At 39.9% G+C, this 139,351-nt stretch overlaps 2 protein-coding genes across 21 annotated transcripts; one reads left to right on the top strand and one right to left on the bottom strand.

The window, feature by feature from the left end:
- Nucleotides 1–26,425: 26,425 nt before the first annotated feature.
- LOC128689890 (chloride channel CLIC-like protein 1) lies at nt 26,426–100,227 on the bottom strand. Of its 10 annotated transcripts, none has more exons than XM_053778368.2 (13): nt 99,767–99,788; nt 98,186–98,301; nt 79,693–79,945; nt 78,315–78,382; nt 77,355–77,471; nt 67,102–67,224; nt 59,258–59,380; nt 58,519–58,686; nt 57,893–58,041; nt 56,695–56,834; nt 54,291–54,469; nt 50,113–50,211; nt 26,426–28,662 (listed from the first exon to the last, which is right to left on the bottom strand). In XM_053778368.2, exons 1-13 carry the CDS (start codon nt 99,771–99,773, stop codon nt 27,808–27,810), a joined length of 2,397 nt encoding a protein of 798 aa, XP_053634343.2. In that variant the 5' UTR covers nt 99,774–99,788; the 3' UTR covers nt 26,426–27,807. The 10 variants fall into 10 exon arrangements, with proteins under 10 accessions (XP_053634343.2, XP_069940315.1, XP_069940295.1 ...); XM_070084214.1 differs by lacking the exon at nt 99,767–99,788 and adding an exon at nt 99,719–99,753; XM_070084194.1 differs by lacking the exons at nt 98,186–98,301; nt 99,767–99,788 and adding an exon at nt 100,137–100,227.
- Nucleotides 95,638–123,463, top strand: LOC128689904 (leucine-rich repeat protein 1-like). Of its 11 annotated transcripts, none has more exons than XM_053778376.2 (8): nt 95,638–95,687; nt 102,076–102,274; nt 103,230–103,362; nt 104,684–104,847; nt 105,145–105,375; nt 109,859–109,971; nt 122,178–122,357; nt 123,062–123,463. In XM_053778376.2, exons 1-8 carry the CDS (start codon nt 95,653–95,655, stop codon nt 123,291–123,293), a joined length of 1,287 nt encoding a protein of 428 aa, XP_053634351.2. In that variant the 5' UTR covers nt 95,638–95,652; the 3' UTR covers nt 123,294–123,463. The 11 variants fall into 11 exon arrangements, with proteins under 11 accessions (XP_053634351.2, XP_069940399.1, XP_069940358.1 ...); XM_070084298.1 differs by lacking the exon at nt 95,638–95,687 and adding an exon at nt 99,458–99,689; XM_070084257.1 differs by lacking the exon at nt 95,638–95,687 and adding an exon at nt 99,941–100,067.
- The last annotated feature ends 15,888 nt before the right edge of the window (nt 123,464–139,351 follow it).

Raw genomic sequence — 139,351 nt, 5'->3', positions numbered from 1 at the left:
CTGTAATCTTTTGACTACCGCCCACAGGATGGGTATGGGGTGCATAATAAACATATTAAACTAAGTGCTGAAATTCAGGTTGTTGTCAAGGTATAAGCCTAGGAATTTGCCCCCATTATTTCTGGTAATTAGAGTGTTGTCAATCTTAATGTTAATTTGTGCATCTCCTGCTCTGCTACCAAACATAATATAGTAGGTTTTGTCAGTTTACCTGGAGTTTACCTGGAGAGAGTTTCGGGGGTCAACGCCCCCGCGGCCCGGTCTGTGACCAGGCCTCCTGGTGGATCAGCGCCTGATCAACCAGGCTGTTGCTGCTGGCTGCACGCAAACCAACGTACGAGCCACAGCCCGGCTGATCAGGAACTGACTTTAGTTGCTTGTCCAGTGTTAAGCGTAAGTTTATTGGCTGTCATCCAAGTCGATATTTTAATCAGCTCCTCATTCACAATGGTGTTGAGGGTGGCAAGGTTAGGGTGAGAGATGACATAAGTCGTGTCATCAGCAAAGAGAATGGGTTTCAGGTGTTGGGATACGTTTGGAAGGTCATTGATGTATATGAGGAAGAGCAGGGGACCAAGGACACTTCCCTGCGGAACTCCAGTATCAAGTGGCCGTGTTGCTGATGCTGTGTCTTTAATGGTGACGTACTGATACCTATTAGTAATGTAAGATTTGAAATAAGCAAGCGCATGGCCTCTTATACCGTAATGATCAAGTTTGTGGAGTAGGATGTCGTGGTCTACTGTGTCAAAAGCTTTTCTTAGGTCAATAAAAATTCCTAGTGGATATTCCTTATTTAGCACCATAGTTGGGATTGTAGCCAGCAACAGCTTTGAGAGCATTTAGCCTAGCTTTGCATTTCTTGTTTAGTTGTGGTATAGTGGATTTGTTAAAGGGTACATCTACACCAAGATATCTGTAAGTTTTAACGTAGCTAATGATTTCACCCTGCAAATAGATGGGTGGGGGATGTCGTTTGCTTGTTAAGATCTTTGTTTTAGAGGAAGATATTATGAGGCCTAGTCGATTACAAATTGCTTGAACTTCATTAAGAATGGTATTCATCTTCTTATGCCCTGTTGTATGGATCATGATATCATCAGCATAGCTTATAGCTATATGTTTAGGTGAGGCAGGTAGAGCATTTAGGAGAGCATTAATCAGAATATTAAATAGCATGGGACTAAGAACTCCTCCCTGCGGTGTACCTAAAGACATTTCTTTAGAATCACTTCTGAAGCCTTGGTAAAGGACAGAGGATACTCTATTTGACAGGTATCCTATTATCCAGCAGAGTAAGCTACCACCAATATTCATTTTGGCTAGTTCATGTAGTATAACGGTTCTGTTCGCAATATCAAATGCAGATTTTAGATCAAGAAAAGTGGTAAAACTAGTAGAGGTGTGTGCAGTGAGAAAGGTGGAAATACAGTTCTGCACACTTTTACCTTTCATGAACCCATAGAGGTAGGGGGAAAGTTGGTGTCTGATTCTGTAGTACAGTCTGTTAAGCATCATTCTTTCAAAAGTTTTACAAAGACAACTAGTTAAGGAGATCGGCCTAAATGTATCAGGCTGTTGGGGCTTAGGGATAGGCACAATGAGACTATTGTTCCAGGAAGTAGGAAGAACGCCCTCAATGTAACTGAGATTATACAGTGCCAACAAAGGGTTATCAGGCACGTGCCTTAGAGTTCTGAGAATATCATAGGTTATACCATCCTCTCCAGGAGCAGTTGATCGACCTTTGGTTAATGCATTATCTAATTCATACTCGGTAAAGAGGCAATCACTCTCATCAGTATTTTGGCTCATAAAATTAATCAGTTTCAACATTTCTTCAGAAGTACTCTCTAAATTTTTTCTAATATGAGATGGAAGGCTTTCATGCCTGGATGTTTTGGACCAGTCATTTATGAGGTCATTTGCTTTTTCAAGAGGAAAGGGATGAGCAACATTGCCAGTCTTTTTCCTGGTTATTTTATTTATACCTTTCCAAGCCAAACTCAAAGGGGTGGACCTATTTAATCCACTAACAAACTGTTCCCATTCCTGTTGCCTAAGTTCTTCCTTTCTATTCCTTGCATTTGTTAGTGCAGCTTGGAACGTTCTGAGCAGGTCTGGGGTTCTACATTCACGGTATGCTTTACCAATCCTCCTAGCTGCTGCATGTGTTAGATTGCGTAGCTGTGGATCATTATAGTATTTACATTGGTTTTTATTGTTATTTATAGTGGAGGGTCTTTGTTTCCTATTCCTGCCCACTTGATCTGTGAGAACACTCTCAATAGTGGTAATTAAATCATCATTAAATTTTTGTGTGCCAATGGGCTCGTAATTCTTATACCATTGATCCAAGTGGTTAATAAAGTTGTCTCTGTTCTGGTTTGAGAATAAGTTTCCTCCTTCTGTATTTAGCTCCTTGATTGCTGGAGATGTGATCAAGATTGACAGTTGTTAGTCTTGGGAAGTGATCAGATAGATCATCAACTATGACAGAGTCATGCATCGTATATGATGTATTAAATCCAAGACATAGATCTAGTATGCCATCATATATGTGAGTAGGCTCAGTAGTTTACCTGGAGTTTACCTGGAGAGAGTTCCGGGGGTCAACGCCCCCGCGGCCCGGTCTGAGACCAGACCTCCTGGTGGATCAGAGCCTGATCAACCAGGCTGTTGCTGCTGGCTGCACGCAAACCAACATACGAGCCACAGCCCGGCTGATCCGGAACTGACTTTAGGTGCTTGTCCAGTGCCAGCTTGAAGACTGCCAGGGGTCTGTTGGTAATCCCCCTTATGTGTGCTGGGAGGCAGCTGAACAGTCTCGGGCCCCTGACACTTATTGTATGGTCTCTTAACGTGCTAGTGACACCCCTGCTTTTCATTGGGGGGATGGTGCATCGTCTGCCAAGTCTTTTGCTTTCGTAGTGAGTGATTTTCGTGTGCAAGTTCGGTACTAGTCCCTCTAGGATTTTCCAGGTGTATATAATCATGTATCTCTCCCTCCTGCGTTCCAGGGAATACAGGTTTAGGAACCTCAAGCGCTCCCAATAATTGAGGTGTTTTATCTCCGTTATGCGCGCCGTGAAAGTTCTCTGTACATTTTCTAGGTCGGCAATTTCACCTGCCTTGAAAGGTGCTGTTAGTGTGCAGCAATATTCCAGCCTAGATAGAACAAGTGACCTGAAGAGTGTCATCATGGGCTTGGCCTCCCTAGTTTTGAAGGTTCTCATTATCCATCCTGTCATTTTTCTAGCAGATGCGATTGATACAATGTTATGGTCCTTGAAGGTGAGATCCTCCGACATGATCACTCCCAGGTCTTTGACGTTGGTGTTTCGCTCTATTTTGTGGCCAGAATTTGTTTTGTACTCTGATGAAGATTTAATTTCCTCATGTTTACCATATCTGAGTAATTGAAATTTCTCATCGTTGAACTTCATATTGTTTTCTGCAGCCCACTGAAAGATTTGGTTGATGTCTGCCTGGAGCTTTGCAGTGTCTGCAATGGAAGACACTGTCATGCAGATTCGGGTGTCATCTGCAAAGGAAGACACGGTGCTGTGGCTGACATCCTTGTCTATGTCGGATATAAGGATGAGGAACAAGATGGGAGCGAGTACTGTGCCTTGTGGAACAGAGCTTTTCACCGTAGCTGCCTCGGACTTTACTCTGTTGACGACTACTCTCTGTGTTCTGTTAGTGAGGAAATTATAGATCCATCGACCGACTTTTCCTGTTATTCCTTTAGCACGCATTTTGTGCGCTATTACGCCATGGTCACACTTGTCGAAGGCTTTTGCAAAGTCTGTATATATTACATCTGCATTCTTTTTGTCTTCTAGTGCATTTAGGACCTTGTCGTAGTGGTGCCCACAATTCGAACATTATCATGCTCATTTAGCAATCTCACTAGTTTAGTTCCATTGGTGTTTGTTATAGACCCACCAATATTCTTATGTCTGGCATTAAAATCTCCAAGAATGATGGTAGGTTCACTATTGATGCGATCTGGTAAAGCATCAGGTCGAAGCTGGTTCGCTGGGGCATAGAGATTAAAAATGTTTATGGAAAAATCGCCTGCATATACTTTGACACCATGATACTGCATGTTAACTCGACTCTGCAAGGAAAGGAGTGAATGTGGCAAGTTCTTTCTGACATATATCACACAACAGTTGGTTGACCTTAGATTATAAGCTGCATATCCTGGCAAGTTTGGTGGAGGTGCTCCATCTTTCAATCTACATTCCTGCAAACAGATGACATCAATATTCTTGGTTGCGCTAATATGATGTAAGTCAGGCAACCGCTTCCTGATGGAAGCAATGTTCCATGAAAAGATTTGTAATGTATCCATTGTAGTGAGTTATTACAATCTCTTGCTCATAAGATGGTAAAACTATTATGCTTTGGCTACAGTGTGCAGACACTTAAGAGCAAATAGCATAGTTTGTACGTCTTTATCTTCAGGACCTTTATTTTTAAGCATTTTTCGGCATCTTGGCAGCCAGTTAAAAGGCAAGTCTTGAAGGCAAGAGTCATGGGCTTCTTTCTCACAAATTGCTGGAAGCTGAACGGAGATTGCTGCACTTTTGACATCATCACCATGCTCAAGAGCATCATCCTGATTACACATATTTATTAAACTTGTCAGGATCTGTTCAAGATGCTCAATTTTTTTCTGGAAATTTGTTATAATATGAGGAAGATCAGGCGAATCCAATGCCTCTCCGGAGGATGGCACTTCTGGGTTTACCTGGAGAGAGTTTCGGGGGTCAACGCCCCCGCGGCCCGGTCTGTGACCAGGCCTCCTGGTGGATCAGCGCCTGATCAACCAGGCTGTTGCTGCTGGCTGCACGCAACCAACGTACGAGCCACAGCCCGGCTGATCAGGAACTGACTTTAGGTGCTTGTCCAGTGCCAGCTTGAAGACTGCCAGGGGTCTGTTGGTAATCCCCCTTATGTGTGCTGGGAGGCAGTTGAACAGTCTCGGGCCCCTGACACTTATTGTATGGTCTCTTAACGTGCTAGTGACACCCCTGCTTTCTTTAACACCTATCACCTTAACAGGTACCATGGTTACATTAGTGTTCTCTGTTTCATCATTCATTGCAGGTAGGTCCTGTGCATCTGACTCATCTCCAATTTCCAGGGAGGTTACCTGTGTGGTGTCCGTCTGACTGTTGTAGTTGTGTGTATTGGGAGAAATGACAAACTCATCCCCATATTCAGGTGTAGCCATAGGTATCTGTAGTGGCAGACCAGTAGTTCCATATGTACTAGCAGGGATGGCTAGCTCCTCCACAGCTGGTGTGTGATGGCATTCTGGTATCACCAGAATCATTTGCAGTGAGGTGGGGTTCTTGCACACTTTGCAGAGGTTCAGTCTCAGATCTGGCTGTGGTAGACTGGATGGCTTCATCCTCAGTTACCATTAAAGGGTTGTTATCAGGTTTACATCGAAGGTTGTTTGGGTTCTGACTGCAGTCCTTGTGGGAAACTGTAACCCCAACTTCTTTACAGTTAATACACTTAAATTTTTGGCTGTCAGGGCCTACTGTGCATTCTCTAGTGGAATGTTTCCCAGCACACTTACCACACCAAGAATGTAGTATTCCACAGTCTACTGCAACATGGCCATAGTGCTGGCATTTGTAACACCTACGTTTAGGGGGTAGGTACACTTCGATGTTTAGGAAACGTAAACCATGCACCCAGATATTCCGGGGGAGGGGCACAGGACCCACCCAACTGGCAATAATTTGGAATTTTCCTTTAAGTCTTTTAGGCTTGATGATACCCACTCCAGACAGCATACTCCACCAACATTCAAAAGTCTAAAACTACTCACCACAAAGAACATCCATACTTATTCATGTGCCTACTACACACATAGAACACTACACTCAAACATAAACCCTCCACTCATACTTCTCCTCATCAACCTTAACAGGACACGACCATAACACACATCACTTTTTGATGTACCCCGCGTCTACAGTCACACTGTGTAAGAGCTCAATGCACATATAGGGCCCCAAAATTTGGAATTCATTACCAGTAAATACTAAAGTAACCCGGTCTGAACATCAATATAAGACTCTTCTCAAAAACCATCTTCTCACCCTAAGTAAGTAAGTAAGTTTATTCAGGTATACACAAATACAGTTACAAAGAATTATCATACATAGCAGCATATGTGTAGAGAACCTAGGATAACCCAAAAAAGTCAGACAGCGAGTGACTTGCTGTATAGCCCTTGTGGCTTAGCTCTTCTTTTTGATTATAATAATAGTCACCCAAAACTAAATACTCAGTACTTAAATTTTCCAAAAGATCTCCCAATTACCTAAATCTTACCACTTCAAAATTTAAATGCCCGGTGGCTAAAGCTTCCGCTTCACATACGGAGGGCCCGGGTTTGATTCCCGGCTGGTGGAATCATTTCGACGCGTTTCCTTACACCTGTTCACCTAGCAGCAAATAGGTACCTGGGTGTTAGTCGACTGATGTGGGTCGCATCCTGGGGGACAAGATTGAGGACTACAATGGAAATAAGTCCTCGATGACACACTGCCTTTCTTAGGATGATCTGATAAGAAATGTCACCATATCAAAAACAATATACTCAGATCACAACATAATTGAGGTTCAGTCATGTATGCGCGGAGCCCCAGACCGACATAATGAGATTAGTCACGAGGGAGCATTCACCAAATTCAACTTCAATAACAAAAACATAAAGTGGGACCAAGTAAACCAAGTCCTAACCGATATAAGCTGGGAAGATATACTAAGCAACACAGACCCCAACTTATGCCTAGAACAGATTAACTCGGTGGCACTCGATGTATGCACAAGGCTTATTCCTCTAAGAAAAAGGAGGAGTAGATGTAAAACAGAAAGAGACAGGCGCTCCCTTTACAGGCGACGGAAAAGAATAACAGAGCGGCTAAAAGAGGTCAATATATCTGAAATGCGTAGGGAGACACTGGTCAGAGAAATAGCAAGCATCGAACTTAAGCTAAAAGAATCCTTTAGGAGTCAGGAATCGCGGGAAGAACTAAAAGCCATAAATGAAATCGAAAGAAACCCAAAGTATTTCTTCTCCTATGCCAAATCAAAATCGAGAACAACGTCTAGTATTGGGCCCCTACTTAAACAAGATGGGTCCTACACAGATGACAGCAAGGAAATGAGTGAGCTACTCAAGTCCCAATATGACTCAGTTTTTAGCAAGCCGCTAACCAGACTGAGAGTCGAAGATCAAAATTAATTTTTTATGAGAGAGCCACAAAATTTGATTAACACAAGCCTATCCGATGTTATCCTGACGCCAAATGACTTCGAACAGGCGATAAATGACATGCCCATGCACTCTGCCCCAGGGCCTCTGTGTTCATCAAGAACTGCAAGAAGCCCCTATCACGAGCCTTTTCCATCCTATGGAGAGGGAGCATGGACACGGGGGTCGTCCCACAGTTACTAAAAACAACAGACATAGCCCCACTCCACAAAGGGGGCAGGAAAGCAACAGCAAAGAACTACAGACCAATAGCACTAACATCCCATATCATAAAAATCTTTGAAAGGGTCCTAAGAAGCAAGATCACCACCCATCTAGAAACCCATCAGTTACACAACCCAGGGCAACATGGGTTTAGAACAGGTCGCTCCTGTCTGTCTCAACTATTGGATCACTACGACAAGGTTCTCAATGCACTAGAAGACAAAAAGAATGCAGATGTAATATATACAGACTTTGCAAAAGCCTTCGACAAGTGTGACCATGGCGTAATAGCGCACAAAATGCGTGCTAAAGGAATAACAGGAAAAGTCGGTCGATGGATCTATAATTTCCTCACTAACAGAACACAGAGAGTAGTCGTCAACAGAGTAAAGTCCGAGGCAGCTACGGTGAAAAGCTCTGTTCCACAAGGCACAGTACTCGCTCCCATCTTGTCCCTCATCCTCATATCCGACATAGACAAGGATGTCAGCCACAGCACCGTGTCTTCCTTTGCAGATGACACCCGAATCTGCATGACAGTGTCTTCCATTGCAGACACTGCAAGGCTCCAGGCGGACATCAACCAAATCTTTCAGTGGGCTGCAGAAAACAATATGAAGTTCAACGATGAGAAATTTCAATTACTCAGATATGGTAAACATGAGGAAATTAAATCTTCATCAGAGTACAAAACAAATTCTGGCCACAAAATAGAGCGAAACACCAACGTCAAAGACCTGGGAGTGATCATGTCGGAGGATCTCACCTTCAAGGACCATAACATTGTATCAATCGCATCTGCTAGAAAAATGACAGGATGGATAATGAGAACCTTCAAAACTAGGGAGGCCAAGCCCATGATGACACTCTTCAGGTCACTTGTTCTATCTAGGCTGGAATATTGCTGCACACTAACAGCACCTTTCAAGGCAGGCGAAATTGCCGACCTAGAAAATGTACAGAGAACTTTCACGGCGCGCATAACGGAGATAAAACACCTCAATTATTGGGAGCGCTTGAGGTTCCTAAACCTGTATTCCCTGGAACGCAGGAGGGAGAGATACATGATTATATACACCTGGAAAATCCTAGAGGGACTAGTACCGAACTTGCACACGAAAATCACTCACTACGAAAGCAAAAGACTTGGCAGACGATGCACTATCCCTCCAATGAAAAGCAGGGGTGTCACTAGCACGTTAAGAGACCATACAATAAGTGTCAGGGGCCCGAGACTGTTCAACTGCCTCCCAGCACACATAAGGGGGATTACCAACAGACCCCTGGCAGTCTTCAAGCTGGCACTGGACAAGCACCTAAAGTCAGTTCCGGATCAGCCGGGCTGTGGCTCGTACGTTGGTTTGCGTGCAGCCAGCAGCAACAGCCTGGTTGATCAGGCTCTGATCCACCAGGAGGCCTGGTCACAGACCGGGCCGCGGGGGCGTTGACCCCCGGAACTCTCTCCAGGTAAACTCCAGGTTATCCTGGGTGGCTAACCCTCCGGGGTTAAAAAATCCGAACGAAATCTTATCTTACCTGCCCAAAACTATACTGCATTACACCAAATTGTAACATTCTCATACTGTAAACTACTTTCACCAACTCTCAATATTATATTCCAATAATATAATTTAAATATTTGCTATTGATATACACAAACTACAAAATACTTTCAACTTGTCCCAATGTAATATCCCCAGATTGTAATTTGAGTAAACTTACTGCCTGCTATAAATAATAATAGATGTACAACTTAAACAGACTATGATCAATTTCTCTAGTATTAAGTAGTCTGTAAGCCATTAAATTTAGTCTGGCCATAATGCCATGGCATGATAGTGGCACTGCACTGCAACTTATTATTGTAATTACAGAATCTCAATGTAAACTTGCAAGGACATAAAAAATATATTGTATTGTATTACATATTATGCAAATATCGCGAACAAGCGATACAAGATGCAAAACAACCACGGGGGGGGGGGGAATTTGAATGATAGCTCTAGGCCTTTCATGTTGCAATCAACACATTAGGAGCTTGCTATGTTGCAGAAAGAGGAGGATGCCCCAGCAGATACGATCACAGGATGGGTATGGGGTACATAATAAACATATTAGACTAAACTCAAGCCCATCAATGTCAATACACGTGAAACCTGTGTCAATATAGAGTAAAAAATAGTATTAGTCTGCCTGAAATGCCTAGGCATACTAGTGGCCTTCTTTGTAATAAGTATTTTATAATATCCAATAATATTTTATGATATGTAAACCCCACATTGTAATATCAACAGTGAAATAAAGAATTTTAATTTTTATTTTTTTTAATTTTAAGTGTGTGTGTGTACTCACCTTGTTGTCGTTGCAGGGGTTGAGTCTCAGCTCCTGGCCCCGCCTCTTCACTAGCCACTACTCAGTCTACCGGCTCCGTGAGCTTTATCATACCTCTCCTTAAAGCTATGTATAGATCCTGCCTCCACTACATCACTTCCCAGACTATTCCACTTCCTGACAATTCTGTGACTAAAGAAATACTTCCTGACATCCCTGTGGCTCATCTGAGTCTTCAAACTTCCAACTGTGACCCCTTGTTGCTGTCCCATCTCTGTCCATCTCATTATTTTAACATAAGAAAGGAGGAACACTGCAGGAGGCCTGTTGGCCCATACTAGGCAGGTCCTTTACAATTCATCCCACTAACAAAACATTTGCCTAACCCAATTTTCAATGCCACCCAAGAAATAAACTCTGATGTGAAAGTCCCACTCAAATCCAACCCCTCCCACTCATGTACTTATCCAACCTAAATTTGAAACTACCCAAAGTCCCAGCCTCAATAACCCAACTAGGTAGACTGTTCCACTCATCAACTACCCTATTTCCAAACCAATACTTTCCTATGTCCTTTCTAAATCTAAACTTATCTAATTTAAATCCATTACTGCGGGTTCTCTCTTGGAGAGACATCCTCAAGACCTTATTAATATCCCCTTTATTAATACCTATCTTCCACTTATACACTTCGATCAGGTCTCCCCTCATTCTTCGTCTAACAAGTGAATGTATTTACCTGGAGTTTACCTGGAGAGAGTTCCGGGGGTCAACGCCCCCGCGGCCCGGTCCGTGACCAGGCCTCCTGGTGGATCAGAGCCTGATCAACCAGGCTCTTGCTGCTGGCTGCACGCAAACCAACGTACGAGCCACAGCCTGGCTGGTCAGGAACCGACTTTAGGTGCTTGTCCAGTGCCAGCTTGAAGACTGCCAGGGGTCTGTTGTAACTTAAGAGTCTTCAATCTTTCTTCATAAGGAAGATTTCTAATGCTATGTATTAATTTAGTCATCCTACGCTGAATGTTTTCTAACGAATTTATGTCCATTCTGTAATATGGAGACCAGAACTGAGCTGCATAATCTAGGTGAGGCCTTACTAATGATGTATAAAGCTGCAGTATGACCTCTGGACTTCTGTTGCTTACACTTCTTGATATAAATCCCAGTAATCTATTTGCCTTATTACGTACGCTTAGGCATTGCTGTCTTGGTTTAAGGTTGCTGCTCACCATAACCCCCAAGTCCTTTTCGCAATCTGTATGGCTAAGTTCTACATCATTTAACTTATAAGTACTAGGGTTATGGGCACTCCCGAGCTTCAGAACCTTGCATTTATCTACATTGAACTGCATCTGCCACTTTTCTGACCAAGAATAGAGTTTGTTTAAATCCTCCTGAAGTTCCATAACATCTACGTTTGAATCAATTATCCTACCTATCTTTGTGTCATCGGCAAATTTGCTCATATCACTAGTAATTCCCTCATCAAGATCATTGATATATATTATAAACAACAACGGGCCCAAGACTGATCCCTGTGGAATGCCACTTGTTACAGATCCCCCCTCGGATTTAACCCCATTTATGGACACTGCTTCCTGTCAGTGAGCCATGACTCGATCCACGAGAGCACTTTTCCCCCAATGCCATGAGCTGCCACTTTCTTTAACAGTCTATGGTGTGGAACTCTATCAAAACTCTTACTAAAATCTAAGTATATAATATCAAATTCTTTATCGTGGTCAACAGCCTCAAAAGCTTTACTGAAGAAAGTTAGTAAATTAGTTAGACAAGACCGGCCTCTTGTGAATCCATGCTGAGTATCATTAATCAAGCTATGCTTATCGAGATGGCTTCTTATAATCTCAGCTATAATTGACTCTAGTAATTTGCCTACAATTGAGGTCAGGCTTATTGGGCGGTAATTTGACGGTAACAACTTGTCCCCTGTTTTAAAAATAGGAATTACATTAGCCATCTTCCACATATCAGACACTACACCTGTTTGAAGAGATAAATTAAAAATATTAGTTAATGGTTCACAGAGTTCCATTTTGCATTCCTTAAGAACCCTTGAAAAAACCTCATCAGGACCCGGTGACTTATTTTGCTTCAGTCTGTCTATCTGCTTCACAACCATTTCACTAGTGACTGTGATGTTACATAATTTATCTTCTTCTAGCCCACTATAAAAATTAATTACTGGAATATTGTTAGTGTCTTCCTGTGTAAAAACTGAGAGAAAATAATTATTAAAAATCGAGCACATTTCATTTTCTTTGTCAGTAAGGTGCCCATAGTTATTTTTAAGGGGACCTATCTTATCTCTAACTTTTGTTCTATAGACCTGGAAAAAACTTTTTGGGTTAGTTTTAGAATCCCTAGCAACTTTAATTTCATAGTCCCTTTTAGCTTTTCTTATCCCCTTTTTAATGCCTCTTAATGTCAATATACTGATTCATAAGATGACCCTCACCCCTTTTGATACACCTATAAATTCCTTTCTTATGCCCTAGTAGATATTTGAGCCTATTATTCATCCATTTTGGGTCATTTCTATTTGATCTAATTTCTTTATATGGGATAAACGTTCTTTGAGCAGCATGTATAGTGTTCAGAAAACTGTCATATTGGTATCTCACTTCGTTACCCCAGTCAACAGATGATAAGTGTTCTCTAAGCCCATCGTAATCTGCTAAGCGAAAATCTGGGACTGTTACTGAGTTATCGCTACTATCGCACTTCCATTCAATGCTAAATGTAATTGATTTGCGGTCGCTAGCGCCCAGTTCCTCTGAAATTTCTAAATTATTAACAAGGGATTCATTGTTTGCCATAACTAAGTCAAGCAGGTTATTTTCCCTTGTAGGTTCTGTCACAAACTGCTTCAAAAAACAATCCTGAACTACTTCTAAGAAGTCGTATGATTCTAAATTCCCAGTCAAGAAATTCCAATCAATATGACTAAAGTTAAAGTCTCCTAAAATTACTACATTATCGTGCCTTGTGGCCTTAACAATTTCCTCCCATAGTAGTCTCCCTTGGTCCCTATCTAAGTTTGGGGGACGGTATATCACTCCTAAAATCAGTTTTTCATGCCCCTCTGAAAATTCTATCCAAACAGACTCTGTATGTGTTACTTCAGACTTAATACCCATTTTTATGCAACAGTTCAAGCGATCTCGGACATACAATGCCACCCCACCCCCCTTCCCGATACTTCTATCTACTTGGAACAATTTAAAACCCTGAATATGACATTCCGCAGGCATGTCCCGACTTTTTGAATGAAACCACGTCTCAGTTAAGGCAAATACATCAATGTTACCTGCACTAGCAACTAATCTCAACTCGTGCATCTTATTCCTAGCACTACGGCAATTAGCATAATAAACATTGAAAGACTCTCCTTTCTCTTTACCCTTCCTGCTCATTTCTGTTTTTCTACTAACCCTATTACTGTCCTTATCACCCAAAGTCCCTGGCTTTTCAATATCTACCTCGTTCTGCTTATTACTAGTTCCCCTAGAACTCGTAATATTACTACACTGGGACTTTACTGTTTTCCTGCCAAAACCCATACCACTAACTATTCCTAGTTTAAAGTCCTAACTGCTCCCTCCACTGCAGTTGCCAGTGCTACCACCCCAGACCTAGATAAGTGAACCCCATCCCTGGCATACATGTCATTTCTGCCATAGAAGAGGTCCCAGTTGTCAATGAATGTTACCGCATTTTCCTTACAGTATTTGTCCAGCCAGCAATTGACACCAATTGCCCTGGACAACCATTCATTTCCAACTCCTCTCCTTGGCAAAATACCACATATGACAGGGTTCCCACCCTTACTCCTAATTATTTCTATTGCTGACCTATACCTGCTAATCAGGTCTTCACTCCTACGTCTGCCAACATCGTTGCCTCCAGCACTGAGACAGATAATAGGATTGCTCTCATTACCTCTCATGATGTCATCCAGACGGCTAACAATATCCTCCATCCCAGCCCCAGGAAAGCAAACTCTCTGTCTCCTACTCCTGTCCTTCAAGCAGAATGCCCTATCCATATACCTAACTTGGCTATCCCCAACAACAACAATATTCTTACCTTCCTTGGTGTCGTTCGTCGTGATGTTCCCAGTAGTCGACTCACATTCGTCGGGTAGCACTGAGAATGTATTAGATGTTTCCACAACAGTTTCCACGGCAGTCTCTTTCTTCTTCATCGTTTCTATCTTTCCATTCGTCTTCTTGATCGTCAACTTCGTTCCCTCTGTCTAGCCACTGACCAGTTTCCCTTCTTGACCTGAGGACTCAAAACAGGAGGACTACTACGAATCTTCCTGTTTTCCTCGGTCAGTCGCTGAATCTCCAATTTCGCCATCCTCAATTCTTCCTTAAGCTGTTGGTAAAGTTGCTCGATGGAGGGCATCTTGCTTCAATTCGTAGAGAGCGCGCAAACAGGTCTTCACAGAGCTAAGTACACGTCAACACTGTGCAAAAGCCAACTCAATCAGGAGCTACTGCGCAGCACGTCCACACGGCCCATTAGCGATGCGAACACTATATGTTGTCATCATATCCTCCCTATCTCTTCTGTCTTCCAGTTTCGTCAGGTTGATTTCCCTTAACCTCTCCTCGTAGGACACCCCCCCCCCTTAACTATGGGAGTAGTCTTGTTGCAAACCTTTGCACTTTCTCTAAGTTTCCTTACATGCTTGGCTAGGTGAAGGTTCCAAACTGGCACTGCATACTCCAGTATAGGCCTAATGTACACAGTGTACAGGGTCCTGAATGACTCCTTATTAAGATGTTGGAATGCTGTTCTCAGGTTTGCTAATCGCCCTTGTGTGTGTGGTATAAGATTACAGTGACGTTGAATATTCGAGTTAAAGAGATTCAGATTTAGTATTCATAAGCTAACACGCACACTAATATCCCATTTTTTTTCAATATAAACAGCAAATTAAGACATACACAGCCCTAGACTAACTAGATGTACGTATTTTGATCGCTGCGGGAACCAAGAAAAATATCCACCATACTCCATAAACCCATCCTTCTCTACCTAAGTGCATGCAAGAGGAATATTGATAGGTGGTCATAAAATTCCTATGTAGCAAAATTTGAAAACAAAGTATGCATGCGAGTATGTTTGTGTCTGCAACAGGCCTTGTTCCTGAGCTAAGGGGCATGAACCATGAGGAGAAGCTAATGGAATTGAACCTTACAGGGCAGAAGAACCAGGGAGGGAATGTGAAAAGTATACAAATATTCCCCAAAGCAAATGAGTCCCCTCTCTATTATTACATTCATATGTTTGTGCTAAATCTGTAAGGGTTATACAGTGCAAGAAGAAGGTAATCAAATTTGATCTAAGGAAAGGAGGATAATTTTAATTTCTAGGATCAAGAGCCCTTCACTGGCATCAAGGTGCCTCCCTCTCAGCTTTAGTTAAGGTAATAACTTCTCAAAAGAAACTAATCTTGCAAAGCCCATACCAATATATTAACAATTTAACTACTGTAACAGTTTCTCAAACTTCCTTTACATGACTCTTAGCACAACCTTAGAAATAAATTCAACAATAGAATTGCTCAAAAATGTGGCAAGCAATCCAGCCAAAATACTTAACATTTTCTGTAAATAAAATTGCACAAACATTAATTCCAGATATTGCAGTACTTTTCAGCGAATCACCCCAGCATCAGATTTTACCAGATTTTTCTCAAAGGAGCCAGGATAACTCCTCTCAACAAGATGGTGACTCAACTGATGTTAACTGCAGATCAATATCTAATCTCTCAATACTGTCAAAACTACTTGGGAAAATGGTCCACAAACACCCAAACGTGTACTTGACCAAGCACAATATACTAAACTAACTCCTTGTCAGTATTTAAACTATAAAAGCTTAAATTAACCCCTTCTGTATAAATTACTAAATTTAAATAGAAAAACTTAAGTTTTTCCTTTTGGGTCACCCTTCCTTGGAGGGATACGGTCATTTTGTTTAAAAAAAAAAAAAAAAAAAAAAAAACAAAAAAAAAGCTTAAATGATGCAGTAATGCTGGACACACACAATAATGCTGTTACACACAACTGCTTCCAATCCTACCTCAGTAAGACACCAACATGTAACTAAATAAATACCTCAACTATAACTATTTTAGTCAATGTGCAACTTGAAAAAGGTCATCCCATCCCCCATAACTCCAGCTTCCTAATACAATATTTCAAAATATAATGTACAATAATGCCTTTCACATATTTGATTAAAATTGGCCCCTACTCAGCCCAATAACAATTCAAATCTTTCAGGAAGAAAAGCATGATTTTTCCTTTAAAATATTTAATTATTGGTATATGGCATTTTTACTACATGGCTGCATGATAAGGTAGAATCTTTCCAAGGAAATTTCTGATTATCAGCCTACTTACAATTTCCTGTGAACACCATAAAGAGAATATGACTAGTTCTGGCATTCTGCATATCCAATATTGTAGGAAATGACCTAACAGTAAGGTTTATCTTTATAAAACAATCCTGTGCCACAGCTAATTGTGACAGCCTCCAAACTTCTGGTTTACAATAAAAAAATTATCCAAGGAGGAACACACTTCATTATATACCCCCCATTTTTGGCGACATATGTATATACGTTATTATTATTACGTTCATGGGGGAAGCACTAAACTCATAGGGGTCATACAATGCCTGGGAAAATGGAAGGCATTCAGGTTCAATCCAAGGGACTTGAGTTCAGGTCCAATTCCTTAGATCAAGTACCACTAACTGGCATCAATAAACTTCTCTTGATTATTATTATTATAATCATAATTAATACACAAATAACCCGCACATAAAAGAGAGAAGCTTACGACGACGTTTCGGTCCGACTTGGACCATTGACAAAGTCACACTAACAGAGGTAACGAACGAACGAACGAAAGTTCAGGTAAGATCCCAAATGAGATGAGCGGGGAAGACGGGACAGACGAAGAATAGTGCTGGAGAGGAGTGTTCTTAGTCGTAGAAAATGAGCCAGGGCTTAACCCAGCAGCGAAGGCGATCGTGGGACAGATATTGAGAAGAGAAATTCAGGCTCTTCTGTTAGGACTCCAGTGGGGTGAGCGAGGAGGAAGGGACATGCGACGTTTAGGGCTTGAGAGGAGTGTAGAACTGGGCCATGTCTTAACCCAAAAATGCTAAGGCAAACGTGGGTCAGAGAATGGTACCTGTCATAGAAGGTACCTGTCAGCGGATCCAAGGTTATTTGTAAGTAGGGTTAGGAGCAGGATCATGCAAGGAGTAGAAAAGGTTGTGTTGGTTTGTGGGTCTGCGAATGTCTTCGTCAAGGAGAGAGGTCCAGTAGTCATGTCGTGTCTCAAGTTTGTCTATCTGTCTGTCACTGAGCCTCTTCCAGTACAGATTCAGCGCAGGGATGTCTAACTGGGCATGGAGAGACTCGCTTGTGGCGAACTCCTCCCATCTGACATCAAGCACCCAGCGCAGCGCCTTGTTCTGGACACGCTGCAGTTTAAGTAAGTTTGTTTTTGCTGCAAGAGAGAGGGCTAGAGGAGAGTAAGCTATCAGAGGACGTATTAGGGATGTGAAGAGGTGTAGTTTGGTGCGTTGAGAGGCATGTTTCAGCTTGTAGAGGCCCGCAAGGGCCTTACTAGCTATTGCATGCCTTGAGTGAATGTGTCCGTGTAAACGAAGAAGGTAGTCAAGATTAACGCCAAGGACAGTGACAGATTGTGTGATAGGGAAGTAAGTGCGGGTGTCAGCTGTTCTGAGTTCGACAGGTAATGGAGGATCACGTTTCCTGTAGTTAAAATATGTAATGCTGGATTTAGCTGCATTGGTTTTGATTCTCCATTTTTGTTCCCAGATGGCTATCCTGTCGACCTCATTTTGTGTTTTGTGTGTGAGTGTATCTATATTGGCATGAGTGATAAGTTGTGTAATGTCGTCTGCATAGGCTAGTGTGATGGAGTTGTGGTATACAGGTGTTGGAATATCATTAGTGTATAAAATGTAGAGGGTAGGGGAGAGGACAGATCCCTGGGGTACTCCGGCTTTTAGTGTGAAGTAGTCAGAGTAACAGCCTTGGAATTTGATTCTCATGGTACGGCCGTCTAGGAAGTTGCAGAGGAGTTTACGAGTAGTGAGAGGCAGGTTGAAGTTAGTGCAGAGTTTGTACTTGAGCCCTTCGTGCCAGACAGTGTCAAAGGCCTTTTCAACGTCTTTTGCAACCAGGGCTGTCCTGTTTCTTTGTTTTGTGTTGATGTGGATGTAGTTGAGAATGATGTTAATGGCATCCTGTGTAGATCTGTGTGTTCTGAAGCCAAACTGGCCATCAGAAAGTAGAGAATTGTGTTCCAGGTATCTGCGAAGGCGATGATTGATGAGTTTTTCAAAGAGTTTTCCTAAAGTTTCGAGGAGGCTGATAGGGCGATAGTTTCTAGGGTCAGAGTGGTCTTTATTGGGTTTAGGAAGGAGGATAGCAGTAGCAGCTTTGAAGAGGGAAGGGAAGTATCCAGAGGCAAGGGAGGCATTGAGGAGGTTTGTGTAGGCAGTAATGATAGAGTCAGGAAGGTGTTTCAGGATAATATGGTTTAGGCCAGAAGCACCAGGAGCCTTGGGAGGAAGGTGTCTGAGGAGAGTTTTAATGTCTGTGTTGGTGAAAGGAGTGTCGAGTTCTTGGGAGGAGGTAAGAGAGTCTAGATGTATGAGGCTGTCTGGTGTTGTTTCTTGTGTGTGTGCAGTGTTCCAGTGTTCTATGTTCTGAATGTGTTGAATAACGTTGAATAACGTAACGGTGGATGAGCGTGGAAGATGTTCTCCCAGATGTGTTTGAAGATATTGGCAGCAGCCTGCGGGTCTGAGATGTGTGTGTTGTTGTGGGTGATGTGTTTGAATTTGTTGGTGGGAGTTATGCCTCTGATTTTTTTGATAAAGTTCCAGAAGGCTTTAGTGTTTTTAATACGCTGCTTGTCTGCTTGTTGTATGAGTTGTGACCAGTGATTGTTGTGGTCTTGGTCTAGGCTGCGTAAAATATCGTTTCTAAGGTAAGTGAGATCTAATCGGACTTGATTAAATCTGTGTGTTGTAGAGGAAGCGGTTGTGGTAGCAGATAATTAGTCTTCTTATTCTGAGTGACGGTTTGAAGGAATAACGAGTGGTGTGAGTTTTCTTTGGTATTGTGATGTTGGCTGCTTGTGTAATGGTGTCCTGGATGAGATCAAGTTGAGTATCGATGTCAGAGATAGGTTTGTTGTTGTAGTCATAGGTGAGGTTAATATTGTCTATGTGTTGTTTGAAAGCATCCCAGTCAGCGTTCTTGTAGGAGAAGGAAGGTGTGGTTGGAATGAGGATAGGGTTGGAGGAGATGTGTAAGATGACTGGGATGTGATCAGAGCCTGTAATAGGGCCAGGTGAAATGTAGTGTTGAAATAGAGAGCTGGCTCGGTTTGCCAGAATGATGTCTGGTTTGCCTTGGCAAACCAGTCTGGGCCAAGATGAATTAGGTGTTTATGGTTTGTGAAGTTGAGTAATTGGAGACCAAGTTGGTTGTTACTGGCGTGATGAAAGGCGGTGTGTTTGGCATTCATGTCAGCTAGTAGGTATGTTGGTGTAGTTGAAGACTAAGGAAAGGTCGTGTATGTTGAGAATAGTGTTTGGGCGAGCATAGGTGGTGAAAAAGATAAAGGGGCCAAGGTGGGTGTGTATTCTGACTGCAAGACAGTGTTGGTGAAAAAAAGGGATTGGGAGAAATTCGTGTTTTATGTTGGAATTAACAAGGATGGCAACCCCATCGTGGGGATCATAGGGGGACTGTAGTGCAGTATAACCATAATGGCGGATGCGTTGAGGGGCTTTGAGGCAGGTACTGTTTAGCAAAACAATATCTGGCCTTGAGGAAATGGTATGATGATACCGACAAGATGTGGAAAAAGACACTTATGTACAGTTCAGGACATTTATTAAAGGAAACGTTTCGCCACGAGTGGCTTCTTCAGTCCTAATACAGAGAAAACTAAGAAAACATTTATATATATAGTGGCAGGAGTCAGGTGAGGTGACGCGTGGGTAGAGGTGGTAGTAGTAGTAGTAGTAATGGAACTAAGGAGGTGAGGCAAGAGAGGGACCTGCTGGCATCAAGTAACACCAGTTCCCAGGATGGGTAATATCCTCTTGCTTAGTAATTTTGAAATACTGTAACTACCGGATTTTTGCTTTATAGTGTTACTGACAGAAATTAGTGCAGCTTCAATGCATTTTCTCCATCTTAAGTCGTCTTCTTTAATAACTAGTTTAGCTTCATTGAATTTCATGAGGTGTCCAACATCGTCTCTATGTTGAACATATGCGTTTTTGCGGTCATCATTTCTGCAAGCATTTTTGTGTTCTGCTATTCTAATGTCCAGAGTTCTGGCTGTTTCCCCTACATATACTTTGTCACACCCCCCACATGGTATAGTGTAGATTCCTGCACTTGTGCCAGAATCATGCTTGGGTTTTTGTATCAGGTTCCTAATAGTAGTTGAAGAGCTGGTAGATATTTTAGCTAGTTTTCTGTCAAACAATTTTGAAACATTAGTGGCAACGTTGCTGACCGGTAAAACGATGTAACTTGGAGGCTTTTCTTCAATTTGATAGGTGTTGGTCTTGCTGAGGATACGTGTCGCACGTTTCCTACAGTCACGTATGAAGTGTAGGGGAAAGTGCAGTGAACTAAAAGAGTTGGTGATGTATGTACATTCTTCTTCGAGGACTGGAAATTCTGTAGGCTCTCAGAAAGAAGCCAATAACTATCCCTCTTTTAGTTCTTGTGTCATGGTGACACAAGAATGTACATACATCACCAACTCTTTTAGTTCACTGCACTTTCCCCTACACTTCATACGTGACTGTAGGAAACGTGCGACACGTATCCTCAGCAAGACCAACACCTATCAAAATGAAGAAAAGCCTCCAAGTTACATCGTTTTACCGGTCAGCAACGTTGCCACTAATGTTTCAAAAATGTTTGACAGAAAACTAGCTAAAATATCTACCAGCTCTTCAACTACTATTAGGAACCTGATACAAAAACCCAAGCATGATTCTGGCACAAGTGCAGGAATCTACACTATACCATGTGGGGGGTGTGACAAAGTATATGTAGGGGAAACAGCCAGAACTCTGGACATTAGAATAGCAGAACACAAAAATGCTTGCAGAAATGATGACCGCAAAAACGCATGTGTTCAACATAGAGACGATGTTGGACACCTCATGAAATTCAATGAAGCTAAACTAGTTATTAAAGAAGACGACTTAAGACGGAGAAAATGCATTGAAGCTGCACTAATTTCTGTCAGTAACACTATAAAGCAAAAATCCGGTAGTTACAGTATTTCAAAATTACTAAGCAAGAGGATATTACCCATCCTGGGAACTGGTGTTACTTGATGCCAGCAGGTCCCTCTCTTGCCTCACCTCCTTAGTTCCATTACTACTACTACTACTACTACTACTACCACCACCTCTACCCACGCGTCACCTCACCTGACTCCTGCCACTATATATATAAATGTTTTCTTAGTTTTCTCTGTATTAGGACTGAAGAAGCCACTCGTGGCAAAACGTTTCCTTTAATAAATGTCCTGAACTGTACGTAAGTGTCTTTTTCCACAATATCTGGCCTCTCTGCTTCAAGTAGCTCGGCCAGTAGGTGTCTAATTGTTAAGTAAGAACGTACGTTGAACTGAATCACCTTAAACGTGATTTAATGGTTTCGTCATAGCAAAGTTAATGTCGGGAGAATGAATTATGAAGAGTGGAAATTTCTGCTGGAAGGAACTGAGGATCACAGATGCGGAGGGCACGGAGAAAGAGGGAGATAAGAACACTTTTCTTGACAGGGGAAGCATGATAGGAAAAGTAGTGAATGTACATGCCACTGTGCATAGGTTTACGGTAAACGGAAAAGGAAAAACCTGTATCTGAGCGGTGGACATGGACATCAAGGAAAGGAAGCAAGGAATTAGATTCCCATTCAGCTTTGAACTTAATGGAAGGGGCAAGATTATTAAGAGCTTCAAGAAAAGGTTGGAAGAGACTGGAGTCATGATGTCCATGTCCACCGCTCAGATACAGGTTTTTCCTTTTCCGTTTACCGTAAACCTATGCACAGTGGCATGTACATTCACTACTTTTCCTATCATGCTTCCCCTGTCAAGAAAAGTGTTCTTATCTCCCTCTTTCTCCGTGCCCTCCGCATCTGTGATCCTCAGTTCCTTCCAGCAGAAATTTCCACTCTTCATAATTCATTCTCCCGTCTTGGCTACCCTTCCCATTTCATAGACTCTGCCCTCTCACGTGCTAAACGCAATTTCTTCTCTCCCAAACTCTCTATTCATGAGAACTCTTCTATCCTCTGCCTTCCCTACATTTCCGGTCTTTCTAATCTCAACAATTCTCTCCGTCCCTTAGACATCAAGCTTACCTTCCGCCAGACTAGACTAACACTCTTCACACTAATCTCGTTCATACCTCTCCTCCCTCTACAGATGTTCCTGGTGTCTACTCTATTTCTTGCTCCTCCTGTCCTCTTCAATACTTCGGAGAAACTGGTCGATCTCTTTCTGACAGACTTAGGGAGCACAAAAATAGTGTTAGGCTTGCCGACACTAACAATGCTCTTTTCTGTCACGTCAGAGACTGGTCTTCTGCTTGAACTGTCTTCCCTACTTCCAACTCGAACAGTCGCCGTCTAGTTGAATCCTCTCTAATACACAACTTTCCTTGTATGAACCTTAGCCCTGGCTTCGTCTCTGTAGATGCCTTCCTCTCCCACTACATTGTAAAATGCTCCAAACTTCAGAACACCCGTGACTTAACCTGAATCCTCATTTTTTTCTTTTTCTTTTTCTGTTTCTTCTTCCTCTTCCCCTTCCCTCTTTCCTTTGCTCCTCTGGGTTGTCTTTCTCTCTCATGTCTCGTGTTTCTGTTCCTTCTTCATTTATTTCACCACTTCCCTTTCACGCACCTCTGTGCGCTTGCTCTCCCTCTGTGGGCATCTAGCTCTCTTGCAGTGCTCCCCTTCCTTTGTATTTGACTGGCTCGTCCTTTTCCCACTTCTACCACTACTACTACCTCTTCTTCTTCTACTACTACTACAACTACTGATGAAATTAAGACATATGTGCGGCGTCTGGTTGTCTTTGTTGTGGACGTTTCGCCATCCAGTGGCTGGCTGGATGGCGAAACGTCTATGATGGGGATGCCCGGGTGTTGTGCATGTGTCTTAATTTCATCTTGTCGGTATCATATACAACTCTTGTACTACTACTACTACTACTACCACCACCTCTTCCTGCCTATATATAGCCGTCCTGCTCCACCTCTGTTAGTGTGACTTTGTCAATGGTCCAAGTCGGACCGAAACGTCGTCGTAAGCTTCTCTCTTTTATGTGCGGGTTATTTGTGTATCGTTCCACTCACGGTATTTTGCCTTTTTTGTTATTTAGTTATCATAATTAAGTTAAACCCACAAAGGTCATACAGCACTGGAACCTCCCTTGAGGGGTATGAATTGTATACAGACTCTGGAGTACAGAGTAGCTTGTTATGTTAAAGTAACAGTGCCTCTGGTGCTATACCATGCTCTGTATTGAGCAGCTATTAATTTTAGCTTTTATTCACCAATAATATTTAAAATTCATATTGCTCCCATGTGGTGATGGTGCCAAGAATACTCACCATGTATTTAAGAGCAACATACATATTTCCACCACAAACACATCTAACAAAGACCTTATTATGAAACGTAGCCCCACACCTCTAATTTCCACAGCAGGCATCTGCACAATTCCCTGTGGATACTGTGCCAAGAAATGGGAAGTACAATGCCTGCACTTTAAAGGAGGGGTTTGGGATATTGGCAGTTTGGAGGGATATGTTGTGTATCTTTATACGTATGTGCTTCTAAACTGTTGTATTCTGAGCACCTCTGCAAAAACAGTGATTATGTGTGAGTGTGGTGAAAGTGTTGAATGATGATGAAAGCATTTTCTTTTTGGGGATTTTCTTTCTTTTTTGGGTCACCCTGCCTCGGTGGGAGACGGCCGACTTGTTGAAAAAAAAAAAAAAAAAAATCTTTCGGTCCACTTGAACAAACATTGAAATGCCAGCAATAGAGATTACCTAAGGTATGCTTTTGTCTTCCACAGGGACTCCACAGGACATTTGATGAATTGGGATAAGGCACAGCTTGTCCTCACTGAACAATATCTTAGATGCTGATGATGTCTGGAAGCCTCGCTAATTGCCATCACTGACACCACAGAACATAATACTTGAACTACAAAATTTCAGACATTAGCATACATGATACTCAACCAGGCAAACCACCTACCTAACAGTGCAGGAGTAATGTGATCCCATTGTCTCCCTGTCTCCATCCTAATATGACATTCTTCAGGTCACCATATATTATTCATACTCCATCCTCCATCTATATATGCCATCTTTTTAAATTCTATGTTAGTTGAAAGTGAACACAGAAAAGACTAAGGTGATGAGGGTATCAAATGATTTAGATAAAGAAAAATTGGATATCAAATTGGCGAAAAGGAGCATGGAAGAAGTGAATGTTTTCAGATATTTGGGAGTTGACATGTCAGTGGATGGATTTATGAAGGATGAGGTTAACCATAAAATTGATGAGGGGGAAAAAAGGTGAGTTGTGTGTCGAGGTATATGTGGAGACAAAAAACATTATCTATGGAGGCAAAGAAGGGAATGTATGAAAGTATAGTGGTACCAACACTCTTATATGGGTGTGAAGCTTGGGTTGTAAATGCTGCAGCGAGGAGGAAGTTGGAGGCGGTGGAGATGTCCTGTCTAAGGGCAATGTGTGGTGTAAATATTATGCAGAGAATTCGGAGTGTGGAAATTAGGAGGTGTGGAATTAATAAAAGTATTAGTCAGAGGGCTGAAGAGGGGTTGTTGAAGTGGTTTGGTCATTTAGAGAGAATGGATCAAAGTAAAATGACATGGAGAGCGTATAAATCTGTAGGGGAAGGCGGGGTAGGGGTCGTCCTCGATAAGGTTGGAGGTTTTGTGGGCAAGGGGCTTGGACTTCCAGCAAGCATGCGTGAATGTGTTAGATAGGATTATTATTATTATAATCAAAAAGAAGCGCTAAGCCACAAGGGCTATACAGCGGTGTTAGATAGGAGTGAATGGAGACGAATGGTATTTGGGATCTGACGAGCTGTTGGAGTGTGAGCAGGGCAATATTTAGTGAAGGGATTCAGGGAAACCAGTTATTTTTATATAACCGAACTTGAGTACTGGAAATGGGAAGTACAATGCCTGCACTTTAAAGGAGGGGTTTGGGATATTGGCAGTTTGGAGGGATATGTTATATATCCTTATATATGCCTCAAAACTGTTGTATTCTGGGCACCTCTGCAAAAACAGTGATTATGTATGAGTGAGGTGAAAGTGTTGAATGATGAAAATATTTTCTTTTTGGGGATTTTCTTTCTTTTTGGGTCACCCTGTCTCGGTGGGAGACGGCCGACTTGTTGAAAAGAAAAAAAATGTTAGAAGTTTCTTCTTTTTCTTTTTAGTAAGTTATACAGGAAAAGGGGATACTAGCCCATTGCTCCCGGCATTTTAGTTGACTTTTACAACACACATGGCTTACAGAGGAAAGATTCTTATTCCACTTCCCCATGGATATGAAAGGAAAAACAAAAAGAACAAGAGCTATTAATTTGAAATCAAAGAAAACTCAAATGAGTGTGTATACATAAATGTGTACAGTACATGTATGTGTAGTGTGACCTAAGTGTAAGAAGAAGTAGCAAGATGAACCTGAAATCTTGCATATTTATGAGACAGAAAAAAGACACCAATCCTACCATCATATAAAACAAAACACGTACAGGCTTCCGTTTTACACTCACTTGGTTGGACAGTAGTACCTCCCTGTGTGGTTGCTGTCTACTAACCTACTACCTAGGTTGGATGCGAGGTTTTGTGGGCAAGGGGCTTGGACTTCCAGCAAGCATGCGTGAGCGTGTTAGATATGAGTGAATGGAGACGAATGGTTTTTGGGGGCTGACGAGTTGTTGGAGTGTGAGCAGGGTAATATTTTGTGAAGGGATTCAGGGAAACCGGTTAGCCGGACTTGAGTCTTGGAAATGGGAAGTACAATGGGTGCACTTTAAAGGAGGGGTTTGGGATATTGGCAGTTTGGAGGGATGTCTAAACTGTCACATCTGAGTGCCTCTGCAAAGACAATGATTATGCATGAGTGATGGTAAAAGTGTTGAATGATGAAAGTATTTTTTTTTTTGGGGGGGATTTTTCTTTCTTTTTGGGTTTTTTCTTCTTTCTGGGTCACCCTGCCTTGGTGGGAAACAGCTGCTATGTTAAAAAAAAAAAAAAATGTTTATGGTGATTAGGGTCCCAGGACCACAACGTTTTCTAATAAATATATCCTAGTGTTTGCTCGTGTGTCTTTCTCAACCAATCTGTCGGTATCTAATACCAAGGTTTATACCAAAATAGGGGTACTAAAAAAAATTTATTTATAAAAACACATTTAACACTAGGAAAACTTAAAGCGAAAAGGTACAATTATAAGGAAATAAACAATTACAGAGTAACTATGCAAATACTTAAATTACACAGAGCAGCTGCATACAAATATTTAAATATCAAGAACCGAATTATTTTCCCTACTAACACTTCTGTTACAACACTTAATTTTTTTTTTCCTACATTGCTTGTTTCCCACCAAAATACAAATACGTACAAAACTAATGTAACTCAACAGCAGTAGTAATCTAAGTCCTCCTCTGACAAATATTTGATATGTTACAAACTAATGAACCATATGCCATAACTGGGTCATGACACCCTATACATACTTCCATCTGGGATTTTGGAGGATTGAGTTTCCTGCATTACAAATACTATTATGAATTGCTGTTAGTATTTCACTACTGCTAAGACAGTCAAATGAGTGACTGTTCATGAGCCTTAAACAGAAATTATCTGTGTACTTTCTGGAATGCTCAGTAGGTCACAATTTTCTGTTCATGTTCCAAAACTTTTTCTTGTTTTCATTTTACATTGCCTTTATTGGTGTTGTGGTATGTTATAGTTAAATTTTACTGACATAATATTAGAAAACCAAATGTTGTCTCAATAACATACACAGAGAGCACCATGGTCTTTAAGACCACGGTGCTCTTCACCATCTTTGAGGCTGAGGGACTGAGTACCTCATCTTTTGTATATAGTGCTACAGTCTTCACATTATGTCCTTGTATTGTATTGATAAAGCCACTAGATGGCAAAATGTCTACAAATAAATATACCCTGATGTTGCACGTGTCTAATTCTTCATCTTGTCAGTATACAATATCATTCATGTACATTTCTAAAGAGTTCTTATTCCTGGAATATTTGCTCTCCAAATTAGGAGGCCTGGTCCGAGTTTAGCCCCGGACAATGATCTCCAGAATTATTCGTAAATGCCAAAAAGAAAATGTGATAAATGACTTACATTTTTATGCTAATTGTACTACTGAAAAGATGGAGAAGTGTTTGGTAGTATACAAACAGATGAGGATTACAAATATTGAGTAGTCTTAATAGAGTAGTATATAATTTGACGTCACTGCAACATGATAACATTTTAACACATTGGTCATTTCCCACCAAGGCAAGGTGACCCAAAAAAGATAACTCTGCAATGTTGTATAGTTATCTTTTATATGCACCAAAAATGGAAATTTATTTAAATTTCTCTAAGCTGTTAACAAAATATGAACACAAAAGAGAATACAACAGTCCATCCACTTCAAGTATTTTGTGAATCATTGAAAAACACACATTATATAATTAAACTCTTTCTTCAAGTGAAATGGCAAAAAAGACTTCACATGTTATGCTTCAGGAGTCAGAACACTTTCTATAGTTTTAAGAAATTGAACACTAGGTTCACTGAGCTCTACTTCATGATATTTTTCCTGACTGTTTTGTAGGCTAATATTCTCGTTTTGATTATGTCGTTGTCTAACACTCACAGAATTACTATTGTCAAGAAGTGCATTACTGTCATTTAAACTTGAATTTGCTGAATTTTCCAAGAAGCTTCTTATCTGAAAGACAAAATCATCAGAGGTACTTGGGTCAGTATTATCATTATCTGGTTCATCAAATTCCAATGACAGGTTTTTCTCTATAACATTATCCATAAGCTTTCCCTGATTTGAAGATGGGGTATTATTAAGACCTTGTAGTGAGCTGGAAGAGGTGTTAATTTTACTCTGTATATGACCACTACTGGGGGACTGTTCTAGCTGCCTCCCACTTGCCTTGAGAACACTGACAGTCCTACTGTTTTCATTTGAAACTCTGCTGCCACTATTGCTACCAGATCTTCCATTCTTTGGAGGTAAAACTTTCTCTCTACGAGAGTTCGTTAGTCGGTAGTGAACAGCATCAGTTACGACTCCTAAGCCCTTCAATTCTAGCTTTATCTTATTTTGTCTCTCTTCAAAACTTGTCTGTTCTTCCCTATTATCCTCATATGAAGTCTCTTTCCTTGCAGGAGTTGATGTCACCATAAGAACGTCTGATTCATGCTGGGTTGTTCTATGATTTCTATCAAGTTGTAGTGCATTTGTATCAGTAATGCTTCCTTGAGGAAAGATGCTAGCCAACTTGCGAGCGACAAGCCGCTCTAATTCATTCTCTATGATGCTGGATGATGATGATAATAATGGTCGAATATCTACCTGAAAAAATAAAATAAAAAATACATGAAGCAAAATGTTCACAAAACCTTAAAAACAAAGCACAACATACTAGTTTGTCTCACACATGCACTTTGAGATTTATAAATAATATTCCTTAAAAAAAATATATATGTATACATGTATATATAGTAATTATTCCAGCAAGCGTGCGTGAGCGTGTTAGATAGGAGTGAATGGAGACGAATGGTACTTGGGACCCGACGATCTGTTGGAGTGTGAGCAGGGTAATATTTAGTGAAGGGATTCAGGGAAACCGGTTATTTTCAGATAGTCGGACTTGAGTCCTGGAAATGGGAAGTACAATGCCTGCACTTTAAAGGAGGGGTTTGGGATATTGGCAGTTTGGAGGGATATGTTGTGTATCTTTATATGTGTATGCTTCTAGACTGTTGTATTCTGAGCACCTCTGCAAAAACAGTGATAATGTGCGAGTGTGGTGAAAGTGTTGAATGATTATGAAAGTATTTTCTTTTTGGGGATTTTCTTTTTTTTTGGGTCACCCTGCCTCGGTGGGAGACGGCCGACTTGTTGAAAAAAAAAAAAAAATGTATATATAGTTAGGGGGGCATCTTTGGGATTCCAGACTCCAAAATTGTCTGAATTTCTGAATATACATAAGCATATATTTATAGCAGTATGCTATGTTGTATACAAACAGTGTGGGATACGGTCGGTTTGTTAAAAAAAAAAAGTCAGCAGTCTCCCACCGAGGCAGGGTGACCCATAAAGAAAGAAAATCCCCAAAAAGAAAATACTTTCATCATCATTCAACACTTTCACCTCACTCACACATAATCACTGTTTTTGCAGAGGTACTCAGAATACAACAGTTTAGAAGTATATACACATATAAAGATACACAACACATCCCTCCAAACTGCCAATATCCCAGACCCCTCCTTTAAAGTGAAGGCATTGTACTTCCCATTTCCAGGACTCAAGTCCGGCTATGTAAAATAACCGGTTTCCCTGAATCCCTTCACTAAATATTACCCTGCCCACACTCCAACAGCTCATCAGGTCCCAAATACCATTCATCTCCATTCACTCCTATCGAACACGCTCACGCACGCTTGCTGGAAGTCCAAGCCCCTCGCCCACAAAACCTCCTTTACCCCTTCCCTCCAACCTTTTCGAGGACGACCCCTACCCTGCCTTCCTTTCCCTACAGATTTATATGCTCTCCATGTCATTCTACTTTGATCCAGTCTCTCTAAATGACCAAAGCACCTCAACAGCCCCTCTTCGGCCCTCTGACTAATACTTTTATTAACCCCACACCTTCTCCTAATTTCCACACTCCGAATTTTCTGCATAATATTTACACCACACATTGCCCTTAGACAGGACATCTCCACAGCCTCTAACAGCCTTCTTGCTGCAGCATTTACAACCCAAGCTTCACACCCATATAAAAGTGTTGATACTACTATACTTTCATACATTCCCTTCTTTGCCTCCATCGATAACATTTTTTGTCTCCACATATACCTCAATGCACCACTCACCTTATTTTCCTTCATCAATTCTATGATTAACCTCATCCTTCATAAATCCATCCGCTGACACGTCAACTCCCAAATATTTGAAAATATTCACGTTGTCCATACTCCTTCTCCCCAATTTGATATCCAATTTTTCTTTATCTAAATCATTTGATACCCTCATCACCTTACTCTTTTCTATGTTCACTTTCAACTTTCTACCTTTACACACACTCCCAAATTCGTCCACTATCATTTGCAATTTTTCTTTAGAATCTCCCATAAGCACAGTATCATCAGCAAAAAGTAACTGTGTATGACCATTATATATCTAGTGATTTAGATGGTTTAGCTATGTAGAAAGGCTGGAGCAGGACAGATAGACAAAATGAATGTGCTCATCATGGCCTGTGCCTTATCAATTTATTTGTATGAATTATTAAGGCTACTAAGTGTTTAAATATAAAATTTAAATGTCCAGTAAAATTATCCCAAATATTAGAGCATGACTAACATAATTTTGCCTTTATTTTGACCACAATCAAAGTTAAGAAGCCAAAAACATTAGAATCAGCACCCAAATTATGATAATGAATAAGTAATAAAGCAACAACAAAGGCATTAAGTGTAATGACAGTGCAGACATTTTCAGATTAGCTGAGCTAACAATGAAAAATACATATATGCATGATCATACAAGATTATTATAGAAATACCTAAATGCATGAGATATGATATAGGGCTCAATAATAGCAGTTTATTAGACTATGTATCAGTATGTTAGGCAAAAGGCCGCATGTGCAACTAATGTGACATTTTATTGTGGCAACGTTTTGCCACAATAAAATATCGCATTAGTTGCTTATGTATCCTTTTACCTAACATACCACTGGTAATTCTACCAGCACTGTAATATACAAAAAGGTTAATGGGCAGGATGATGAATGTATGTTTATAGAGTGACAGATATGTCAGATCATTATTTTGTGGTAGCTACAATAAGAGTAAGGGATAGATGGAGCACACAAAGACTGGCAGCAGTGGGTAACAAAGTGAAAATAAATGAATTAAGGAAGGTAGTGTCAGAAAGGAATAAGCAACTACTGGGGAAACATGTGCTAGACAAAGTGCAAAAAATGAGAAGGTCAGTGAGGCATAGGGTAAATTTAGCCCCTTGACTGTTGCAACCCCAAATCCTGAGGTGTCTCCTGGTATTGCAAAATCCCCCCCCTAAAAAAAAAAAATTCTTATGAAATGATAGAGAATCTTTTCCCAATTGTAATGACACCAAAACAATGAAATTTGATGGAAAACTGATGGAATTACACTATCGCGAAGTTAGCGACCTCGGCGATACATATTTACGAATCGGCGATTTCGCCCAATTCAAGCCCTATTTTTTGCTAATTCCATTGTTCTAGTTGACTAGACTCATAGCTATTTCTTTAGAACTCCATTTTTTCTATCGATTGAGTACAAGAAACTGCCCATTTACCGATTTCAACTACCCAATAACGTGGTCAGAAATTTGCAATTTAGCCAATTTCATGAAAATTAATATGACAATTTCAAAATAGGATCCAGAATGAACAATGCAGACATTCCTGGCTCTAAAATAACATTTTCTCTGTTCATCAGTCATGTCTCCAGGCCCCTTTGATATTACTCTCGCTTTCTATTTTGAATTTTTATTGAAACAAAAAGTAGAAGATTTACTGTTATGCAGACTACTGCAATATTGTAATAATTGTATAAATAATGTCAACCCATTCATGACTGCATATTAGAATGGCTACTTGGACATTTATTGGGATATGACATCATTTGTTTGCTTTTGAACATCAGCAAAAATCAAACATTTCCCCTACTTTGAGCTCCATTTCAAGGTTATTTTCATTGTAAAACCAATCAAAATCACCTCTATTTCTATAATATGTTTTTGATTCTATCAAATGAGACCAAGAAAACGAGAATACAACCATAAATACTATATGAAAGTAGACCACAAAGTTGGCATTTTAATTAAAAAAAAAAAGTTTTTTTTTTCTCATTATGCACTGCGTCCTGCAGGATTTGGTTTATATGGTGCACACTGACCACACAGACCTATTCTCTTACATGTGGGCCTACCAGCTTTCTCCTGCTTGATTTGAAGCCGCTAGAATTTATGAGTATATATACGTCAAAAACTGTGGCTCGTAAGACGTATATATATATATGACCAAAACAGTCAATGGGTTAAAGAGTGCACTGCTGGACTGCACAGCATAGCTTTGTGAGTGCAAATTTAGGTTTTGCTGCTGAAGTGTCTAATTTACTGTGCATCCCATAGCCATCCTGTGGACAGTAGTATAAGAGCATATGGAAAAACTGAAGGCCTAGGAACTAGGCCCCAAAAGGGTTAACAAGAGTACATCTGATTTATATCTACAGTTAACTCATCTGCTGCAAGAAAATTTAGGAAATTTGTTTAATATGTCTGTTATCTTATTTTCATTAATAAAATATCTTAACATATCACATAGGTTATTATACTATCTCTGTATTCCTCAGTAAGTGGACAATTAACACACAGTGTTCAAAATAGTGACAATAGGGCTGGCCACATATTTTGCATCTGGTTGATCATCATGTGTGTCTGTCAAACTGCCAAAAGTACTTGTAACTAAGCCTAAGTCTGGCTACTACACCATCAGTCAATCTGGTCACATTACAAGTTGTTTCATAAACATGCTTTTGTATGTTCATGTTACAGTGGGTTATAGATCTACTTAGGCTTCTAACTGCATTCCTATAACATTGTTTCATTATTTACTTTTTTTTTTTATCACACTGGCCGATTCCCACCAAGGCAGGGTGGCCCGAAAAAGAAAAACTTTCACCATCATTCACTCCATCACTGTCTTGCCAGAAGGGTGCTTTACACTACAGTTTTTAAACTGCAACATTAACACCCCTCCTTCAGAGTGCAGGCACTGTACTTCCCATCTCCAGGACTCAAGTCCGGCTTGCCGGTTTCCCTGAACCCCTTCATAAATGTTACTTTGCTCACACTCCAACAGCACGTCAAGTATTAAAAACCATTTGTCTCCATTCACTCCTATCAAACACGCTCACGCATGCCTGCTGGAAGTCCAAGCCCCTCGCACACAAAACCTCCTTTACCCCCTCCCTCCAACCTTTCCTAGGCTGACCCCTACCCCGCCTTCCTTCCACTACAGACTGATACACTCTTGAAGTCACTCTGTTTCGCTCCATTCTCTCTACATGTCCGAACCACCTCAACAACCCTTCCTCAGCCCTCTGGACAACAGTTTTGGTAATCCCACACCTCCTAACGTCCAAACTATGAATTCTCTGCATTATATTCACACCACACATTGCCCTCAGACATGACATCTCCTGAGGGCAATGTGTGGTGTGAATATAATGCATATAATTATTCCTAATGCCAGAACACACCAGTTATATTCTACATTTTCCTTCAGGGTGGGTGTGGGAGGAAGAGTAATGACTAGTGTAATAATGAGATAAAGAGGGTGGTAAAGGAGAAAAAATTGCATATGAAAAGTTTTTTTTTTTTTTTATTATCACACCGGCCGATTCCCACCAAGGCAGGGTGGCCCGAAAAAGAAAAACTTTCACCATCATTCACTCCATCACTGTCTTGCCAGAAGGGTGCTTTACACTACAGTTTTTAAACTGCAACATTAACACCCCTCCTTCAGAGTGCAGGCACTGTACTTCCCATCTCCAGGACTCAAGTCCGGCCTGCCGGTTTCCCTGAATCCCTTCATAAATGTTACTTTGCTCACACTCCAACAGCACGTCAAGTATTAAAAACCATTTGTCTCCATTCACTCCTATCAAACACGCTCACGCATGCCTGCTGGAAGTCCAAGCCCCTCGCACACAAAACCTCCTTTACCCCCTCCCTCCAACCCTTCCTAGGCCGACCCCTACCCCGCCTTCCTTCCACTACAGACTGATACACTCTTGAAGTCATTCTGTTTCGCTCCATTCTCTCTACATGTCCGAACCACCTCAACAACCCTTCCTCAGCCCTCTGGACAACAGTTTTGGTAATCCCGCACCTCCTCCTAACTTCCAAACTACGAATTCTCTGCATTATATTCACACCACACATTGCCCTCAGACATGACATCTCCACTGCCTCCAGCCTTCTCCTCGCTGCAACATTCATCACCCACGCTTCACACCCATATAAGAGCGTTGGTAAAACTATACTCTCATACATTCCCCTCTTTGCCTCCAAGGACAAAGTTCTTTGTCTCCACAGACTCCTAAGTGCACCACTCACTCTTTTTCCCTCATCAATTCTATGATTCACCTCATCTTTCATAGACCCATCCGCTGACACGTCCACTCCCAAATATCTGAATACGTTCACCTCCTCCATACTCTCTCCCTCCAATCTGATATTCAATCTTTCATCACCTAATCTTTTTGTTATCCTCATAACCTTACTCTTTCCTGTATTCACCTTTAATTTTCTTCTTTTGCACACCCTACCAAATTCATCCACCAATCTCTGCAACTTCTCTTCAGAATCTCCCAAGAGCACAGTGTCATCGGCAAAGAGCAGCTGTGACAACTCCCACTTTGTGTGTGATTCTTTATCTTTTAACTCCACGCCTCTTGCCAAGACCCTCGCATTTACTTCTCTTACAACCCCATCTATAAATATATTAAACAACCACGGTGACATCACACATCCTTGTCTAAGGCCTACTTTTACTGGGAAAAAATTTCCCTCTTTCCTACATACTCTAACTTGAGCCTCACTATCCTCGTAAAAACTCTTCACTGCTTTCAGTAACCTACCTCCTACACCATACACTTGCAACATCTGCCACATTGCCCCCCTATCCACCCTGTCATACGCCTTTTCCAAATCCATAAATGCCACAAAGACCTCTTTAGCCTTATCTAAATACTGTTCACTTATATGTTTCACTGTAAACACCTGGTCCACACACCCCCTACCTTTCCTAAAGCCTCCTTGTTCATCTGCTATCCTATTCTCCGTCTTACTCTTAATTCTTTCAATTATAACTCTACCATACACTTTACCAGGTACACTCAACAGACTTATCCCCCTATAATTTTTGCACTCTCTTTTATCCCCTTTGCCTTTATACAAAGGAACTATGCATGCTCTCTGCCAATCCCTAGGTACCTTACCCTCTTCCATACATTTATTAAATAATTGCACCAACCACTCCAAAACTATATCCCCACCTGCTTTTAACATTTCTATCTTTATCCCATCAATCCCGGCTGCCTTACCCCCTTTCATTTTACCTACTGCCTCACGAACTTCCCCCACACTCACAACTGGCTCTTCCTCACTCCTACAAGATGTTATTCCTCCTTGCCCTATACACGAAATCACAGCTTCCCTATCTTCATCAACATTTAACAATTCCTCAAAATATTCCTTCCATCTTCCCAATACCTCTACCTCTCCATTTAATAACTCTCCTCTCCTATTTTTAACTGACAAATCCATTTGTTCTCTAGGCTTTCTTAACTTGTTAATCTCACTCCAAAACTTTTTCTTATTTTCAACAAAATTTGTTGATAACATCTCACCCACTCTCTCATTTGCTCTCTTTTTACATTGCTTCACCACTCTCTTAACTTCTCTCTTTTTCTCCATATACTCTTCCCTCCTTGCATCACTTCTACTTTGTAAAAACTTCTCATATGCTAACTTTTTCTCCCTTACTACTCTCTTTACATCATCATTCCACCAATCGCTCCTCTTCCCTCCTGCACCCACTTTCCTGTAACCACAAACTTCTGCTGAACACTCTAACACTACATTTTTAAACCTACCCCATACCTCTTCGACCCCATTGCCTATGCTCTCATTAGCCCATCTATCCTCCAATAGCTGTTTATATCTTACCCTAACTGCCTCCTCTTTTAGTTTATAAACCTTCACCTCTCTCTTCCCTGATGCTTCTATTCTCCTTGTATCCCATCTACCTTTTACTCTCAGTGTAGCTACAACTAGAAAGTGATCTGATATATCTGTGGCCCCTCTATAAACATGTACATCCTGAAGTCTACTCAACAGTCTTTTATCTACCAATACATAATCCAACAAACTACTGTCATTTCGCCCTACATCATATCGTGTATACTTATTTATCCTCTTTTTCTTAAAATATGTATTACCTATAACTAAACCCCTTTCTATACAAAGTTCAATCAAAGGGCTCCCATTATCATTTACACCTGGCACCCCAAACTTACCTACCACACCCTCTCTAAAAGTTTCTCCTACTTTAGCATTCAAGTCCCCTACCACAATTACTCTCTCACTTGGTTCAAAGGCTCCTATACATTCACTTAACATCTCCCAAAATCTCTCTCTCTCCTCTGCATTCCTCTCTTCTCCAGGTGCATACACGCTTATTATGACCCACTTCTCGCATCCAACCTTTACTTTAATCCACATAATTCTTGAATTTACACATTCATATTCTCTTTTCTCCTTCCATAACTGATCATTTAACATTACTGCTACCCCTTCCTTTGCTCTAACTCTCTCAGATACTCCAGATTTAATCCCATTTATTTCCCCCCACTGAAACTCTCCTACCCCCTTCAGCTTTGTTTCGCTTAGGGCCAGGACATCCAACTTCTTTTCATTCATAACATCAGCAATCATCTGTTTCTTGTCATCCGCACTACATCCACGCACATTTAAGCAACCCAGTTTTATAAAGTTTTTCTTCTTCTCTTTTTTAGTAATTGTATACAGGAGAAGGGGTTACTAGCCCATTGCTCCCGGCATTTTAGTCGCCTCATACGACACGCATGGCTTACGGAGGAAAGATTCTTTTCCACTTCCCCATGGACAATAGAAGAAATAAAAAAGAACAAGAGCTATTTAGAAAAAGGAGAAAAACCTAGATGTATGTATATATATATATGCATGTGCGTGTCTGTGAAGTGTGACCAAAGTGTAAGTAGGAGTAGCAAGATATCCCTGTTATCTTAGCGTGTTTATGAGACAGAAAAAGAAGTTTTTATAATGTAAAAATGATGGAGGGACAGCAGATTACAGGACAACAAAGAGAGGTTAAAACAGTGGTGAGAATAAATTGTTTTGGAGAGAGATCACTAATGTGAGGAAGCCTAGAGAGCAAATGGATTTAGCAGTTAAAAACATGAAGGGAGATGCTAGACCATGCATATATATATATATACATACATCTAGGTTTTTCTCCTTATTCTAAATAGCTCTTGTTCTTTTTTATTTCTTCTATTGTCCATGGGGAAGTGGAAAAGAATCTTTCCTCCGTAAGCCATGCGTGTCGTATGAGGCGACTAAAATGCCGGGAGCAATGGGCTAGTAACCCCTTCTGTATACATTTACTAAAAAAGAGAAGAAAGACTTTATAGAGCTGGGTTGTTTGAATGTGCGTGGATGTAGTGCGGATGACAAGAAACAGATGATTGCTGATGTTATGAATGAAAAGAAGTTGGATGTCCTGGCTCTAAGCGAAACAAAGCTGAAGGGGGTAGGAGAGTTTCAGTGGGGGGAAATAAATGGGATTAAATCTGGAGTATCTGAGAGAGTTAGAGCAAAGGAAGGGGTAGCAGTAATGTTAAATGATCAGTTATGGAAGGAGAAAAGAGAATATGAATGTGTAAATTCGAGAATTATGTGGATTAAAGTAAAGGTTGGATGCGAGAAGTGGGTCATAATAAGCGTGTATGCACCTGGAGAAGAGAGGAATGCAGAGGAGAGAGAGAGATTTTGGGAGATGTTAAGTCAATGTATAGTGAATGTATGGTAAACATGAGGAAATTAAATCTTCATCAGAGTACAAAACAAATTCTGGCCACAAAATAGAGCGAAACACCAACGTCAAAGACCTGGGAGTGATTATGTCGGAGGATCTCACCTTCAAGGACCATAACATTGTATCAATCGCATCTGCTAGAAAAATGACAGGATGGATAATGAGAACCTTCAAAACTAGGGAGGCCAAGCCCATGATGACACTCTTCAGGTCACTTGTTCTATCTAGGCTGGAATATTGCTGCACTCTAACAGCACCTTTCAAGGCAGGTGAAATTGCCGACCTAGAAAATGTACAGAGAACTTTCACGGCGCGCATAACGGAGATAAAACACCTCAATTACTGGGAGCGCTTGAGGTTTCTAAACCTGTATTCCCTGGAACGCAGGAGGGAGAGATACATGATTATATACACCTGGAAAATCCTAGAGGGACTAGTACCGAACTTGCACACGAAAATCACTCACTACGAAAGCAAAAGACTTGGCAGACGATGCACCATCCCCCCAATGAAAAGCAGGGGTGTCACTAGCACGTTAAGAGACCATACAATAAGTGTCAGGGGACCGAGACTGTTCAACTGCCTCCCAGCACACATAAGGGGGATTACCAACAGACCCCTGGCAGTCTTCAAGCTGGCACTGGACAAGCACCTAAAGGCAGTTCCTGATCAGCCGGGCTGTGGCTCGTACGTTGGTTTGCGTGCAGCCAGCAGCAACAGCCTGGTTGATCAGGCGCTGATCCACCAGGAGGCCTGGTCACAGACCGGGCCGCGGGGGCGTTGACCCCCGAAACTCTCTCCAGGTAAATAGGAGCCTTTGAACCAAGTGAGAGAGTAATTGTGGTAGGGGACCTGAATGCTAAAGTAGGAGAAACTTTTAGAGAGGGTGTGGTAGGTAAGTTTGGGGTGCCAGGTGTAAATGATAATGGGAGCCCTTTGATTGAACTTTGTATAGAAAGGGGTTTACTTATAGGTAATACATATTTTAAGAAAAAGAGGATAAATAAGTATACACGATATGATGTAGGGCGAAATGACAGTAGTTTGTTGGATTATGTATTGGTAGATAAAAGACTGTTGAGTAGACTTCAGGATGTACATGTTTATCGAGGGGCCACAGATATATCAGATCACTTTCTAGTTGTAGCTACACTGAGAGTAAAAGGTAGATGGGATACAAGGAGAATAGAAGCATCAGGGAAGAGAGAGGTGAAGGTTTATAAACTAAAAGAGGAGGCAGTTAGGGTAAGATATAAACAGCTATTGGAGGATAGATGGGCTAATGAGAGCATAGGCAATGGGGTCGAAGAGGAATGGGGTAGGTTTAAAAATGTAGTGTTAGAGTGTTCAGCAGAAGTTTGTGGTTACAGGAAAGTGGGTGCAGGAGGGAAGAGGAGCGATTGGTGGAATGATGATGTAAAGAGAGTAGTAAGGGAGAAAAAGTTAGCATATGAGAAGTTTTTACAAAGTAGAAGTGATGCAAGGAGGGAAGAGTATATGGAGAAAAAGAGAGAGGTTAAGAGAGTGGTGAAGCAATGTAAAAAGAGAGCAAATGAGAGAGTGGGTGAGCTGTTATCAACAAATTTTGTTGAAAATAAGAAAAAGTTTTGGAGTGAGATTAACAAGTTAAGGAAGCCTAGAGAACAAATGGATTTGTCAGTTAAAAATAGGAGAGGAGAGTTATTAAATGGAGAGTTAGAGGTATTGGGAAGATGGAGGGAATATTTTGAGGAATTGTTAAATGTTGATGAAGATAGGGAAGCTGTGATTTTGTGTATAGGGCAAGGAGGAATAACATCTTGTAGGAGTGAGGAAGAGCCAGTTGTGAGTGTGGGGGAAGTTCGTGAGGCAGTAGGTAAAATGAAAGGGGGTAAGGCAGCCGGGATTGATGGGATAAAGATAGAAATGTTAAAAGCAGGTGGGGATATAGTTTTGGAGTGGTTGGTGCAATTATTTAATAAATGTATGGAAGAGGGTAAGGTACCTAGGGATTGGCAGAGAGCATGCATAGTTCCTTTGTATAAAGGCAAAGGGGATAAAAGAGAGTGCAAAAATTATAGGGGGATAAGTCTGTTGAGTGTACCTGGTAAAGTGTATGGTAGAGTTATAATTGAAAGAATTAAGAGTAAGACGGAGAATAGGATAGCAGATGAACAAGGAGGCTTTAGGAAAGGTAGGGGGTGTGTGGACCAGGTGTTTACAGTGAAACATATAAGTGAACAGTATTTAGATAAGGCTAAAGAGGTCTTTGTGGCATTTATGGATTTGGAAAAGGCGTATGACAGGGTGGATAGGGGGGCAATGTGGCAGATGTTGCAAGTGTATGGTGTAGGAGGTAGGTTACTGAAAGCAGTGAAGAGTTTTTACGAGGATAGTGAGGCTCAAGTTAGAGTATGTAGAAAAGAGGGAAATTTTTTCCCAGTAAAAGTAGGCCTTAGACAAGGATGTGTGATGTCACCGTGGTTGTTTAATATATTTATAGATGGGGTTGTAAGAGAAGTAAATGCGAGGGTCTTGGCAAGAGGCGTGGAGTTAAAAGATAAAGAATCACACACAGGGTGGGAGTTGTCACAGCTGCTCTTTGCTGATGACACTGTGCTCTTGGGAGATTCTGAAGAGAAGCTGCAGAGATTGGTGGATGAATTTGGTAGGGTGTGCAAAAGAAGAAAATTAAAGGTGAATACAGGAAAGAGTAAGGTTATGAGGATAACAAAAAGATTAGGTGATGAAAGATTGAATATCAGATTGGAGGGAGAGAGTATGGAGGAGGTGAACGTATTCAGATATTTGGGAGTGGACGTGTCAGCGGATGGGTCTATGAAAGATGAGGTGAATCATAGAATTGATGAGGGAAAAAGAGTGAGTGGTGCACTTAGGAGTCTGTGGAGACAGAGAACTTTGTCCTTGGAGGCAAAGAGGGGAATGTATGAGAGTATAGTTTTACCAACGCTCTTATATGGGTGTGAAGCATGGGTGATGAATGTTGCAGCGAGGAGAAGGCTGGAGGCAGTGGAGATGTCATGTCTGAGGGCAATGTGTGGTGTGAATATAATGCAGAGAATTCGTAGTTTGGAAGTTAGGAGGAGGTGCGGGATTACCAAAACTGTTGTCCAGAGGGCTGAGGAAGGGTTGTTGAGGTGGTTCGGACATGTAGAGAGAATGGAGCGAAACAGAATAACTTCAAGAGTGTATCAGTCTGTAGTGGAAGGAAGGCGGGGTAGGGGTCGGCCTAGGAAGGGTTGGAGGGAGGGGGTAAAGGAGGTTTTGTGTGCGAGGGGCTTGGACTTCCAGCAGGCATGCGTGAGCGTGTTTGATAGGAGTGAATGGAGACAAATGGTTTTTAATACTTGACGTGCTGTTGGAGTGTGAGCAAAGTAACATTTATGAAGGGATTCAGGGAAACCGGCAGGCCGGACTTGAGTCCTGGAGATGGGAAGTACAGTGCCTGCACTCTGAAGGAGGGGTGTTAATGTTGCAGTTTAAAAACTGTAGTGTAAAGCACCCTTCTGGCAAGACAGTGATGGAGTGAATGATGGTGAAAGTTTTTCTTTTTCGGGCCACCCTGCCTTGGTGGGAATCGGCCAGTGTGATAAAAAAAAAAAAGATGCTAGATGGGACGGCTGAGAAACTGGAAAGAAGGGCAAGATATTTTGAAGAGTTGTCGTGATACATAGTGATGAAGGGGAGGCAGTGATTTCGTGTATGGGGCAGGGAGGAATAACGTGTAGGAGTGAGGAGGAACCTGAGGTGGATATGAGGAAAGTGTGTGAGGCAGTTGGTACAATGAAAGTAGGAGTGCAAAACAGGTATAGAGTGGTTTTCTGCATTTATGGACTTAGAAAAGGCATATAATAGGGTGGATAAGGGAAGCCAAGTGGCAGATGAGGTACATTACTAAAAGCAGTTAAAAACTTTTATGAAGAGAATGACAGGTAGGTGTAATGTCTGTCAGGAAACAAGACAAGTGTTTCCTGATGTAGGTCTTAGTCATATGATGACCCACAGCTTGAGCTTTTGGTCATCCGTCCGAGGCCTTCTGCTGGCTTACCGGTTCACCCCATTAAAAATTATGGTCAAAGAGAAAATGAGGCTCAGGCTAGGATATGTATGGGGATGGGGGGACTATTTCCCAGTGAAAGTAGGTATTTGATAGGGATACTGTATTTGCAGATGGGGTTGTAAATAAAGCAGATGCTAGTGTTAGGAAGATTTGTAGGATTGAAAGATGTTGGATCTGATATAGGATTGAAAGATGTTGGGTTTGATACAGAGTGGGAGTTACCACAATTGTTGTTTGCTGATGCCATAGTTCTTTTAGAGTATTCTAAAGAAAAGTTGCAAACGTTGGTGGATAAATTTGGGAGAATGTGTAGAAGGAAATTAAAAGTGAAAACAGAAAAGAGCAAGGTGGTGAAAGTAATAAAAAGTCTAGGCATTGATTCACTGAATATCAGATTGGATGGAGAGAGTATGGAGGAAGTGGATATATTTAGATAATTGGGAATGGACATGTCAGCACATGAGTTTATAAATGATGAAGTGAACCATAGAAAAGATGAAGAATAAAAAGGTGGGTAGTGTGTTGAGACATCTGTGGAAAAATGTCTATCTTTGGAATAATAATAATAATAAACAAGGAATGTATCATAGTATAGCAGTAGTGTGACTTTGTAAATGGTCCAAGTCGGACCGAAACGTCGTCGTAAGCTTCTCTCTTTTATGTGTGGGTTATTTGTGTATAGCAGTACCAACACTTTTATACTGGTACAAGGCAGAGGTTGTGAACACCACAAAAAGGAGGTGGCTAGAGGAAGTGATATCATATTTGAGAGCAATATGTGGTCTGAATATCATGCAGAGAATTTGAAGTTTAAAAATTAAGAGGTGATGCAGGGTCACCAAGGTTTGGGCATGTAGAGAGGTGGAAGGTAGGAGAGGTAGGGGTTGTCCCAGGAAGAGTTGGAGGGAGAAGGTAAAAGAAGCTCTGAATTTTAGAGGCTTGAGCATCCAGCAGGATGCTGGATATGTGAGTGTGTTACAAAAGGATGAATGAAAACAAATGGTTTTAATGGATATGCTGTTGAGCATCAGCAAGGAATTCAGAGAAACCAGTTAGCTGGACTCAAGCCATGGAAATGGGAAGGGCAGTGCTTGCACTCTGAAGGAGGGACAGGGTTGTTACAGTTAGAGGGTAATCTGAATTGTAATGTCAGAACACTTCTGGCAGGACAACAGGAGACAGCCCTTGAGGTAAAAAAAAAAAAGTGTACTGAATACAACCAGCTGGAACCAGTGGGAACAGTAAGTACATCTCTGAGCATTTAAAGATCTCCCATCAAATACACTTTCATAACTTATATGTAAATACAGTGGACCCCCGCATAACGATCACCTCCGAATGCGACCAATTATGTAAGTGTATTTATGTAAGTGCATTTGTACGTGTATGTTTGGGGGTCTGAAATGGACTAATCTACTTCACAATATTCCTTATGGGAACAAATTCGGTTGGTACTGGCACCTGAACATACTTCTGGATTGAAAAAATATCGTTAACTGGGGGTCCACTGTACTCAATGGCACTCCTACTGCACTGAGAATGGTGTATAACATGTAAACTCTCCTCCAAGCTCTAATGGCATTGCCTAACAATGTCTAATGGTAATTAAAGGGCCTACTTTAGGATGTATGGCCAAGTTAGAAATGCATTTGTTACACAAAAAATGATAAAATCATCTAATGAAATCAAAATGTGCTCCAGGTATCCATCCATTTATAATCTATAGCTTAACCTTCATAAAATAAAAGGTGAATTCAAACTCCTTGTTTTAGTGTTAGTATATTCAATACATTTAATTCATATTTTGTAAATTCCAGTGCTTTAGAACTTCAAATATGATGCCTAGTACCATGATAACAGCTGTGAATGTACAGTATAAACTGCACCACTGAACTATTTCATAAAATGTATACAGCACAGCACCACCACACCTTTTAAATAAAGTGCTACAATTGGAAGAGTTGTCCTTTGTGAACTCAAATCACATTTGATGTTGAAGGAAGTACCTCCTGAAAAATCAAAAACCAGGGTCTATTGTAACAAATTTTTCCCACTATCTAAAATTATATTCTGTGACTGCTATTTTTTTCTGTGATGTGGTGAAAAAATTATACAGGTTAAAATAATGACAGAGAAAGAGTTCATATTAACCGAAGGCAGCAAATGTTACTAGGATCAAACAAGCAATCTACAAAATTATACACATTTACTATCGTATACATGTATATTCAAGCACAGATCAGTCATGTGTAGAGATTAACTTCATCTAATTTTAGTATACTATATATATTAACTTTGCATATGCTGTATTAATCTTAGCATTCAAATAATCTAACTTTAATTTTACACTGTCAAGTAAAATAGTTAAAAATTCTACTTTAGTCTGGCCTATATTATGCTTTGCATAACCAGAGGCTTTTGAAAATGTATGAAATAAAGAATTTTGAAACAATGATGCACTTTTTGAAAGAATAAGCTGACCCTAATGTTTTGAGGGACACTAGTTAAAACATTTGAGTTTAAATTTAAAATGACATAATGGACACAGTACTACTCTAGAACACCTTACATTCCTAAATTCTAAATAAATATATTGTGAATGTGGTTTGCATGTAATTATTGTATACCCACATCTGTATTATTATAATACTAATACTAATAATAATTACTTAAATTATGCATTAAACTCCAAAGGGTCAAACATCTGTACAGAACACTACTTACCAAAATTTTTTTCCCAATATAATTTTTTGGGGGGAATAAAGTTTAGCCTAATGATTTAACATATAGTAGATAAAAAAAGAGATGAGGGAGGGATCTCTATCCAATATAGGTACTGTATGAATGATGTCTGTCTACAGTCCACTGCTTCCTCCTCACATCTATTTTTTCTATAGCCCTCTTACAATATTAAAGACACCTACTATATAATGTTGTATCAAAGGAGAGGGCAGGTCTCAAGCTGGGTTTCAAGAGTAGAAGTCTTGAATCCAGTCAATAATAGTATAGTGAAAATGATCAATGGAGGTAAAATTACAAGTTGGCAATAAGCTGTTAGCTACATTGCACCAAGGTACCATCCCTTCCTCTTAAATGCACCTAATAAAAGTTTCTTTATACTATTATATATTATTAAGCTATACTCTTAAGCCACTTAATAGCTTAAAAATAGTTTCCTGTAAAATCGTTTTAACCCTTTCACAGCATCATGTATAACCCAGTTAGTTCTTATCTAGTGTCATTTATTTATGAAAAATAAAATTGCTTAAATGAGCTTTTACCTTTCTTTCTGAATTAAAAGAAAAAGACTATGAAAATTTTGTAACTGGTACTTATTGTTCATAACTATCTTATATAAGAAAAACAGTTCTCTGGATGATGATGTCATATATGGTTACATGTTGGTGTACATCAACTGAGGTAAGGTTGCATAAAGTAGTATAAATAGTAATGTCTGAGCATTATAGAAAAGTTAACCTATATACTGCATATGGAAAGGCACAAATGAAATGATTACTAAACCATAATAAAGGCAGACAAAATGTACTGCATGTACTCAAGTATAACCAGACTCAGTGTATTGGCTGACCCTTGACAGTTTGTCAAAAATCCTTAATTTCTGGTGTAAAAATTGTACTATAGTTTCTGAGGAAATTTGAAAAAGGCCAAATGGCTGTGACATGGAAAATACCAAAGCTGAATCTTAATATTAAAAATGAAAGAATTGTGCCACAACCATTCAAATTATTTGTGACAAAAACATTAGCATTCAGCCCAAATATTTGATAAACATGTAGCAGTCATGTATGAGCATGTTAGATAGGAGTGAATGGAGATGAATGGTTTTTGGGACCTGATAAACTGTTGAAGTGTTAGCAGAGTAATATTTTGTGAAGGGATTCAGGGAAACAGTTTAGCCGGAACTGACATATCTGAGTGCCTCTGCAAAGACAGTGATTATGTATGAATGTTGGTAAAGGTGTTTCTTTCTTCTTTGGGCCACCCTGCCTCAGTGGATGATGGCCGATTTGTTGGAAAAAAAAAAAAAAGAGGAAGAGCACTGCAGTCTCCCTGTAGCATGACCAGGTCTCCCTGGAGCCTGATCAGGTCTCCCTAAAGCCTGACCAGGTCCCCCTAAAGCCTGACCAGGTCCCCCTGGAGTCTGATCAGGTCCCCCTGGAGCCTGACCAGGTCCCCCTGGAGCCTGACCAGGTCCCCCTGGAGTCTGACCAGGTCTCCCTGGAGCTTGACCAGGTCTCCCTGGAGCCTGACCAGGTCCTCCTGGAGCCTGACCAGGTCCCCCTAGAGCCTGATCAGGTCCCCCCTGGAGCCTGATCAGGTCCCCCTGGAGCCTGATCAGGTCTCCCTGGAGCCTGGCCAGAGCCCCCTGGTGCCTGGCCAGCACAAAGGAAACTACTGGTTATCATATTTATTTGTATACTTAAGGGGAAACATGATTACTGACCATGGTTTTCCCCCATGATGCACCAAACTAGGAGTCTTGTATGTGGTAGACCATCCATATGTAATGATTTCACCCATTCAGAAGTTTTTTTTTTTTTTTTTTCAACAAGTCGGCCGTCTCCCACCGAGGCAGGGTGACCCAAAAAAGAAAGAAAATCCCCAAAAAGAAAATACTTTCATCATCATTCAACACTTTCACCACACTTGCACATATTTTTTTTTTTTTTGTTTTTTGTCAGGTCCCAAGTACCATTCGTCTCCATTCACTCCTATCTAACACGCTCACGCACGCTTGCTGGAAGTCCAAGCCCCTTACCCACAAAACCTCCTTTACCCCCTCTCTCCAACCCTTTCGAGGACGACCCCTACCCCGCCTTCCTTCCCCTATAGATTTATATGCTTTCCATGTCATTCTACTTTGATCCATTCTCTCTAAATGACCAAACCACCTCAACAACCCCTCTTCTGCCCTCTGACTAATACTTTTATTAACTCCACACCTTCTCCTAATTTCCACACTCCGAATTTTCTGCATAATATTTACACCACACATTGCCCTTAAACAGGACATCTCCACTGCCTCCAACCGTCTCCTCGCTGCTGCATTTACCACCCAAGCTTCACACCCATATAAGAGTGTTGGTACTACTATACTTTCATACATTCCCTTCTTTGCCTCCATAGATAACGTTTTTTGACTCCACATATACCTCAACGCACCACTCACCTTATTTCCCTCATCAATTCTATGATTAACCTCATCCTTCATAAATCCATCCATTCAGAAGTATTAGTCACAAATAAAAATTGGGTCTTGAAACCTTGACCCATGTTCAAGTATGTATACACAATACATACTAAAATGGTGGAGCCAAATGTCACAATGGATTCTAAAGAAAGCAGCTACCAGTAGTGAAAGGATTTCATGAGGAATAAATCTTGTATGACTTTTAGGAAATGAATAACTCATTAGAGCTTGAACTAAAGAATTTGCAGGAATGTATTATACCTAAGCATTACTTAGTTTCATCAAGAGAGCAAATGATGCTAGACTAAATATTGCACCACACTACTGTACTTTAAAAACAATACCTAATACAGTGGAACCTCAGTTTTCGTCATTAAGGGGGCAGGCGGGCAATTTTCCGCGCGCGCTCACCGAAAAATCGAAAAAATATGGAAATTGAGTTATATATACTGAAAAATAGCTCAACTCTTTGGCAACACAATGGTACCAGAATGAATGTTCTACGACGTTTCTACAAGAAATTATAGTCATTTATATCAGGTATGGTGACGGTGATGTTGGTACCGAGTCTGCTCACGGCCTATATATTTTTTGGAGTTATTTTCTTTTTTTTATCGCCTTTTCTTGCATTATTCTTTCTAATATAATAACTGACTATTTGGCATCATAAAACAGTAGGTGGAGCTTATCGGCAGACTTAGTGACTACCGGGAACCAGACGGGAACGCTCAGCAGTGTTCCTGCTCCCGAGGTGCCAGCCAGGAATCACCCATTATTTCGCTTATATCAGCTTATATATCAACTCTACGGCTTATTTGTCTATCAGAATTGATCTAATATGATATAATAAACACTCTAAATAACATACAAACATGTTATATACTCTAGACTGAATAAAATAGGCCATAATATGGCCCAGAGATTATCGGGAATATTTCGATATAAAAGTGTAACTGGTCACCCTGTCGTCTCTGAGTAAGAGAAAACGGTGTTTAGAGGCTAACTGCACTAGAACATCAGTTTACTAAGAAATACACCCAAACAAACGCGATTTTCGCGAAAAAAATTTTTTTTTTTTTTTTGAGACGGGGGCCGGCCTGCGTTCCCGGCCGATATCTCGGAAGTAACTTATTCACCTATAATTTGATGTGGGTCCTTTATTACTTAATTAAATGGAATAATATTCACAGATATTGTAGAATAATGATTTCTCTTATTTTGACCGTAGAATTTTTGGAAATATTCCAAATACTTCGGGAGTTATGTGGGAGTAAAGGGCAGATTTTTTTGCCATATTCCAGATACTAACAAACTTTATTTTTTTGTGAAATAACGATAAGGTATTTAGAGGGAAATCTTACGGTCCGAATTAGTATTAGCATTGTTCTCTCGGCACCAAGTGTCCAAACCACCTTACGTAGCCGCATATAAGAGTTACATCAACATCAAGGGCATTTTCAGTAAATCAGTCTTTTCTCAGTTGTTGTTTGAGGTATATTTTTTATAAATATTTTCAAGAAAGAGTGAGAACACTTTGTCTTGTGCACCAAAACTGGAGAAAATCGGACGGTAAATAAACGAGTTACGAAATTTGCCCTGTAGCCCCCTTAATCTGTTCCAGAAATTCTGACAAAAAACGAATTCGACAAAAACTGAAGCAATATTTCCCATAAGAAATAATGTAAATCCAATTAATCCGTTCCAGACACCTAAAAGTATTAAAAAAAAAAAAAAACATTTATAGAAAATAACTATAGTTTTACATACAGAAAACAATAAGAAATAAATATAAAGGACTAATGAAATGGATAAATGAACATTTAATATCACTTTTACCTTTACTGAAGACTTGTTGGCATATGGGAGACACAAGGAGGGAAGAGGGAGGAGAGGTTATTGGTTGGAAGGGGAATCCCCCTCCATAAGGACTTCAGGTATCAAGTCCTTATCTGAAGTTACTCCCCTTCTCTGTCTTTTACTGGCACTGGACCCCTCTCACACAAAAAATCTGTCCAGAGAGGTCTGCTTCTGGCATTTCTTTAAGATTTGCAGACACGGCTGGTGACAGCTTTGTTAGGGTGATATTTCTCCACAAAACTTTGCAATTCACTCCACTTTGCACACATGTCCTTAATCACTGAAGAAGGCACTGATCATCGCTTAGGACCTCCCGCACATCCTGGCGAGATCAGCTGCATGTAAGCCACTCACGTACTTTGCTACGAGTTCTTTCTTGAATTCTATCATGTTTCTTGCCTTTTTTATCAAAGGACTGGCACTCGGAACTTTCTTTGGCCCCATAGTGGCTTATTTAACAGTTGCACTCAATAAACAAGCACAAAAAACAATGGATTATTACGAAATGTTTCGGAAGAACGCACAGGGTAATGCTCACTCGACAAGAAACAAAGCCAGACTGACTCAGAACGCTTGGGTAAGGGAAGCCAGATACATTTGGTATGGCGGACTGACGAAAACCGGGACAAAATTTTGATGAAAAAAGTCTTTGAAAACCGAATTCAACGAAAACAAGGGCAAATGAAAACCAAGGTTCCACTGTATATCAGTTTCTCTAGCATTTTTTATGTACAGCATTTACTAGTACATGTACATGCAATAAGATCACAGTAAACAGGTGGTATCACAATATGCAAAATAACCAGTGATAAAATAATGAAATTTCAAGTGCTTTCTTGATTTCTCACATTATTCCTTGATAATGTGAGTAATCATGACAGCAAATGAAATTTCACTATTTTTTTTTTTCACTGTGGTTATTTTGCATTTACTAGTACAGTACATATATTTCTTTAGTTATCCTTTACTTACTTGATTTTGTGTGGATACAACTGCTTTTGTGATGTCTGTTAATATGGAGCGAGATTCCTCCATGAATCTTTCTCTATCACGATTCAGCTGTGCAATAGCCTGAAAATAAACCTTACTAATTAATACAATAGTTAAACATGATCAATAAAGGTGATAGTTTATTACTATTAATTGGCTGATTCTGGCCATTAATTATAAATTCAATTAAAACATTTTAAGCTGGTTTAGCAGTTGACAGTATTTTATTTTGCAAATGGTAAAAAGACAAGTACTAAACTTAATAAAACCCACCTAACCTAAACTAAAATAGCCTAACATAACTTAACCTAACCAGCACATGACATGCTTCAATATTAAGAAAATAAAAGAAAAGCACCAATATCATGGCTTGGTCTTTCACCAAACTTCTCAGGAAAAGGAGGCATGGAAAACTGGTGAGGAATGTATGGAGTATATTTTTTTTTTTTTTACTTATGACTGCCTGAGGAATGTATGGAGTATATTTTTTTTTTCTCACGACTGCAGGGTGACCCAAAGAAGAGAACATATTCAACATCACATTCACCTACATAATATTTTTTCAAATTGTGAAATAAAAAGTTTTTTTTTTTAACAAGTTGGCCGTCTCCCACCGAGGCAGGGTGACCCAAAAAGAAAGAAAATCCCCAAAAAAGAAAATACTTTCATCATCATTCAACACTTTCACCTCACTCATTGTTTTTGCAGAGGTGCTTAGAACACAACAGTTTAGAAGCATATACTATGTATAAAGGTAGTAGGTTGGTAGACAGCAACCACCCAGGGAGGTGCTACCGTCCTGCCAAGCGAGTGTGAAACGAATGCCTGTAATTGTTTTACATGATGGTAGGATTGCTGGTCCTAGGTAGCAGGTTGGTAGACAGGGAGGTACACGTACTACCGTCCTGCCAAGTGAGTGTAAAACGAAAGCCTGTAATTGTTTTACATGATGGTACGATTGCTGGTGTCCTTTTTTCTGTCTCATGAACATGCAAGATTTCAGGTACGTCTTGCTAATTCTACTTACACTTAGGTCACACTACACATACATGTTTTTTTTTTTTTTTTTTCAACAAGTCGGCCGTCTCCCACCGAGGCAGGGTGACCCAAAAAAGAAAGAAAATCCCCAAAAAGAAAATACTTTCATCATCATTCAACACTTTCACCACACTCGCACATTATCACTGTTTTTGCAGAGGTGCTCAGAATACAACAGTCTAGAAGCATACACATATAAAGATACACAACATATCCCTCCAAACTGCCAATATCCCAAACCCCTCCTTTAAAGTGCAGGCATTGTACTTCCCATTTCCAGGACTCAAGTCCGACTATATGAAAATAACCGGTTTCCCTGAATCCCTTCACTAAATATTACCCTGCTCACACTCCAACAGATCGTCAGGTCCCAAGTACCATTCGTCTCCATTCACTCCTATCTAACACGCTCACGCACGCTTGCTGGAAGTCCAAGCCCCTTACCCACAAAACCTCCTTTACCCCGTCTCTCCAACCCTTTCGAGGACGACCCCTACCCCGCCTTCCTTCCCCTATAGATTTATATGCTTTCCATGTCATTCTACTTTGATCCATTCTCTCTAAATGACCAAACCACCTCAACAACCCCTCTTCTGCCCTCTGACTAATACTTTTATTAACTCCACACCTTCTCCTAATTTCCACACTCCGAATTTTCTGCATAATATTTACACCACACATTGCCCTTAAACAGGACATCTCCACTGCCTCCAACCGTCTCCTCGCTGCTGCATTTACCACCCAAGCTTCACACCCATATAAGAGTGTTGGTACTACTATACTTTCATACATTCCCTTCTTTGCCTCCATAGATAACGTTTTTTGACTCCACATATACCTCAACGCACCACTCACCTTTTTTCCCTCATCAATTCTATGATTAACCTCATCCTTCATAAATCCATCCGCCGACACGTCAACTCCCAAGTATCTGAAAACATTCACTTCTTCCATACTCCTCCTCCCCAATTTGATATCCAATTTTTCTTTATCTAAATCATTTGACACCCTCATCACCTTACTCTTTTCTATGTTCACTTTCAACTTTCTACCTTTACACACATTCCCAAACTCATCCACTAACCTTTGCAATTTTTCTTTAGAATCTCCCATAAGCACAGTATCATCAGCAAAAAGTAACTGTGTCAATTCCCATTTTGAATTTGATTCCCCATAATTTAATCCCACCCCTCTCCCAAACACCCTAGCATTTACTTCCTTAACAACCCCATCTATAAATATATTAAACAACCATGGTGACATTACACATCCCTGTCTAAGACCTACTTTTACCGGGAAATAGTCTCCCTCTCTTCTACACACCCTAACCTGAGCCTCACTATCTTCATACATGTACAAGCACATATATACACACCCCTCTGGGTTTTCTTCTATTTTCTTTCTAGTTCTTATTCTTGTTTATTTCCTCTTATCTCCATGGGGAAGTGGAACAGAATTCTTCCTCCGTAAGCCATGTGTGTTGTAAGAGGCGACTAAAATGCCGGGAGCAAGGGGGTCGTAACCTCTTCTCCTGTATATATTACTAAATGTAAAAAGAGAAACTTCAGTTTTTTCTTTTGGGCCACCCCACCTCGGTGGGATACGGCCGGTGTGTTGAAAGAAGAAAGATGGTAGGATTGCTGGTGTTTTTCGTCTCATAAATATGCAAGATTACAGGTACGTCTTGCTACTTCTACTTACACTTAGGTCACACTACACATACATATACATGTTTATTTATACACACTCATCTGAGTTTTCTTTGAGTTTATCTTAATAGTTCTTGGTCTTATTACTTTTCCTTTTATATCCATGGGGAAGTGGAATAAGAATCTTTCCTCCGTAAGCCATGTGTGTTGTAAAAGTCAACTAAAATGCCGGGAACAATGGGCTAGTAACCCCTTTTCCTGTAATAATTACTAAAAAGAATAAGAAGAAGAAATAAAAAGTAACAGAATTAAATGGGTCCTAGGATAATTGTCCCTGTGGTTTTGGAAAGAAAATATTAGAGGGCTAAGAAATATTAAGAAATACATAACAAAGTAAAGATATGATTATGTAAAAGTGTGTAATTTTTTTTAACATGTTGGCTGTTCCCCACCGAGGCAGGGTGACCCAAAAAGAATGAAAAACCAGAAAAGAAAGGAAAAAAACTTTCATCATTGTTCAACACTTTCACCATCATTCATATATAATCACTGTCTTTGCAGGAGCACTCAGATACGACAGTTTAGATTTCCCTCCAAACAGCCAATATCCCAAATCCCTCCTTTAAAGTGCAAGCATTTTACTTCCCACCTCCAGGACTCAAGTCCGGCTAACCGGTTTCCCTTAATCCCTTCATAAAATATTACCCTGCTCACATTCCAACAGCTCATCAGGTCCCAAAAACCATTCATCTCCATTCACTCCTATCAAACACGCTCACGCATGCTTGCTGAAAGTCCAAGCCCCTCGCCCAGAAAACCTCCTTTGCCCCCCCTCCTTCCAACCTTTCTTAAGATGACCTCTACCCTGCCTTCCTTCTCTTGCAGATTTATAAACTCTCCAAGTCATTCTACTTTGTTCCATCCTCTCTAAATGACCAAACCACCTCAACAACCCTTCTTCAGCCCTCTGAATAATACTTTTAGTAATTCCACACCTCCTCCTCCTCCTAATTTCCACACTATGAATTCTCTGCATAATATTTATAACACACATTGCCCTTAGACATGACATCTCCACTGCCTCCAGCCACCTCCTCACTGCAGCATTTACAACCTATGCTTCACACCCATATAAGAGTGTTGGTACCACTATACCTCATATATTCTCTTCTTTGCCTCCATGGATAACATTCTGTCTCCACAGATACCTCAATGCACCACCTACCTTTTTTCCTTCATCAATTCTATGGTTTACCTCGTTCTTCATAAATCCATCCGCTGACAAGTCTACTCCCAAATATCTGAACACATTCACTTCTTCCATACTCCCTCCCTCCGATCTGATACCCAATTTTTCCTTATCTAAATCGTTTAACACTCTCATCACCTTACTCTTATTTATGTTCACTTTCAACTTTCTTCCTTTACATACCCTTTACACTGTATATACTCATCAAAACAATATGGTTATACCTGTCTTGTTATTCTGTCAACTTCCGATGTGTCTGTAACTTCATTTCTGTAGACAGGACGTATCCCACCCATCCATAGGGGAAAGTCCATTCCGTATCCACGTATGTAAAACAATATTATCACAAGCAAGGCCACAAATAATATTGTGGCTGGAACATGATATACCAGAGGAACATTATCTGAAATACAAATTAATATTGTCAGTGCTCTTCAAAACTTATCAGATTTACTTCAACAAAAAGAAAATAATAGATTTTCATCTGTGCAGAAAACATGAGTAATTTCTTGGGTGGCTTTAGGTAGAGATCGTTTTGATAAGGACCTGCCTCGTATGGGCCAGTAGGCCTTCTTCAGTGTTCCTACATTCTTATGTTCTTAAGTAAGCAATATAAGAGCACTAATCTCACCTCGATTACTTTTATTATCAGTAAAAAATAAAAAATTATGTAGGCAAAGGCAAAATATAATTATATATTGAGATCAGTTTGGAGGGATATGTTGTGTATCTTTATATGTTTATGCTTCTAGACTGTTGTATTCTGAGCACCTCTGCAAAAACAGTGATAATGTGCGAGTGTGGTGAAAGTGTTGAATGATGATGAAAGTATTTTCTTTTTGGGGATTTTCTTTCTTTTTTGGGTCACCCTGCCTCGGTGGGAGACGGCCGACTTGTTGAAAAAAAAAAAAAAAAATTGAGATCATGGTATGGGCTCCACCTACCTGGTGTTCTTTTCAGGGCTTCATCATCTTTTTATGAATAAAATACAATGCCATATAATTTAGGTGTGTATTGTTCGCCCAATAAATCACAGCAGTAAAAGTTTTTCATTAATAAGGTTAAAATGAAACAGAAACTTTTGTAATGAATTCCTACTTCATCTCTTGTCTAAATATTTTTCACTTACTATATGTCTCCATGTAAACACTTGGTCCACATATCCCTATCCTTCTTAAAACATAATTATTCATCAGCAATCCTGCTCTTCGTCTTACCTTTAATTATTTAAAAAATAACTACCATACCCTAGGTAGTAGGTTGGTAGACAGCAACCGCCCAAGGAGGTACTACTGTCCTGCTAAGTGAGTTTAAAATGAAAGCCTGTAATTGTTTTACATGATGGTAGGATTGCTGGTGTCCCTTTTTCTGTCTCATAAACATGCAAGGTTTCAGGTGCACCTTGCTACTTCTACTTACACTTAGGTCACACTACACATAAAAACATATATATACACACCCCTCTGGGTTTTCTTCTATTTTCTTACTAGTTCTTGTTCTTGTTTATTTCCTCTTACCACCATGGGGAAGTGGAACAGAGTTCTTCCTCCGTAAGCCATGCATGTTGTGAGAGGCGACTAAAATGCCAGGAACAAGGGGCTAGTAACCCCTTCTCCTGTATATATTACTAAATGTAAAAGGAGAAACTTTCGCTTTTCCTTTTGGGCCACCCCGCCTCGGTGGGATACGGCCAGTGTGTTGAAAGAAAGAAAGGATTGCTTGTGTCTTGTTTTCCGTCTCATAAACATGCAAGGTTTCAGGTACATCTTGCTACTTCTACTTACACTTAGGTCACACCACACATGCATGCACAAGCATGTATATATACACACCCCTCTGGGGTTTCTTCTATTTTCTTACCAGTTCTTGTTCTTGTTTATTTCCTCTCATCTCCACTGGGAAGTGGAACAGAATTCTTCCTCTGCAAGCCATACGTGTCATAAGAGGCGACTAAAATGCTGGGAGCAAGGGGCTAGTAACCTGTTCTCCTGTATGTATTACTAAATTTAGAAACGAGAAACTCTCGTTTTTATTTTTGAGATGCAGCAGGTTTGTTGAAAGAACTCTACCATACACTTTACCTGGAATACTCAATGGACTTATTCCCCAATACCCTAGGTACCTTCTCCTCTTTCATACATTTATTGAACAAAAACGGTGACCACTCCAATACTATATCCCCACCTGCTTTTAACATTTGTCTTGATCCCATCAATCCCAGCTGCTTCAGCCCTTCATTTTACTGACTGCCTCATGCACCTCCTCTACACTCACATCTGGCTCTTCTTCACTCCTAAAAGATGTTATACCTCCCTGTCCAATGCATGAAATCACTGCCTCCCTTTCTTCAACATTTAACAGAGCCTCAAAATATTCCCACCATCTTCCCAATACCTCCAACTCCCCATCTAATACTCCCCTCTTCTGTTTTTAACTGTTAAATCTATTCATTCCCTAGGCTTTGCTCTCCTTTTACAATCTCATAATTTTACACTCCCTTGTAATTATAATGTCTATCATGACACAAATTTATTGATATTCTTTATGCTGTGAACTATAAAAAAAACTAATACCATGAAGTAAAATAAGATGTGTTAATGTTTTGTAAGAAAAGGTAGTAATACTCACTATAAAAGTTAGTAATTAACTTAGCACTCTCTGACCCTAAATGTTGTAATGGCTGAAGGAAAAATTTTGCAAGTGTCTCTGCAATGGCCATGGCTGGGGTTATCTCTTGTGTTGGATCCACCATCAGCTCCTCAAAGTATCTGGAAATCCAGAAGGTATGCATTCAGATTAATATTTTTATTTATTTGTGGTTAAAAGTAAACACAGAAAAGAGCAAAGTAACAAAAAAAGTCTAGGCAATAAATGAGTGCATATCAGATTGGAGAGAGGGAGTATGAAGGAAGTAAAGTTATTTAGATATTTGGGAGTGAAGGTGTCAAGGAGAACCACAGAAAAAATGAGGGAAAAAAGGTAGGTGATATTAATGCATCTGTGGAAAGAAAGAAGTTTATCTATGGAGGTAAAAAGACTAATGTACCAGAGAATAGTGGAAACAATGCTCTTATATGGGTGAAACATGGGTTTCAAACATTATACCAAGAAAGAGACTGGAGTCAGTGGAGATGTCATGTTTAAGAGTGTAAATATTATGCAAAGAACTTGGAGCAGAATTAGAAGAAAGTGTGGGATTACCAAAGATATTATCCATAGGGCTGAAGATGCTTTGTTGAGGCTGACTGGCCATTTAGATAATAAAGCAAAATATAACAAAGAGGGTGTATAAATCTGTAGTGGAAAGAGGGTTAAGAGTCATCAAAGGAAGGGTTTGAGGGAAGGGGTACAGGAAGTTTTAAGTGCCTGGGGCTTGAGCATAAAGCAGGCTTGTGTAAGCATGTTACATTGGGGTGAGTGATTTTTATTGCTCAATGTGCTGTTGGAGTGTGAACAGGCTAACATTTATGAAGGAATTCAGGCAAACCGGTTAGCTAGACATGAGCCCTGGGAGGCGAGAAGTACTGCCTGCACTTGGAAGGAGGGGTAGGGAGGTTTCAGTTTGGGGGTCATTTGAACTATGATATCTGTGAACTTTTGGCAAGGCAGCTACTAAATGGATAATGGTGAATGTGTTTCCTCTTTTGGGTCACCTTACTGTGGTGAGAGACAGCTGGTGTGTTAGATAGATAATATGTGAATTGGATTAAGAACAGATACAAGCAGTTTTGTTATACAATTAAATGCAAATTCTTGTCAGAACATGAATAAAGTGGACACTTTTAGTTTACAATTTAGTTACATATCCTGATTATTTTATCTTTACCTTTCACATACATCTGGAGATCCAAATAAATTAATTTTAAGCCAATCTAGAAGACTGCGTGTATCCCCGTGGCCTCCAGGTTTGCATTCTTCTGGCATGTTATTAAAGCCTCTTTTCATCATTTGAGCATGACGACGTGACTCGGCAACCTGTAAATTACAAAGTATGAATGCTGATGCCCAGATTTTTGGTTATTCAACCTTTATGACAAATTTTAACAAAAAGAAAAACTCCAATCTGAGAATTTAAAATTAAATTACAATATGTAATGAGCATCATAAAATATAAATTACAACAAAGATTTCAAAATGGCTTACTGAATATGTTATGTACATAAATATCTACTGGGGCAAATATAAATTTGCCACAGTATGAAATACAGAATTATATACTTTAAAAAAAATATAATTTACATTTTTTTTTTTGTTTTGGTTAAAAATTGAATTTATTTCAAAGAATTTTCAAAATTGGGAAAAACATGCATTGTAGTGATTAAATTTTTTCACATTCCTATCCATTCTAAAAAAGAGGCATGCTCTGTATAAATGCCCACATGTAAATGAATACAAATATTTACATACAAGAGGTATGAAAAATTGTGGGTCTTCTTTCTATAAATGTCTTACCATATGCAAATGTCTCCAATGCCACACACAACATATGAAAAATACAACGATCATCATCATGGTCAGGACTCTTCCCCATCTCAGCTCTTGCTGTATGTCTTGCACAAATAAGTATATTGCCCAAAAGGCCAAAATAAGGAACCCTATACAGAGAAGGTACAACCAAGTCTGCAAATAAAGTATTCAGTGAGGAATGATAATCAAATATTCTTGAAATAATCATAGTTAACTATACACTTTATATATACGTATTATATTTATGACAGTAAAAACATAAAATTCATCTACCAACAAAAATCCACCTTTCACTGCATGAACCAGTAGCTCTTATTGAATACTCTCGTGTAACAATAAAGAAGTTGATAAGCAGTAATGGTATAAAAGATTTATTTGAACAAGTTACTCATTCAGCTGAGTAACTTGTTCACATTTATTGCAATAAACACTGAAAATAAAGGAGTTAAAAGAACAATTTACCCAGCAGATTTTGCCCCTTATTTTCATATGTTCATTACATTGAGTTCATTATATCAAAGGTTTACTATTTTAATGTCTGGAATGAGGACAATAAGGAATGAACCTTTATACTTACATAGGTACTGGAAGACAATTAGGCTGTTCAAACATTCCACATATGCTGCCTAGCTATTTAATGCAATCAAGATGTTTGAAAATGAATGCAAGAGTGATTATTTCTAAGTGCTACTGTAATATTAATTTTATAAACATTATGCCATACCTCCAAATTTTTTCCAATTTCCAAAAGTGATACTGTTAATGCCATAAATGAGTTTATGAAATTAAACTTTTCATCCACTGGAGGATTATCTAATGTGAAAGCACGCTGTAGAAAATCATCAACCTGAAAATATAACATCAACTATAACCATACATTTTTTACAAATAATTAGTTACAAAAAGAATTCATTATATAATTTTTTAATACTAACCATTTCCTATTATAGGGTGACTCAAAGAAGAAACCATGTTCAACACTAATTGCTCCCTAGTTATCTTTCAAGCTCACAGACATAATGATTCAATGACCTACTCAACCAAAACATGCAATTTAACTTTCAAATCCCTAATTTCATTTATCATGCTCCCACCCCAACTGAATTTCAAATCTCCAGAATCACTCTTATTCACTCACTCCAATTAAACATATGCCTGCTGGATGCTCAAGCCCCTACCTCTCAAAATAACATTCCAACCCATCCTTGGATGTCCCCTTACACCACCTTCCATTGATCACAGATTTATAAACCTAGTCTATTCACGCCTTTCTCCATGACTAAACTCTTTCAACGAGCCCCTTCTACTCTTTTGAATTATGCCATAATACAGTCTTCTAATTTTTCATTTATTTTTATTTTTTAAATCACCAGCTGATTCTCACCAAGGTAGGGTGACCCCAAAAAAGACAAAGGAAATATTCATGATCATTCATTCAATAGCTATCTTTCCAGAAATAGACAGACATAATTCAAATGACTACAAACTGCAATATTCCTACCCCTCCTTCAGAGTGCAGACACTGCACTTCCCACGTCCAAGACTTGAGTCTGGATAACCAGTCTCCTTGAATTTTTCATAAATGCTACCTTGCTAACATTCCATCAGTACATTAAGCAATGAAAACCATTTGTCTCCACTCACTCCAATCTAACATGGTCACACAGACCTGTTGGATTCTCAAGCTCAAAACTTCGTTCACTACCCTCCCTTCCAATCCTGCCTGGGATGATCACTACCCCTCCTTCCTTCCACCCCACACATTTTCATGGCTTCTCACCTTCTCATTGCATAATTCAAAGCCTTGTCTTCATGCCTATACAATAATGTCAGTAACACTATACTACATACAATGACAAACTCCCTCAGCAGATTTCTTAACCCTCCATTTATCATCCATTCTGTGATTCAGCACATCATTTACAGACATATCTACTGAAACACACACTCCTAAATACCTAAATACATTCACTTATTACAAACTCCTAAACTTTTCCTTTTTAGACTTCTAACTACTCTTTACCATTTTGCTCTTTTTTATGTTTACTTTCAAATTTCTCCTTCTGAACTTTTCCACCATCTTCACCACTGAATTGTTGTTTGCCATTAGCAAACAACATTTGTGACAGCCTTCAATCTTAACCCATAAACGGTCCAAACGTATATATACGTTCTCTCCCGTAGTGCCCCAACTTTTTTTGAGAAAAAACAAATCGTTTTTTTTTAATAGGAAAAAAGAACATATGGTACCCAGGCATTCCCAAATATTTTAATATAGCGCATAGTGAGTGCACACACCCATTCTCTCATGTCTAGGCAACTCAGGCTTATCGTGGCAATGTTGAATGTATGACAAATAAAACGTATATATACGTTTGGGCCTAGGTAGTAGGTTGGTAGACAGCAACCCCCCAAGGAGGTACTACCGTCCTGCCAAGTGAGTGTAAAATGAAAGCCTGTAATTGTTTTACATGATGGTAGGATTGCTGGTGTCCCTTTTTCTGTCTCATGAACATGCAAGATTTCAGGTACGTCTTGCTACTTCTACTTACACTTAGGTCACACTACACATACATGTTTTTTTTTTTTTCAACAAGTCGGCCGTCTCCCACCGAGGTGGGAGACGGCCAGAATACAACAGTTTAGAAGCATATACATATAAAGATACACAACATACCCCTCCAAACTGCCAATATCCCAAACCCCTCCTTTAAAGTGCAGGCATTGTACTTCCCATTTCCAGGACTCAAGTCCGACTATATGAAAATAACCGGTTTCCCTGAATCCCTTCCCTAAATATTACCCTGCTCACACTCCAACAGATCGTCAGGTCCCAAGTATCATTCGTCTCCATTCACTCCTATCTAACACGCTCATGCACGCTTGCCGGAAGTCCAAGCCCCTCGCCCACAAAAACCTCCTTTACCCCCTCTTTCCAACCCTTTCGAGGACGACCCCTACCCCTCCTTCCTTCCTCTATAGATTTATATGCTTTCCATGTCATTCTACTTTGATCTATTCTCTCTAAATGACCAAACCACCTCAACAGCCCCTCTTCTGCCCTCTGACTAATGCTTTTTTTAACTCCACACCTTCTCCTAATTTCCACACTCCGAATTTTCTGCACAATATTTACACCACACATTGCCCTTAGACAGGACATCTCCACTGCCTCCAACCGTCTCCTCACTGCTGCATTTACCACCCAAGCTTCACATCCATATAAGAGTGTTGGTACTACTATACTTTCATACATTCCCTTCTTTGCCTCCATAGATAACGTTTTTTGACTCCACATATACCTCAACGCACCACTCACCTTTTTTTCCTCATCAATTCTATGATTAACCTCATCCTTCATAAATCCATCCGCCGACACTTCAACTCCCAAGTATCTGAAAACATTCACAATTATTCCATACTCCTCCTCCCAAATTTGATATACAATTTTTCTTTATCTAAATCATTTGATACCCTCATCACCTAACTCTTTTCTATGTTCACTTTCAACTTTCTACCTTTACACACATTCTCAAACTCATCTACTAACCTTTGCAATTTTTCTTTAGAATCTCCCATAAGCACAGTATCATCAGCAAGAAGTAACTGTGTCAATTCCCATTTTGAATTTGATTCCCCATAATTTAATCCCACCTGTCTCCTGAACACCCTAGCATTTACTTCTTTTACAACCTCATCTATAAATATACTAAACAACCATGGTGACATTACACATCCCTGTACAAGACCTACTTTTACCGGGAAGTATTCTCCCTCTCTTCTACACACCCTAACCTGAGCCTCACTATCCTCATAAAAGCTCTTTACAGCATTTAGTAACTTACCACCTATTCCATATACTTGCAACATCTGCCACATTGCTCCTCTATCCACTCTATCATATGCCTTTTCTAAATCCATAAATGCAATAAAAACTTCCCTACCTTTATCTAAATACTGTTCACATATATGCTTCAATGTAAACACTTGATCTACACATCCCCTACCCACTCTGAAGCCTCCCTGCTCATCTGCAATCCTACAATCTGTCTTACCTCTAATTCTTTCAATTATAACCCTACCGTATACTTTTCCTGGTATACTCAGTAAACTTATTCCTCTATAATTTTTACAATCTCTTTTGTCCCCTTTCCCTTTATATAAAAGGACTATACATGCTCTCCGCCAATCCCTAGGCACCTTCCCCTCTTTCATACATTTATTAAACAAAAGTACCAACCACTCCAACACTATATCCCCCCCTGCTTTTAACATTTCTGTCATGATCCCATCAGTTGCAGCTGCTTTACCCCCTTTCATTCTATGTAATGCCTCACGTACCTCCACCACACTTACATTCTGCTCTTCTTCACTCCTAGAAGATGGTATACCTCCCTGGCCAGTGCATGAAATTACCGCCTCCCTTTCTTCCTCAACATTTAAAAGTTTCTCAAAATATTCTCGCCATCTACCTAATACCTCCCTCTCCCCATCTACTAACTCCCCTACTCTGTTTTTAACTGACAAATCCATACTTTCCCTAGGCTTTCTTAACTTGTTTAACTCACTCCAAAATTTTTTCTTATTTTCATTAAAATTTCTTGACAGTGCCTCTCCCACTCTTTCATCTGCTCTCCTTTTGCACTCTCTCACCACTCTCTTCACCTTTCTTTTACTCTCCATATACTCTGCTCTTCTTACAACACTTGTGCTTTGTAAAAACCTCTCGTAAGCTACCTTTTTCTCTTTTATCACACCCTTTACTTCATCATTCCACCAATCACTCCTCTTTCCTCCTGCCCCCACCCTCCTATAACCACAAACTTCTGCCCCACATTCTAATACTGCATTTTTAAAACTATTCCAACCCTCTTCAACCCCCCCACTACTCATCTTTGCACTAGCCCACCTTTCTGCCAATAGTCGCTTATATCTCGCCCGAACTTCCTCCTCCCTTAGATTATACACTTTCACCTCCCTCTTACTTGTTGCTGCCACCTTCCTCTTTTCCCATCTACCTCTTACTCTAACTGTAGCTACAACTAAATAATGATCCGATATATCAGTTGCCCCTCTATAAACATGTATATCCTGGAGCCTACCCATCAACCTTTTATCCACCAATACATAATCTAACAAACTACTTTCATTACGTGCTACATCATACCTTGTATATTTATTTATCCTCTTTTTCATAAAATATGTATTACTTATTACCAAATTTCTTTCTACACATAGGTCAATTAAAGGCTCCCCATTTACATTTACCCCTGGCATCCCAAATTTACCTACTACTCCCTCCATAACATTTTTACCCACTTTAGCATTGAAATCCCCAATCACCATTACTCTCACACTTGATTCAAAACTCCCCATGCATTCACTCAACATTTCTCAGAATCTCTCTCTCTCCTCTACACTTCTCTCTTCTCCAGGTGCATACACGCTTACTATAACCCACTTTTCACATCCAATCTTTATTTTACTCCACATAATCCTTGAATTTATACATTTGTAGTCCCTCTTTTCCTGCCATAGCTTATCCTTCAACATTATTGCTACTCCTTCTTTAGCTCTAACTCTATTTGAAACCCCTGACCTAATCCCATTTATTCCTCTCCATTGAAACTCTCACACCCCCTTCAGCTTTGTTTCACTTAAAGCCAGGAAATCCAGTTTCTTCTCATTCATAACATCCACAATCATCTCTTTCTTATCATTTGCACAACATCCATGCACATTCAGACTTCCCACTTTGACAATTTTCTTCTTCTTATTCTTTTTAGTAATATTTACAGGAAAAGGGGTTACTAGCCCATTGTTCCCGGCATTTTAGTTGACTTTTACAACACGCATGGCTTACGGAGGAAAGATTCTTATTCCACTTCCCCATGGATATAAAAGGAAAAGTAATAAGACCAAGAACTATTAAGATAAAATCAAAGAAAACTCAGATGAGTGTGTATAAATAAACGTGTACATGTATGTGTAGTGTGACCTAAGTGTAAGTAGAAGTAGCAAGACATGCCTGTAATCTTGCATATTTATGAGACAGACAAAAGACACCAGCAATCCTACCATCATGTAAAACAATTACAGGCTTTCGTTTTACACTCACTTGGCAGGACGGTAGTACCTCCCTGGGTGGTTGCTGTCTACCAACCTACTACATGTACAAGCATATATATACACACCCCTCTGGGTTTTCTTCTATTTTCTTTCTAGTTCTTATTCTTGTTTATTTCCTCTTATCTCCATGGGGAAGTGGAACAGAATTCTTCCTCCATAGGCCATGCGTGTTGTAAGAGGAGACTAAAATGCCGGGAGCAAGGGGGTCGTAACCTCTTCTCCTGTATATATTACTAAATGTAAAAGGAGAAACTTTTGTTTTTCCTTTTGGGCCACCCCGCCTCGGTGGGATATGGCTGGTGTGTTGAAAGAAAGATATATGTTTGGGGCACTAGCGGTAAAAACGTATATACACGTTTGGACCATTTACGGGTTAATCAGATTTATCATATTTTAAGACTAAACATCTTGTCAACATAAACATTCACCATTTTTTGTTTTTACAACTCCATCTTTCAAAGACAATAAACAACTATGGTGTCATCATACACTACCGGCTACTGGAAATTATTCCCTTCTCTTCAAGCACCCTAACTTGAGCACCACTATCCTCATAAATAATCATTCCAGCTGTCAACATCTTACTATCTATTCCATGCATTTACAAAACCATCCACATCACTTCCTCATCCAACTTAATGTATTCTTTTTCAAAATCAATAAATTTAACAACTTGTTTCCTTTATCCAAGTTATGCTTAATTACAGTGTATGCTTCAGTATAAACACTTCACCTATTCATCTCCTTCCCTTCCTAAATCTACTTGCTCTGCAATAATAGTCTGCCCATTCCATCTTTCTTTCAATAATAATTCTTCAATACACTTCACCTATTATATTGAACAAGGTTATTTCTTTTTAATTTTTGCACACTTGTCTCCTCTTTGCTTATATAAAGGATAAACAGCATGCATTCTATCATTTGTCTTGTACCATCCCTTCTATCATACATACATTAACTAAATGTACTAACTATATGGGTCCTACTTAACAGTACTGATCAACATTCAGTTAACAATATCATAATTAAAACTAACTAGATGAATATTACTAAGTCAAGATCTCACGTGAAATTGGCCTCTATTTCCAACAGTTTCTCATTGCCAAGTCAGTACATCATGATTCCTGTACATCATACACTAAACTGTAATGACAGGCAGATTAATAAAAATAAGGAAGATAGTATTTTCAATCATTAAAAATTGAAGTGACAATGAACAGGAACTGAGAGGAGACATAACAAGACATTGAATTAACCCTTTCAGGGTCCAAGGCCAAAATCTGAAGTGGTGCCCCAGTGTCCAAGAATTTAAAAAAAAAAAAAAATTATTTTTTCTTATGAAATGGTAGAGAATCTTTTTGTGAAGGTAATAAAACAAAAAGTACGAAATTTGATGGAAAATTGACGAAATTATGCTCTCGCGAATTTTGATGTGTCAGTGATATTTACGAATCGGCGATTTTGCTGACTTTGACTCCCATTTTAGGCCAATTACATTATTCCAGTCGACCAAATTCTTAGCTATTTCACTAGTATTGCTTCTATTCTATCGACTGAGCACAAGAAATCGCCAAGTCAACTGTTTCAACTACAAAATAAAGTGATCGGAAATTGGTAATTTGGCCAATTTAACACAAAGTTCAAAATATTCCAATTTCAAAATAGGGTCCAGAATAAACAATGTAGGTATTCCTGGCACTAAACTAACATTTCCTCTGTTCATTAGTTACGTTTTGAGGCTTTACAAATAAATTCCATTTTGATTTTTTATTCACATAATGAATTTTTATTCACACCAAAAAATAGAAGATTTACTGTTATGCAATATTGTAATAATTGTATAAATATCATCACCACATTTGTGAATGTATATCAGACCCACCAGCTGGCGTGTATTAGACGTGTGAGGCCATTTGATTACTCTTGAACATCGGCAAAAATTTAACATTTCCGCTACTTTGAGCTCAGTTTCAAGCCATTTCAGTGCTAAAACCAATCAAAATCATCTCTATTTCTGTAATATGTCTTCCATTCTATCAAATGAGACTAAGAAATCGCAAATACAACTATAAAAAACATACGAAAAAACACTGCAAAGTCGCTGTTTTAATCGAAAATCACGGTCTCAGTTTTTTTTCTCTCATTATACAGTGTGCTGCAGGATTTGTTTTATGTGGTGCACACATACCACATAGATGTATTTTCTCATATCTAGGCCCAAATTTACCACTCACAGTTTATCAGAGTGAGATGAGCTCATGGCGCAGACCTACGGTTTGGACCCTGAACGTAAAGCCGTAGATCTACGGGACAGACCCTGAAAGGGTTAAAAATACATAATCCAAAAGCACATCAAGAAAGCCTTCAACAAACTATGACACTGGCTACTGTTTTCTTCTTAAAGCCTTTTCAATAAATAGATATAGAAATTGTACATACCTGATGTATATATTTCTGATGTTCTAAGTATTGTTTCAACATGTCGATGTCATCTTTGGTAACTCGTACAATCAAATGTCGAATCACAGCAGAGTTCTCATCCTTCAGAATGTACCCTGCCTCCTAGAATAGGAATCAAATTGTGATTGCCTGAGCACTTTAAAAACAAGTTACACATTCAAACCCATATACACAAAAAGAGAATAAGGATGAATAAGTATTCTAGGTGGGATTTATAAGTGCACATGAGCAACTGCCAGAGCTTTGAAGGGAGGCCACTAGTGGTGGTCTCCCTTCAATCCCTGTATTCATATGAAGAAAGTTAAGAATTTTTTACCCAATAAAAATGCTAAATGTTAAAGTACAATAAGAGTTAAGACTTGAAATTTGTTAGACAGCAACATCTGCCATCAGAAAATCTATCCCTGGAATATGCAACAGTGGAATTGCAGCACCATCATCTGATTACTTTCTGGGCCACTACCAAAAATAAGATGAAAACTATTATTTTAAACTATATTAACCCAAGTTTTTGCAAAACAGTCTAATATGCTGTGAAAAGTACTCTGATAATGGAATTTTCTCTCAATAATATTTGTAATGAAAAAAAATTCCTTTTGTTGGAGATTTGGGCAGTGAAAGAAGAACATACTCTAGGTTGCCCTTCCCTTACAATTACCCCTGCTGCCCTAATGAATCCTCCCCACTGTCACCTACAGACTGCTGGCAGCAGCACTACAGAAATATATGACAACAACAGGTTGGTAGACAGCAACCACCCAGGGGGGTACTACCATCCTGCCAAGTGAGTGTGACACGAAAGCCTGTAATTGTTTTACATGATGGTAGGATTGCTGGTGTCTTTTGTCTGTCTTAATCTTAATAGTTCATGGTCTTATTACTTTTCCTTTTATATCCACGGGGAAGTGGAATAAGAATCTTTCCTCCGTAAGCCATGCGTGTTGTAAAAGTCAACTAAAATGCCGGGAACAATGGGCTAGTAACCCCTTTTCCTGTAATAATTACTAAAACGAATAATAAGAAGAAAGCTGTCAAAGTGGGAAGTCTGAATGTGTGTGGATGTTGTGTAAATGATAAGAAAGAGATGATTGTGGATGTTATGAATGAGAAGAAGCTGGATGTCCTGGCTTTAAGTGAAACAATGCTGAAGGGGATGAGAGAGTTTCAGTGGAGAGGAATAAATGGGATTAGGCCAGGGGTTTCAAATAGAGTTAGAGCTAAAGAAGGAGTAGCAATAATGTTGAAGGATAAGTTATGGCAGGAAAAGAGGGACTATAAATGTATTAATTCAAGGATTATGTGGAGCAAAATAAAGGTTGGATGTGAAAAGTGGGTTATAGTAAGCATATATGCACCTGGAGAAGAGAGAAGTGTAGAAAAAAAGAGAGAGAGAGATTTTGGGAAGTGTTGAGTGAATGCATGGGGAGTTTTCAACCAAGTGTGAGAGTAATGGTGGTCAGGGATTTCAATGCTAAAGTGGGCAAAAATGTTGTGGAGGGAGTAGTAGGTAAATTTGGGGTGCCAGGGGTAAATGAAAATGGGGAGCCTTTAATTGAGCTATGTGTAGAAAGAGGTTTGGTAATAAGTAATACATATTTTATGAAGAAGAGGATAAATAAATATACAAGGTATGATATAGCACATAATGAAAGTAGTTTGTTAGATTATGTATTGGTGGATAAAAGGTTGATGGGTAGGCTCCAGGATGTACATGTTTATAGAGGGGCAACTGATATATCGGATCATTACATGTATTTAGGTAGATGGAAAAAGAGGAAAATGGCAACAACAAGCAAGAGGGAGGTGAAAGTGTATGAGGAAAATGGCAACAACAAGCAAGAGGGAGGTGAAAGTGTATAAACTAAGGGAGGAGGAATTTCGAGTGAGATATAAGCAACTATTGGCAGAAAGGTGGGATGGTGCAAGTATGAGTAGGGGGGAGGGGGGTTGAAGAGGGTTGGAATAGTTTTAAAAATGCAGTATTAGAATGTGGGGCAGAAGTTTGCGGTTATAGGAGGGTGGGTGTAGGAGGAAAGAGGAGTGATTGGTGGAATGATGAAGTAAAGGGTGTGATAAAAGAGAAAAAGTTAGTTTATGAGAGGTTTTTACAAAGCAGAAGTGTTATAAGAAGAATAGAGTATATGGAGAGTAAAGGAAATGTGAAGAGAGTGGTGAGAGAGTGCAAAAGGAGAGCAGATGATAGAGTGGGAGAGGCACTGTCAAGAAATTTTAATGAAAATAAGAAAAAATTTTGAAGTGAGTTAAACAAGTTAAGAAAGCCTAGAGAACGAATGGATTTGTCAGTTAAAAACAGAGTAGGCGAGTTAGTAGATGGGGAGATGGAGGTTTTGGGTAGATGGCAAGAATATTTTGAGGAACTTTTAAATTTCAATGAAGAAAGGGAAGCGGTAATTTCATGCACTGGCCAGCGAGGTATATCATCTTTTAGGAGTGAAGAAGAACAGGATGTGAGTGTGGGAGAGGTGCGTGAGGCATTACGTAGAATGAAAGGGGGTAAAGCAGCTGGAACTGATGGGATCATGACAGAAATGTTAAATTCAGGGAGGGATATAGTGTTGGAGTTATTGGTATTTTTGTTTAATAAATGTATGAAAGAGGGGAAGGTACCAAGGGATTGGCAGAGAGCATGTATAGTCCCCTTATATAAAGGGAAGGGGGACAAAAGAGACTGTAAAAATTATAGAGGAATAAGTTTACTGAGTATACCAGGAAAAGTATACAGTAGGGTTACAATTGAAAGAATTAGAGGTAAGAGAGAATGTAGGATTGTGGATGAGCAAGGAGGTTTCAGAGTGGGTAGGGGATGTGTAGATCAAGTATTTACACTGAAGCATATATATATATTTTTTTTATCACACTGGCCGATTCCCACCAAGGCAGGGTGGCCCGAAAAAGAAAAACTTTCACCATCGTTCACTCCATCACTGTCTTGCCAGAAGGGTGCTTTACACTACAGTTTTTAAACTGCAACATTAACACCCTTCCTTCAGAGTGCAGGCACTGTGCTTCCCATCTCCAGGACTCAAGTCCGGCCTGCCGGTTTCCCTGAACCCATTCATAAATGTTCCTTTGCTCACACTCCAACAGCACGTCAAGTATTAAAAACCATTTGTCTCCATTCACTCCTATCAAACACGCTCACGCATGCCTGCTGGAAGTCCAAGCCCCTCGCACACAAAACCTCCTTTACCCCCTCCCTCCAACCTTTCCTAGGCCAACCCCTACCCCGCCTTCCTTCCAGATAAAGGTAGGGAAGTTTTTATTGCATTTATGGATTTAGAAAAGGCATATGATAGAGTGGATAGGGGAGCAATGTGGCAGATGTTGCAAGTACAGTGGACCCCCTGTTTACGATATTATTTCATTCCAGAAGTATGTTCAGGTGCCAGTACTGACTGAATTTGTTCCCATAAGGAATATTATGAATTAGATTAGTCCATTTCAGACCCCCAAACATACACATACAAACGCACTTACATAAATACACTTACATAACTGGTCGCATTGGGAGCTGATCGTAAACCGGGGGTCCACTGTATATGGAATATGTGGTAAGTTACTAAATGCTGTAAAGAGTTTTTATGAGGATAGTGAGGCTGAGGTTAGGGTGTGTAGAAGAGAAGGAGACTACTTCCCAGTAAAAGTAGGTCTTAGGCAGGGATGTGTAATGTCACCATGGTTGTTTAATATATTTATAGATAGGGTTGTAAAAGAAGTAAATGCTAGGTTGTTTGGGAGAGGGGTGGGATTAAATTATGGGGAAATTAAATACAAAATGGGAATTGACACAGTTGCTTTTTGCTGATGATACAGTGCTTATGGGAGATTCTAAAGAAAAATTGCAAAGGTTAGTGGATGAGTTTGGGAGTGTGTGTAAAGGTAGAAAGTTGAAAGTGAACATAGGAAAGAGTAAGGTGATGAGGGTATCAAATGATTTAGATAAAGAAAAATTGTATATCAAATTGGGGAGGAGGAGTATGGAAGAAGTGAATGATTTCAGATACTTGAGAGTTGATGTGTCAGCAGATGGATTTATGAAGGATGAGGTTAATCATAGAATTGATGAGGGAAAAAAGGTGAGTGGTGCATTAAGGTATATGTGGAGACAAAAAATGTTATCTATGGAGGCAAAGAAGGGAATGTATGAAAGTATAGTAGTACCAACACTCTTATATGGGTGTGAAGCTTGGGTTGTGAATGCAGCAGCGAGGAGCTTTACATTCCTTTAGAACCCTTGCATACAGTTCATCAGGGCCTGGGGATTTGTTAGGTTTTAATTTATCTATTTGCCTAAGGACCATGTCACTGTGACCCTAATAGTGCACAGTTTATTATCGTCCTGTTCTACATAATTTATCATTACTGGAATATCGCTGGTATCCTCCTGTGTAAAAACTGAGAGGAAGTATGTGTTAAAAATTCTACACATTTCCTTATCACTGTCAGTGAGCTGACCCGAGGAACTTTTGAGTGGGCCTATCTTGTAGTATACCTGAAAGAATCCTTTTGGGTTAGTCTTCGATTCTTTTGCAACTTTAACCTCATAATCTCTTTTTGCTTTTCTAATTCCCTTTTTTATTTCTCTCTTTAACTGAATATATCGATGCCCCTCTCCTCTTTTGATTTGCCTATATATGCCTCTCTTTTGACCAATCAGATATTTTAATCTATTGTTCATCCATTTAGGATCATTTTTGTTTGATCTGATTTCCCGCGGTTGGAGGCAGTGGAGATGTCCTGTCTAAGGGCAATGTGTGGTGCAAATATTATGCAGAAAATTCGGAGTGTGGAAATTAGAAGAAGGTGTGGAGTTAATAAAAGTATTAGTTAGAAGGCTGAAGAGGGGTTGTTGAGGTGGTTTGGTCATTTAGAGAGAATGGATCAAAGTAGAATGACATGGAGAGCAAATAAATCTGTAGGGGAAGGAAGGCGGGGTAGGGGTCGTTCTCGAAAAGGTTGGAAGGAAGGGGTAAGGGAGGTTTTGTGGGCGAGGGGATTGGACTTCAAGCAGGTGTGTATGAGCGTGTTCAATAGGAGTGAATGGAGACGAATGGTATTTGGGACCTGACGATCTGTTGGAGTGTGAGCAGGGTAATATTTAGTGAAGGGATTCAGGGAAACCAGTTATTTTTATATAGCCGGACTTGAGTTCTGGAAATGGGAAGTACAATGTCTGTACTCTAAAGGAGGGGTTCAGGATATTATCAGTTTGGAGGGATATGTTGTGTATCTTTATACGTATATGCTTCTAAACTGTTGTGTACTGAGCACCTCTGCAAAAATAGTGATTATGTGTGAGTGAGGTGAAAGTGTTGAATGATGATGAAAGTATTTTCTTTTTGGGGATTTTCTTTCTTTTTGGGTCACCCTGCCTTGGTGGGAGATGGCCGACTTGTTAAAAAAAAAAAAAAAAAAAAAAGCTAAACCAAGGTAATATTCAGGCACTGAAATGTAAGTAACAACAATTTCTATTATTTTTATCCCTGAAGTAACAACTGACAGTTGTTTACACATTAAAAGAATTTAGCAGGAATTCCAAGTTTTATAAAGTTGAATGATGGTCAAGGCTTACTGTGCAGGAGATAGCCACTGAGAATTATTTTTAATCATTCCAACAATGTCAACATCTGTAAAGCGCAGCTTATGTCCTCTGAAACAAAATAAAACATACTCCAGAAAGCCTCAATGTAAAAAAAAAAAAAACTTAGCCTTTCTATCAACTGAATAAGGATTATTGCAAAATCTTTAAGAGCAAGCCAGAATTCTGCAACAAAGTTACTCATCATTTTGCTCAAAAGTCAAGAAAAATTCCACTGAATAATATTAAACTTTAGTACTACTTTTTATTTTATTTATTAAAAGAATGAATAAAAATAAATATTTATTAATATTAATACTTTAGGTTCATCAAGTAGCTTAACAGTGATATTTGGTTTCTCTAGCAATTTTTTCACTCCACACCTCTGGAGGCCACACACTCCTGGAACACTAGTGACAACTGGTGAAGAAGCACCGGAAATAGTTGGAAATGGCAAAGGCAATAAGAAAAAAGAAAACAATATCTTGCCAGGATATTGCCCTGTGTTTCAACATACAGCTGCGCAACGCAACAAAACTATCCGATCTGTAAAATGAATTTCACCTGAGGAAGGTAAACTGGTAAACAAATAGAAAAATGATAAACAGTGTTGATATTAATAAAAGGTGATATGAAAGACTCCTTAACATTACAAATGTCTTAATGAACTGTATTAAAAATCTGGGAAAGGTTATCAAGCACTCCATGGTTTCATCGACACAGTTATGGACATGTAAATTCAAGGCTGCATATTTGATCTCTAGTACTCATGTCAAGTGCTCTGTATGACGGTTACAATTATTATTAGATTATTTATTACTATATTTAGTGGGAAGAATAAAGCCCATAATGGCTATACAGTGCCTAGGGAAGTGGAAGATCATCAGATTCAATACAAGTAAATGGAGAATAATTCCAAATGATGGTTACAAAAGTTTTACACCTGCTAATGATAGCTGGAAATTAAATTAGTATTATTAATTATCTTTATGTTATTAAAAAACTCATGACTATCAGAGCATAGGACTTAATCCATGGACAAAATCAACTACTGCATGAAATACAGCTAGGGCCATGGTCTGGCTAATTTCAGCTTCAAATTCAAGTTTATTTGAGGGTTATATCTTAAAAAAAATTAAAGCATTTCTGATCTGCTGCTCTGAGACATCAGTGCAAATTATGTTCTTACATTTAAAAGCAGCTGAAAACCCATTCATAATTTTGTTAGCCATCATAATTAAACAAATAAAAATTAAGACAATTATCCACTGAGCCTGACTTTACTTTGCAAATGTACTGTAAAGATATTTTGTATACTTAAGCTCATATTACATTAAGAAGTCATTATCTTTATTTTATTTCATTTATAGCTTAAATGTGCGTGGATGTAGTGCGGATGACAAGAAACAGATGATTGCTGATGTTATGAATGAAAAGAAGTTGGATGTCCTGGCCCTAAGCGAAACAAAGCTGAAGGGGGTAGGGGAGTTTCGGTGGGGGGAAATGAATGGGATTAAATCTGGAGTATCTGAGAGAGTTAGAGCAAAGGAAGGGGTAGCAGTAATGTTGAATGATCAGTTATGGAAGGAGAAAAGAGAATATGAATGTGTAAATTCAAGAATTATGTGGATTAAAGTAAAGGTTGGATGCGAGAAGTGGGTCATAATAAGCGTGTATGCACCTGGAGAAGAGAGGAATGCAGAGGAGAGAGAGAGAGATTTTGGGAGATGTTAAGTGAATGTATAGGAGCTTTTGAACCAAGTGAGAGAGTAATTGTGGTAGGGGATCTGAATGCTAAAGTAGGAGAAACTTTTAGAGAGGGTGTGGTAGGTAAGTTTGGGGTGCCAGGTGTAAATGATAATGGGAGCCCTTTGATTGAACTTTGTATAGAAAGGGGTTTAGTTATAGGTAATACATATTTTAAGAAAAAGAGGATAAATAAATATACAAGATATGATGTAGGGCGAAATGACAGTAGTTTGTTGGATTATGTATTGGTAGATAAAAGACTGTTGAGTAGACTTCAGGATGTACATGTTTATAGAGGGGCCACAGATATATCAGATCACTTTCTAGTTGTAGCTACACTGAGAGTAAAAGGTAGATGGGATACAAGGAGAATAGAAGCATCAGGGAAGAGAGAGGTGAAGGTTTATAAACTAAAAGAGGAGGCAGTTAGGGTAAGATATAAACAGCTATTGGAGGATAGATGGGCTAATGAGAGCATAGGCAATGGGGTCGAGGAGGTATGGGGTAGGTTTAAAAATGTAGTGTTAGTGTGTTCAGCAGAAGTTTGTGGTTACAGGAAAGTGGGTGCAGGAGGGAAGAGGAGCAATTGGTGGAATGATGATGTGAAGAGAGTAGTAAGGGAGAAAAAGTTAGCATATGAGAAGTTTTTACAATGTAGAAGTGATGCAAGGTGGGAAGAGTATATGGAGAAAAAGAGAGAGGTTAAGAGAATGGTGAAGCAGTGTAAAAAGAGAGCAAATGAGAGAGTGGGTGAGATGTTATCAACAAATTTTGTTGAAAATAAGAAAAAGTTTTGGAGTGAGATTAACAAGTTAAGAAAGCCTAGAGAACAAATGGATTTGTCAGTTAAAAATAGGAGAGGAGAGTTATTAAATGGAGAGTTAGAGGTATTGGGAAGATGGAGGGAATATTTTGAGGAATTGTTAAATGTTGATGAAGATAGGGAAGCTGTGATTTCGTGTATAGGGCAAGGAGGAACAACATCTTGTAGGAGTGAGGAAGAGCCAGTTGTGAGTGTGGGGGAAGTTCGTGAGGCAGTAGGTAAAATGAAAGGGGGTAAGGCAGCCGGGATTGATGGGATAAAGATAGAAATGTTAAAAGCAGGTGGGGATGTAGTTTTGGAGTGGTTGGTGCAATTATTTAATAAATGTATGGAAGAGGGTAAGGTACCTAGGGATTGGCAGAGAGCATGCATAGTTCCTTTGTATAAAGGCAAAGGGGATAAAAGAGAGTGCAAAAATTATAGGGGGATAAGTCTGTTGAGTATACCTGGTAAAGTGTATGGTAGAGTTATTATTGAAAGAATTAAGAGTAAGACGGAGAATAGGATAGCAGATGAACAAGGAGGCTTTAGGAAAGGTAGGGGGTGTGTGGACCAGGTGTTTACAGTGAAATATATAAGTGAACAGTATTTAGATAAGGCTAAAGAGGTCTTTGTGGCATTTATGGATTTGGAAAAGGCATATGACAGGGTGGATAGGGGGGCAATGTGGCAGATGTTGCAGGTGTATGGTGTAGGAGGTAGGTTACTGAAAGCAGTGAAGAGTTTTTACGAGGATAGTGAGGCTCAAGTTAGAGTATGTAGGAAAGAGGGAAATTATTTCCCAGTAAAAGTAGGCCTTAGACAAGGATGTGTGATGTCACCATGGTTGTTTAATATATTTATAGATGGGGTTGTAAGAGAAGTAAATGCGAGGGTCTTGGCAAGAGGCGTGGAGTTAAAAGATAAAGAATCACACATAAAGTGGGAGTTGTCACAGTTGCTCTTTGCTGATGACACTGTGCTCTTGGGAGATTCTGAAGAGAAGTTGCAGAGATTGGTGGATGAATTTGGTAGGGTGTGCAAAAGAAGAAAATTGAAAGTGAATACAGGAAAGAGTAAGGTTATGAGGATAACAAAAAGATTAGGTGATGAAAGATTGGATATCAGATTGGAGGGAGAGAGTATGGAGGAGGTGAATGTATTCAGATATCTGGGAGTGGACGTGTCAGCGGATGGGTCTATGAAAGATGAGGTGAATCACAGAATTGATGAGGGGAAAAGGGTGAGTGGTGCACTTAGGAGTCTGTGGAGACAAAGAACTTTGTCCTTGGAGGCAAAGAGAGGAATGTATGAGAGTATAGTTTTACCAACGCTCTTATATGGGTGTGAAGCATGGGTGATGAATGTTGCAGCGAGGAGAAGGCTGGAGGCAGTGGAGATGTCATGTCTGAGAGCAATGTGTGGTGTGAATATAATGCAGAGAATTCGTAGTTTGGAAGTTAGGAGGAGGTGCGGGATTACCAAAACTGTTGTCCAGAGGGCTGAGGAAGGGTTGTTGAGGTGGTTCGGACATGTGGAGAGAATGGAGTGAAACAGAATAACTTCAAGAGTGTATCAGTCTGTAGTGGAAGGAAGGCGGGGTAGGGGGCAGCCTAGGAAAGGTTGGAGGGAGGGGGTAAAGGAGGTTTTGTGTGCGAGGGGCTTGGACTTCCAGCAGGCATGCGTGAGCGTGTTTGATAGGAGTGAATGGAGACAAATGGTTTTTAATACTTGACGTGCTGTTGGAGTGTGAGCAAAGTAACATTTATGAAGGGGTTCAGGGAAACCGGCAGGCCGGACTTGAGTCCTGGAGATGGGAAGTACAGTGCCTGCATTCTGAAGGAGGGGTGTTAATGTTGCAGTTTAAAAACTGTAGTGTAAAGCACCCTTCTGGCAAGACAGTGATGGAGTGAATGATGGTGAAAGTTTTTCTTTTTCGGGCCACCCTGCCTTGGTGGGAATCGGCCGGTGTGATAAAAATAAAAAAAAAAGAAAAACAAGAAAAAAAAAAAAAAAAAAAGATTTTTCAATACACTCTTGCTGATGTCATCCCACTTACAATAAAAAATCATTTTAACACACCTCAAGGAGAAGAACATTCCACAAGTGCCGAATTGATCGGCTGTAGAATGCCTCCATGTCAATAGATCCCTCATTGTTCAACTTTTTACGAAGTGCTGACAATTTTTGTTGCTCTACCTGTGAATAAATTAAGAAACATTACCTTGTATTTTCATAAACTCCCACAGAGTACAGTATAACCAAAAAATAATATGCCTATTTAACAAAGGATGCAGTCAGGGCAATCTAAATTGTGATGTCAGCATACTTCTGGCAAGACAGTGATTGAAAGAATGATGGTGAATGCATTTTTTTCTTTTGATCACCCTATCTTGGCAGAAGACAGCCACTGAATTAAAAAAAAAGTATTAGCATAATCATTATAATACGTTATAAAAAATGGTGCTGTCTGATTAAAAATCTGGGTATTACAAAAATTTAGCAATAAAAAATATCCCTCCTGTTCTCCCATCCTTCCTTCAGAGTGGAGGCACCACGCTTCCCACCTCCAGAACTCAAGAGCAGATAACCAGTTTCCCTGAATTCCCTTCCCACCTCCAGGACTCAATTCTAGCTAACCAGTTCTTCTGAATCCCTTCCTAAAAGTTACCTTGTCTACACTCCAACAGCACATCCATTAAAATCCACTAATTTCCATTCATTCCTATCTAACATGCTCAACAAGATTTCTGGATGCTTAAGCACCTAAAATTTTAAGTCTCTTGTACCCTCTCCTCCAACTGTTCCTGGAATTACCCCTCTCCCTCCTACCTTCCACCCCAGATTTGTACACCCTCTATGTCAATCTATTCTTGTCCATCCTCTCTATAGGCCCAAACCACCTCAACAACCCCTCCTCATCCTTCTAAATTATACCCTTGGTGACCTTACATCAACTCTTAATTTCAATGCTCTAAATTCTCTGCATGTTATTCACACCACACCAGGACTTTGTGGGTATTCTATATTATCCTCACATACCTCAATTCCATGTTCCAATTTGGATACCCGCTCCTGGCAAGTACTAAGTTCATTTGAAGTATGACTTTCTGAAACAAAAAAAAAATGAATGTGTGGTCAATTATTATATTCAAGGTAGAAGGGCCAAAGCCATAGGAGTGATATAGAGACTGAATGAATGGAAGGCATTCAGGCTTATTTCAAGGAACTAGAGCATAGGTCCAATTCCATAAATCAGGAGCCCTTTACCAGAATCAAGGAACCTCCTTTGAGGGGAAATATATGATCAAGAGGTATACAGTATAACAATTCTAATGATTGTTGAAAATCTGTATAGCCCACTTTAGTCTATGTCAAATGCATGAAACAATGTAAAATACTCAGTGCAGGATTTAACCTCCCACCATGGTTATAAAGGAAGCTATTTCATATACATGTACTTATATTGTAATCTTGCATATTGAGTATTATCAAAAGTTGTTAGGAATATACTGTACATGGCCAAAATTTTGACATCTGATGCATTTCTGAAGCTTCAGCTTGTCCACATCTGATATAGTTATCTTCTTTCTTTCAACACACCGGCTGCATCCCACCAAGGCGGGGTGGCCCAAATATATATATACAGGAGAAGGGGTCACTAGCCCCTTGCTCCTAGCATTTTAGTCGCCTCCTACAACATGCATGGCTTACGGAGGAAGAATTCTGTTCCACTTCCCCATGGAGGTAAGAGGAAATAAACAAGAAAAAGAACTAGCAAGAAAATAGAAGAAAACCCAGAGGGGTGTGTATATATCTGCTTGTACATGCATGTGTAGTGTGACCTAAGTGTAAGCAGAAGTAGCAAGACGCACCTGAAATCTTGCATGTGTATGAGACAGAAAAAAAGACACCAGCAATACTACCATCGTGTAAAACAATTACAGGCTTCTGTTTTACACTCACTTGGCGGGACGGTAGTACCTCCCTGGGCGGCTGCTGTCTACCAACCTACTACCTAGGGTGATGTAGTTATACTTACATTAAAACAAGGGTGCAAGAGTTAAAAACTTCCTTTTGTCCCTTTTAAGCATGCTAGTGCACAAAATCAAAATACCTAACAGTTGAGTGAAGCATTGGAAAGAAAATTTATCAGTATGACTCATTTCAGTTGGGGTTCTTATCTTATCATCTTTTTGGTCCTTTTCCCCCAGGATGCTAGGTAACGAGTGCAGCAGATGGTAAATGACTTGTTCATACCCATACCAAAATTACCAATTAAAACAATGATAAAGTCAAAGCTTATTGAAAGTATGATATGGGTAGTCTCAGAATGAAAACACAAACAAACATTTGTATGAAAAATAAAACACATCATGCCAAAAACTAATTCTAACCTACAATCTTTCTTTCAACTTACCTTCATTTCCAGTGACAACTTCAGCTTTTTTATCTTCATGTGTCCAGGGTCCTGACTCATGTGCTGTGGGCACTCTCTTTTGACCAGGGAAGGCTAGCATATCATGTGGATCCACAGTGTCTTCTGGTTCTTTATAAAGTTGATCAAGGCTATAACTCAAATCATCTTCATTCATATTTGCAGTATCATGACAAATTACCAGATATATCAGAGCTAATAAACCTAAACACTGTAGCTGTTGACGCATATTGATCTGCAAAGAAAAGTACCGTACATATAGATTTAACTTCTAAATTTTCTAAATGAAATGTTGATACACAGAATTTCCTTCCAACATTACTATCAATGACTAACATAAAAAAAACTATTTCTATAAAGTGGACTAAATTATACAATTGACATACATATGAGCAATTGACAGAAAGCCCCCTGTTATGCAGAGCACTTTTAGGCACCAATAAAATTAAATTACAGGTCCTCCATCACAAATCCGGCATTATTGGGACCTGTAGTGTGCCGGATTACTGAGTTTGCCGAATTACAGAGTGGTTAGGTTAGAATACACTTAATAAAATTAACCAACTTGACTTACACAGTTCATTGAACATCGGCAAAAATCGAACATTTCAGCTACTTTGAGCTCAATTTCAAGGTACTTTTCGTTATGAAAGCAATCAAAATCATGTCTATTTCTGTAATATATCTTCCATTCTATCAAATGAGTCCAAAAAATGAGAATACAACCATAAAACAATACGAAAATATACTGCAAAGAGGCGGCTAATGGCTGTCTTTTTTATTTTTGTTGTACGTTAAGAAGCATCTTTCCATCATACATTGTCCAAGTTTCAATGAGATAGCCCAACAAACAACCGAGAAAAAAAAATATTTACCAAAAATCATATTTGCAAAAGCCTTCGACAAGTGTGACCATGGCGTAATAGCGCACAAAATGCGTGCTAAAGGAATAACAGGAAAAGTCGGTCGATGGATCTATAATTTCCTCACTAACAGAACACAGAGAGTAGTCGTCAACAGAGTAAAGTCCGAGGCAGCTATGGTGAAAAGCTCTGTTCCACAAGGCACAGTACTCGCTCCCATCTTGTTCCTCATCCTCATATCCGACATAGACAAGGATGTCAGCCACAGCACCGTGTCTTCCTTTGCAGATGACACCCGAATCTGCATGACAGTGTCTTCCATTGCAGACACTGCAAAGCTCCAGGCGGACATCAACCAAATCTTTCAGTGGGCTGCAGAAAACAATATGAAGTTCAACGATGAGAAATTTCAATTACTCAGATATGGTAAACATGAGGAATTTAAATCTTCATCAGAGTACAAAACAAATTCTGGCCACAAAATAGAGCGAAACACCAACGTCAAAGACCTGGGAGTGATCATGTCGGAGGATCTCACCTTCAAGGACCATAACATTGTATCAATCGCATCTGCTAGAAAAATGACAGGATGGATAATGAGAACCTTCAAAACTAGGGAGGCCAAGCCCATGATGACACTCTTCAGGTCACTTGTTCTATCTAGGCTGGAATATTGCTGCACACTAACAGCACCTTTCAAGGCAGGTGAAATTGCCGACCTAGAAAATGTACAGAGAACTTTCACGGCGCGCATTCTCAGTAGTAGTAACCAGTTACCAGTAACCAGTGTACCAGTAGTTGGCTCACTACCAACCGTCTCTGCCTGAGTCACTGTCTGTATTCATATTGTGCTGACCACAGCAGTATTTAAAGACCCCCTCACATATGGGTACTGTGGGCGGCCAGTCAATGCGCCCGTTCATTTGTTCATGGACTCTGGTGCGCAAGTCAATATTATTAGGTCTAGTTTGTTTAAGGATAAGCAGTTACGACATGTCCTTCTCGTAGAACCGACATGTGTCCTCCCTTAGTGGAGTAGCTGGTTCTCACCTGCGTGTCCGAGGTCGGACTTCCCTAACCTTTTCTATCCAAGGTAGAGACTTCACTGCTTCCTTCCTTGTTGTCGACCAGATTACTTTCCCTGGTGACCTTCTACTGGGCTTAGCTTCCATGCGAGACTTACGCATTGTGCTCGACCCTTATCGATGGCATGCCCAAACTGACGACTTGATCGTTCCATTCTGGGGTTACCAGCTTGGATCCGAGATCTGCGATACTGCTGCAGAGTATGACACTCGAATTAAGTCCTTACAGGCCAGTGCATTTTCCAGTAGCGTACCCAAGCGGTCAGGCACTGATGATCCTGTCACTTCTGTCTGTGTTCCTGCAACTTCAGACTTGCAAGATAGTGTCCAGTTACCTCAAGTGTCCGAGGACGCTCTGACTACCTTGAGTGCTGAGCCTATCCCTGCAATGTCTGCTAGTTCAAGTAGTAGTTTCTCCACAGGGGACGCCTTGTCGGAAAACAATTACTTGCAACTAGTAATGCCATCTCTTGTTGATGTCACATGCCGTCTGCAGAAAGACGTTTCTGTCGCAGCTAGTGCCCTCACTAGAGTGTCTGTAGTTGTTCCTAGTGTTCCAGATGGTGATAACGTCCTAGTTGACAGTGATTCTTGCAAAGTAAAAGGTCTATTTGTTGAACCATCCTTACATGTTGTAAGAGATAGTAAGATCCATTTCTTCCTAGTCAACACTTCTGGTTACAGTGTTCGCCTCAGAGCAAATACCAATCTTGTTGACCTTGTTCACTATCCTTACCCTGTTCAGGTAGAGGATGAGTTGTCACCTGACCAGTGGGTCGGTGCTATTTCTGCCGGGGAGACCTCATCCACTTCACTGGATCAATCTGTTCCACCAGTTGAGGAGAAAGACTTAGCTCCCACTGACTTCCCAGATGAAGTCAAGCGTTTGTTGACTCTGTTGAACAAACGTCGTAAAGCCATTGCCTTACCAGGTGAGAAGATGGGTATAACGAACTTATTGTCCCATCGTATTCCACTTGAACCTGGTACTAGACCTATCTACATACCTGCGTACAGAATGCCTCATTCACAAGTTGCTGTCGCAGAAGAATTGATCAATCAAATGCTTGATGATGGAGTTATTGCACCTAGCAATTCACCTTGGAATGCACCCTTGATCCTAGTACCTAAGAAGGATGGTACTTGGCGCCCAGTGATTGACTTTAGGAAGTTAAATGCGAAAACTATTCCAGATCGCTTCCCACTTCCTGTACTGGGTGGTCTTTTACGTAACATCGGAGATAACAAAGTCTTTTCAACCCTGGATTTGTTACAAGGGTTTTGGCAAGTCCCTCTTCACGAGGACAGCCAAGAGCTAACTGCATTCTCCACTCCTACAGGTCATTATCACTTCCTCCGTATGGCGTTTGGATTACGATCTTCCCCTATCACGTTCTCAAGGCTCATGACTAATATCTTTAGAGGTCTCATAGGTAATGCACTTATGGTGTACTTAGATGACGTAATCGTCATGTCTAAAGACGTGGATACACACTTGAAAAGACTTGATGTAGTACTTGGTAAGCTTGAAGAAGCCAATTTAAAGATCAAACTGTCTAAATGTCAATTTTTCAGATCAGAAATTAAGTTTCTTGGTCATGTAGTCACTCCTAGAGGGGTTACGACTGACCAAAGTAAAGTAACTGCAATACTAAATTTTCCAACACCCAAAACTGCTGATGCCGTAAGATCCTTTGTGGGCTTAGCAGGTTTTTAAAGATCTTTCATTGCAAATTTTTCTTCCATAGCTGCTCCTCTAACTGAGTTGCTTAAGAAAGATGCTCCTTTTGTTTGGACCTTCCGTCAAGAAAGAGCATTCCAAACTCTAAAAGAAAAGCTAACATCTACTCCAATTTTGAAATTTCGAGATTTTTCTAAGCCCTTCTATCTGACAACTGATGCTAGTTCAATTGGCATAGGTGCCGTACTAGCTCAGAAGACCGATGGCAAGTACAACGCAGTTGCATTTGCTAGCCGAGTCCTTACGAAGGCTGAACGTAATTATACAGTAACTGAGCAAGAAGCTTTAGCAATAGTATGGTCTTTAAAGCACTTCCGAGACATTATTTATCAGTACTCTGTTCATGTCTTGACAGACCATGCTCCACTGATACCTTTATTCCAGAACAAACAACCTACTGGAAGGTTAGCCAGATGGACCTTGACTATCCAAGAGTTCAATCCCACCTTTGAACACTTACCTGGCAAGTCAAATGTAGTCGCAGATGCCTTATCGCGACATGTTAATATAGTAACTGCAGACCCTCCATTTAGTGCTGAAGATGTAAAGAATGCTCAACGAACAGATCCCATGTGGTCTGGTGTGATTCGATTCCTGCTCCAGGAAGATCTTATTCTGACTGTGAAGCCACCAGCACCCATCAGTGACTTTGTCATGAACCAAGAATTACTGTATCGAACAGCCGAGTTGGGTACTCCTAGCAGAAGAGTATACCAGTTAGTAATTCCACAGTCACTAGTGAATGTAGCCTTACAGCTAGTTCACGATGTACCAGGTGTTGCACACCCTGGTATGGATCGTTCAGTAAAACAAGCCAAATTGAAATACTTTTGGCCTCGTATGGCAACTGATATTTCTGAGTATGTTAAGAAATGTAGTGTCTGCATGCAACATAAAGGCAATGCTAATGGTCCTAATCCAATCCAAGTGTATCCAATTATTAGCGAACCGTGGGAAAGAGTTGCGCTAGATTTGTTAACTAATTTCCAATGTTCCCTCCAAGGCAACAAACATGTGTGTGTTATGGTAGACCATTTCACCAGATATTGTGAGTTAGTTCCTATTGCAGATAAGACTGCCGAGACAGTAGCTAAAGCGTTTAAAGAACGCATTATCTGCAAGCATACCACCCCTAAGTCCCTAGTAACAGATAATGGAGGTGAATTCTGTAATGAGATTCTTGAAAATTTGTGTACCTTGTACAAGATCTCTAAATCCACCATTGTTCCTCATCATCCTGCCAGCAATGGGTTAGCGGAACGAACCAATAAGAAAGTACTTGATGTCTTGAGAGCCACTATCAATCCCAACAGTGAAACTTGGGATGAAGTTATACCTGATGTGCAGTGTGCTATAAATTCTGCTTACAATGTTTCTATAGGTGACACTCCACATTATGCATTGTACGGTGTAGATAAACGTTTGCCTTATGAGTTGTTATATTCTAATCCGAAACCAAATTACAACCCTGATGATTTCATAGCAACTCGTACCAGCTTAGCTCAAAGTGTTTTTAGAAGAATTCGTGAAACACTTCATAAATCAACAGCAGAATTTACAAGAGTCGCAAACACTCGAGCAAAGCCATCCAAAATCAAAGTAGGTTCGAGAGTTATGCTGATTAACTTTAACAAAACGTCTGCAATGCCAAAGCTTGATCAAAAGTTTGTTGGTCCTTATCGAGTAGTTGAACATATCACTGGTAATAAGTATAAGGTTAGAGAGATTAGTACTGGTCAGTATAAAGAATCGCATTTAGATCATATGAAGTTAGTATGTGATGATAATGATGTTCCAACCCAGACTAATGTGACAGACTCTAACAATCCTCCTGATCCTGTACTCTCTTCCTCTGATACTCAGTCAGACGATCAACCTGAATGTCGTTATTCCCTACGTACACGACAGGTATTGAGAAATCCTCAAGTATCATTTGTTACTTCCAATTCAGATTTGCCTCAAATACAGCATGAGTTAGCCAATGCTACAGAGTTTGATCCTCCCAGAGATGACACTCATTCTACATATGTCAATCTCACCCTAGCAGAGTTCTCAGTAGTAGTAACCAGTTACCAGTAACCAGTGTACCAGTAGTTGACTCACTACCAACCGTCTCTGCCTGAGTCACTGTCTGTATTCATATTGTGCTGACCACAGCAGTATTCAAAGACCCCCTCACATATGGGTACTGTGGGCAGCCAGCCAGTATATGAGAGTGAGCAAGAGAGATAGGCAGGCTGTTTGGGCGCTCCCCACATTATCTGTAATTATACGTACTACCAGCCTACGTGAGTATTACTTTACCCTATCCACGTATCGAACTCCCACATGATAGCATAACGGAGATAAAACACCTCAATTATTGGGAGCGCTTGAGGTTCCTAAACCTGTATTCCCTGGAACGCAGGAGGGAGAGATACATGATTATATACACCTGGAAAATCCTAGAGGGACTAGTACCGAACTTGCACACGAAAATCACTCACTACGAAAGCAAAAGACTTGGCAGACGATGCACCATCCCCCCAATGAAAAGCAGGGATGTCACTAGCACGTTAAGAGACCATACAATAAGTGTCAGGGGCCCGAGACTGTTCAACTGCCTCCCAGCACACATAAGGGGGATTACCAACAGACCCCTGGCAGTCTTCAAGCTGGCACTGGACAGGCACCTAAAGTCAGTTCCGGATCAGCCGGGCTGTGGCTCGTACGTTGGTTTGCGTGCAGCCAGCAGCAACAGCCTGGTTGATCAGGCTCTGATCCACCAGGAGGCCTGGTCACAGACCGGGCCGCGGGGGCGTTGACCCCCGGAACTCTCTCCAGGTAAACTCCAGGTATGGCAAGCCCAAGCCAGGTACTGGAAATAAGTCACTTTGTCTGACTTTTCTGGGTTATCCTAGGTTCTCTATACATACACTGCTATGTATGATAATCTATGTAACTGTATTTGTGTATACCTGAATAAACTTATTTACTTCTAGTCTGTCAGCTGAGTACAAGAAACCGCCCATTCACTTATTTCAACTACCCAATAAAGTGGTCAGAAATTGGCAATTTGGCCGATTTCACACAAATTTCAACAGATGCCAATTTTAAAATAGGGTCCAGAATAAACAATGCATTATTATTATTATAATCAAGGGGGAAGCGCTAAACCCGGAGGATTATACAGCGCCTGGGGGGGGGATGTGGAAGGCATTCAGGCTTAATTCGGGGAACCGGAGCACAGATCCAATTCCCTAAATCAAGAGCCCCTCACCAACATCAAGGAACCTTCCTTGAGGGGAATAAACAATGCAGACATTCCTAGCTAAAGCTCCCGCTTCACACACGGAGGGCCCGGGTTCGATTCCCGGCGGGTGGAAACATTTCGACACGTTTCCTTACACCTATTGTCCTGTTCACCTAGCAGCAAATAGGTACCTGGGTGTTAGTCGACTGGTGTGGGTCGCATCCTGGGGGACAAGATTAAGGACCCCAATGGAAATAAGTTAGACAGTCCTCGATGACGCACTGACTTTCTTGGGTTATCATGGGTGGCTAACCCTCCGGGATTAAAAATCCGAACGAAATCTTATCTTATCTTAGCACTAAAACAATGTGTTCTCTGTTAATTAGTCACGGCTACAAGCCCCTCTATTACTCTTGCTTACCATTTGGAATTTTTATTCACAAAAAAATAGAAGATTTACTGTTATGCAGACTACTGAATTATTTTAATAATTGTATAAATATTGTCAATCCATGCTTGACGCCGTACTGGAATTTAGACTGGCAGGCGGACAGGTATTTGACGGTGACGTCATTTGTTTACTCTTGAGCTTCGCTAAAGAATAGAACATTTTCGCTACTGTGAGCGCAATTTCAAGGTACTTTTCGTCATGAAAGCAATCAAAATCATGTCTATTTCTGTAATAAATTTTTCATTCTATCAAATGAGACCGAAAAAATGAGAAAATAACCATAACAACCATACAAAAATATACAGCTAAGCGGCCGCTAATGGCTGAGAAGTGGACTCGGCTATTTATGGTCTGATTTCTTTCATTTTTGGTGTACGTGAAGAAGTATCTTTCCATCATACATTGCCCAAGTTTGAATAAGATAACCCAACAAACAACTGAGAAAATAATATAATAATAATAGTATTAAAATCTTTATTTACTACACGTACATGTACAAGGTATACAGGCCTAGCTGACATCAGTGACATACTACTGTATAGAAAGGCACTTGTTATGCTGAGCATTGGAAAATAAGGAATATCCACTAGGGATTTTTTATTGACCTAAGAAAAGCTTTTGACACAGTAGACCACGGCATCCTATTCCACAAACTTGACCATTACGGTATAAGAGGCCATGCGCTTGCTTATTTCAAATCTTACCTTACTAATAGGTATCAGTACGTCACCATTAAAGACACAGCATCAACAACACGCCACTTGATACTGGAGTTCCGCAGGGAAGTGTCCTTGGTCCCCTGCTCTTCCTCATATACATCAATGATCTTCCAAACGTATCCCAACACCTGAAACCCATTCTCTTTGCTGACGACGCTGTATAGTCCTGGTGGCTTAGCGCTTCTTTTTTGATTATAATAATAATAATAATTTGCTGACGACACGACTTATGTCATCTCTCACCCTAACCTTGCCACCCTCAACACCATTGTTAACGAGGAGCTGATCAAAATATCGACTTGGATGACAGCCAATAAACTTACGCTTAACACTGACAAAACCGACTATATTATGTTTGGTAGCAGAGCAGGAGATGCACAAATTAACATTAAGATCGACAACACTCTGATTACCAGACATAATGAGGGCAAATTCCTAGGCCTATACCTTGACAACAACCTGAATTTCAGCACCCATATCCAACACATAACCAAAAAAGTATCCCAAACGGTTGGGATCCTCTCCAAGATACGATACTACGTGCCGCAAAATGCCCTTCTCACAATATACCACTCACTTATTTATCCATACCTCACCTATGCTATTTGTGCTTGGGGATCAACTGCGGCAACACACCTAAAGCCAATAATAACCCAACAAAAAGCTGCAATAAGAATAATCACTAAATCCCATCCCTGGCAACACCCCCCCCCCCACTCTTCATAGATCTAAACTTACTCCCTGTTCAGTACATCCACACTTACTACTGTGCAATCTACATCTTTTTTTTATATTTTATTGAAAACTTACATGGTACCAAAATATAGACATAAAAACTGTTTTTGTCAAAAGACAAGAAAACAAAACTTACACAATTTATAATCTCACCACAAAATATACCTAATCCATTGAACTAAACCCTTACACTATAGTATCTCTCTCTCAATCCCTTTCAATGTGCAGGATGATAAACCCTTGCAGCCACATAATAGTGGTAACCCCCCCCCCTTTTCATGTACTTAGCCTGAAACAATGTACATTTATACACATGACCTGACAAAAGTGTATAACCTAAATCAAAAAGAATCATGTTATTTTTTTGACAGTTAGTACATACAAACTAACAGATCTTAGCATTTACTAACTTACATTTTATAAAAGTTATAAATAACTAAAAACTAACAAACAACTAACAAAATATGAAAAATTGTTCAAATAAATGGACCAACAATAACTTTTACACAATACAAAAACGTCAAAAACATCTTATGCTAAATATAAAAGTTTTATACAATGTTAGATTCAGTACTAAGTCTAGTATATACACTTCATGCAAACTTATAGATGTATTATGCCTTTAAATCTAAAGCCATTTAAACAATGTTCCAGAGCAATATCAGACTTACTCTGTCATGCACTAAGTTACACAATATAACTTATGGCTCCTAATAAAACATGAACCGGGCAGTACTACCTCAATCATGAACAAAACCAACCTGGCAAAAGACACTTCAGAAAGCCACCCCCTGCCATCCCCTGACCCCATGCTATCTGTATTAAAAAAAAAACACAAACTCACGTTCCCTTCCATGCTCACGTTCGTACCTGACGTCGAAAGTCATAAAACCCCTGTCTCAACCAAATGTCACCAGTTCACCCCCCCCTACGCCCCCCCCCTTTCCTAACGACTTTACACCCATATGCTCCACTACCACACACTTTTATTCCACCTTCCATTCTCCACTAATCTCAAAAAAGAACAAAAATGCCAGTTTAGGGAGAACCAGCCCAATCCAGCTCTAAACTACACCCAACCCTAACATTACACCTACCGATAGATTACGATAACCCAAGGGAAAACTATTTACCCACAACCTCCCATATAGTAGCCTATTTCTGCATACTGTACGATACACACTCGCCGCAAGCGCCCGCACCCTATATTCACCCCCCACCTCCCGCATGCACCAAGACACATACAAAAAATCTGCCACTATATACATCACTGCCCTCCGAATGTCCTTGGAAACCCCTCCCACATCGAAATGCAAAGCCCTCAAAGTCGAAATGTTTCTTGCCCCTCCTGCCACTATACCCAGAACTCTCGCTAACCAAGCCCTTACAAAACCCAAGGTTTCACAAAAATATATGGCATGAAAAGCCGTCTCCTCTTCCTCACAATGCAAACAAGTGCCAGCACCTACATAACCCATTCTATATAACACTGACCTTGTAGCTAGAATTCCCATAAAGAATCTATAAACCACTTCACGAACCCTTGGCTTTAATCTGATCTTCCGAAAGTCTTCCCAAATGCCCCTCCAATCATACATTGGGTATGTAGCTACTCCCTGTATCACTGTATCCTGCCTACCTATCCTCCCAAGCCTACTTACCCTTACTTTTTTTGCTTCCCTTACTGCCAACAAATTTCGCACCATATCTTCACACTCCAGTAGTTCCTTTCCCTTCCACCATTTTCGCACATCCTTCATGACCTCTCCCACCCTTCTACCCCTCTCCCCTCCCACCCTCAAGTATCGCTGCTTCACATACACTGCCTTCACTCGTGTGTCCAAAGGTATAAGACCCAGCCCACCCTGCCGCACGCCCATCGTCACCACCTCCTTCCGTAGCCATGGCTTCCCATAACCCCACACATACCTCAAAACCACCCTCTCCAGTTCCTGAATATCACACGACCTCAGGGGATATATTTCTGCCACGCCCCACACTTTACTGTACACAAGTGTATTTACTACCACCACCCTCTGCTGCAATGTTATATCCCCAGCCCTCCACCCGCGCATCCTACCCATCGCTCTACTCACTACTTCTTTGGAATTTATTCTCTGTGCCTCCCCAGCGTCCGCCATATACACAACCCCACATATCTTAATTCTATCCACTACGTTCCACCCATACTGTTCCCCCAAACCCCCCCCCACCCACGTGCCTACTTCTAATAACTTTGACTTTGCTCCATTAACCCTCATCCCTGTCGCCCCACCAAAAATCTCTATTATACGCCCCACATTCCCCAATCCTATTTCCCCTCCAACCAAAACTGTGGTGTCATCCACATACCCCACAATACCACATCTCCCAGGACCCACCTCTCCCTGTTCCCACACTCCTTCCTCTATAAGCCTATAAAAAGGGTCCTGCATGCATGCAAAGAGGATTTGAGACAAGGGGCAACCCTGTCGCAAACCCATTCCCATCTGCACTGGCAACCCTAACTTCCCATTAACCTGAACCCTGACCGTTGCAGGCGTATACAAAGTAGTCGCCCAGCGCACCATCTCATCACCAAAACCCTGTTTTTTCAAAATACACCACAACATATGTCTATCTACACTGTCATAAGCCTGCATCCAATCAATCCCCAAGATCCCCCCCCGTTGTCTACCCTCCACAAAATCCTTAATTCTTCCATGCCCCTCACGCATACTTCGACCTGGAATTCCACACTGTCCTCTATGTAGGACTCGGTCAAGCACCTTTTTCATACGGTTACCTAAAACCTTCGCAAAAACTTTATAATCTGCACACATGAGGGAGATCGCCCTAAAAGCACCCAAGGTCTTCCCCCCCCCTCCCTTATAGACCAAAACTACTACCCCCGTGCCCTGCGATTCCCCCAACACTCCTCTTTCCTTCATACAGTTAAACAACCGGACCAGACATCCCTTCATACAATCCCAATGTGTAATATAGAAATCATTAGGAATTCCATCAATGCCCGGCGCTTTTCCCCTACTCAAGCCCATTATCGCCTCCTCCACCTCCTCCTCACTGATCCTACCCTCTATTACCGCCCTCTCCTCCTCCCCTAAAAAACCTCGAATTCCTTCTCCCAGAATCTCTCCCTCCCTCTCTCCACCCTCCCTCTGCTTAAAATTCTCCCTAAACCAATAATCAGCATAATTGCTCATTCCATCGGTGGTACTAAGTACCTGCCCCACCCTATATCCCCCCACCCCTTTACACACCTCTAATCCCATAATCGTGGTCATCTGTTGCCTATTCCTAAATCTCCTCAAAACACATCCTGACGGTTTGTCACCCCATAGAACCTCCTCTAAACCTTCCCTCACACGTATCGCATCAAAACGAGAGTTTTGTATATCCCTCAATCTTCCCCTTAAAACCTCTATTTCTCCATGTCTAGCCCCCCCTCCCCCTTCATAACAAACATTTAGCTGCCCCTCTAAATATTTCTGTAAACCATACCTCCACCTCGCCTCATCCCTTCCTCTATGCTGGTAATAGTCCCTAATCTGCAATTTAGCGTGCTTCTCCCACCATTCCAAAACATCCTCCTCTTCGTTGCGAGCCTCCCATAGTTGCTTCCACCATTCCCTAAAAAACAACCCCTCCTCCTCTCCCTGGAGTAGCCTCACATTCATTTTCCAATAACCCACATACCTACGAACCATCCCTTCCCATGCCATCTCTGCCAAAACGGCACGATGGTCCGAAAAACCTAAATCTATCGTCATTACACGTTCTACTGTTATATCTCGAGTTATATATATACGATCCAACCTGGCAGCATAACCCCTCCGCAGAAACGTGTGCTCTACTTTCCACCCATCGCCCCTGACTATGTCATAAACCCCTGCATCCCTCAACAAATCCCTCAATACCCCAAGCACACACCCTGCCCCTCTCGGTTCCACATCCTTATTCCTGATTACACAATTCCAATCCCCACCTATTATAGAAACCATTGGTAAACCCCGCATGTAGAAAAGCAAAACCTCCCTTACAAAATTCACCTTAACCCGTATGTTACTATCTGCCGGCATATATATCCCCAGAAAACATACTCTAATCTCGCCCCATATCCCTTCCACCCTCACCACCCTCCCCTCCCCTCCCTCTTCCCACTTGAGCATGTGGAATGGGCTGGACTCCCTCACTGCCACTGCCACCCCACCCTTTAATTTCCCTGAACTACCAACATACATCCTAAAACCGTTCAGCCTCAACTCTCTGCCATACTTGAAATTGTGTTCTTGAATAAAACACACATCAATATTAAAACGCCGCAAAACATCCTCCAACCATACTCGTTTACCGTCAGCTCTAAGGCCATTCACGTTTATCGTTAGACACTTAAAGATTCAGAAAGGGTGGCTTTCCTCTATGTCTCTGTGTCCTGTCTGTTCCACTTTTTGCTGCTTCTGTCTTTTCTCGTACACTCTTTCCCGCCTGTACCCCCTCCCCCCCCCTGTGCACTACTCCGCCCTTTCTTAATCACTCCCGCCCACGTCTTCGTCCCTGTACGCTGAGCTGGTGTTATAACCTCCTCATCCGACGAGCCTCCCGCCCTCTTTCTAGATTTGCCCTCAATTTCCATATCAGTATTTCCATTGCCCTTGTGCACCTCAGCTTCCACCTGTATCAACTGCAACATGCCAGGCTCTGACCCCAGAGGCTCTGGAATCTGCTCAATCAAGTCCTTCTCAACCGTCAGAATGCTCCTGTCTGTAGCTGGGTTCTCCTCCGCAGGCACGTCCAGGAAAGACTTAATCATCTCCTGTAGGGGCGTAGATAACTCCTGTGGAGCACCGGTCTCTCCCACCCCCACAGGCTGCTGCTCAACTCCCGGGCCCGCTTGCGGGGGAATATCCGAAGCCACTGGTAGTGTCACACAATTCTCCAACACGCCCTCCACTTCGTCCGCCCAATTACCTTTGCCTGCCACACTCAAATTCTTCGGTAAAGGTTCCGCCTGAGACTCCGTGGCTACTTGCCGCTCCCAAGGCCGCGGCGCTGCTGCTCTACCACATCCGGCCGCCATGTGGTCAAAAGCGCCGCACAGGCGACACGTCTTTCGTTGTCCCGCGTAGGTCACGTACAGCTGTGTCCTAAAATCCTCCAGGACAACATACGATGGAATAGGTCTTCTTAAAGACATCTTGACGGTGTAAGATCCAGCCGGCAACCCTTCATAGATCCCCTCCGTCCATCGAACTAAAGTAATGTCATGCACCTCACCATATCTTTGAAATGTCTCTCTGATATCTACATCGTCTGCCTCGAAAGGAACGTTGCGGATCCTCACCCAGGTGTAGTACTTTGAGGCATCCCGCAGGCGTACCTCCAGACCAGATGATACGATGATGTTCTTCTCCTGGTACTGAGTCACCGTCCTTTCATATGCCTCCACTGTGCAGAACTTTATGAAGATTCGTGATGATCCATTCAGTGCTATTCCGTGTAAGTCTTCAACATCAATGCCAAACGTGTCCCGTATAATCGTTGGTAATAAAACAGGGGCATTCGTGGGGTATATTGCCCCTTTAACAAGGTCAACACACACGGTGTTGCTCCTCCTGCGGTAGCTGGCAGCCATCTTGGTGAAAACAGGAAGTTGCGCACCAGAGAAAGCAAGAGCTGTTTGCGCAGTGCGTCCACTCAGCCCGAAAGCGAAGAGGACAATGACAATCTACATCTACAGGACCTTAAACTCCTTGACCTAAAATGCTTTCTTGATAGTTGTGACAGAACCCACAGGCATAACACCAGACACAAACATCTCTACGACATTCCCCGTGTCCGACTAAACCTTTACAAAAATTCAATGTATGTCAAAGGCCCTAACATCTGGAACACCCTACCTGAGAACTCTAGAACTGCAGACACATTCATCACCTTTAAAACTACCATTAGAAAACATCTTATCTCCCTGATACACCCCATCAACTAACTCCACGAATACCACCTAGTGGTTCACACTTACACTCACTCACCCATTTGACCATAAACAGAAATATTAATCTCAATCTTAAAATAATGAATCCTATGATACTCCAATACTGAAACTATGTACTGTGCCAAAACAAAAGCATTCACATTGCTAGACTCACAAACTAGTATTTAGTCACTTAGCCATAATACTAACTTGCCTCATAATTTGTAATATTTTAAAATAAAGAATTAAACTAAGTCTGCCCGAAATGCCTAGCCATGCTAGGCGTTCTAGTGGTACACTCTGTAATCATTATTTAACTACATGTAAACCACACAATAACCAAATTCTGTAAATTCAACATTGTAATCCTTATAGAGAATAAACTTTGAATTTGAATTTGAATATTTCAAGAAAATTAGGTCAGTGTCCCAGGATAACACCCACACCAGTTGACTAACACCCAGGTACCCATTTACTGATGGGTAAACATCGACAACAGGTGTAAAGAAACACACCTAATGTTTTTACCCTGGCTGGGAATCGAATATTTACCAAAAATCGTACATGGCTAACCCAAGCCAGGTACTAAAAATAAGCCACCTTGACTTTTTTGGGGTTATCCTAGGTTCTCTACACATATGCTGCTATGTGTGATAATCTATAGAGAAAATAACTTTTTTATTTCATGTTTATGGTGGAGAACGAGTGTATATCATAGTTAGCCCTGTGCTATACTCCGTTTTCTCTAATATAAGCCCCCAAGACAAGGATTAGAGAATGGTTTTTGTTTACTATATCCTCTTCATAACTGTCGAACTGCTCGGTGTTATGCCAAATATTCATTCTGGAGTATTTAACATGTTTTATGTTATTTATATTGTTTCTTATGTCATATTAGATCAATTGTGATAGGCAAATAAGCTGTAGTGTTGATATTAGCGTAATAATAAAGCATATTCTGCTTCATGAGACGGAGCTCATGCTAACCGACAGTGGCTTCAAAGCCACCTTATCTTTAATGGATAATGTACTGTGTAGGTGCTTTACATAATGAGAAGCATTTCTTTTATTCATTGGAACCATGGCTAGGGCTAAAAGTAAGGAGGTTAAAACAATAAATGGAGAAAAAGAAATTGGAATGACTTATGCAGCAAGTAGCGCCACCAAACAGTACCAGCAGGTTGGTGTGGCGGCCCTGGAAATTTTAAACGATGCTAGCCAAAATTAGTGCCGAATAACTGAAGGAACCGAATAACTGATTGCCGGATTTGTGATGGCGGACCTGTACTACACTAGATAATGAAACAAATATACTAGCTTATTAGAATGCTATTGACCGCCATATTACTGTTTACTCCACATCTCTAAAACACTACTACATTAATGCTGGATGTTGACCTAATGTGATTTTTGCAAAAATTTAACAAAACATACAAGCACCAGAATACCTCTTGGACATTCCTTTTGTTCATTTGAACCTCTGCACCCCTCAAGGAAGATTCCTTGATGTTGGTGAGGGGCTCTTGATTTAGGGAATTAGATCTGTGCTCCAGTTCCCCAAATTAAGCCTGAATGCCTCCCACATCCCCCCCAGGTGCTGTATAATCCTCCGGGTTTAGTGCTTCCCCTTTGATTATAATAATAATAATGAACCTCTGCAGGATGCCACCCACAACAGATGACTAACACCCTGGTACCTATTTATTACTAGGTGAGTATGGACAACAGGTGTAAAGAAACATGCCAAACATCTCTACCTACCTCAGATTGAACCTAGGTCAGATAAGATTTTCTCTGGATTTTTAACCTGGGGGGACGGGGTTAGCCACCCAGGATAACCCAATAAAATCGAAGGATCATCAGAGACTATTATTTTCATTGGGGTCCTGTAACCTTGTCCCCCAGGATGTAACTCACAACAGATGACTAACACCCAGGTACCTACCAACTGTTAAGTGAACAGAGGCAGCAGGTATAAGGAAACATGCCTAATATTTCACCTGTGTTAGGGATCGATCCCTGACCTTGTGTGGGCCAAGAAGACTTCCACTTAGTCTAATGAATTATTATTATTGTTATTGCATTCATGGGGAAGCACTAAACCCATAGGGGATCACAGAGTGCCTAGGAAAATGCAAGGCATTGAGGCTCAATTCAAGGAATTTGAACACAGGTCTAATTCCTTAGATCAAGAGTCCCTCAGCAGCAGCAAGGAACCTCCCTTAAGGGGAGGAGGGGGGTATTATTATAATCATAACTAAGCACTAAACCCACAAGGGTCATAAGGTGTGGTAGATATGACACTGGTGTGCCTGTGCTTAATTTGATTCATCTTTGCTTAGCTAAGCTGTGTCTGCCCGAAATGCCTAGGCATGCTACTGGCTTTCTTTGTACAGTACTTAATATTTTATAATATGTAAACCACACATTGTAAGCCTTGCAAGGAAATAAACTTTTTCATTTTCATTAGCAAGGAGTACCAATACCATCAATTTTTTTATTATTATTATTTATACAGTGGACCCCCGCATAACGATTACCTCCGAATGCGACCAATTATGTAAGTGTATTTATGTAAGTGCGTTTGTACGTGTATGTTTGGGGGTCTGAAATGGACTAATCTACTTCACAATATTTCTTATGGGAACAAATTCGGTCAGTACTGGCACCTGAACATACTTCTGGAGTGAAAAAATATCGTTAACCGGGGGTCCACTGTACTAATATCAACCAGAATCAGAATTTGGACAAGAAATAGTGGCTATAGTTACCGACTTCTTGGTGGAACTCAGATATCATTTGTACACTTTAAAACATACAACCTTACGTACATCATGGAATGGGTATTGAAAAGTAAGACATGTATAACATCTGGATATCTTTATTGTAGACGTTTCACTATCCTGTGGCTTTATCAATACAAATTCTAGGGCATAATTTGAAGACAGTAGAACTACTAGTATATACAAAATATGAGGTAATCAGTCCCTCAGCCTTGGAGCTCGTGTGAAGAGCACCGTACTCGTGAAGACTCTGGAGTACAGGCAAGAAGGCTGGCATTTATATACTAACGTCAGGTGGAGAGGGACGGTTAGCAGATGAGGGCATAGTAACTTGGTAGGCAGGGTTCCTCAAGTGACTACGCTCTCGTCTGCTACCCGTCCCTCTCCACTTGATGTTAATATAAAAACTCCAGTCTTCTTCCCTGTGCTCCAGAATCTTCATGATTATGGTGCTCTTCAAACCAGCTCCAAGGCTGAGGGACTGATTACCTCATCTTTTGCATATAGCTCTACTGTCTTCAAATTATATCCTAGAATTTGAATTGATAAAGCCACAGGATGGCAAAACGTCTACGATAAAGATACCCAGATGTTGCACATTTGTCTTAATTTTCATCTTGTCAGTATTGTACTCCATTCTTGTAAAACACTGAAAAGTGTAAAACGATGTCTGCTTGCCACCAAGTAGGTGTCGGTAACTATTGCTGAAATAAAAATTTGTGCTGGTGTATATACGTATTTAAAAAAGAATAGAAAATATAATGTGTGATTTCTCAGTTGATAGTGCACTCAACTCACATACTGAGTGTCTGTGGTTCAATCCTCAGCCAGCTGGAAACATTAGGCATGTTTTCTTACACCTGCTGCCCATTTTCACCTAGTGGTAAGTACGTACCTGGGTGTCAGTCGACTGTTGTGGGTCACATCCTGGGGGAGTGGTAGTAGTATACCTTAGACAGAGTTGGGCTTTGAAATATGCTGAGGTAGGGTAGCAGCTCTTAGCCTGTAAAACTGATGTATAAAAAAAAATCTCCATTATTAGCCTAAACTTACAACTGAGAATGGAAATATGTAGTCACATTATCTTAGGTTAAATCTGCATACTGTACTATAGATGTGTGCCCATAACTTATGTGTTTTCTTCATATATACTGTTATGTATGATAATCTATATAACTATTTGTGCACACATGAATAAACTTAACTTACTGTGTATACTTGAATAAACTTACTTAACACCTAATTGTTATTATTATAAACAAAACTAAGTACTAAACCAATCAGAACACCTAAACAACTTACTTAGAAATAATTAATCATTGACAAGCTCTCAGAATTCAACTGACAGTAATGTCTTAGATGAGATAACTTTGAACTTATGCTGCTGCTTATCAGGTATTATATCTCTTATTATTTTTATGTATCAGTGTACTTTGCAAAATATGGATAACGAATAAAAATATACATCAACAATCCTCACGAAATCTTAAATAACACGATTGCAAACAAATCAGAGCCAATTGTACTAGTAGCTAACACTGGTATGTTAGCCAATTGTACCAGTAGTTAACACTAGTAAGTTAGCCAGTAGTACCAGTAGTTAACACTGGTATGTTAGCCAGTTGTACCAGTAGTTAACACTAGTAAGTTAGCCAGTAGTACCAGTAGTTAACACTGGTATGTTAGCCAGTTGTACCAGTAGTTAACACTAGTATGTTAGCCAGTTGTACCAGTAGTTAACACTAGTATGTTAGCCAGTTGTACCAGTAGTTAACACTAGTATGTTAGCCAATTGTACCAGTAGTTAACACTAGTATGTTAGCCAGTTGTACCAGTAGTTAACACTAGTATGTTAGCCAGTTGTACCAGTAGTTAACACTAGTATGTTAGCCAGTAGTACCAGTAGTTAACACTGATATGTTAGCCAGTTGTACCACTAGTTAACACTGGTATGTTAGCCAATTGTACCAGTAGTTAACACTGGTAAGTTAGCCAGTTGTACTAGTAGTTAACACTGGTATGTTAGCTAGTTGTACCAGTAGTTAACACTGGTATGTTAGCCAGTTGTACCAGTAGTTAACACTGGTAAGTTAGCCAGTTGTACCAGTAGTTAACACTAGTATGTTAGCTAGTTGTACCAGTAGTTAACACTGGTATGTTAGCCAGTTGTACCAGTAGTTAACACTGGTATGTTAGCCAGTTGTACCAGTAGTTAACACTGGTACTGTTAGTTCCAGGACACACTTGCCTGGTGTTCCACCACAACCTGTTCTGTAATGTCTTTGCAATCGTGTTATTAAGATTTCGTGAGCCATGACAGCGGCTTTGAAGGGACCTGAGCTACAGCACGACACAGCCATGCTGGTGGAATTCGTCTGAAAAAAAAAAACGCATTTGTGGTCAGTATGTTCCTAGTTGTAAGACTTACCAGAGCCAGCTGGCCCAGTGGTTAACACTGGCCTGTGTTAGGACTCACCTGCCATGGGTTCGATCCCCTTCCCTTCCGTAATTTATATTAATAAAGCCTGCGTGATGAACTATATTTAATTTTATTATTTCGCAAAAAAAAAAAACTACTTCGTAACATTTTGGAATTTCACGTAAAAACTTTCAAATGTATTTGAAATGAGATGATTTGCTACTATATTGTTATATATTTGTTTATTTTAATGTTGGAAAAGTGTTAGAATATATAATATGTAACCGGGAGTTAATGTGAAGTGAGGCGCCAACTCTGACAACTTCTCTTGTAGTTACAAAACTGCTGCAGGAGGAAGGTATGTAGTACAGGTGTTAAAGTAGATAGAATGTGTACTTTAATATGTGTAATTAGTTACTTGTAATACCTTACTTGTAGCTACAGTAGTTGATGTATGCTGTGGTGTGCCGTCTTCAACAAGATAACTGACACACATACGTAAGTTTCCTGTGTGCTGGTTATTGCTCTATTATTCGCCATATATATATTATATATATGTATATATATTATATATATATTATATATATATATATATTATATATAATATATATATATATATATATATATATATTATATATATTATTTATTTATTTATTTATTTTAAGTATCCATTGGTTGTAGCAGTTACTACTTCATGTTTTAATTTATTTATTTTGGTCCACGACTCTGAGAAGAAGAATCTGGTATCCTTTCGGCTCCACTTTTTTTTTCCAATTTACAACTGGTCTTTCATTATCCCTGTTGCAGATGCTAAGATATCTTTGTCTAATAACTAGGTTTATTTAGGTACAGGTACACCTATCATACCTAGTAACATATGTGTAGATTACCTAGGATAACGCAAAAAAAGTCTGACTTATTTTCATTTTTTTTAACCTTACTGTGGTTATCACTTGTCCTCTTTAATATTTTCACCCATTCATCGTAACTCATATTTTTTAACTCATGATTACTTTGTACCTCTTCAGTGGACCTTTACTAACAAATCAATTGCATGTTTAGTTTAATTGTGAGCAGTACACAACTGCATATTGCAATTTTGGCTTAATATATGCCGTAAATTTATTTATTTATTTATTAACTTGAACATGATACATTGAAGTACAAAGAAATATAGTGGTTAAGTATAACATGCCAAAGCCCCTTGTATGCAGAGCATTATGGTCAGGCTTAAAATTAACTTAAGATTAAACTAAGCAATGATATATTCAGTGGTAAACATTATTGTAAACAAATAACAATTAAGCACAAATGAGTATTACAAAGACAGGTCATATGGTCATTTACTGTGTTGCTGAGCATTCAGTACATTGGAGTATTCTGTTAGGTAATGTAATTAAAAATAGCAGAGTTTGATTGGGTCACAGGTTAAACATTTATGAGATACAATTATTTAGTATTTATTTAGTTGTGGGTGAGTAAGTGATTTTTAAGTAGAGACTTGAATTTATAAACCGATAGTGTTTCTTTTATATTCACGGGTAACGAATTCCAGATTTTTAGGCCTTTTATGTGCATTGAGTTTTTGCATAGCGTGAGATGGACACGAGGAACATCAAAGAGTGATCTTTGCCTTGTGTTATGGTCGTGTGTTCTGTTGAGGTTGGTAAGATGTTTGAGGGGAGGGTTTATATCCAAGTTAAGTGTTCTACCAGTACTTTACCTGGAGATAGTTCCGGGGGTCAATGCCCCCGCAGCCCGGTCTGTGACTAGGCCTCTTGGTGGATCAAAGCCTGATCAACCAGGCTTGAAGACAGCCAGGGGTCTATTGGTAATCCCCCTTATGTATGCTGGGAGGCAGTTGAGGTAGTAGGTACAATAATAAGTATGGATGTTTTGTATGGTGAGTAGGTTTAGAGTTTTGAATATTGGTGGAGTGTGCTGCCTGTAGTGGGAATTTGTTATCATTCTGACTGCAGCCTTTTGTTGGGTAATTAATGGTCTGAGATGGTTTATTGTTGTTGAGCCCCATGCACAAATTCCATCGGTGAGATAGGGGTAAATAAGTGAGTGATATACGGCCAGGAGGGCTGACTGTGGAACATAGTACCATATTTTCGATAGTTTTCTAACCAGTGTAGCATACAGTTTGTTAATGTGATCTTCCAGTGATAATATTTTTTAATAAACTTTTAGTATATCCCTCTCTCTAGTGAAAAAATCTCGTGCTTCAATTCACTTTAGTTTATTGACATACTGTATTGCACTGTTATTCTTACATCAAAAAACTGAGAGCCAGTGATCCTTTTATCATTTCTGCATGTACTTTTGGATTTGTTCTATATTTTACGTATAATTTTTTGCAGGTGCTTGGAAAGGAAGATGAGGATTAGCTGTGAAGTTTTAGTAAGCAATCGAAAGCTACCATCTCTTAATCTTGGCAATAAAAGAACTGGCACACAATCATCACTTGGGATTGGCCGTCTTCCAGGATCAAAGCCAGATGTGTCAAGTCTCTTTATTCATTTATGTACAGCTCAAAATAAACAAGGCACAAAATATAAGGTAATTGTATTCCTGAAGCCCTTTCGAATTTATTTCTGCAGTTTGTTTTTACAGTAAGCTGTTGGCATTTACTCAACAAGCTGTATTGAAATATGTGAATTGTAGTTTACAGTACAGTACTTTAAAATGAATGGACTGCAACCAGAAATGGACTAGGTCTTAAAACTGGCCCGGGCATCCATCACCTATCAGGTCAGCTGAGTAACCCCTGAGGGCCAGAGGTGTTTTCATTTTCGTTGTAATCTTTGTGCAGCGGCTATGACTTCATTTTTTCAGCTCTTTTTCTTCTTTTCTTTTCTTTTTACCTAGCCCAGCGACCCACAAGGCATTGCCCTAATGCTTATATGGCCAGTCTGCTTTTGACTGCAACCCAAAAGTGTTTTATCAAACAACTTTTCAAATAATATGAATGGTGTCCATAATAACTGTGACACTGATATTATGCTAATATGCTTGGCTTGTTTTTCAAGATTCATGTATTAGAGGCAGGATGTGTATGAAATTGTTTTTTGCTGTCAGAAGTTAATCTGTGTTATATACATAATACAATACCTTTATTGTTTAAAATTTTTACTGTCAGAATTTTTGTGCATAGTAAATGATCATCACATTTTTATTTTATTTTTGTTTGTTTGTTTTTTTGTTTGAACGAACATTATATACAGTATACTGCAGTACATTATATTTTTGTTTTTTTAACATGTTATCTGTCTCCCACCAAGGCAGGGTGACCCCCCCAAAAAATGTACATATGTTAAAAATAGCATTCTTTGGGCTAAATAATGGTAGGGTACTTTACTGTAATTATTTACTGCTAGGTGAGAGAATAGTTCATGTAAGGAGACATGCTTATATGTTTACATGTGCACACGTGATTTGTAATGTAATCAGTAAATTTAATTTGTTTAATTCTAAATTAGAAATTTAATTTATTATTGAGGCTTCCTTGTTCTAGGTTGTTGAAAACATTGAGAGAGTATTTACAAAATATGTGGCTGAAGGAAAATTCACAATTCGTTTTAAGGAACCTGCTCATGATCTTTGCGTAAAAGCTGATCCTGTTTTGGCTAAAACGTTCCTACAAACATGTAAGTTCATAAAGAAGCTTACAGTAAAATTACTAGTGTATGATATTATACTAGATCTTTATTTCCTTGTTAGGCTCATTGTCAGTTTTGTAAATGAGTAAATTACAATGTATATTTATTGTCTTGCATGTATACTGTAGAAGCTGAAGCAGTGTACAGTACTGTAGGTAAGTTTATTTAAAATTGCTGCTCAAAACAATCGCGAATGTAGTGTATATTCTTAATACAGTGGACCCCCGGTTTACGATATTATTTCATTCTAGAAGTATGTTCAGGTGCCAGTACTGACCGAATTTGTTCCCATAAGGAATATTGTGAATTAGATTAGTCCATTTCAGACTCCCAAACATACACATACAAACGCACTTACATAAATACACTTACATAATTGGTCGCATTGGGAGCTGATCGTAAACCGGGGGTCCACTGTATTGTCAGTCCACCATACTAAAGGTGCTAGGACCTGCAGAACATGCATCAGCAGTTTGTTTGCAGTAGTGTACTTTAAAGCTACTTGGGTTGTTAGGTTCATTAACTCCACCTGGCAGTTTGTTCCACTCATTTCTCTAAGCATGTCTGGAGACAATGTAGGTCAGTGAAGTCATTGTGCTGTTTCTTTATACTGTCAATCTGTGTAATGTAAAATAAGTTAGTAGCATGTTCATAACTATGTATTTATGGAATAATATTCCACATAAGCATATTAAATTCCTATGTATTTATGGAATAATATTCCACATAGGCATATTAAATTCTTCTTCTTTCTTCTTTCAACACACCGGCCGTATCCCACCAAGGCAGGGTGGCCCAAAAAGAAAAACGAAAGTTTCTCTTAAATTTAGTAATTTATACGGGAGAAGGGGTTACTAGCCCCTTGCTCCAGGCATTTTAGTCGCCTCTTACAACACGCATGGCTTACGGAGGAAGAATTCTGTTCCACTTTCCCATGGAGATAAGAGGAAATAAACAAGAACAAGAACTAGAAAGAAAATAGAAGAATACCTAGAGGGGTGTGTATATATATGCTTGTACATGTATGTGTAGTGTGACCTAAGTGCAAGTAGAAGTAACAAGACATACCTGAAATCTTGCCTGTTTATGAGACAGACAAAAGACACCAGCAATCCTACCATCATGTAAAACAATTACAGGTTTTCGTTGTACACTCACTTGGCAGGACAGTAGTACCTCCCTGGGCAGTTACTGTTTTCCAACCTACTACCTAGGGCATATTAAATTCCTTAGCATATATTGACTTTGTTGATTGATAATCAGACAGTTACAAGAGATGCTAATGCGCTTTGTCATTTTTAATCCACAGTAAAGCTGGGAATCCAGAATAAAGACATAGCAAAACTTCATTTATCCAACCTTGCTCCAATAAAACAAAGTCAAGTTGAAAAACCTAAGACAAAACTGGTTATTGAAAGTAAACAGGAATACCCAATTACAACAGCTTTTCCATATACTCTGGAGTCACTCAAGGCAAGTATGACTACAGTATTAAAGTATTTTATGTTGAATTTCATGCTTCATATCTCTTATACAATAGTTCAGATAATTCTTGTTTTAATTTAAAGAAATTTACAATATTTTTTTCAGATTCCAAAGTTTATTTTGTAAGTAATTTAAGGCACTTTTACTCAGTTATGTTAATAAATGCTGACAGCATCAAACTGTTATTGAATGGTCTTCCAGCTTTTACTGGAAATGACTACTGTACTCCAATCAAATTATGCTATATGTTACAAATCTTGATCTCCATTGTAATTTTTTTTTTAGGTTAATAATGTTCAGCTAAACAGAGTTGAAAATCGCATAATGAAACTGAAAAAACTGCATTCACTTAACCTGAATCACAATATAATTAAAGAGTTGCCAACAAAAATGAATGAAATGCATTGCCTTGTGAACCTTCACCTCTCCTTCAATAACATCACTTGTATCAGTCATCAGCTGTTCAGTGGAAGACTCTCCCACACTCTCCAAATGCTTGATCTGTCAAACAATAAGGTAAGTTTTTGTTACTGGAGGTTTCATTAGTATTGTGCTTTTCACTGCTGTTTTAATATATGCCACTGCTACAAATCTTAAAATGTTCATTTAATTTTATTCAGTCGTTATTTGCTGTGATAAAACTGTTGATCTTGGGGAAAGGAGAATATCTATAGCAATTTGTGTGCACTTAATACAATTTTTTTTTTTAACAAGTCATCCGTCTCCCACCGAAGCAGGGTGACCCAAAAAAGAAAGAAAATCCCCAAGAAGAAAATACACTTTCACCTCACTCACACATAATCACTGCTTTTGCAGAGGTGCTCAGAACACAACAGTTTAGAAGCATTTACCTATAAAGATACACAACATATCCCTCCAAACTGCTAATATCCCAAACCCCTCCTTTAGAGTGCAGGCATTGTACAGTGGACCCCCGGTTCACGATATTAATCCGTTCCTGAGAGCTCATTGTAAACCAAAATTATCGGAAAGCGAATCAATTTTCCCCATAAGAAATAATGGAAATCAAATTAATCTGTGCAAGACACCCAAAAGTATGAAAAAAAAATTTTTTTAGCACATGAAATATTAATTTTAATACACACAAACTGAAGAAGACATGCACAGTTACATGACACTTACCTTTATTGAAGATCTGGTGATGATTGATGGGATGGGAGGAGGGGAGAGTGTGGATGGTCTTAGTGTTTAGAAGGGGAATCCCCTTCCATTAGGACTTGAGGTAGCAAGTCCTTTTCTGGGGTTACTTCCCTTCTTCTTTTAATGCCACTAGGACCAGCTTGAGAGTCACTGGACTTCTGTCGCACAACATATCTGTCCATAGAGGCCTGTACCTCTCGTTCCTTTATGACTTTCCTAAAGTGTTTCACAACATTGTCAGTGTAATAGTCACCAGCATGGCTTGCAATAGCTGTGTGAGGGTGATTTTCATCACCCTTTTCACAAATGTTCGCTTGAGAGATGCTATCTCCTGCTATCTGTTTTTCATTTATCCACACCAATAACAGTCTCTCAACATTTTCTAACACTTGCGGTCGCTGTTTCGTAATCACAGTTGCACCTTTTGCAAGAACAGCTTCCTTGATTGCCGTTTTCCTGCTCACTATAGTAGAGATGGTTGATTGGGGTTTACTATACAACCTGACCAGTTCCGACACACACACACCACTTTCGTACTTTGCAATTATCTCTTTCTTCATTTCAACAGTCATTAGCACCCTTGGTCTCGAAGGGTTGGCACTAGGAGCTTTCTTGGGGCCCATGGTGACTTATTTTGCAGAAACAAGCACCAAAAACAGTGATAATATGGAATGTACCGAATGTATCCTTAGATGCGCGCACACTGGCTGGCTTGTAAACACTGGTACACACGGGGGAGTTCAGGCCACAAGTGGACACGTCTCGTACGAATCGTATCGCATACCGGGTTTTGTATCGGGAAGCGAGGCAAAATTTTTTTGATTAAATGCATCGGCAACCAAATTTATCGGATACTGGTAACATCGGGAACCGGGGGTCCACTGTACTTCCCATTTCCAGGACTCAAGTCCGGCTATATAAAAGTAACCGGTTTCCCTGAATCCCTTCACTAAATATTACCCTGCTCACACTCCAACAGATCGTCAGGTCCCAAATACCATTCATCTCCATTCACTCCTATCTAACACGCTCACGCACGCTTGCTGGAAGTCAATACATACTGTATAAAATTTACCAGGGTGATGCTTATTTGCTCTCATTTGTGTCTAAAACTGCTTTTGTGGTTGTTACTGGATTTGCAAAAATTTCCTGGTTAGTGCATACAGAATTGTTGTACCACAAGAGCAGTTATGCATGGCAATAATTTTTTTCAGGTAATTTTGACCTTCAATTCAAGCTTTCCAAGAAAGGGGGATATTGGCACCCTTTTACTTTTTTGTGTGTAGTAATTTATCTCCTATCTTCTTTTTCTAAAATGATATCCTGCAGGAAGAGAAATAATATTTTTTTGAAGTATTTGGGTGTTTTGATTAACCCTTAAACTGTCCAAACGTAGATCTATGTTTGCATACATAGCGCTCCAAACGTAGATCAGTGTTTTATTTTTCTTTCAAATTTGGCACAATAGGCTTGAGTCGCCTAGGCATGAAAGAATGGGTCTATGCATTCAGTGTGTGCACTATTAAAAAAATCTGGGAGCACTTAGTACCTTGTGGGAGCACCAGTTCAGTTGAGCGCCAGTTAGAGGAAATAGCGTGGCAAACACCAGGGATTCACTGATCCATGTCACATTAACACTCCCATTTTAAGAGGAAAGTAAAAATAAGTTAGATGAACACATGAGTGAGTGTGAGTGGGTGTGAGTTGGACCTGACTAGCTTGTGCTACTAGGTCTGATGTCATGCTCCTTCCTTCAATGGATGTGACCTGACTAGGTGGTTCATTGGTCTAAGCCAGGGGGAATAGGGTGATGTGTACTTGCCTTGCATGGGCCAGTAGGCCTGCTGCAGTGTTCCTTCTTTCTTATGTTCTTATGTATTTGGCAGGCTGGCCAGCTGGCTTGCTTTGACTGTCTCTGGCTATCTCTCTGTCTATATCTCTTTCTGTTTATATCTCTCTCTGTCTATATCTCTTTCTGTTTATATCTCTCTCTGTCTATATCTCTCTGTCTATATATCTCTGTCTATATCTCTATCTATATCTCTGTCTATCTATATATCTGTCTATATCTCTGTCTCACATGTACACATAAGTAGAGTTATTATACATAGTGTAAATTACCTAGGATAATTAAAAAAATCCAGGCAAAGATTGACAGACAGATAGATAGACAGACAGACAGGCAGATAGACAGGCAGATACAGGCAGATAAATAGGCAGAGAGAGACAAGACATGTTTGTGTGTAACAGTGATAACAAATACAGCCAGGGTTAGCTGGAGCAGTGGGCATTTATCAGATGTCACTGGGCTGTCAACAGTCTAGGGATGCCTTTCATAACATGATTCAAGGTATATGCCAGGGTATCTAAAACATTGCTGGGACTTACAAATTTTTTTTTTTTTTTTTTTTTTTTTTGAAAAAGTCGGCCGTCGCCCCCCCCGGCCGGGTGGCCCAAAAAAGAAAGAAAATCCCCAAAAAGAAAATACTTTCATCATCATTCAACACTTTCACCACACTCGCACATTATCACTGTTTTTGCAGAGGTGCTCAGAATACAACAGTCTAGACTTACAAATACTTTGTATATATTTCTAGACAATAGTAATTAACCCAGGCACATTGCCCTTAAACAGGACATCTCCGCTGCCTCCAACCGTCTCCTCGCTGCTGCATTTACCACCCAAGCTTCACACCCATATAAGAGTGTTGGTACTACTATACTTTCATACATTCCCTTCTTTGCCTCCATAGATAACGTTTTTTGACTCCACATATACCTCAACGCACCACTCACCTTTTTTCCCTCATCAATTCTATGGTGTACATGTTCACCTGTCAGTGTGATTTTGACCAGTGCATGAAATTACTGCCTCTGTTTCTTCCTTAACATTTAAAAGTTCCTCAAAATATTCTCGTCTTCCCAATACCTCCATCTCCCCATCTACTAACTCCCCTACTCTGAACTGACAAATCCATATTTTCCCTAGGCTTTCTTAACTTGTTTAACTCACTCCAAAATTTTTTCTTATTTTCATTAAAATTTCTTGACAGTGCCTCTCCCACTCTATCATCTGCTCTCCTTTTGCACTCTCTCACCACTCTCTTTACCTTTCTTTTACTCTCCATATACTCTGATAACACTTCTGCTTTGTAAAAACCTCTCATAAGCTACCTTTTTCTCTTTTATCACACCCTTTACTTCATCATTCCACCAATCACTCCTCTTTCCTCCTGCCCCCACCCTCCTATAACCACAAACTTCTATTTGAGCATTATTTCAGTACCTAATATTAGTGTCAGAGCAAAGATTGGCTATGAAATTACAAGAACTATTATAAATTGTAATTATCAGAACATAAAAAATATCTAAATTAAAACAAAAACAAGAAAAAAAGGTATATCGGCAACACTTCTGCAAGCAGCAGGAGTCGATGTTGCCATCAGGTGAGCATCCAGAGCCAACTTCACGATCTTATGTCTCGGTAAGTACTGACCCTAAATTTTTTTTTATCCTATAACATGTCAAAAAATGTGCTCTTCATTTTAAAAGAAAAAAAAATTTTTTTTATTTTTTTCAAAATATTCGGAGTGCCACGCGAGTGAACGTAGATCTACATTTGGACAGTTTTAGGGTTAACAGTTGTATTTGAGTGACAAGCTTATGAATATTGCCATCCTTTTTCTTTGACTTGAAATGAGGCATCATTCCAGATGCTGGCTTAAGTTTATTTTCTTTTTACTTTGTAAGGTCTATTGGTGTGTATGTGTAGTTCTTAAGAAACAGACATGGGAGTATAATATCTCTGTTATATACAATAAGTTTTTCTTGTGTACAGATAGAGTATCTTCCACACACCTTGGGGCAGCTACATAGCCTTGTCAGTTTGAAACTTGATGGGAATATTCTACACAAACTTCCTATTTCCTTAGGCAAGCTCACCCGACTCAAGTAAGGAAGATGTTCTTTTTTAAGGAAAATAGTCATTCATATATACCAGAGGTTATTTCAATTTATTTTTAATTGTAAGTAAACCATTAATGAGTATCATTTAATTCATTAAGTGTTGGTTGGGAGATCACATTAGAAAGAAAGATTATGTAGGTAGTGAATGAGTTAACAATCTTGGGAGTAGATGTACATATTTTGAGATGGGGTCTATGAAGGAAGATGTAAGTAACAATCAATGCATCTGTGAAAATAAAAATAATATAGATTTTTCAGAACCCATAGTCTCAGAGAAAAGCATACAAGACCCACAATAAAAATCTTAATTAAGGATGTTCTTTGAGAATGGTTTGAGTACACTCAAATACTTTCTAAACCTACCACCCCCCCCCCCCCCTTTTTTTTTTTTTTTTAACAAGTTGGTCGTCTCCCACCGAGGCAGGGTGATCCAAAAATAAAGAAAACCCCCCAAAAAGTAAATACTTTCATCATTATTCAACACTTTCACCTCACTCACACATAATCACTGTTTTTGCAGAGGTGCTCAGAATACGACAGTTTAGAAGTATATATGTATAAAAATACACAACATATCCCTCCAAACTGCCAATATCCCAAACCCCTCCTTTAAAGTGCAGGCATTGTACTTCCCATTTCCAGGACTCGAGTCCGGCTATATAAAATTTATTTATTTATTTATTTATTTATTTCCAATTTGAGCACACATACAGAGGTACAAAAAAATACAGATAAGAGCAGCATGCCAAAGCCACTTATACTATGCATAGCATTACGGGCTGGCTTAAAATTAACTTAAGATTAACTAAGCAATGATGAAATCAGTGATAAAACATTAATGTAAACAGATTACTATAAAGCACAAGTGAGTATTACAAAGACAGGTCATATGGTTGCATTCAGTTAGGTAGTGATTCTGTTAGGTAGTGTATTTAAAAAATAATAAAGTTAGATTCGGTTTTAGGTTTAACATTTATGTGATATAATTGTGAGAAACATTTAAGATATACAATTTATAAGGTTCAGTTATTCAGTATTTATTTGGTTTTGGGTGAGTAAGTGATCTTTGAGAAGAGACTTGAATTTATAAACAGGTAGTGTTTCTTTTATATTTACAGGTAATGAATTCCAGATTTTAGGGCCTTTTATGTGCATTGAGTTTTTGCATAGTGTGAGATGGACACGAGGAACATCAAAGAGTGATCTGTGCCTTGTGTTATGGTCATGTGTTCTGTTGAGGTTGGCAAGGAGATGTTTGAGGGGAGGGTTAATATCAGAGTTAAGTGTTCTATGTATGTAATAGGTGCAGTAATAAGTATGGATGTTTTGTATGGTGAGTAGGTTTAGTGTATTGAATATTGGTGGTGTGTGCTGCCTGTAGTGAGAATTTTTTATCATTCTAACTGCAGCCTTTTGTTGAGTAATTAGTGGTCTGAGATGGTTAATTGTTGTTGAGCCCCATGCACAAATTCCATAGGTGAGATAGGGGTAAATAAGAGAGTGATATAGGGCCAGGAGGGCTGACTGTGGAACATAGTACCGTATCTTCGACAGTATGCCTACAGTCTTGGAAATTTTCTTAGAAATTTGTTGTATATGTGTATGAAATTTGAGTCTATTATCAAGGTGGATTCCTAAGAATTTTCCCTCTGTTAGTTTTGTGATAGGTGATCCGTTTATCATTATGTTAAGAGGGACATCTGTAGCTCTGTTACCAAACTGAATGAAGTAGGTTTTGTCAATGTTTAGTGTAAGTTTGTTAGTCCTCATCCAGGTAGATATTTTCTGTAATTCGGTATTTACAGTATTGGCTAGCGTGACTGGGCTCGGGTGAGAGAAGACGTATGTAGTGTCATCTGCAAATAGTGTGGGTTTGAGTAATTGCGAAGCATTTGGAAGGTCATTTATGTATAGGAGAAAGAGAAGAGGGCCAAGGACACTTCCCTGTGGGACACCAACTGTAATTGGTTGCGCAGAAGAGTTTGCCCCATTTGCGTACACATATTGGCTTCTGTTGCTGAGGTATGACTTGAGGTAGTTGAGGGAGTGCCCTCTTATACCATAGTGTGACAATTTTATGTGGAGCAAGTCATGATCAACTGTATCAAAAGCTTTACGTAAGTCAATGAAGATCCCCAGTGGGACTTCTTTTTTCTCTATTGCAGTGTATATATGTTCTAGCATGTGTATAATAGCATCATTAGTATTTTTATTAGGCCTGAATCCAAATTGGCAGGGGTTGAGTATGTTTTGGGAGATAAGGTAGGAGTAGATTCGTTTATGAATTAATTTTTCGAAGATTTTTGAGAGAGGGTGTAAGTTGGATATTGGCCTATAGTTATTCAACTCTGTTTGGTCTCCTCCTTTGTGGATCGGGGTGACCCTTGCTATTTTGAGTACTGTAGGGAAGGTGGAGGATTCAATGGATTTGTTAAAGAGTGTTGCAATGATTGGTGATAGCACTTGTGACACTTTTTTGTATATAAAGGGTGGTAAGGTATTTAAATCTCCTGCCTTGTTTTTTAGTGCGTTGATAATAAGGGAGACTTCGTATGGGTTAGTCGGAGCTAGGAACAGTGTGTTCGGGTAGTTGTCGGTGAGGTAGTCATTTGGTGGGGTATCTGAGCTTGGGATTTTATTGGCAAGGTTTTGTCCTATAGTGGAGAAGAAATCATTGAGTCTGTTTGCTGTTTCTGTTGGTGGGAGTTGGGGTTCATCTGATTTTGCTAATTTTATTTCGCTATTTCGTGATATCTTTTTTGTTCCCAGAATTTCTGATAGGGTTTTCCAGGTCTTTTTTATATCACCTCGTAAGTTGGATAATCTGTTCTCATAATACAATTTTTTTGCCCTTCTTATCAGGCTGGTTAGGATTGACGAGTAACGTTTTGTTTGGTCTCTGGTTATGTGACCCATTCTGTACTGTTTTTCATATTGGTGTTTTGTATTTATGGATTTGAGAATGCTGGGTGTTAGCCAGGGACTGTTCAGTCTCTTTGCTGTCATCTGTTTAGTTTTTTTAGGGCAGTGCTTGTTATAGAGGTATTGGGTTTTTTTTTAGAAAATTATTAATACATTCGTCAATATCTGTATAGGTTTCTAGCTCAGTGTGCCAATCAATGTTTGCTATTGCTGTTGTGAAGTTATTAATGGCTGCCTCATTGTGAAGTCTGAAGGTGACTTTAGTAGTGTCTTGGGGTAGTTTACCAAGAGTTGTTATGAGGAAAGTAGGGTAGTGGTCTGTGGTATTATCTGTAATTATGCCTGATTTTAAAGGGGATATGGTGTTGGTCCAGATGTGGTCAAGTAGGGAAACACTAGTCTCTGTAACTCTTGTAGGTTTTGTTACTGTTGGTAGTAACATACAGTTACTCATTGTGTTTGTGAATTCAGTAACTTGTGGGTCCTGGTCTTGCAGGAGATTTATATTGAAGTCACCTGAGAGTAGTAAGTGATCTTTGTTCATGCGTGCATCAGTTATCATACTTCCTAGATTTTGACTAAATTGGCTAATGTTTGACTGTGGAACTCTGTAGATGTTTATCAATGTGAGAGGTTTTTGTAGGTACTTGGATTTGAATTTAGCTATTATATATTCCCCATGTTCATCCCTTGTGCAAGTATTAGTGATACATTCTAGCTGGTCTGAGTAGTATATGGCTGTGCCACCCCCTTGTTGGTCTGGCCTACAGTTGTGTATGGCTGTGTAACCAGGAATGGCATAGACATCTGTACTATCAGGCTTTAGCCAGGTTTCAGTTAGTGCAATGATGGACATATTGGCATGTAAGGAATTTAGTAATGCTATGAGGTCATCGTAATGCTTGCTTAACCCTTTCAGGGTCCGTCCCGTAGATCTACGGCTTTACGTTCAGGGTCCAAACCGTAGATCTACGCCATGAGCTCAGCTCACTCTGATAAACTGTGAGTGGTACATTTGGGCCTAGATATGAGAGAATACATCTATGTGGTATGTGTGCACCACATAAAACAGATCCTGCAGCACACTGTGTATAATGAGAGAAAAAAAAATGAAATCATGATTTTTCGATTAAAACAGCAACTTCGCAGTGTTTTTTCGTATGTTTTTTATAGTTGTATTTGCGATTTCTTGGTCTCTTTGATAGAATGGAAGACATATTACAGAAATAGAGATGATTTTGATTGGTTTTAGCATTGGAAATGGCTTGAAACTGAGCTCAAAGTAGTGCAAAAGTTAAATTTTTGCCGATATTCAGGAGTAAACAAACGACCTCACACGTCTAATACACGTCAGCTGGTGGGTCTAATATACATTCACAAATATGGTGATGATTTTTATACAATTATTACAGTATTGCATAACAGTAAATCTTCTATTTTTTGGTGTGAATAAAAATTCATTATGTGAATAAAAAATCAAAATGGAATTTATTTGTAAAGCCTCAAAACATAACTAATGAACAGAGGAAATGTTAGTTTAGTGCCAGGAATGCCTACATTGTTCATTCTGGACCCTATTTTGAAATTGGAATATTTTGAACTTTGTGTTAAATTGGCCAAATTAACAATTTCCGATCACTTTATTTTGTAGTTGAAACAGTTGACTTGGCGATTTCTTGTGCTCAATCGATAGAATAGAAGTAATACTAGTGAAATAGCTAAGAATTTGGTTGATTGGAGTAATGTAATTGGCCTAAAATCGGAGTCAAAGTCGGCAAAATCGCCGATTCGTAAATATCGCTGACACATCAAAATTCGCGAGGGCATAATTTCGTCAATTTTCCACCAAATTTCGTACTTTTTGTTTTATTACCTTCACAAAAAGATTCTCTACGATTTCATAAGAAAAAATAACAAATTTTTTTTTTGAAAATTCTTGGACACTGGTGCGTGACTCCAGATTTGGGCCTTGGACCCTGAAAGGGTTAAAGATCTGATATTGTAGTTAAAGATAGTTATGTTGTTGTTGGCACTGAGAAGTGCCTTTGATTGTTCTGCAGTGTAGTAATTACAGTAACTGTTTGATTCATTTAAGTCATTAAATAAGAGGTTGGTATCAGGATCAATGTTTGTAATCATAAGATTTGTAGTGAATCTATAGTTTCAATTAAGTATAAAACAAAGTAAATAGTCTTAAGCTGAAAAATAGCACCTGGATTATTTAACAAATGTAAAATAATGAGCTAAGGGACTAATACAAATAAAGTGATGATCAAATAGTGGAGCTTGGGAATATGATAGTAGGTAGTACTATAAAGGTAATTTTTTAAAGTTAGAATTATAGTATAAAATTATAATATAAAAGGGACTAATATAGGTTGTGGTGAACAATAAAGTGGTAATCAAATAAATGAGCTTTGGAATATAATGGCAAAATTGTGAACTTATTCTACTTTAGCACCTAAGAATAGCACCTTGATTATTTTAACAATTGTGAATATATAAACTAGGATAGTTATATAAAGCTAAAATAAAGGAGAAAATATATAAGGGACTAAAATTAAGTAATGGTAAGCAAAGTTAAATGGACAGATGGTAGGAATTATAATATAAACTTATAATATAAAAATACAATTTGAAATGGTACTTGCAATTGCACTAGAGTCTGGTATAGGTTGTTGACAAGATCAAGATTATAACTAGATTTAAATTGACAAAATAAAATTCACAATTAAAGTACCAAAAGAATAATAGTAAAAAAATAACAATGGTAATGTCTTGGTTATAATATGATAGTAAGAGGGTAGACAGGTACACAGGTACAAGGGATAATATAAAGGTTGGGGTTGAATATAAAATCTTGAAAATTTGGCTACAAAATGTTATGGGAAGTATAAAATAATGTTTAATGTACAAAAGTAAAATTGACTGGTAGTAAATATGGTGTTTAATAAAATTTTAGTAAGTAATAATGATTACAAAAAAGTGAAAAAGTAATGTTTATTTCATTCAATATTGCACTGGTAGTTATACTTGAGGTTATATGGCAGTACAAGGTAATTAAGAGTAATCTAGGATAGTAAATGTGGTATTAAAACAGGTAAAGGTAAATAGACAAGTAATGGTTATTAAATGTCAAAAATGTTAAGAGTAAATTGAAATTTTAGTAAAAATTATATTTATTAATTTTAGTAAGTAATATCAATTATAGTATTTAAAAAAATATGAGGTAGTAATATGGACAGAGAAAGTATCAATTCAGCTAATGTTTAAGCGAACAATAACCGGTTTCCCTGAATCAGTTCACTAAATATTACCCTGTTCACACTCCAACAGCTCGTCAGGTCCCAAATACCATTTGTCTCCATTCACTCCTATCTAACATGCTCACGCACACTTGCTGGAAATCCAAGCCCCTCACCCACAAAACCTCTTTTACCCCCTCCCTCCACCCTTTTCAAGGACGACCCCTACCCCGCCTTCCCTCCCCTACAGACTTATGCGCTCTCCATGTCATTCTACTTTGATCCCTTCTCTCTAAATGACCAAACCACCTCAACAACCCCTCTTCAGCCCTCTGACTAATACTTTTATTAACTCCACACCTTCTCCTAATTTCCACACTCTGAATTTTCTGCATAATATTTACACCACACATTGCCCTTAGACAGGACATCTCCACTGCCTCCAACCGCCTCCTCACTGCAGCATTTACAACCCAAGCTTCACACCCATATAAGAGTGTTGGTACTACATACTATACTTTCATACATTCCCTTCTTTGCCTCCATAGATAACATTTTTTGTCTCAACATATACCTCAATGCACCACTCACCTTTTTTCCTTCATCAGTTCTATGATTAACCTCATCATTCATTAATCCATCCGCTGACACATCAACTCCCAAATATCTGAAAACATTCACTTCTTCCATACTCCTCCTCCCCAATTTGATATCCAGTTTTTCTTTATCTAAATCGTTTGATACCCTCATCACCTTACTCTTCTATGTTCACTTTCAACTTTCTACCTTTACACACACACACCCAAATTCGTCTACTAACCTTTGCAATTTATCTTTAGAATCTCCCATAAGCACAGTATCATCAGCAAAAAGTAACTGTGTCACTTCCCATTTTGTATTTGATTCCCCATAATTTAATCCCACCCCTTTCCCGAACACCCTAGCATTTACTTCTTTTACAACCACATCTATAAATATATTAAACAACCATGGTGACATTACACGTCCCTGTTTAAGACCTACTTTTATTGGGAAGTATTCTCCCTCTCTCTGCACACCCTAACCTGAGCCTCACTATCCTCATAAAAACTCTTTACAGCATTTAGTAACCTACCACCTATTCCATACACTTGCAACATCTGCCACATTGCTTCCCTATCCACTCTATCATATGCTTTTTCTAAATCCATAAATGCAATAAAAACTTCCCTACCTTTATCTAAATACTGTACACATATATGGGGATTCAGGGAAACTGGTTATTTTATATAACCGGACTTGAGTCCTGGAAATGGGAAGTACAATGCCTGCACTCTAAAGGAGGGGTTTGGGATATTGGCAGTTTGGAGGGATATATTGTGTATTTTTTATACGTATATGCTACAGTTAGAGTAAGAGGTAGATGGGAAAAGAGGAAGGTGGCAACAACAAGTAAGAGGGAGGTGAAAGTGTATAAACTAAGGGAGGAGGAAGTTCGGGTGAGATATAAGCGACTATTGGCAGAAAGGTGGGCTAGTGCAAAGATGAGTAGTGGGGGGGTTGAAGAGGGTTGGAATAGTTTTAAAAATGCAGTATTAGAATGTGGGGCATTAGTTTGTGGTTATAGGAGGGTGGAGGCAGGAGGAAAGAGGAGTGATTGGTGGAATGATGAAGTAAAGGGTGTGATAAAAGAGAAAAAGGTAGCTTATGAGAGGTTTTTACAAAGCAGAAGTGTTATAAGAAGAGCAGAGTATATGGAGAGTAAAAGAAAGGTAAAGAGAGTGGTGAGAGAGTGCAAAAGGAGAGCAGATGATAGAGTGGGAGAGGCACTGTCAAGAAATTTTAATGAAAATAAGAAAAAATTTTGGAGTGAGTTAAACAAGTTAAGAAAGCCTATGGAAAATATGGATTTGTCAGTTAAAAACAGAGTAGGGGAGTTAGTAGATGGGGAGATGGAGGTATTGGGTAGATGGCGAGAATATTTTGAGGAACTTTTAAATGTTAAGGAAGAAACAGAGGCAGTAATTTCATGCACTGGTCAGGGAGGTATACCATCTTTTAGGAGTGAAGAAGAGCAGAATGTAAGTGTGGGGGAGGTACGTGAGGCATTACGTAAAATGAAAGGGGGTAAAGCAGCTGGAACTGATGGGATCATGACAGAAATGTTAAAAGCAGGGGGGGATATAGTGTTGGAGTGGTTGGTACTTTTGTTTAATAAATGTATGAAAGAGGGGAAGGTACCTAGGGATTGGCGGAGAGCATGTATAGTCCCTTTATATAAAGGGAAAGGGGACAAAAGAGACTGTAAAAATTATAGAGGAATAAGCTTACTGAGTATACCAGGAAAAGTGTACGGTAGGGTTATAATTGAAAGAATTAGAGATAAGACAGAATGTAGGATTGCGGATGAGCAAGGAGGTTTCAGTGTGGGTAGGGGATGTGTAGATCAGGTGTTTACATTGAAGCATATATGTGAACAGTATTTAGATAAAGATAGGGAAGTTTTTATTGCATTTATGGATTTAGAAAAGGCATATGATAGAGTGGATAGAGGAGCAGATGTTGCAAGTATATGGAATAGGTGGTAAGTTATTAACCCTTTCAGGGTCCAAGGCCCAAATCTGGAGTCACGCACCAGTGTCCAAGAATTTAAAAAAAAAAAATTTGTTATTTTTTCTTATGAAATCGTAGAGAATCTTTTTGTGAAGGTAATAAAACAAAAAGTACGAAATTTGGTGGAAAATTGACGAAATTATGCTCTCGTGAACTTTGATGTGTCAGCGATATTTACGAATCGGCGATTTTGCCGACTTTGACTCCCATTTTAGGCCAATTACATTATTCCAATCAACCAAATTCTTAGCTATTTCACTAGTATTACTTCTATTCTATCGATTGAGCACAAGAAATCGCCAAGTCAACTGTTTCAACTACAAAATAAAGTGATCGGAAATTGTTAATTTGGCCAATTTAACACAAAGTTCAAAATATTCCAATTTCAAAATAGGGTCCAGAATGAACAATGTAGGCATTCCTGGCACTAAACTAACATTTCCTCTGTTCATTAGTTATGTTTTGAGGCTTTACAAATAAATTCTATTTTGATTTTTTATTCACATAATGAATTTTTATTCACACCAAAAAATAGAAGATTTACTGTTATGCAATACTGTAATAATTGTATAAATATCATCACCATATTTGTGAATTTATATTAGACCCACCAGCTGATGTGTATTAGACGTGTGAGGTCGTTTGTTTACTCTTGAATATCGGCAAAAATTTAACATTTCTGCTACTTTGAGCTCAGTTTCAAGCCATTTCCAGTGCTAAAACCAATCAAAATCATCTTTTTTTCTGTAATATGTCTTCCATTCTATCAAATGAGACCAAGAAATCGCAAATACAACTATAAAAAACATACGAAAAAACACTGCAAAGTTGCTGTTTTAATCGAAAAATCATGATTTCATTTTTTTTCTCTCATTATACAGTGTGCTGCAGGATCTGTTTTATGTGGTGCACACATACCACATAGATGTATTCTCTCATATCTAGGCCCAAATGTACCACTCACAGTTTATCAGAGTGAGCTGAGCTCATGGCGTAGATCTACGGTTTGGACCCTGAACGTAAAGCCGTAGATCTACGGGACGGACCCTGAAAGGGTTAAATGCTGTAAAGAGTTTTTATGAGGATAGTGAGGCTCAGGTTAGGGTGTGTAGAAGAGAGGGAGACTACTTCCCGGTAAAAGTAGGTCTTAGACAGGGATGTGTAATGTCACCATGGTTGTTTAATATATTTATAGATGGGGTTGTAAAGGAAGTAAATGCTAGGGTGTTCGGGAGAGGGGTGGGATTAAATTTTGGGGAATCAAATTCAAAATGGGAATTGACACAGTTACTTTTTGCTGATGATACTGTGCTTATGGGAGATTCTAAAGAAAAATTGCAAAGGTTAGTGGATGAGTTTGGGAATGTGTGTAAAGGTAGAAAGTTGAAAGTGAACATAGAAAAGAGTAAGGTGATGAGGGTGTCAAATGATTTAGATAAAGAAAAATTTGATATCAAATTGGGGAGGAGGAGTATGGAAGAAGTGAATGTTTTCAGATACTTGGGAGTTGACGTGTCGGCGGATGGATTTATGAAGGATGAGGTTAATCATAGAATTGATGAGGGAAAAAAGGTGAGTGGTGCATTGAGGTATATGTGGAGTCAAAAAACGTTATCTATGGAGGCAAAGAAGGGAATGTATGAAAGTATAGTAGTACCAACACTCTCATATGGGTGGGAAGCTTGGGTGGTAAATGCAGCAGCGAGGAGACGGTTGGAGGCAGTGGAGATGTCCTGTTTAAGGGCAATGTGTGGTGTAAATATTATGCAGAAAATTCGGAGTGTGGAAATTAGGAGAAGGTGTGGAGTTAATAAAAGTATTAGTCAGAGGGCAGAAGAGGGGTTGTTGAGGTGGTTTGGTCATTTAGAGAGAATGGATCAAAGTAGAATGACATGGAAAGCATATAAATCTATAGGGGAAGGAAGGCGGGGGAGGGGTCGTCCTCGAAAGGGTTGGAGAGAGGGGGTAAAGGAGGTTTTGTGGGCAAGGGGCTTGGACTTCCAGCAAGCGTGCGTGAGCGTGTTAGATAGGAGTGAATGGAGACGAATGGTACTTGGGACCTGACAATCTGTTGGAGTGTGAGCAGGGTAATATTTAGTGAAGGGATTCAGGGAAACCGGTTATTTTCATATAGTCAGACTTGAGTCCTGGAAATGGGAAGTACAATGCCTGCACTTTAAAGGAGGGGTTTGGGATATTGGCAGTTTGGAGGGATATGTTGTGTATCTATATATGTGTATGCTTCTAGACTGTTGTATTCTGAGCACCTCTGCAAAAACAGTGATAATGTGCGAGTGTGGTGAAAGTGTTGAATGATGATGAAAGTATTTTCTTTTTGGGGATTTTCTTTCTTTTTTGGGTCACCCTGCCTCGGTGGGAGACGGCCGACTTGTTAAAAAAAAAAAAAAATGCTTCTAAACTGTTGTATTCTGGGCACCTCTGCAAAAACAGTGATTATGTGTGAGTGAGGTGAAAATGTTGAATGATGATGAAAGTATTTTGTTTTTGGGGATTTTCTTTCTTTTTGGGTCACCCTGCCTCGGTGGGAGACGGCCGACCTGTTGAAAAAAAAAAAAATATGCTTCAATGTAAACACTTGATCTACACATCCCCTACCCACTCTAAAACCTCCTTGCTCATCCGCAATTCTACATTCTGTCTTGTGTCTAATTCTTTCAATAACAACCCTACTGTACACTTTTCCTTCTATACTTGGTAAACTTATTCCTCTATAATTTTTACAATCTCTTTTGTCCCCCTTCCTTTTATATAAAGGGACTATACATGCTCTCTGCCAATCCCTAGGTACCTTCCCCTCTCATACATTTATTAAACAAAAATACCAACCACTCCAACACTATATCCCTCCCTGCTTTTAACATTTGTCATGATCTCATCAGTTCCAGCTGCTTTACCCCCTTTCATTCTACGTAATGCCTCACGCACCTCCCCCACACTCACATCCTGCTCTTCTTCACTCCTAAAATATGGTATACGTCCCTGGCCAGTGCATGAAATTACTGCCTCCCTTTCTTCGTCGACATTTAAAAGTTCCTCAAAATATTTTCGCCATCTACCCAGTAACTCCATCTCCCCATCTACTAACTCTCCTACTCTGTTTTTAATTGACAAATCCATTCGTTCCTTAGGCTTTCTTAACTTGTTTAACTCGCTCCAAAAATTTTTCTTATTTTCATTAAAATTTGTTATGAATAATAATTTATTTTAATGGATACACTTGTATTGAGCTTGTATATCTATATGGTGTTGCACCATCTGGGTTGGTGATGCTGTAGTCAAGTTAAGACTGCATAATTGATGGCTGCTTCAACTTAGCTTATTTACAACAGAGTTAGTGTTTGAATTTTATATTTTCTGTTGTTTTATGTCTTATGTCACTGAAATTGTATCTTTTTCCTATAATTTAATTAGATACCTCACAGCCAGCAAAAATAAGCTTGTAGAGCTGCCAGCTACACTCAGCAATTTAAGACTTGAGTCCATGGATGTGTTTGGTAACCCCTTCTCAAGTCCCCTTGGCATAGTGAGAAACAATATTAAAGGAGTCCCAAGTTTGAAAGAAATTGCATCAACACAGTGTGTTCAAAGAGGGTAATTGTTTTAATAAATTTCATTAATCTTAGGTTTTGTGTATTGAAATAGTATGATGTTTTTAACAGAGTACAGTTTATGTAATAAGCGATTACAGTAGTTATATGAATAAGTTATATTCTGTATATCTCTGTTACTCTACTTTCTATAGGTGTAATCTTCATGTTTCCTAGCTTTTAAGATCCACTGATTAATGCTCATCCTATTCTTGTACATTCTAAACATATATGTAATAAGTCAAATTGGACAAGTTTGTTCAGTTTACTTAAGTGGTTCATCATTATTCATTATATGCACTTTGAACTCTTAAGACAGATCCTACAGTATTTTTGAAACTGGCACTTGTCCCCACAAAACACTTCCACTGCAGATGATCGTTGATCATTCACCTAGTAACATCGGCAATAGACCACTTATAGCCCTTCATGTATTCAGTATTCTAAACAAAACAATATATTTGTATCTATTTTTTTTTAACTCAGTGGCTGTCTCCTGCCAAGGCGTGATGACATCAAGAAGAAAACATTCACAATCATTCATTTATACAGTTAAAAAATATATGTAGGTTTAACAATTATTCATTTATGCAGATGGGATTAAACAAACATATATATTTTTAACCGTTTTTTTTTTTTAAGGAAAAAAAAACAGTTAAAAATATATATGTTTGTTTAATCCCATCTGTCATGACTTTTTTTTTTCAGATTATGTCCCACTGCTGCAGACATCCCAGCAACTTTAGTAGAATATCTTCAAGCTTGGCTGAAATGTCTCTGTGGGAAAATATGCTACGAATCTCACATTTTAGCCTGCATAACTCTTAACCTTCAGCTGGTAGCCTCAGGACTTGTCTTAGGCAATGTATTCCAAACAACTGCTCCAGCTCTTGCAACACTTTGTTCTCAGAAATGCTTTGACAAATTTTCTAAAACCTGATAGCCATATTGATTTGTGTCTAATAAAGTATTGTTAGGTTTCATTGTGAGAATTTTAACTTAATTATGCTTTGTAATATAAAATTTCAGAATGTATTAAAAGTCAAATTCTTCCTATTATTGATTTGTGTTCGAAATTCTAAAAAATTATCTATAAAATATCTGTTTTAATTGTATTTTTTTTTCCACAAAACCATACCTCCTTACATTTTGTGAGATGGCACATTGATTCTGCTAATATGCTATATTCATATATTTCCACATTTTTTTTTCTTAATTTTTTTTAGGACATTCATGGACTGATTCACAGTTTATTACACTATTTCATATTTCTTATTTTCTGAGCAAATTGTGCATCCTGCTCCCAAGTTTTTCCCCTGTATTAAGGATTTTTTATTATTTTTTAATAAACTTGTCCTCAGCTAGGACATACTAAATGGATAATTTTATAAATCATCTTTGAACAAACCAACTGTATCTTACCAAGGCAGGGTGGCCCAGAAAGAAAAACAGAAGTTTCTTTTCATAACCTTAGTAATGTATACAGGAGAAGGGGTTACTAGCCCTTTGCTCCTGGCATTTTATTTGCCTCTTATAACACACATGGCTTACAGAGGAAGAATTCTGTTCCACTTCCAGATGGAGAATTTTATAAATCTACTTTTAGCAAACCAGCCATATCCCACCGAGGCAGGGTGGCCCAAAAGGAAAAACAAAAGTTTCTCCTTTCAAATTTAGTAATAGATACAGAAGGGGTTACCTAGCCCCTTGAACCTGGCATTTTAGTCGCCTCTCATGGCACGCATGGCTTACAGAGAAAGAATTCTGTTCCCCTTCCCCGTGGAGATAAGAGGAAATAAATAAGAACAAGAACTAGTAAGTAAAAAAAACCCAGAGGGGTGTGTGTATATATATATATATATATATGCTTGTATATGCATGTGTAGTGTGACCTAAGTAGAAGTAGCAAGACATACCTGAAATCTTGCATGTTTATGAGACAGAAAAAAGACACCAGCAATCCTACCATCATGTAAAACAATTACAGGCTTTCATTTTACACTCACTTGGCAGGATGGTAGTATCTCCCTGGGCATTTGCTGTCTACAACCTACTACCTAGGAATTTCATAATTTTTTTTTTTCTCAAGTCGGCCGTCTCCCACCAAGGCAGGGTGACCCAAAAAGAAAGAAAATCCCCAAAAAGAAAATACTTTCAGCATCACTCAACACTTTCACCTCACTCACACACAATCACTGTTTTTGCAGAGGTGCCCAGAATACAATAGTTTAGAAGTATATCTTCTTTCTTTCTTTCAACACATCGGCCGTATCCCACCAAGGCAGGGTGGCCCAAAAGGAAAAACAAAAGTTTCTCCTTTCACATTTAGTAATATATACAGGAGAAGGGGTTACTAGCCCCTTGCTCCTGGCATTTTAGTCGCCTCTTACAACACGCATAGCTTACGGAGGAAGAATTCTGTTCCACTTCCCCATGGAGATAAGAGGAAATAAACAAGAACAAGAGCTAGTAAGAAAATAGAAGAAAACCCAGAGGGGTGTGTATACATATGCTTGTACATGTATGTGTAGTGTGACCTAAGTGTAAGCAGAAGTAGCAAGACGTACCTGAAATCTTGCATGTTCATGAGACAGAAAAAAGGACACCAGCAATCCTACCATCATGTAAAACAATTACAGTTTAGAAGTATATATGTATAAAAATACACACTATATCCCTCTAAACTGCCAATATCCCAAACCCCTCCTTTTAGAGTGCAGGCATTGTACTTCCCATTTCCAGGACTCAAGTCTGGTTATATAAAATAACAGGTTTCCCTGAATCCCTTCACTAAATATTACCCTGCTCACACTCCAACAGATCGTCAGGTCCCAAATACCATTCGTTTCCATTCACTCCTATCAAACACGCTCATGCATGCCTGCTCAAAGTCCAAGTCCCTCACCCACAAAACCTCCCTTACCCCTTCCTTCCAACCTTTTCGAGGATGACCCCTACCCCGCCTTCTTTCCCCTACAGATTTAAATGCTCTCCATGTCATTCTACTTTGATCCATTCTCTCTAAATGACCAAACCACCTCAACAACCCCTCTTCAGCCCTCTGACTAATACTTTTATTAACTCCACACCTTCTCCTAATTTCCACACTCCGAATTTTCTGCATAATATTTACACCACACATTGCCCTTAGACAGGACATCTCCACTGCCTCCAACCGCCTCCTCGCTGCTGCACTCACAACCCAAGCTTCACACTCATATAAGAGTGTTGGTATTACTATACTTTCATACATTCCCTTCATTGTCTCCATAGATAATATTTTTTGTCTCCACATATACCTCAACGCACCACTCACCTTTTTTCCCTTGTCAATTCTATGATTAACCTCGTCCTTCATAAATCCATCTGCCGACACATCAACTCCCAAGTATCTGAAAACATTCACTTCTTCCATACTCCTCCTCCCCAATTTGATATCCAATTTTTCTTTATCTAAATCATTTGATACCCTCATCACCTTACTCTTGTCTATGTTCACTTTCAACTTCCTACCTTTACACACACTCCCAAACTCATCCACTAACCTTTGCAGTTTTTCTTTAGAATCTCCCATAAGCACAGTATCATCAGCAAAAAGCAACTGTGTCAATTCCCATTTTGTATTTGATTCCCTATAAATTAATCCCACCCCTCTCCTGAACACCCTAACATTTACTTCTTTTACAACCCCACTATAAATATATTAAACAATCATGGTGACATTACACATCCCTGTCTAAGACCTACTTTTACTGGGAAGTAGTCTCCCTCTCTTCTACACACCCTAACCTGAGCCTCACTATCCTCATAAAAACTCTTTACCGCATTTAATAACTTACCACCTATTCCATATACAGTGGACCCCCGGTTAACGATATTTTTTCACTCCAGAAGTATGTTCAGGTGCCAGTACTGACCGAATTTGTTCCCATAAGAAATATTGTGAAGTAGATTAGTCCATTTCAGACCCCCAAACATACACGTACAAACGCACTTACATAAATACACTTACATAATTGGTCACATTCGGAGGTAATCGTTATGCGGGGGTCCACTGTACTTGCAACATCTGCCACATTGCTCCCCTATCCACTCTATCATATGCCTTTTCTAAATCCATAAATGCAATAAAAACTTCCCTACCTTTATCTAAATACTGTTCACATATATGCTTCAATGTAAACACTTGATCTACAAATCCCCTACCCACTCTGAAACCTCCTTGCTCATCCGCAATCCTACATTCTGTCTTACCTCTAATTCTTTCAATTATAACACTACCGTACACTTTTCCTGGTAAACTCAGTAAACTTTTTTTTTTTTTTTTTTTTTTTTTTTTTTTTTTTCAACAAGTCGGCCGTCTCCCACCGAGGCAGGGTGACCCAAAAAAGAAAGAAAATCCCCAAAAAGAAAATACTTTCATCATCATTCAACACTTTCACCACACTCGCACATTATCACTGTTTTTGCAGAGGTGCTCAGAATACAACAGTCTAGAAGCATACACATATAAAGATACACAACATATCCCTCCAAACTGCCAATATCCCAAACCCCTCCTTTAAAGTGCAGGCATTGTACTTCCCATTTCCAGGACTCAAGTCCGACTATATGAAAATAACCGGTTTCCCTGAATCCCTTCACTAAATATTACCCTGCTCACACTCCAACAGATCGTCAGGTCCCAAGTACCATTCGTCTCCATTCACTCCTATCTAACACGCTCATGCACGCTTGCTGGAAGTCCAAGCCCCTTACCCACAAAACCTCCTTTACCCCCTCTCTCCAACCCTTTCGAGGACGACCCCTACCCCGCCTTCCTTCCCCTATAGATTTATATGCTTTCCATGTCATTCTACTTTGATCCATTCTCTCTAAATGACCAAACCACCTCAACAACCCCTCTTCTGCCCTCTGACTAATACTTTTATTAACTCCACACCTTCTCCTAATTTCCACACTCCGAATTTTCTGCATAATATTTACACCACACATTGCCCTTAAACAGGACATCTCCACTGCCTCCAACCGTCTCCTCGCTGCTGCATTTACCACCCAAGCTTCACACCCATATAAGAGTGTTGGTACTACTATACTTTCATACATTCCCTTCTTTGCCTCCATAGATAACGTTTTTTGACTCCACATATACCTCAACGCACCACTCACCTTTTTTCCCTCATCAATTCTATGATTAACCTCATCCTTCATAAATCCATCCGCCGACACGTCAACTCCCAAGTATCTGAAAACATTCACTTCTTCCATACTCCTCCTCCCCAATTTGATATCCAATTTTTCTTTATCTAAATCATTTGACACCCTCATCACCTTACTCTTTTCTATGTTCACTTTCAACTTTCTACCTTTACACACATTCCAAAACTCATCCACTAACCTTTGCAATTTTTCTTTAGAATCTCCCATAAGCACAGTATCATCAGCAAAAAGTAACTGTGTCAATTCCCATTTTGAATTTGATTCCCCATAATTTAATCCCACCCCTCTCCCAAACACCCTAGCATTTACTTCCTTAACAACCCCATCTATAAATATATTAAACAACCATGGTGACATTACACATCCCTGTCTAAGACCTACTTTTACCGGGAAATAGTCTCCCTCTCTTCTACACACCCTAACCTGAGCCTCACTATCTTCATAAAAACTCTTTACAGCATTTAATAACTTACCACCTATTCCATATACTTGCAACATCTGCCACATTGCTCCTCTATCCACTCTATCATATGCCTTTTCTAAATCCATAAATGCAATAAAAACTTCCCTACCTTTATCTAAATACTGTTCACATATATGCTTCAATGTAAACACTTGATCTACACATCCCCTACCCACTCTGAAACCTCCTTGCTCATCCGCAATCCTACATTCTGTCTTACCTCTAATTCTTTCAATTATAACCCTACCGTACACTTTTCCTGGTATACTCAGTAAGCTTATTCCTCTATAATTTTTACAGTCTCTTTTGTCCCCTTTCCCTTTATATAAAGGGACTATACATGCTCTCCGCCAATCCCTAGGTACCTTCCCCTCTTTCATACATTTATTGAACAAAAGTACCAACCACTCCAACACTATATCCCCCCCTGCTTTTAACATTTCTGTCATGATCCCATCAGTACCAGCTGCTTTACCCCCTTTCATTTTACGTAATGCCTCACGTACCTCCCCCACACTTACATTCTGCTCTTCTTCACTCCTAAAAGATGGTATACCTCCCTGACCAGTGCATGAAATTACTGCCTCTGTTTCTTCCTTAACATTTAAAAGTTCCTCAAAATATTCTCGCCATCTACCTAATACCTCCATCTCCCCATCTACTAACTCCCCTACTCTGTTTTTAACTGACAAATCCATATTTTCCCTTGGCTTTCTTAACTTGTTTAACTCACTCCAAAATTTTTTCTTATTTTCATTAAAATTTCTTGACAGTGCCTCTCCCACTCTATCATCTGCTCTCCTTTTGCACTCTCTCACCACTCTCTTTACCTTTCTTTTACTCTCCATATATTCTGCTCTTCTTATAACACTTCTGCTTTGTAAAAACCTCTCATAAGCTACCTTTTTCTCTTTTATCACACCCTTTACTTCATCATTCCACCAATCACTCCCCTTTCCTCCTGCACCCACCCTCCTATAACCACAAACTTCTGCCCCACATTCTAATACTGCATTTTTAAAACTATTCCAACCCTCTTCAACCCCCCCATTACTCATCTTTGCACTATCCCACCTTTCTGCCAATAGTCGCTTATATCTCGCCCGAACTTCCTCCTCCCTTAGTTTATACACTTTCACCTCCCTCTTACTTGTTGTTGCCACCTTCCTCTTTTCCCATCTACCTCTTACTCTAACTGTAGCTACAACTAAATAATGATCCGATATATCAGTTGCCCCTCTATAAACATGTACATCCTGGAGCCTACCCATCAACCTTTTATCCAGTAAACTTATTCCTCTATAATTTTTACAGTCTCTTTTGTTCCCCTTCCCTTTATATAAAAGGACTATACATGCTCTCTGCCAATCCCTAGGTACCTTCCCCTCTTTCATACATTTATTAATCAAAAATACCGACCACTCCAACACTATATTCCCCGTGCTTTTAACATTTCTGTCATGATCCCGTCAGTTTCAGCTGCTTTACCCCCTTTCATTCTATGTAATGCCTCACACAACCCCCCCACACTCACATCCTGTTCTTCTTCACTCCTAAAAGATGGTACACCTCCCTGATCAGTGCATGAAATTTCCGCTTCCCTTTCTTCGTCGACATTTAGAAGTTCCTCAAAATATTCTCGCCATCTATCCCAAACCTCCATCTCCCCATCTACTAACTCCCCTACTCTGTTTTTTACTGACAAATCCATTCGTTCTGTAGGCTTTCTTAACTTATTTAACTCACTCCAAAAATTTTTATTATTTTCATTAAAATTTCTTGACAGTGCCTCTCCCACTCTATCATCTGCTCTCCTTTTGCACTCTCTTACCACTCTCTTTACCTTTCTTTTACTTTCCATATACTCTACTCTTCTTATAACACTTCTGCTTTGTAAAAACCTCTCATAAGCTAACTTTTTCTTTTTTATCACACCCTTTACTTCATCATTCCACCAATCACTCCTGTTTCCTCCTGCACCCACCCTCCTATAACTACAAACTTCTGCCCCACATTCTAATACTGCATTTTTAAAACTATTCCAACCCTCCTATACTAAACAAAATATTGAGTTTTACAGCTTATAATGGATGCCTAACAATGGTACACAGCAGTGGTATACCAACTGTTTAATTGCTAATATCATACTCTGGTACATTAACAGTTGCTTAATTTCTGAGCAGGTCACTATGTGACTGTGACTTGTGTTAGCAGACATTATCCCTGATGAGAAACCATCACCCATACATAGGTATGGGCACAAAAGTTAGTGCAGACAGTGACTGGATCACCAGAGAAATGGATGAATCAGTTTGTATCCTTAGTTTAAGGGTTAACAGATTTGTGGTAGCATATGGAGAAAATTTCCACCACAAACTTTAATGGATAAAAGTAGGACTAGGGGATTATGTGTCTGTACAGTAAAATCATTGGCATTGCTTAGGATGTCATTGTACGCATCCATCTCTACCATAGTGGTGAGGTATAGTCATTTGTAGAAATAGCTACAGTGTGGGGGCATTTCAAATTGATTGTAATATGAACTCTTACCTGTGGCTGTGGTATAAACCCAGTAATCCAATATAGCTTCCTATGAATATTTGTGGATTCTGGGTGCCACTTTGCTGCAGAAGTTATTTGGTTGATGTGTGCCTTAGGAGGTGTTCTCAGCATGATGCTCACCCCAAGATCCTTTTTCTAAGTGAGTTTTGCAGCTTTTGAACTCCTAGGCTGTACCCCGTCTGCAGTTTTCTTTGTCCTTCCCCAATCTTCATGACTTTGTACTTGCTGGGGTTAAACTGCAGGAGATATTTGTTAGGCCAGGCTTGCAGCCTGTCCAGATCTCTTTGCAGGCTTGCCTGATCCTCATCCACTAGTATTCTCATTAGCTTCACATCGTCTGCAAACAGGGACACCTCTGAATCTATCCCTTCTGTCATGTCATTCACATATATACTAGAAACAGCACTGGACCTAGGACTGACTCTTGTGGATCCCCACTTGACACATGCACTCTGACACCTCGTCACGTACCAGCACACATTGTTTCCTTCCTGTCAGGTATTCCCTGATCCACTGTGGTACTTTCCCTGCTATTTCTGCCTTCTCTAGCTTTTCAACCAGTCTCTTGTGTGATACTGTATCGAATGCCTTCTTACAGTCCAAGAAGATGCAGTCTACCCATCCCTCTCTCTTTTGTCTTATTTCTGTTACCTTTTTGTAGAACTCCAGTAGGTTTGTTATGCAGGATTTCCCTTTCCTGAAGCCATGCCTGTTGTCATCTATGTATGTGTGTGTGTGTGTGTACTCACCTAATTTTTAGTTGCAGGGGTCAAGTCATAGCTCCTGGCCCTGCCTCTTCACTGATCACTACTATATCCACTCTTCCTGCTCTATGAGCTTTATCGTACCTCTTCCTGACAACTCTATGACTGTAGAAGTACTTCCTAACATCCCTGTGATTCATCTGGATTTTCAACTTCCACCTTTGACCCCCTGTTGTTCTATTCCACCTCTGAAACATTCTGTCTGTATCCACCTTGTCAATTCATCTCAGTATTTTATGTGTTGTTATGTCCCCCCCCATATTCCTCCTGTCCTCCAGTGTTGTCCGGTTGAGTTCCCTTAACCTCTTCTCATAGGACAAGCCCCTCAGCTCTGGAACTAGCCTTGTTGCAAGCCTTTGCACTTTCTACAATTTTTTGACATGTTTCACCAGGTGTGGGTTCCATACATGGTGCTGCATACTCCAATATGGGCTTGATCTACATGGTGTACAGTGTTGTGAATGACTTCTTACTTTGATGTCAAAATGCTGTTCTCAAGTTTGCCAGGCACCCATATGCTGCGGCAGTTATTTTTGGTTGATGTGTGCCTCAGGAGATGTGCTTAGTATGATGATCGCCTAAAGATCTTTTTTCTTGAGTGAGTTTTGCAGCCTTTGACCTCTTAGGCTGTACTCCATCTGCAGTCTTCTTTGTCCTTCCCCAAGCTTCATAATTTTTCCCTTGCTGGGGTTCAACTCCAGGAGCCATTTGTCAGACACGGCTTGCAGCCTGTCCAGATCCCCTTGTAGTCTTACCTGATACTTGTTCATTTGTATTCTTTTCATTAGCGTCACATCGTCTATGAATAGGAACACCTCTGAGTCTATCCCTTCAGTCATGTAATTCACGTATACAGTGGACCCCCGACCAATGAAGGCATTGTCTAACGATAAAATCACCTAACGAAGCATTTTAGCATAAAAATTTTGGCCCAACTAGCGATGAAAAACTCGACTAACAGCATTCATCCCGAACGTGTCCATGTGTCCGTCTGGCCTGAGCGCGCCTTAGCTGCCCTGCCTTCAGTTAGTGTGCCAGTGTTTGCAAGCCAGTGCGGTCGTTTCCACGTACATTTGGTACATTTTGTATTATTCCAGTGTTTTTAGTGCTTGTAACTGATAAATAAGCTACCATGGGCCAAAGGAATGCTAGTGCTAACCCTGTGGTAAAAAGGGTGAGAATTACAATCGAAATGAAGGAGATAATCACAAAATATGAAAGTGGAGTGCGTGTCTCCGAGCTGGCCAGGTTGTATAACAAACTCCAATCAACCATCACTATTATCTTGGCCAACAGAAAGGCAATCAAGGAAGCTGTTGTTGCAAAAGGTGCAAGTATGTTTTCGAAACAGAGATCGCAAGTACTCGAAGATGTTGAGAGACTGTTGTTGTTGTGGATAAACGAAAAACAGATACGTGTATCAGGAGATAGTATCTCTCAATGAAAAGGCAAGGCAGTTGCATGACGATTTAATTAAAAAAATGCCTGCAACTAGTGGTGATGTTATTGAATTTAAGGCCAGCAAAGGTTGGTTTGAGAGATTTAAGAATCGTAGTGGCATACACAGTGTGGTAAGACATGGTGAGGCTGCCAGTTCAGACCAAGAAAAATATGTGCATAAATTCAAGGAGTACATAGACACCGAAAAATTAAAACCCCAACAAGTGTTTAATTGTGATGAAACAGGCCTGTTTTGGAAGAAAATGCCGAACAGGACCTACATTACACAGGAGGAAAAAGCACTGCCAGGACACAAGCCTGTGAAAGATAGGGTAACTCTCATGTTGTGTAGTAATGCTAGTGGGGGATTGCAAAGTGAAGCCTCTACTCGTGTATCACTCTGAAACTCCTAGTGTGTTCAAGAAAAACAATGCCGTCAAGGCTAATTTGTGTGTGATGTGGAGGGCAAACAGTAAGGCATGGGTCACTAGGGACATTTTCTATGATTGGTTTTATCATATGTTTGGCCCCACTGAAAAATTACCTCCTGGAAAATAAATTGGACCTCGAGTGCCTCCTGGTATTAGACAATGCTCCTGCTCATCCTTCAGAGTTGCCAGAGTGAATTTTGGGGGACTTGAGTTTTATCAAAGTCAAGTTCTTGCCTCCTAATACCACTCCTCCAGCCCATGGACCAGCAGGTCATTTCAAATTTCAAAAAAACTGTACACCAAAGCAGTGTTTCAAAAGTGCTTTGAAGTGACCTCAGACACTCAATTGACCCTAAGAGACTTTTGGAAAGATCACTTTAGTATCCTCAATTACATAAACCTTGTAGGTAAGGCTTGGGAGGAAGTGACTAACAGGACCTTGTACTCTGCTTGGAGGAAATTATGGCTACAATGTGTACAAGAGAGGGATTTTGAAGGGTTTGGGGCTAACCTTGAGGAGCCTATACCAGTTGTGGAATCTATTGTGTCATTGGGGAAGTCCATGGGGTTGGAGGTTAGTGAGGAGGATGTGAAGAGTTAGTGGAGGACGACAATGAAGAACTAACCACAGGACTATAGGTTCAACACTTTCCCGTCATGCACTCCCTCTCCACGCTCAGTTTCGGACCACACAATGGACTAAATTCTTTACTTTAAGACCGACTTCTTCTTCTGCCTATCTTTCTGACCATAGTATTGGCAAAGCGCTCCTGCGTCATGTTGGCAGAGATATTTCATTTCATGCTCTCAAGAGCGGCACGCGCATCGTCACTGTCCAGAATGGTACCCAAGCTCATGATCTTTCTCTCCTTTCAAATATCGATACTACTCCTATCACTATTGAAAAACATCTTTCTCTCAATTCTTGTAGTGGTACTGTCATTCTGCCCCATACCATAGTCCAACAGAATTTCCAGTCATGTGGCAATGACATTTTTGAACAGCTGGAACTCCAGGATCTCCCAATCCTCAAAGTAGACACTTATGTCCTTCCTGCCCGTGGGCGGAGACGTTACCCTTGCAATGTGGCTCATTTAACTTTTGACAGCCGAGAACTCCCGTCCTCTGTATATGTCGCGGGACATCGGTTACAAGTTCGAAAGGTGATACCTACACCACAACAGTGTAGAAATTGCTGGTGTTTTGGTCACCCAGCGAAATATTGCAGATCTATAGCCGAATGCCCAGTCTGTGGTGCCGACGACCATTCTAATGCATCTTGCAGTCAACCTCCATCTTGCCTTAATTGTAATGAAGCTCACCCTTCGTACTCCCGCCGTTGCCAGGTCTACTTAAATGAACGTGAAATCCGTTGCCTCAAAGAGGCAGAAGGTCTCCCTTATGCTATGGTAGTTATTCATCTCCGCCTCCAAGGGAGACTACCCCGTGTTTCTTATTCTCGCGTTTCAAAACATCCCCCCACTTCTGGGGTCCCATCTTCTGCAGCCTCCTCTGTTGTTACCCCTCCCATAGCCACTCCGGCATCTAATCCTTTTGCTGTCCTTGGCTCTGACGTCCCGACTACAACTCAGTCTGTTCTCACATCTTCGCGTCCTTCCTCACAAGCCCCAGTATCGACAAGACCTCGTACGACACCTAATACCAATCGCCCCTCTACTTCTCAGAAGTCCAAAAAATCCACATTGCTCAAATCTTCTTTGCCCCTTCCTTCCCTTCTTCCACCTCCACACTTTACCTTTCCAGTCTCTGTGCCTAGTTCTTCCCCTCTCTCTGGCTCTATTACAAGTGTGGAGATTCACCCTCCTCCTCGCACTATGCCTTCCACCCCCGTCCCTTCCCAAGTTTCTCCCTCTTCTGCCACCTCCCAGGTTTCTGTCTCTTCTGTCCCCCCCTACGCTTCATCTCCAGTCCCTTACACTCTTTCGTTCCCCTCTACTTTGGTACAGTCCATTACTGTCCCAATCTTTACTCACCCTCCCCCTTCTATCTCCAATATGGTCTCCCATACATCTTTGAATTCAGAAACACTTGAAGCCATTTCAGAATATATTGCAGAGACTAAACCTTCAATGGACACTGATTCACTTCCTGTTCCTTCTCTTCCCTCTCCATCTTCACAACCCCATTCTTCGCAACGCTCGGTTCCTTCGCTGCTTGAACGTCTTCCAATGCCACCACACGTTGACTTTTCTAACCCCTCTAGTCCGTAGGTGCCTTTCCCTACGGATTCCTGGTATTTTCTTCATCGCCAATCATGGCCTATTTACAGTGGAATATCCGCGGCCTCAGGGGTAATCGGGGTGAGCTTCATAGGTTGCTTTCCAGGTTTTCCCCTGTTGGTGCTTGCTTACAAGAACCAAAATTACACTCGGCTGTTTTCCAACCTATCTCAGGCTATAATTTATTGTATTCTTCGGATCCTTTCTCAGATGGGACCTTTAATGAAAGTGCCCTTCTTCTACGCAATGATATTCCGTACTGTCAACTATTTGTCCATACCTCGCTGCATTACACTGCAGCCCGTATCCACTTGAATAAGTGGTTTACAATATGTTCTTTATATCTCTCTCCTTCTCGAGCATTTTCTATCCCAGACTTTGCCTTTCTTGTTTCATCCTTACCACCACCACTTCTGTTACTTGGTGATTTTAATGCCCACCATTTCCTCTGGGGGGGGGGTCTCATTGTGACTCACGTGGCATCCAGTTGGAGGCTTTTCTCGCCTCTCACCCCCTCCATGTTTTAAATACGGGTACTCCCACCCATTTTGATCCTCGTACTCATACTCTCTCTTGCATCGATCTATCAGTCTGCTCTTCCTCCACTGCACTAGACTTCACCTGGTCTGTTCTACCGGACTTACATGACAGCGATCATTTTCAAATCATTCTTACTTCTCCTTCATATTCACCACCTTTCCGTAGCCCTCGCTGGCAATTTGATCGGGCAAATTGGGACCTTTACTCGCAGCTCACTGCTTTTAGTGAGGTTCCTTCTTCATCCTCCATTGATGAGCTCCTACACCTCTTCTCGACGTCAGTTTATACCGCAGCTTCTCATTCTATACCCCATACCTCAGGCAAGCATTCTCAGAAGTGCGTGCCTTGGTGGTCTCCTGCTTGTGCTCGTGCAGTACGTTTGAAACGCACTGCATGGGGCAGGTACCGATACAATAGAACCAATGAGAGACTTCTTGATTTTAAGCAGAAGCGTGCGATCGCTCGCCGTGTCATCCGTGATGCTAAACGCACTTGCTGGCGAGACTATGTTTCCACCATCACCTCTGCTTCTTCTATGAGTGCAGTCTGGAAAAAAGTGAGGAAATTGAGTGGTAAATACTCTCCTGACCCGGCTCCTGTTCTACGGGTCGCCGGTATTGATGTAGCAAACCCTCTTGACGTTGCCATTGAAATTGGCACTCATCTGGTCCGTATTTCCCGGGGGCTCCATCTATGCCCCTCGTTTCTTTCCTCAAAGTCTTCCAGAGAGTTAGTACCCTTGGACTTTTGTTCTCTCAGAGAAGAACAGTATAATGTGCCTTTTACACTTCAAGAACTGGAGGCAACACTCTCAGCTTGCTGATCATCGGCAGCTGGACCTGACGACATTCATATTCGTATGTTACAACATTTACATCAGTCAGTCCTTGTAGTCCTCTTACACCTCTTCAATCTTATTTGGGCACAAGGAGTTCTTCCCCAGCTGTGGAAATCTGCCATTGTTCTCCCTTTCCGCAAGCCGGGTACTACAGGACATGATGCCTCCCACTATCGCCCCATCGCTCTTACTAGTGCAGTTTGCAAAGTGATGGAACGTCTGGTAAATCGCCGTTTAATGTGGTATTTAGAGACACACAACAGTCTCTCTGCTAGTCAATATGGCTTTCGTAAGGGCCGTTCCACCATAGACCCCTTACTACTCTTTGATACGTATGTTCGTAATGCCTTTGCAAATAATCACTCAGTTATTGCCATATTTTTTGACCTTGAGAAGGCATATGACACAACTTGGAGGTATAATATTTTGGCCCAAGCCCACTCCTTAGGCCTCCGAGGCAATCTACCATCCTTCCTTAAGAACTTTTTAACTGACAGACACTTCCGTGTTCGAGTCAATAATGTGCTTTCCCTGGACTTTGTCCAAGCTGAAGGTGTCCCTCAGGAATGTGTTCTGAGCACAACACTTTTTCTCCTTGCTATAAATGATTTGGCCTCTGTTCTTCCACCCAATATTTGGTCATCACTCTATGTTGATGACTTCGCTATTGCTTGTGCAGGCGCTGACTGTCATCTCATTGCAGTTTCTCTCCAGCATGTGGTTGACCGTGTTTCCACTTGGACCACCACGCATGGGTTTAAATTTTCCAATACCAAAACTCACCAAATTACTTTCACTAGACGCTCTGTCATCTCCGATCATCTTTTGTATCTCTATGGCTCTCGTATCCCCGAACGTGATACAGTCAGGTTTCTAGGCCTTCTCTTTGACCGTAGGTTATCCTGGAAACCTCACATTATCTCTCTGAAGGCAACTTGTCACAGCCGGCTAAACCTTCTTAAAACCCTTGCTCATCTTTCCTGGGGAGCTGATCGTCGAACTCTGCTTCGCCTACATTCAGCCCTCGTTTTATCGAAACTCGATTATGGTGACCAGATTTATTCAGCGGCCTCTCCTGCTACTCTCTCTAGCCTTAATCCCATCCATCACCAAGGATTACGTTTATGCCTTGGTGCTTTTCGCTCTTCCCCTGTTGAGAGCCTCTATGCAGAAGCGAATGTTCCATCCTTGTCTGATCGCCGTGATGCCCATTGCCTTCGCTACTATGTACGCTCTCATGATCTCCACAATCCTTCCATTTATAGAATGGTCACTGATATTAGTAGACATTCTTTATTTGTTCGCCGCCCGTTTGCTCCGTCCCTTTTCTCTTCGCCTACATTCGCTCTTGTCTTCCCTTCAGTTACCACCTTTATATGTTCATGTAGCATCTCACTTTTCCCTACCCCCCTGGGAAGTTCCAGCTGTTCGGGTCTGTTCTTTCTCACTCCCTTGCTCGAAAGCCCAACTGCCTACGGTGGCTTCCTGCTCTCTTTTTCTTGATCACTTCCACTCTCATTCTCATGCCTTCGCTGTGTACACAGATGGCTCTAAGTCTTCAGACGGTGTCGGATTCGCAGCAGTGTTTCCGGACAGCGTCGTGCGAGGGCATTTACTATCTTCAGCTAGCATTTTTACTGCTGAATTGTATGCCATTCTTGCAGCACTTATTCGTATCGCATCTATGCCTTTGTCATCATTTGTGGTAGTCTCAGACTCCCTTAGTGCTCTACAGGCTGTACGAAAATTTGATACATCTCACCCCCTAGTTCTCCGTATCCAACTTTGGCTACGCCGTATCTCTACCAAGCATAAAGATATTGTTTTTTGTTGGGTCCCTGGTCATGTCGACGTACAGGGCAATGAACAGGCAGACACTGCTGCGCGGTCAGCAGTACATGACCTACCAATTTCCTATAGAGGTGTTCCATTTCTGGACTATTTTGCTGCAATAGCTACCCACCTTCACACCCGTTGGCAACAACGTTGGTCAACTCTGCTCGGTAACAAACTTCATTCTATTAAACCGAGCATAGGTTACTGGCCGTCTTCTTGTCATTAGTGCCGAGGTTGGGAGACCACTCTCTCCCGCCTTCGCATTGGCCACACTCGTCTTACTCATGGGTATCTCATGGAGAGGCACCCTGTTCCTCTCTGTGAGCAGTGTCAAGTTCCAGTATCGATTAGCCACATTCTGTTAGACTGCCCTCTCTATCAACGAGCATGCAGAATTTACCTCCAACATCATCTTCGTTCTACTACTCTCTCTTTACCTTCCCTTCTTGCTGATGGACCCTCCTTTAATCCTGACTCTCTCATTGACTTCTTGACAACGACTGATTTACTCCACAAACTCTGATGATGATACCTTTCGCACTCCCCTCAGCCCTTTCTAGTTCAGACTCTTGCTGCCCTTCACCCTTTCACCATCCACTGCCCCGCTGTTATACGTAACCTATTACTCATCCATCTCCCTTTTGCCACCTGATGCCCTCGCTTC

This window comes from Cherax quadricarinatus, chromosome 1 (genome assembly GCF_038502225.1).
Source record: "Cherax quadricarinatus isolate ZL_2023a chromosome 1, ASM3850222v1, whole genome shotgun sequence".
NCBI classification, from domain to species: Eukaryota; Metazoa; Arthropoda; class Malacostraca; order Decapoda; family Parastacidae; genus Cherax; species Cherax quadricarinatus.
This window is presented reverse-complemented; position numbering and strand designations above follow the sequence as displayed.

Bases quoted from the DNA above. Each gene is read 5' to 3' on its own strand.
- LOC128689890 (XM_053778368.2), bottom strand. The intron at 59,381-67,101 runs GTATGTACAATT...TTATATTTTCAG, and splicing joins ATCAGAAATATATACATCAG to GTTGATGATTTTCTACAGCG. The intron at 50,212-54,290 runs GTATAACCATAT...GTTTATTTTCAG, and splicing joins TTGACAGAATAACAAGACAG to GCTATTGCACAGCTGAATCG.
- LOC128689904 (XM_070084235.1), top strand. From the start codon at position 101,280: ATGTGCATTGAGTTTTTGCATAGCGTGAGATGGACACGAGGAACATCA. The intron at 101,372-102,075 runs GTTGGTAAGATG...AATTTTTTGCAG, and splicing joins TGGTCGTGTGTTCTGTTGAG to GTGCTTGGAAAGGAAGATGA. The intron at 102,275-103,229 runs GTAATTGTATTC...TCCTTGTTCTAG, and splicing joins AACAAGGCACAAAATATAAG to GTTGTTGAAAACATTGAGAG.